Source organism: Cucumis melo, chromosome 8, assembly GCF_025177605.1.
Source record: "Cucumis melo cultivar AY chromosome 8, USDA_Cmelo_AY_1.0, whole genome shotgun sequence".
In the NCBI taxonomy this organism is placed as follows: domain Eukaryota; kingdom Viridiplantae; phylum Streptophyta; class Magnoliopsida; order Cucurbitales; family Cucurbitaceae; genus Cucumis; species Cucumis melo.
This window is the reverse complement of record NC_066864.1, coordinates 5,331,745-5,432,813: the sequence shown is the minus strand read 5'-3', so window position 1 is coordinate 5,432,813 and position 101,069 is coordinate 5,331,745. Positions and strand designations below refer to the sequence as shown.

The 101,069-nt window shown below is 33.3% G+C and overlaps 15 protein-coding genes, 1 long non-coding RNA gene and 3 pseudogenes across 32 annotated transcripts; 9 read left to right on the top strand and 10 right to left on the bottom strand.

Moving 5' to 3' along the window:
- Nucleotides 1–1,559: 1,559 nt before the first annotated feature.
- Nucleotides 1,560–11,606, top strand: LOC103485017 (protein ACTIVITY OF BC1 COMPLEX KINASE 8, chloroplastic). Of its 2 annotated transcripts, none has more exons than XM_008442456.3 (21): nucleotides 1,560–2,226; nucleotides 4,211–4,346; nucleotides 4,466–4,632; nucleotides 4,772–4,892; nucleotides 4,996–5,096; nucleotides 6,349–6,447; nucleotides 6,626–6,736; nucleotides 6,824–6,903; nucleotides 6,991–7,060; nucleotides 7,697–7,770; nucleotides 8,093–8,162; nucleotides 8,275–8,363; nucleotides 8,880–9,004; nucleotides 9,674–9,754; nucleotides 9,830–9,890; nucleotides 10,000–10,054; nucleotides 10,142–10,240; nucleotides 10,342–10,431; nucleotides 10,730–10,789; nucleotides 10,877–11,001; nucleotides 11,132–11,606. In XM_008442456.3, the coding sequence occupies exons 1-20, from the start codon at nucleotides 1,753–1,755 to the stop codon at nucleotides 10,991–10,993; spliced, it is 2,280 nt and encodes a 759-aa protein (XP_008440678.1). In that variant the 5' UTR covers nucleotides 1,560–1,752; the 3' UTR covers nucleotides 10,994–11,001; nucleotides 11,132–11,606. The 2 variants fall into 2 exon arrangements, with proteins under 2 accessions (XP_008440678.1, XP_008440677.1); XM_008442455.3 differs by having other exon boundaries at nucleotides 1,560–2,232.
- A 133-nt stretch (nucleotides 11,607–11,739) lies between these two features.
- LOC103485018 (uncharacterized) lies at nucleotides 11,740–12,778 on the bottom strand. Its single transcript, XR_536811.3, has 2 exons — nucleotides 12,349–12,778; nucleotides 11,740–12,264 (listed from the first exon to the last, which is right to left on the bottom strand). It is a non-coding gene; the product is annotated as an uncharacterized LOC103485018 (long non-coding RNA).
- Nucleotides 12,779–18,031: 5,253 nt separating this feature from the next.
- LOC103485016 (probable inactive receptor kinase At5g10020) lies at nucleotides 18,032–24,519 on the top strand. Its single transcript, XM_008442454.3, has 3 exons — nucleotides 18,032–19,690; nucleotides 20,238–21,836; nucleotides 23,688–24,519. The coding sequence occupies exons 1-3, from the start codon at nucleotides 18,748–18,750 to the stop codon at nucleotides 24,263–24,265; spliced, it is 3,120 nt and encodes a 1,039-aa protein (XP_008440676.1). The 5' UTR covers nucleotides 18,032–18,747; the 3' UTR covers nucleotides 24,266–24,519.
- A 619-nt stretch (nucleotides 24,520–25,138) lies between these two features.
- Nucleotides 25,139–30,817, top strand: LOC103485014 (pentatricopeptide repeat-containing protein At4g19191, mitochondrial). Its single transcript, XM_008442451.3, has 2 exons — nucleotides 25,139–27,181; nucleotides 30,687–30,817. The coding sequence occupies exons 1-2, from the start codon at nucleotides 25,232–25,234 to the stop codon at nucleotides 30,756–30,758; spliced, it is 2,022 nt and encodes a 673-aa protein (XP_008440673.1). The 5' UTR covers nucleotides 25,139–25,231; the 3' UTR covers nucleotides 30,759–30,817.
- LOC103485015 (cytochrome P450 71AU50-like) lies at nucleotides 28,224–30,151 on the bottom strand. Its single transcript, XM_008442453.3, has 2 exons — nucleotides 29,193–30,151; nucleotides 28,224–28,969 (listed from the first exon to the last, which is right to left on the bottom strand). Exons 1-2 carry the CDS (start codon nucleotides 30,060–30,062, stop codon nucleotides 28,355–28,357), a joined length of 1,485 nt encoding a protein of 494 aa, XP_008440675.2. The 5' UTR covers nucleotides 30,063–30,151; the 3' UTR covers nucleotides 28,224–28,354.
- Nucleotides 30,818–32,667: 1,850 nt separating the features above from the next.
- LOC103485011 (cytochrome P450 71AU50-like) lies at nucleotides 32,668–34,643 on the bottom strand (annotated as a pseudogene).
- A 2,611-nt stretch (nucleotides 34,644–37,254) lies between these two features.
- On the bottom strand, nucleotides 37,255–37,851 carry LOC103485012 (cytochrome P450 71AU50-like). The gene has a single exon (XM_051088410.1). The coding sequence runs from the start codon at nucleotides 37,849–37,851 to the stop codon at nucleotides 37,255–37,257; it is 597 nt and encodes a 198-aa protein (XP_050944367.1).
- A 408-nt stretch (nucleotides 37,852–38,259) lies between these two features.
- LOC103485292 (cytochrome P450 71AU50-like) lies at nucleotides 38,260–40,924 on the bottom strand (annotated as a pseudogene).
- Nucleotides 40,925–43,607: 2,683 nt separating this feature from the next.
- Nucleotides 43,608–45,742, top strand: LOC103485291 (cytochrome P450 71AU50-like). The gene is made up of 2 exons (XM_008442844.2): nucleotides 43,608–44,545; nucleotides 44,831–45,742. Exons 1-2 carry the CDS (start codon nucleotides 43,667–43,669, stop codon nucleotides 45,449–45,451), a joined length of 1,500 nt encoding a protein of 499 aa, XP_008441066.2. The 5' UTR covers nucleotides 43,608–43,666; the 3' UTR covers nucleotides 45,452–45,742.
- Nucleotides 45,743–47,362: 1,620 nt separating this feature from the next.
- On the bottom strand, nucleotides 47,363–54,385 carry LOC103485013 (cytochrome P450 71AU50-like). Its single transcript, XM_008442449.3, has 2 exons — nucleotides 53,501–54,385; nucleotides 47,363–48,004 (listed from the first exon to the last, which is right to left on the bottom strand). Exons 1-2 carry the CDS (start codon nucleotides 54,383–54,385, stop codon nucleotides 47,363–47,365), a joined length of 1,527 nt encoding a protein of 508 aa, XP_008440671.2.
- A 5,073-nt stretch (nucleotides 54,386–59,458) lies between these two features.
- LOC103485010 (cytochrome P450 71AU50-like) lies at nucleotides 59,459–62,440 on the bottom strand. The gene is made up of 2 exons (XM_008442446.3): nucleotides 61,394–62,440; nucleotides 59,459–60,223 (listed from the first exon to the last, which is right to left on the bottom strand). Exons 1-2 carry the CDS (start codon nucleotides 62,276–62,278, stop codon nucleotides 59,582–59,584), a joined length of 1,527 nt encoding a protein of 508 aa, XP_008440668.2. The 5' UTR covers nucleotides 62,279–62,440; the 3' UTR covers nucleotides 59,459–59,581.
- A 3,619-nt stretch (nucleotides 62,441–66,059) lies between these two features.
- On the bottom strand, nucleotides 66,060–67,652 carry LOC103485346 (cytochrome P450 71AU50-like; annotated as a pseudogene).
- An 869-nt stretch (nucleotides 67,653–68,521) lies between these two features.
- On the top strand, nucleotides 68,522–70,762 carry LOC103485009 (pentatricopeptide repeat-containing protein PPR5 homolog, chloroplastic). The gene is made up of 2 exons (XM_008442445.3): nucleotides 68,522–68,973; nucleotides 69,234–70,762. The coding sequence occupies exons 1-2, from the start codon at nucleotides 68,629–68,631 to the stop codon at nucleotides 70,482–70,484; spliced, it is 1,596 nt and encodes a 531-aa protein (XP_008440667.2). The 5' UTR covers nucleotides 68,522–68,628; the 3' UTR covers nucleotides 70,485–70,762.
- A 78-nt stretch (nucleotides 70,763–70,840) lies between these two features.
- On the bottom strand, nucleotides 70,841–73,778 carry LOC103485008 (uncharacterized). Its single transcript, XM_008442443.3, has 6 exons — nucleotides 73,380–73,778; nucleotides 72,915–73,253; nucleotides 72,764–72,810; nucleotides 72,496–72,558; nucleotides 71,314–71,446; nucleotides 70,841–71,208 (listed from the first exon to the last, which is right to left on the bottom strand). The coding sequence occupies exons 1-6, from the start codon at nucleotides 73,468–73,470 to the stop codon at nucleotides 71,192–71,194; spliced, it is 690 nt and encodes a 229-aa protein (XP_008440665.1). The 5' UTR covers nucleotides 73,471–73,778; the 3' UTR covers nucleotides 70,841–71,191.
- Nucleotides 73,779–75,457: 1,679 nt separating this feature from the next.
- On the top strand, nucleotides 75,458–80,178 carry LOC103485006 (glutathione hydrolase 1-like). 6 transcript variants are annotated; one of them, XM_051088882.1, is made up of 8 exons: nucleotides 75,458–75,502; nucleotides 75,700–75,804; nucleotides 77,307–77,626; nucleotides 78,133–78,648; nucleotides 78,725–78,960; nucleotides 79,081–79,345; nucleotides 79,455–79,592; nucleotides 79,745–80,178. In XM_051088882.1, the coding sequence occupies exons 3-8, from the start codon at nucleotides 77,309–77,311 to the stop codon at nucleotides 79,982–79,984; spliced, it is 1,713 nt and encodes a 570-aa protein (XP_050944839.1). In that variant the 5' UTR covers nucleotides 75,458–75,502; nucleotides 75,700–75,804; nucleotides 77,307–77,308; the 3' UTR covers nucleotides 79,985–80,178. The 6 variants fall into 6 exon arrangements, with proteins under 6 accessions (XP_050944839.1, XP_008440659.2, XP_050944838.1 ...); XM_008442437.3 differs by having other exon boundaries at nucleotides 75,459–75,502; nucleotides 77,288–77,626; XM_051088881.1 differs by lacking the exons at nucleotides 75,458–75,502; nucleotides 75,700–75,804 and adding an exon at nucleotides 75,876–76,194 and having other exon boundaries at nucleotides 77,288–77,626.
- A 565-nt stretch (nucleotides 80,179–80,743) lies between these two features.
- On the top strand, nucleotides 80,744–85,178 carry LOC103485005 (uncharacterized). Of its 11 annotated transcripts, none has more exons than XM_051088890.1 (4): nucleotides 81,327–82,059; nucleotides 82,468–82,533; nucleotides 82,656–82,793; nucleotides 84,404–85,178. In XM_051088890.1, exons 3-4 carry the CDS (start codon nucleotides 82,674–82,676, stop codon nucleotides 84,890–84,892), a joined length of 609 nt encoding a protein of 202 aa, XP_050944847.1. In that variant the 5' UTR covers nucleotides 81,327–82,059; nucleotides 82,468–82,533; nucleotides 82,656–82,673; the 3' UTR covers nucleotides 84,893–85,178. The 11 variants fall into 11 exon arrangements, with proteins under 11 accessions (XP_008440651.2, XP_050944847.1, XP_050944846.1 ...); XM_051088889.1 differs by having other exon boundaries at nucleotides 82,468–82,538; XM_051088884.1 differs by having other exon boundaries at nucleotides 82,463–82,533.
- Nucleotides 85,179–86,514: 1,336 nt separating this feature from the next.
- Nucleotides 86,515–91,349, top strand: LOC103485004 (uncharacterized). The gene is made up of 7 exons (XM_008442428.3): nucleotides 86,515–86,906; nucleotides 87,385–87,470; nucleotides 87,919–88,065; nucleotides 88,174–88,282; nucleotides 89,381–89,504; nucleotides 89,900–90,170; nucleotides 90,888–91,349. Exons 1-7 carry the CDS (start codon nucleotides 86,780–86,782, stop codon nucleotides 90,993–90,995), a joined length of 972 nt encoding a protein of 323 aa, XP_008440650.1. The 5' UTR covers nucleotides 86,515–86,779; the 3' UTR covers nucleotides 90,996–91,349.
- Nucleotides 91,350–94,808: 3,459 nt separating this feature from the next.
- Nucleotides 94,809–95,677, top strand: LOC103485003 (uncharacterized). Its single transcript, XM_017043752.2, has one exon. It carries the CDS (start codon nucleotides 95,138–95,140, stop codon nucleotides 95,402–95,404), a length of 267 nt encoding a protein of 88 aa, XP_016899241.2. The 5' UTR covers nucleotides 94,809–95,137; the 3' UTR covers nucleotides 95,405–95,677.
- A 1,783-nt stretch (nucleotides 95,678–97,460) lies between these two features.
- On the bottom strand, nucleotides 97,461–99,876 carry LOC103485001 (E3 ubiquitin-protein ligase RHA2B-like). The gene is made up of 2 exons (XM_008442426.3): nucleotides 99,232–99,876; nucleotides 97,461–98,208 (listed from the first exon to the last, which is right to left on the bottom strand). The coding sequence occupies exons 1-2, from the start codon at nucleotides 99,689–99,691 to the stop codon at nucleotides 98,141–98,143; spliced, it is 528 nt and encodes a 175-aa protein (XP_008440648.1). The 5' UTR covers nucleotides 99,692–99,876; the 3' UTR covers nucleotides 97,461–98,140.
- Between the last annotated feature and the right edge of the window lie 1,193 nt (nucleotides 99,877–101,069).

Sequence of the window (101,069 nt, the reverse complement as noted above, 5' to 3'; positions counted from 1 at the left end):
CATTAAATTTGAAATCATTTAGAGCCGTCGACTTTACAACTTAGAAAGAAGTTTAGAATTGAGTTAAAATTGGAAGTTAAAATCATTTTTCCAACACCAAATTAACCATCAAAATTTAATTTAGTAATATTCAAAATTAAAGCTGAATTAAATTATACTAAAAAAAAATCCAAATTAGAAATGGTGGGACCCGCCAATAAACTTTGACCAAATTTCCTCTCACTTCGCTTTGCCATCGTCTAATCCTTACTCACTGCTCTGTTTCAACCTCCCCTGTATTCTCCCCTTCTTTCCCTAATTAAACCTCAACATTCGAACTTATTTATCATAAATTATCAACCTGAAAAATCCATGAAACAGGGAAAGAAAAACGAAACTTGGGTAACAAAAGCTGCTAACGAAGTTCCCAGTACAAACGCCGCATTTTCAATATCCCCATTGATACGCCTCGATTGAGCCATTGCAGCCTTGGGGCGTCGGCGTTTGCAATCGACTCCTCTGTGCCGCCATCTTACCGGCGAAGAAGGCAATACTTGGACTACATCAATAACAAGTCTCATCTTCTTCTTCTTCTTCTTCTTCTTCCGATTAGAATTTGACCGCGGCGGAGGGTCGTCATGAGTCCGGCTTGAGTTTCCCGGAGATGAACCAACCTTCGTGATAGCGTTGGAGTCGTTGTCGGAGGTTTCTTCAACGACGGTGCTGTTTGTACTAGAAGAAGAGCTTTCGTTCATGGTTGAATCGTATGATCTGAATCTTTTTTTCTTCATTCTCCCTTGTTCTCATAAGACCCTCTCGAAATTGTTGTTTATATTAAACTTGGATCGGATCCTTATAATTCAACATTTTTTTTTTTGTTGGGGAAAACTATAATTTAAATTTAAAAACAAAAGACAGATGTGTTTATCATCTTGACTAAAACGAGCATTGACTTGGAATAAAAAATATCTACCTTTAATGAAGTTTCAATCTTCACATCTCATATATATTATGTAAAGTTACGTGTGAACTCCTTTTTTCTATGACTTTCATCTAATTAATAAACTTTGCCAACTCACTAGATCACATGCCATTAATTTTTCTAATTCATGTGCTAAATTTTAACAAAAGCAATGTATAAGTCTTCATAAATCAATTAATTTCAATAAAATAAAGCAGTGCAAGAAAAATGCAAATTAGAAAATAGAAAAAACAAGATTGTAAAAAAAAAAAAAAAAAGACACCACCACGGATGACATGGATTCACGCACGTGCATTGCACGATTCCAAGCGATCCGCTAATAAAAATCAGCGCGTGCAGTTTACGCAACTAGAGAGTAGAGAAAAAGCCATAGACTGCGAACCACAAGATCATTAGGGGTCCAAAGCGGACACGTAAGCCGAAAAGCGTCAAAAATTTATGAAACGAAACGAGCGACACATGTTTTGCGGCGCCCACACGAACTCTTCCGTCCAATAAGAATCTCCAGTACTCATCTTCACAAGCCACGTGGCACTCTGACCTCCACCCCTTCAAGTTTCAATTTCCCTTTTTCTTAATTTTTTTTATTCCTTAAAAAAAAAAAGATTTGTAATTCTTCTGGTTCGCTGTCTCCTTCTCCGCTTCTCCTTCTCCCTTCCACTTCTTCGCTCTTTCCACCATTACAATCCCTTTCTTTCTCCCGTGCTTCAAAGCTAGGGTTCCGTCTTATGATTCACTGATCTTCAATTTCGGTTTCGGGTGGAAGGATTTTATTATTCTTCTTCTTCTGTATGGCTACTTCATTGCCTTTACCCGAACTTGTTTTTGTCTCACCGAAGGGTCTTCTATCTTCTTCCAGTCCCGGATGTTCACTCTATAGGATTCCTTTCTCTAGAGCTTGTAGGTCTAGGGTTCTTCGTCGCACGAAGCTCCGAGCTGTCAGAGAAGACGGTGTGGTTGCTGAAGAGAGGGAGAATGAGCTAATCAAGGAAGTTAATGGATATGGATTTGGAAGTAATGGAGCTGCTTACAATGGGAATGGTGATTACAGGTATAATGGTTGGGTTAATGGCGGAGTTACGACTGTGGAGAGTGAGAGTGGTGGAACCAATGGGAGCTTGGTGAAGTATGTTAATGGGAATGGTGTTGCTGCGGCGGTGGTGGGAGAAATTCAAGCGTCGGAGTCAGTGGAGGAGGATAGGAAAAAGAGGATAGAGGAGATTGGTAAAGAAGAGGCTTGGTTTAAGCGTAGTGATCAGCAACAGGTCGAGGTTTGATTTTCTGTTTGTTCCTCGTTATAATTCTTTTGATTTCATTGGCGGCGAGGTTAAATGTAGTTTGGAGGTTCTTATTTTTATTTTCCATACAAGCAGTATATGTGCAAGTGCAATGTCTGATCAGGAATTGCCTGAACTACTGATTTGGGAGGTCTCAAATCCTAGATTCGAGCTCATTTGGGTGTACCGGTGATTTTACGTGATACTGAACTAGGAGATAATGGTTTCAACCATTTCCGTTTTAATCTCTCCATTAACTTTGATAGTTCAAGTTTTGGGTGTGGTTCATCAAAATTACTAACTAGATCCAAAAGTAGGGGTGGTAACTGGTAATGCATGAATTGGGTTGGTTTTAAACTTTTGGGTCTAATTATGATTGAGTAAGCCGTAAAAACTACTAGTTCATATTACCTTCTATTACCTGCTCCTTTAGCAGTGTCAAGTGTGTAGTCACAATTCACTGGTTGGTAAATGAAAGTATTTCACATTAATTATCAAATGCAATCTTTACTATTGGGGTAGAAAAATCTCAGATTAAGCATTATGATTTTAATATAAAGTTACATCAATCATGGTAATGTCCTCAAGGTATAAGTTGCAAATCCCAATGCTTCTTGATGAAAAGCAGCAAGTTTTGGGACTTGTTCTTTAATTATGAAATTACAAAAAACCTGTTAGTGTAGGTATGCAACATCAATAATGCTCTCACCTTCCCCCATGTTGTAGCGTAGGTGTGTGTGTGTGTGTGTGCATGCATTCTTTGTGGCGTAGGATCATTGCTAGTAAACATGGACCTATCTTTTCGAGTGGCTAGAGGGATTAAAGTTACTCCCTAAAATTTATGGAAAGATATTTCGAAAGAGCTCCCTTCTTTTGTTTTCTTGGTTAGGTGTGTGGTGGGGGAGGGGTGGGATACATATTTTTGGGAAGATCGTTGATTGGGGGAGAACCTCTTTGCGTGTTGTTTTCTCCGTCCTATCATTTGTGCTCTCTAAAAAATCATTTTGTTGGTATTTTTTAGTTTGGTATGGGAGCTCTTGCTCCTTTTCCTTTGGGTTTCATCGTTCTCTTACGGACAGGGAAACAACATATGTGGCTACTCTTCTTTCTTGAACTCCAGGGTTGTCTCTTTAGAATTGGTAGAAGGAATGTCAGACTTTGGAGCCCTAGTCTTTTAAAGGATTCTTGTACAAGTCTTTTTTTCATTGATTGGTTGACCCTTCTTCCTTAGGTGTGTCAATTTTTCATTGCTTAGGAGGATTAAGTTCCATGGAAATGTAAGATTCTTTACTCTGCAGGTTCTTCACGATCATGTTTATATGTTAGATAGGCTTGTTAAGTTGTTAGGAAGTTGCCTTCGCTAGTTGGGTCTTTTTACTATTCTTTGTTGGAAGGTGACAGGATACTTGGACCATATTCTTTGACACTAACTTTTTAAGTGGTGTATGGGATTCTTTTTTCCCAGATGTTTTGGCATGATGTGTGTTTGTCATAGAGATGTCAATGCTACGGTTGGGGAATTCCTTCTCAATCCACCTTTGGGGAGAAAGACCATTCTTTTGTCTTGCCAGTGTTCGTGCGGTATTATGGGTTTTATGGGGGTGAGTGGAACAATAGGATTTTTAGGGGTTTGGAGAGGGATCCTAGGAAGCTATAGTCTCTTGTTCGCTTTCATGTTTCCCTGTGGACTTATTTCGTATAGTTGGGCTCCCTTCTTGTAAAGGGAGTCCTGTCTATTTTTGTTAGCTTGGTTTTTTGTATGCTCGTGTTTTCTTTCATTTTTTTCTCAAAGAAAGTTGTTTTCATAAAAAAATAAATAAATAATGCCGGCAAATCTCCCCATATTTTAATTAATTTTTAATCTTTCCTTTTATTTAGATTGCATTTTATTCCATGCTTTTTAGTCATTCTAAAGGCCCCTTATATTTCATTTTTATTCTCATTTTCTATGCACACAAAATGGAATCTTCAGGTTTCTGTGGCACCTGGTGGACGCTGGAATAGATTTAAAACATATTCAACAATTCAGAGAACCTTGGAGATATGGGGATTTGTTTTTAGTTTTGTCATCAAGGCTTGGCTTAACAATCAGAAATTTACTTATCGTGGTGAGCCCTTTTGCAACATCAATGTCGAACACACTCCAAAGATTTGCCTTGTGGTTTCAATAGTACAACTGGGTGAAATGAATTTTTGCTTTGTTTCATGGTTTATAATTTTCTTTTAGGAGGAATGACTGAAGAGAAGAAGGTCGCTAAAAGAAAGATCCTAGCTAAGTGGTTGAAAGAAAATATTTTAAGATTAGGTCCAACATTTATTAAAATTGGTCAGCAATTTTCTACTAGAGTGGACATTCTACCACAAGAATATGTTGACCAGTTGTCAGAGCTTCAGGTTACTATCTCTCTTATCTATGCTTTTATCATTCTGTGGTTAGGGCTGTTGCGTATGAAATATATATGTTTTCAATTGGAACAGTGTAATATTTCGATTAATTGTTGCTTAGGCTGATGGATGTTCATTTTCAATTCAGGATCAAGTTCCTCCTTTCCCATCCGAGACAGCAGTATCTATAGTTGAGGACGAGCTTGGAGGTCCTGTGGCCGATATATTTGATAGGTTTGATCGGGAGCCAATAGCTGCTGCTAGTCTTGGTTAGCTCAATTAACATTTTCAGGATTCAGTTTAGCTAAAGCATTTTGAAATTCTGTTTGGTGGTTTATTAGAAAACTTAATATCAGAAGTCTCTTTGTTCAGGTCAGGTTCATCGTGCAAGATTGAAGGGGCAGGAAGTTGTGGTGAAAGTACAAAGGCCAAGTCTGAAGGAACTCTTTGATATCGATCTCAAGAACCTAAGGGTTAGTTTTCAACATTGGTTAAAATTTGTATTGTTGTTTTCTGTAGGTGTTCAGAGCTCAGAATCGTAGTGATTTGTCTTGTAACACTGCATTTATTTATTTTATTTTTTTAATGTTTTTATCCCATCCCCTGGTTGGAGGTATTGCATCAGATACTTTTTGGCGAAGCTAATTTTCTTATATATTCTAGTTTCAAAATTTTAACTAAGGCACCTACGGGTATTAAAATTTCATGGGTGGAGTCGTTTTGAACAGGGTGGATTCCATTTTCCTGCAGCCTTTTCTTAATTGTCAAATTACTGTAAAAGTATTTCAGGAAATAGAAAATATAAATATATTTTGAGATAAAGAAAACTGTGCTAGACATGAAAGAATATACACAAATCCCAGAACTCATCCAAAAGAATGAGGACAAGCCCGATTAGTGAAGTTCCTCACCAAACCTCTTAGACCCTCTAAAACTCTACTGTTCAATTCAAGCTATCCTACAAAATGTTAAAAAACAAGCCTATCATATCCTTTGTCTTGTGGAGGGTTCAAGAGTACCTCTTCAATCATGGAGCTAGGAGCAATACCTCCTGTTATGAGCTAGAACAACCTTGAAGATCCTATAAAACCGACTCTAAAGAGAGGGAAGAAAAGGGTAATCCCACAGAAGATGGTCTTGATCCTCTTACTTCTTCCTACAAAAAACACACTATTGAGGGTGCAACACAGAAGAAGAGTCTCTGGAGGGAATCCAGAGTGTTCACTTTCTCATGCAAAACTTTTGAGGCTAAGAATTTCGTTTCTTAGGAATTCTAACCTTCCAAAGTGAGTAGAATGCGTAGGCTTTTTAGGAGGGAGAAAGGCTGCAAAAGAACATAAAAGAGGCTACATGAGAAACTTTCTGACAGCTTTGGAATCTCAAGCATAGAATCTTTCTCCCGTACTGGGTGACTTGGTCAGAAATGATAGAAAGAAGAAGGTATCATCTGTACACTGAAGGTCTGACGTGTGCAGAATCATCTGATCCCACCTTAAAATCCTCCGTCATTCTGCCTAACCTAATGATGCAAAAATCTTGCCTTTTGGTTTTCCATGAGCAAAATTAGAGAAGTTCACCGACCTTGTACAACTCCAAATCCAACCTCTCCACTCAGACCAAAATCTCTCTATATTGGACTTTATGAACTTTATGATTATTGAACTTGCGTAGTAGAAAGGAATTTCAGTTTGCATCAAAACATTTGATAATTGAACTTAATTACAGGTTATCGCAGAATACCTTCAAAAACTTGACCCAAAGTCAGATGGTGCAAAGAGAGATTGGGTTGCTATATATGATGAATGTGCAAATGTCTTGTATCAGGTATCATTATTCCCTCAATTATTACTCTGAGACATGACTACTGGTATGTTAGTATAAAATTTTATTACTACCCTGCAGTTTTAGTTTGATAGAAGCATTAAATCCTTTGCATATTTGTTTTGAATTCTGAGCCAGCATGTTTAAATTTTCATAATATCAAATATTATGGTAATTTCAGGAGATAGATTACACCAAGGAAGCAGCTAATGCTGAGCTGTTTGCTAGCAACTTTAAAAACTTGGACTATGTGAAAGTTCCATCAATATTCTGGGACTATACTACCCCACAGGTTTTATCACCTAGTTTGTACAATGAAACAATTATTCTGTTGTAACATTGTCCTTACGCCTATTGTTTCATTTTGAAATGACTGTAGGTTCTGACTATGGAGTATGTTCCTGGAATTAAAATAAATAAGATTAAAGCTCTGGATCAACTAGGCCTTGATCGTAAACGGTCAATATCATCTTGAATTTGTTATTTCATTCATGATAATTGCAGGAATTGAACTCATTCTTACCATTGGCTTCTTATGTGATATAGGCTAGGTCGTTATGCTGTTGAATCTTACCTGGAGCAAATTCTGTCACATGGATTCTTCCATGCAGATCCTGTGAGCTCTAATAACTCTTTGTTTAAGTTACCCTAGTCTTGAAATATGGGGGATTTTCTAGTGATTTGATTACAGATAAGAAGGTTTATTGAACTTCATTGGAAGTATTCCTTGAATTATGTAAAATTTAAAATATGATATGTATGTAACCTTAAATCTACGGTGAAGCTTCTCATTGACCCTGCCTCCTTTTGCTGTTGCACACTGAAAGAACCTACACTACTGGCAGTGCATTGAAGTAATACTCTTGCATCTGTAGCTAATCATAACCCATCAAATCATTGCTTTGGGTAGCTTCCACACAGCTTATCTATTGTCGTTATATATAACCGACTACTAAAAGAATGGGGTTTAAGAATGTCATTTGAAAATTGTCTGAAATGTTATAAAATGATACATGAATGGATATAACCGGTCAGTTCAATTGGAAAAGAAACTAAAAAACTTATGATGAAAAGATAATATTTGATCAGAAGATAAAATATCTTTATGGACAATCTTCCAAGACCTAGCCCCGCTTACAACATTCTTCTAGACATTTGTGAATGTGGGTTATTGGGATGAGGCGTGCTCCTTGCTTTTTTTTTTTTTCCTTTTCTTTTAGAATTGAATACAGAAATTTTGTACCTTTTTCAGCATCCTGGGAATATTGCCGTTGATGACGTCAATGGAGGAAGGTTGATCTTTTATGATTTTGGAATGATGGGAAGGTACTAGCCTGTCCTTGGTCCTCTTTCTATGATATTACACCCTAGTAATTAAAAATAATAATAATAAAGGAAAGAAAGAAAAAGTCAACCTTAAATGGCCAAGATGTTTTTGCACAAATTCCATGGAAGTGAGGTCATTCATTAGGTTCTTGTTCATGGTTTTTCTCTTTATGGGCGTATTTATTGTTTTTAAGTTTCTTTTTAAGGGACTCTGTATCCTTTGAACTTGTACTCCTCATTGACAAGTTGGTTCTTGTTTATAGAAAAATGGCCACGATATTTTGCTAACATATCGTTGTGTATTGTTGCTGGCGCCTTGCAGTATCAGTTCAAATATTAGAGAAGGTTTGCTGGAAACGTTCTATGGAGTGTATGAGAAAGATCCAGACAAGGTACTGAATTATGAAATTAATTTCTATTTCTGCCTACTTAAGGTGATGTAACAGTACCATCATGTATGCCTCTCAATGTTCGATTGTTTATAAGAATTCTTCATTAGTGCAGGTTCTTCAAGCAATGATTCAAATGGGAGTTCTTGTGCCTACTGGAGATATGACAGCTGTTAGACGAACAGCTCAATTCTTCCTCAACAGGTTCATTGAAGAGACTTAAAATAAACTAAATGATACTTTGCCGATCAATATGCATTTCTTTGTCCTCTTTCGGGGTGGTAATTTTTAGATGTGGTAAATAAATAAAATAATAATAATACTAAAGAAGAAGAAGAGAGAGAGATTCCATTTATTTTTGGTTTAAAATGCTGTTCACGAGGATTTTAATTTAATATTTTAACAAACTCATCAATCCTGCGATGTTATTATACAGACCATATTATGAATCAATCTGAGAGTTAAAAGAGATAAGAAGGTCCTATTCACTAGTTTGGGAGATTGACTCTGCTTCCTATAGTTGAGCTCCCGGTTAAATGTCTACTGGAGTGAACTTTCGTCATGCTTAATCTGAATGCTTGATTTATTTTGATTATCATCGGCAGAATGTTTAATGTTGATTTGCTTGAACTAAAGGAAGCAACTATGATCAAATTAAAATCATCTTGTAATCTTTTCTGCTAGAATTTTCTGACTGAAATTTTGAATTTGAACTCCCAGTTTTGAAGAACGTCTGGCTGCACAGAGAAGGGAAAGAGAGATGGCAACTGCAGAACTTGGGTTTAAGAAACCATTGACAAAGGAGGAAAAGTTGATGAAGAAAAAGGAACGCCTAGCTGCAATTGGTATGTAACCCTGTTGAGCAGCCCAGTGACCAATTATGCTTTAATTGCCTGTTCTTTTATATTATAATAGTTATTTTTACGAGAAAAAACTTCGGTATGTTTCCCATAGAGAATACAAGAGTCTGTATTAATATCTTATCTAAGTAATTATCAGTTCGTTACAAAATTTCTCCTCTCCAGCTATGTGATAAAAATACTTCTCAACAAGACAAAAAAACGTATATGATAAAGTGTTAAATAGCATTTTGTGTTTAATGAATCACTGGTTGTTCAAAACTTTTAAAACTGTCTAATAGATTTTTAATGAACTAATCACTACTTCATGGACTTTTGAAATCATCTAATAGATTTTTTAATTTTCAAATTTGTGTCCAATAAGCCATGATCTAGCAAAATAATAATAATTGACTTATTGAATATATAATTAAATGATGTCTCTTAGGAAATCCTAACTTTCAATTTTGTGCCTAGCAAGTCTATAAATTTTAATAAAGAATTCAAAATTAGGACCTATAAGTACTTATTGAACACTTTTAAACCTTCTAAAGTTCAACTAAACTTGTAATTTAACTATGAGAAAACAATGTTTTGAAATATTTGATGTTACAAGAAACCGGCTATGAAACCTTGTATGCTGTCCCCTCATGGTTGTTGCACTCTCCTAAACAGGGGAAGATTTATTAGCCATTGCAGCAGATCAACCATTTCGGTTTCCGGCCACGTTCACATTTGTTGTTAGAGCATTTTCAGGTAGTTTACAAGAAAAACCAACCGTTACTAAATCTCTTGTATAACGTTAGGCTGAAAAATCAATATTGTCTGCAGTATTAGATGGCATTGGGAAAGGCCTTGACCCACGATTTGATATCACTGAAATTGCCAAGCCGTGAGTTCTCTGTCAACGCTTAAGCTTGCTTTAATCTCCTTTCATCCTGACATTTTAGGATGCGTAAGTTTTTCTGTTTACCTTACACAGTCCAATTTTCGTCTTTTAGATATGCTCTGGAATTATTGAAGTTTCGGGAAGCAGGAGTTGAGGTCGCCTTGAAGGTAAACACGATTATCCTTTTTACATGTTGGCTTATTTCTTATAATTCTTTTATCCCCATGTTGATCGTCAATTTTACAAATGTTTAGGATTTCAGAAAGAGATGGGACAGGCAGTCTCGTGCATTCTATAACTTATTTAGACAGGCCGACAGAGTCGAAAAACTTGCTGAAATTATCCAAAGACTGGTAATGATTTCAAACCTTTCGGCAATTGAATGAGCATGTCAAACTTCTGTCTTACTTTTTCAAGTTTCGTATATTGGACCTCAAGTTTATTTAATCAACAGGAGCAAGGTGATCTCAAGCTTAGAGTTCGGGCTTTGGAATCTGAAAGATCATTCCAACGCGTTGCAACAGTTCAGAAGACGCTAGGAAATGTGAGTTTTTCCAGTTGGTTCTCATTCTTTCCTGGTGGCCTTGTTTGCATGTCAACATATTTCGACCACATTATCTGTTCGGATCGTTGGAGATCTTACAGACCTCCCATCCCTGTTGTACGTTGTACACATGTATGATGGGAGGTCTATCAAGATCCAAATGGAATTTTTTTGTCGATGTCGAAGGATGAAATTTTTTTAGAGCTTTAGAAAATCAGCACATCTTTCTGTATATGTTGGATTGATAATGTTCTGGCCAGTTCAATATCTCTAATTTCCACCTTTTGACCATTAACAGGCAATAGCTGCTGGAAGCCTAATCAACCTTGCAACTATATTATATATCAACTCCATTCGGGTAAGATGTACTTTTATTTTCTCTGACCTTGCTGTGCTGCCACCATTATTGCCTCGTGATTATTGATTAGTTGTTATACTTTTTCAGATGCCTGCCACTATTGCCTACATCTTTTGTGCCTTTTTTGGGTTTCAAGTACTCATCGGTCTTATCAAAGTCAAAAGATTAGATGAACGGGAGAGGTTGATAACAGGAACCGCTTGAAAAAATAGGTAAGTAATTCCCTACCCCACCCGTCGAGACCCCTCGTGACTTGGCGTTGCCCTCGCACGTGGACCTAATTCCTTATAGGTTGAATTTCAAGTGATCCGGATCACGACCTTCTAAATGAACATGTTTCAGGTTTCAGAGTCTTGATTTGCAGCAAATGGATCTACTTGCAGTCCATCACCAAATAGTAGATAGAAAGCACTAGTCTGGCAATGAGCCTGAGCCTGAGGTATACATCATCTAAAGATCTCAGATGATATGGGTTGAAAACGTGACTCGTGAGCACTTCTTCCAAGCTTGCTGAAATTAGAATTAATTTTCTCCATATGGTTGGTTAACAGCTCTGTTTTCTGAGTATTTTGAGATTGCCTCGTTGCTCTCCCCAGGTGTGTCGTCAAAGTCGCAGCAGTTATATTTTAAAATTTAAACAGCTAGTATAGAAATTGGAATGATGTATGTACCATTTTTATTTGAAATCGGAAAATGTCGATATATTAAGCAGAATGCTGCAGCATAGAGTTAGTTTTCCTTCCTTCGTTAATGTACATATGTAGATGCAAGAGATACATAATTCGATTCCAGTCCCATTACCGGGTCTTTTTCTCTCTTTTCCTTTCTTTTTTTTGACTTATTTCATTATCTCGTCTCTCTTTTGTGCCACAACTGGACCGCGTAAGGTACCACGAAGATTGAAACAATTTCTTCGCTGTTTCTTTTTTTGGAACATACGAAACAAGTTCTTCGTTGTGAACTACCATTACTTATAAAAGGTATATCCTTGCTGTTTGCAGTGTAATATTTCTCGTCAAAATAGATCATTTACAAGGCATGAGTTATGAGACTATCCACAACCGAAGAGAATTGCTGACTATAGACAGCCTTCTTCATGTTTGAAACATGTTATTTTAATCCATCCTTCTTTGCACTTAACATCTACCATTTGCACACCAAGACCTTCCCTTTATTCTTTCAAATACAAAGGCAAAATTTATTACTTAGCCAGAAACGTCATCTTCAGAGGACTTGCAGTTTTCTCAAAGGAAAGAAGTTCGGAGCTTCGAATTGACTTGTAAATTGCTGCAGGTACTTGAATAACTAGCTAAAGAGACAGGTTTTGATTTCCCCTTTATCTCAGGCATTTGAAGTAGGAAACATAGTTAAGGAAGAGATTGAGTGTACACATAGTCTTCATGTTCGAAAACATTCTCTTTTCTGCCGTCAACCTTCTCGCATTCTACGTTAACTTTTTGACACCCGGATCTTCCCTGTTTGACCCCAAATGTAAGAATCGTCACTTAACAGAGTATGAGCTCATAGAGAGAGAAAGAGGAATAGGAAGAGAGGCTTACCAAATCGAAGGATTTAATGGAACCTACCACTATTCCATTGGATGTTGCACGTCCATGCGCTACTAGAGCAAAGTAGAAGAAGAAAATCAGAAAGATGGCAAATCGTAGGGATCTCATTGAGTGGAGAAAGTTTAGCTGTTAGCTGTCAACTAGGTTGGATGGAGTAAGTAGTAGAGTTTTATAACATGAAGAAGCTTCAAATCATGGGATTCAGAAGTAGACAGGCACCGACAAGACAAGATCTTGAAAGCTTCTTCAGACAAAAATATTATACTGGTACAACTAATCTCTAATCTTTTCTATACATGTGCTTTTGTGAAATTGAGCTTGCTTTTGACCTGTCGCCTGATTCCTTGGCAGCGAAGCTCGACCCTCAAGGGAATGGGTTGGCTTTCTTGGTGTCTTTGTCTCATGCATCCACATAAACAAAATGAAGTGAGCTGATGTGGTTGGAAAGTTGTCATTAATTTGGTTTTATCTTCAAGATTCTCCGAGCTGTCACTTTTCTCTTGGTGTCTTGTTGCTGATCCACTCTCCCGTTGCTAGCCACTCACTCATCCCCCACCGCCAGCCTACAGGTTCGAGTTTTATTTTCTTAATTATTTTGCAATCTTATTGACTGAATGTTGAACTCAAATGAGCCCTTTAGGAGCATCAGATTGTGAACAGGCAGTTGCTGCTGCTTATTAAGATGCAATTCTCCGTCCTTTGAATCCCTTAGTTCAGATCTTGTGTGGAAAACTATGATTAATATAACAGAATAATTTGATCAATATCTAGGAAAGTCGTCTAAGAAGCCATTTTCTATCATTAAAATCACGTAGTGAATCTTATTTAGAAAATCACGAACAATTCAACAGATTGATTTTGTCAATATATTAGGAGTGCATAATGCGATCGTTCCTCTGATTTAAAAGGCACCATTTTTTAATATGTTTGAGTGCGTGTTAGGTAATGTGCTGCCATAAAATATTGCAAGTTGTCTTGAGGCTACACTATATTTGCGTTTAAATAGTATTTAAATAACGGATGGGTTTTAAACTAAATCATGATAATGTATTTCATTTGGCTCATTAGCTATACAGAAGCTTGTTTATATATTCTGACATTACATTGAAATTCTCACTGCTTTAAATTATTGATGTTTTTGCTCAAAGGCATTTAGTTACACGTTCTCGGAATTCTATTAGACCTTGGATAGAGCTTTTCCAATTCTCCAAAATTTGGTATACTTTATTATTAATTGCAGATGACTTTTTGGTAGAGTGCAGAAACCTTAATTTTTGTTTGAACAGCCAAAAAGGTTCACAATATGAAATGTCTTAACTTATTTATTGTTATTTTTTTAAATGATTTTCTTTCCTTTCTATTGAGATGGATATGGTATAAGCCAACAATAACAGAAGAATCAAACTATACAAGGGTTTTTTTTTTCCTAGTACAACTGTGGAAATGAATGATCGAATCTTGCACCTTTTGGATAGAAGATCATGCTAATTACTATTAAGATAAGTTCATTTTGGCATATTAAGGTTTATACTATACTATGGTCATGTTCTTTTAGCTTTGTTTCATTTTGATCTGTATACTTTTTGAATGTCTATTTTGATATCAATATTTTTAAAAGTGATCATTTTGGTCCATTCATCCCCATTTTCATTTTATGACCAAAATAATATCTTTCTAAAATACAATCACTTAGAACTAAAAAGACATTTCAAAAATACACAACAATATTAATAATAATTATATACTCCCTTGGACCAAACTTTCCATAGTTGGCTTGGGCCATACTTCTTGTGGAAACGAAAAGAAAAAAAATGTTTATCCAATCAACTTTTTAGCTCTTAGCCCCTGTCAATAATGAATATCAAGAGTGTTTATTCAGATAAATTTGTGTATTTGTTTAATGTTTAAGTCAAGCTTGTTGTTGTGTGCAGGTAAAAAGGGTTGGATTCAGCCAAGCCAATGAAAATGGGGGGCACCATTTACCCCTACAAAGTTGCCACTTGCCACTTGCCAGGGGTCTGGTGGATGGCTGTGTTGTGTGTGTGTGTGTGTGTTCAAGTGAGAATATGGCCACCTATTAGTCCAAAAATGTCAGGTACTCTACTAGCTGTTGCATTTTCACAAATGCCAATCTGGAGAATGCAAATGAGATAAATTTTTAGTGTTTTCATGTGGACATTTTCTTCAAATTTAAATTACTGACATTTTTAGTAAATATATTTTTCAATGTCTTTTTTCTTTTCGGAAAAAAAAAATAGAAAATGCGTTTTTGTTGGGTAAAAATAATTTTATATCCATAGTTGAATGCTAAAAGTTTTGATTGAACTGTAATTCATTGTTGGAAATTTCTAGAGTAAATTTAAAGTACTAGCGAACACAATCAAATCATAGAGTCGAGGATGATTAAATCTATTGTTTTTTTAAATTACGGTCGGATTTACTAAAAGATACTGTAATTTGTTATAAATATTTTTACTGTTATAATAGGAGAATTAAGAATTTGTCAAAGTTAGTATTATTGTTACCGATGCTATTACCCATTGACCCTAAATGAAAACAATAAGAAGACTAATTAAGTACCAAGTAAATAACTTGAAAATCTCAAATTATATTTGCAAAATGTTAATTAAACGTGAGTAAAATTAATTAGATGGAGATCCATTCAAATAGATCCACTAATAAAATATCACTGCGATTGCACCAATTTTAATTATCAAGTTTTTGAGGATGAACTTTCAAAAACGATAACGAAATCAAACATTTTTTTTAGCGATAAAACTATTGTCCATACATCGGCTGTTCAAAAAGTCATTTTTAAAAAAAAGTTAGAACATTTAATTTTATAAAATTGAAATAACTTACTTTCAACAATTTTCATTTATTAACTCTTTTACACGTTTTTAAAATAAAAAGAAAAGATAACATAGATTAGATGGTTGTGTTAAGCCTTCAAACCATAGTGGACAGCAACATTTATTTGCTTTAAGCATATTTTGTTAAAAAAGGGATAATGAGAGAAAATGTTGTTAATTGGTCAATGGTGCATAATAATAACATAGATTGTCAATGAACAAATATATTCTTTGTTCCAAATCAACATCCAGCCTTCTGTTAAACGAAGATTATATGCCATATTCTCTTTTAATTTTGTATTATTTTCATTAGTAGAGATATTTTCAAATATAGCAAAATGAGTCGAAATATTTACAAAATATAATAAGATTTTAGATTTTATTGGTGTTATTTCTAGCCGCTTGTCACTATTATTAGGAGTGTTAAAAAAACAGTTGAAAACCGAACTGAACTGCAATCGAATTGAAACCGCTTCTTATGCGGTTCGGTTTAAGAAATTAAACCGATTCCAAAACCGAACTGAACCACTTTATTAAAAAACAAACTATATATATACATAACATAATTAAAGGCATAACAATGTTTATGCACTTTGATTTTGATTATAATATTTATGCATAAGTGGTTCGATTTTGATCCGGTTTTGTTCATGCATAAGCGATTTGGTTTAATACAGGTGAGCGGTTCAGGGTGATTTTAGATGAAACTTTTTTTGTATTTTACGGTTAAGTGCAATTTCAACTATAAAACCGAGCCATGAAAACTCCCAACTTTTTATTAAGGAAGAAAAGAAGAAGAAGAAGAATGATGGTTGAAAAGAGAGAGAGAGAGAGAGAGAGAGGTTGAAAGTTGTTTGTTGTGGGAGAAAGGGAGGAATTAGTGACAATCATAGCATAGCGATCTCACTATTTGATTTTATTTCAATTCCACGTCTCATTGTCTCAAAAGAAAGAAAGAAAGAAAGAAAAGAAAGAAAGGAAAGAGAGAAAAATGGAGGTCGTCTTACACCACTTTTGGCCTTTTTTTTTTTTATCAAAATAAAAATATTAGTTTGAAATAATAAACCAAAGGACGTGAATGTTTTCAAATTATTTTTTCTTCTTTGACAATTACAGATTTTATTTCTTGGTAGGGATCATGTTTTAAGCTAACTATATTTAGACATTTTCTTGATATGAAAATTAATACTTCATCAAATTTAAAAAAAATATTGAAAATAGGATGATTAGAAGGTTCATTTTCTTTTTGAGAGATATAGAGACATCTCATTGCTAAAAAGTACACATATTAGAATCATACTTTTTTTTGGGTGAAAATATGTTGATAATTTTGAGTTATTACTGTATTGTAAAAGCTTTAAAAACTATTATTTTATTATAATATAGGTCTATCGTTTGAATTATAATTAAGTGTATACAACATTTATTTCCGTGTTTATTGACACAAATTCATTTGGTACAACGTAATTTTGATGATTCTTTATTTTGCAAGTAAGTAAATAATTTTATGACAAAAGATTTTATAAAGTATTTTCATGTAGTTAATTAAGATGAAGCTTTTATGTCATACTAACCACCATAATGATTAACCTAACTAAATTGACGTTGATTTAGAAAAATAATAATTCTCAAGACAAAAATATTTGATATGAATTCCGATGATTTATAATTATAACATTAAATAACATTTAAACCCTTCTCGAAGTAGTAATTTTTCTATTTCTTTTTAGTCTAGAGCAAACACGCATTAATTATAATAACATCTCCTTAAAAATGAAAGAGAAAATACAATTTGATTTTCAAACAAAAGAATCATTAAAAAATTTCATCAACTCATCGTGAATGAAATGGAAGGACTTAAACATATAAACCAATTGAGTTATATATCTAAAAAAGATATTATTCAAATATAGAAGTTTGAAATTTTACGATGTTTGTAATAATTAAAGAAAATAGACACATACTAACTATCAATACACTTTTGGCTGCATTGCATTAACTCAATTATTGAGCATAATTTTTGTCCGAAGTTGTAGCCTAAAAAAGACATCAATGGTATCATAAAAAAGGATTCAACATAAATTTACAACAATACACTTATTTTGGTAATTTCCAATTTCATCATTAGGAAGTAGGAATGAGAATACAAAAAGCTGAGAGAAATTTGTTGGTTTGTTAATAAAAAGAAATTTACTAAAAAAAAAAAAACCCTTTTTGCCCTTTGATTTAATTTATGTTTTTACTCTTTTAATTAATCAATAGACATTAACATAAAAATGCAATTTAAAAATAATTTTGAATCAAATGAAAATAAAATTCAAACATAACAAATATAAACATTCATGTCATGCGAAGAGAATGAAAGCAAAAGAAATTTTAAGTGTATAAATCAAAAGATTTTTTTTTTAAATATACAAAATATAATAAATTTAAAATGTACTGTAATTAAAGAATACGAAATTTTGTTCTATTTTATAAATATTTTAAATGGTTTTATAATAATATATATAAACAAAGTCCATGTTTTAAATTAAAAGAAATAATTTTTTAAAAGGAAGAATTTTTTAAAAAATGAAAAAGAGTAAATTAAGACAAAAAAATTGATAAAGAAAATTGTGTAAATAATTTTAACAAAAAAAAAAGAAAAGAAGAAAGAAATAGGTTTAGGGTAAGAAAAGTTAATTTTCCTTAAAAGGAAAAGAGAAGAAAAGAAATAAAAGAAAAAAGGGAAAAAAAGAAATACTATTTTAGATAAGGAGAAGAAAAGAAGGGAAAAGAAATAAAAAATAAAAAATAAAAAAAATAATAAAATGTTGAAAAAATTGCTTAGCTGTTATCCACCTCCATTACGATCAAAACCTCCATTATTATCTGCGTAACTGGAGGAAGGATTAACAAGAGAAAAAAAAGAAGAAGAAAAGAGAGAACACTCATAGAACACACCAAAGCTCAACGCCTCCTCATTCTTCCTCCTTCATCGAAACCCTAACATCAAACGACAACAACAACAACAACAAGAGGAAGTCGTCTCTTTCTGTCTCTGTCTCTCTCTCTCTCTACATTTTTTGACCTAAATTCCTCTTAGCTTTACTCTTTCTTCAAGCTGACGGCGTTAATTCGGCGTTACTGTGAAAGAGAGAGAGAGAGAGAGAGAGAGTGAAGATGTGGGGCGAGGGAGATGAGAGTATTGGAGAGAGAAGAGAGACGAAGAGAGAGGAATGGAGATGGCTTCGGAGCCGGAGAGTAGTTTTAGAGCATTGTCCTTTTATTTGACTGTGGTTTACTTGGGGCTTTCACACTCTCAACCTGACCAAAACCGCCATTTTTAACGCTTTCTCTTTCTCCTATTCTTTGTCTGGATTCTCATGTACATATACTCACTCCTCTCTCTTTCTTTCCCTCTCTCTCTCTCTCTCTTATTTGCTGCCTTTTCTTCTCATTCAGTCTGGTTCTAGGGTTTCAAGTACTCTTCTCTTCTAGCGTGGGCACACTCCGTCGATGAATTATTAGGGTTTTTTTCCCCCCCACATTGTCACCAATGAATCTTGTTGCTTATTTATATCACGCAGCTCTCTCCCTTAACTTCATTTATCTGCTTATCGTCTTGGTTTCTTCAGCTTCTGATTCTGAACTAAACTGTCTGCTTGAATTCAAGAAGGGGATTCAGAAAGATCCGCACAACTCGGTCAACGGGAAGTGGGATTTGGTTTCCGTTTCGAACTTTGATGGTTGCCCTTCGTCCTGGACCGGTGTGTCTTGTGATGAGAACGGTAATGTGTCTGCAATTGTGCTGGACCGGCTTGGCTTGGGAGGGGAGTTGAAGTTTCAGACTCTGATTGGGCTTAGAAGTCTTAAGAATTTGAGTCTTTCTGGAAATGATTTTACTGGACGGCTTGTTCCGGCTCTTGGGACATTATCTAATCTGCAGCATTTGGATCTGTCCTCGAATAGATTTTATGGGCCGATCCCGGAGCGGATCAATGATCTTTACAATCTCAACTATCTTAATTTCTCAGCAAATGAGTTCAATGGTGGGTTTCCAGTTGGCAGATTGAATCTTAATCAGCTCAAGGTGTTGGATTTGCACTCTAATCGACTTTATGGGGACATTGGCCTGCTGGTTTCCCAGCTGCGGAATGTGGAATATGTTGATTTAAGCCACAATGAATTCTACGGCGGACTTTCAATTGGCTCTGATAACGTCTCTAGTCTGGCTAATACATTGAAAAGTTTCAACTTAAGTTACAATAGATTGAATGGTGGATTCTTTGACGTTGACTCTCTCATGTTATTTCGAAATTTGGTAGTCTTGGATATGGTTCATAACCAGATTATAGGGGAATTGCCTTCATTTGGGTCCTTGCCTAATTTGCGCGTTTTGAGGCTTGGTTATAATCTTTTATCTGGCTCGGTGCCTGGGGAACTGTTAAACAGGTCTTTGCAATTGGAGGAATTGGATCTTAGTGGTAATGCATTTACAGGTAAGAATCACTTGACTTATTATTTCACTATTTATGACTTACCGGAGATTTATTGACCGTGAGAAGATGTATTTAAGGTTCAAATTTATGTTCTCCGGACTTAGATCTCTCATCTCTATGGGATTTGCCTAAGGCATGCATATAATGGGTTTTCTTTCTTTCTTTCTTTCTTCTGCTTCTCCTTTTCTTCTTTTGTAAGGTTTGGAAATGCAATTAATGGTTGAAAATTTAATCAATAATTTCTCTTGTCTGATTATGTTTGCAAGACCATTATTTGCTAGTCTATATACGAAATCACTAAATCACATTTATGGAGATGTCGTGTTCATAGACTAATAATCTATTCAGTTCTACTGGTTTCAAGAAAGGTCCATTTATTGTATTTTTCTGTACTACATGAAGACTTGTCACCATTTCAATAATGAACTTTTAAGAAAATTTATCCATTACTTGTGCAAATAAACTTCGTTTTTCTGAACCTATACGGTCATTCATGACTCTGTTGGTATTATACTTTGCTGAACATAATTCATTATTTGCCTTGCAGGTTCAATTCTTCGGGTTGACTCTTCTACTCTGAAATTTTTGGACCTCTCTTCAAATGCTTTGTCCGGAGACATATCAGTTTTGCAATCTTGGGAAGCCAATTTTGAAGTTCTTGATTTAAGTTCAAATAAGTTCTCAGGAAGCTTCCCAAACGTAACTTCCTTCTTTCAGGGATTAAAGGTGCTTAATGTCAGAAATAATTTCTTAGAAGGCCCTTTGCCGTTTACATTGGTCAACTATCCTAGCATGTCTGCAGTTGACTTCAGTTTAAATGGTTTTAGCGGCACTGTCCCTGCTAGTTTCTTTACATCTGTTACCTTGATCAGCCTCAATCTGTCTGGAAACCGGCTAACTGGTCCCATTCCCCTTCAAGGCTCAAGTGTTAGTGAGTTGTTAGTTAAACCATCAGATCTGCCATTGGAATATCTTGATCTATCCAATAACTCCTTGATTGGTGGGTTGCCTTCTGAAATAGATAAACTGGCGAGGCTCAAATTGCTAAATCTTGCCAAGAATGAATTATCAGGACCACTTCCAGATCAATTGACCAGATTGAGTGACTTGGAGTACCTTGATTTATCAAACAACAAATTTACAGGTGAAATTCCTGGTATGCTTCCCAACCTACATGTTTTTAATGTATCCTACAATGATCTCTCAGGTGACGTTCCAGAGAATTTAAGGAACTTCCCCATCTCATCATTTCGTCCAGGAAATGATAAGCTTAACTTACCAAAAGATATAGGTTCAGAGAACTCGATTCCAAATAATTTCCCTGAGCATGGAAGACGTCGTACTTCTAAAGCTAATATCCAAATAGCTATTATTCTTGCCTCAGTTGGAGCAGTTGTGATGATTGTTTTTCTTCTACTGGCTTATCATAGAGCACAACTCAAAGATTTCCATGGAAGAAGTATATTTAGCGGCCAGAGTACTGAAAGGAACATTAAGATAGAACGTTTCAGGCCTTCCATTTTCAAGTTCCAACCGAACAATCAGCCTCCACCAACCTCTGCAAGTTTTTCAAATGACCATTTACTAACCTCCACTTCAAGGACATTATCTGGGCAGGCAGAATTCTCTTCCGAGATTTCTGAACATGTTTTACCTGGAGGTGCTGCTGCGAGTTCATCAATGATTATTCCTAATTTACTCGATGATCCTGTTACATCTGGGAAAAATTCCTCCCCAGGTTCCCCATTATCTTCCTCACACCAGTTTGTTGAAGGGCGTGAACAACCTGTGACACTAGACGTGTATTCACCAGATCGTTTAGCTGGAGAATTGTTTTTTCTGGACAATTCACTGCTATTCACTGCTGAGGAACTATCCAGAGCCCCAGCTGAAGTTCTTGGTAGAAGCAGCCATGGAACACTATATAAAGCTACTCTGGATAGTGGACATATGCTGGCTGTTAAGTGGTTACGTGTGGGGCTGGTCAAACATAAGAAGGAATTTGCCAAGGAAGTTAAAAGAATTGGATCAATGAGGCATAAAAGCATTGTTCCATTACGAGCATATTATTGGGGTCCAAGAGAACAAGAAAGACTTCTTTTAGCTGACTATATTTTGGGAGATAGCTTAGCTCTACATCTTTACGGTAAGAGTGTTGGAAACTTCCTTTTTATGTTCAGATATTTCTTTGCTTATATTTTACTGTCGCTAGCCATATGGACCTGCACATACCCTTTTTGGTGCCCTGTCATTGATGCAATTCTTTTCTGGATTTTTAACCATTGGAGTAATTGTTTTGAAAAGAAATTTATGATTTTGACTTTGTTTTGTTAGTGTTCAAATGTACATGCCAAGAACAGTTCCTTTTAAATTTAGCTGCTGAATTTTATGGGTCGAAATGGACATCTAATTATATTGCTTTTTTTAGAAAGTTTCAGTGCTTCCACCCGTCGTGTAGTTGACATATTGGAAAACATCATAGAGAAAAATTATTGAATTACCCTTTTTGTCACAGCATTAACATCTAAATGCTAATAGCTCATGGGGGCTATCTAAACCCGAGGACATGCTCTTGCATTTTGCGCACAAATAAAGGGTCGGAAAATGGAATATAAATCTATGGCAAATAGTTTTCTCTTGATAAACTGAAGCCAAACCTCTTGTTTCTGTTGTGTATCATTGAAGCCTGGAAAGGAACCTTTTCTATAACACTTTTGAGAGCCTCTATTATTATCAATAGGTCAAATTTCCAAGAAGGATGTGTACTGATTCAACACTCTTGCGTTCGTGGCTCTCTTTTCTTTGACATAATTATTCTCGTAAAAAATATTTGTTTAATCCAAATGTTTTTGAACTGTTGATTTTGATTTTGCTCATTCCATTTCATTTCAAGGTCAATACACGATCAACCTTTATTTATCTGGCATAGCTTGACTAACATTTTTCATGAATTTATTTTGCTTGATTGGAGGGTAAACTGTACATTAGGCGGCTTCCAAACAAGTAAATCCAGTGAATTGTTTATACAAAACAATGAAAAATTTAAATGTAGTGGAAGTTTGAGAGGAAGCTGAAGGTGGATCTCATAACTTACTTTTTACTAGCTGTTAACGTACCAAAACTTTTGACACATAACAATTCTGCAAAATTTAGGGAAGTTCAAAAGGATTCAAGTCTTATGCTCTCATTATGGTTTTAAGATCTTCCAACAATTTTTTTTGGATTTGTGGAAAAATTTATTTGTCCATTTTACCATGCGAACACTTGATTGTCAATTAGGTCTGATTATTACTGCCGTAGTCTTAGACCTCATGTAATAACTGCGAGTCTCATCCTCAAAAGTACATCACGTAGGTCGTGCCCTTAAATTGCCACTGCCATTTAAATCTTAAAATTTATTTATTAATTATTATTATTATTATTTTGTGTATGTGACATGATTTTGTTCTCTCTTCTTTTTTTTTTTTTTTGGATGAATTATGATTCTTGATTCTGTTGTTTGTTAATTGTAGTACTTTCTACATGGAAAGTTAAAGTAGCACCTGTTGGTTTCATTCCACGTTAAATTCATTTCCATTTTCTTTCTCCCAAGGCTCGTACAAAAGAGTTTGAATGGCATATTTAGGATTCTTATTTCTTTGTATTAGTGGCCACACTACAATTGAATATGGCCGGTTTCCAGTGATGCATCTCTATGCCCTTATTATACTTATCTTGTTATAACTGCCACGTCCGAAGATCTCTCTGGAATATCAATTAAGAATGTCCAGCCTCTTGTTGGCATCATGAGTTCCTGCCAAGTTTACGATCATTTACTTTAAGGAACTCACCAGGCTTCTGAATATTCTAGGAATTGATTTTGCATAATCACTAGAATAACATCATCCTTCACATGCTTGTATTCTTCTTGCAGAAGTACTTCACGTGCAATCTGACTCTCTCTAAGTTTACTACCATTTGTTCTAGTAATTGATTGGATTGTTTCCTTTTCTGGCAGAAACTACACCTCGAAGGTATTCTCGGTTATCGTTCAGTCAACGACTAAAAATTGCAGTGGAAGTTGCTCGCTGTTTGTTATACCTTCATGATAGGGGCCTCCCCCATGGAAACTTAAAGCCAACAAATATTATCTTGGCAGGCCATGATTCCGATGCCCGGCTCACTGACTATGGACTTCACCGTTTGATGACACCAGCAGGCATTGCGGAGCAGATATTGAATCTAGGAGCACTTGGATATTGCGCTCCAGAACTCGCTTGTGCAGCAAAACCTGGTCCATCTTTCAAGGCTGACATTTATTCATTTGGGGTAATTTTAATGGAGCTTTTAACCAAAAGAAGTGCAGGCGACATAATATCGGGTCAATCGGGGGCTGTTGATCTCACAGATTGGGTGCGTCTGTGCGATCAAGAAGGACGAAGAATGGACTGTATAGACCGAGATATCGTAGTTGGAGAAGAGCCTTCGAAAGCTATGGATGAACTGTTGGGTGTATCTCTCAAGTGCATTCGTCCTGTAAATGAGAGGCCTAACATCAGACAAGTGTTCGATGATTTATGTGCTATATGTGTTTGATTTTCATCCCCATCCTTCCAACCCCCCGTGTACATGCGTCTTGGAATTAGTTTTTTTCCGTGTTCCTCGACCCCAATTGTTTTTGTTTCTTATTTTTCGCTTCGTATTGGTTTCAGCCTACTGATTTTGGGCTAATTGTCACCATTTTTTCTCCGTGAAATTTTCTTGTAAATGGACAACCACCCCATCCATTGATTTTTTTCCTCCCCTACAAGAGTTTCAGTTTGATGTTAATGGAAGAAAAATGTTGCTCACTTTCAATGTCTGCCCTCTCATTTTCATTTTCTTCTTATCAAACAAAGTCCTTTTTCTGAGGGGGCTATAAAATGATTTCTCATTTTTTCTCAATTTATAGATATTGAGACCGTGTTTGACTTCACACTGCTAGCGTTTTGCAGTGCAAAAAAATCAGTTTAAACATATTCTAAAGGAAAATTCAAATGTGAAAAAACGAGATTGATAATATAATTGAGTTGTTTAACAAATAGACTCTTACGAGTAAAATTAATTTGTTATATATTAAAATTTAGAGATTAAAATAAAGTGAATTGAATAAATTAAAATTATAATATTTTAAAAGAGATGATTTTCAAAATAGCAAAAAAAACTTATGATAATAGGTTCGTATTATTACATTTTCAAAATTGCAAAAATAGCAAATTTAAAAGAAGATAACTCTTTGATAGTCATTTGATCTTTGTCATATTCGCAATATGCAAAAAAAATGTACTATGAATTATTTTTTTATTTTTTATTTTGTCATCCGGTACAATTTTTCATTTTAAAATTTAAGAATTAGAAAGAAATTACTTTTATGAAACAAAGAAAACTTGAGGTATACGTTTTATGTTGTAGCTTGTAGGTTTAATTTTGGAAGACTATAACTCAAGTCATATTTCAATTCTATTTTACCTCGTCATGGCCGTCGGGCTGTTTGACGCCCGCCAAACACCATGAGAAGTGGAGATGTGTTCGTTGACTCCACATCTCAACCGCTTCTCAAAGCTATCAACTCTCACTTGGTGGAACTCCAGCATAAGAGGCGCTGTGAATCAAGGCAATGCCAGCAAAGCCCTCGCTCTTTTCCATCAATTGAAGCTAAATGGTCTACAACCAAACAATTTTACATTTCCCTTCTTAGCAAAAGCTTGCGCCAAGCTCTCACATCTTACTAACTCCCAAATCATCCATACCCATGTTGTCAAATCCCCATTTTACTCTGATATCTATGTCCAGACGGCCATGGTTGATATGTATGTCAAGTGTGGTAAAGCGGAGGATGCATATAACTTGTTTGATAAAATGCCTGTTAGGAATATTGCATCATGGAACGCTATGATTATGGGTTTTTCTCAAATCGGCTCACTTGATAGAGTGTTCAATCTGTTTATGGGGATGAGATTAGTGGGAACTCGGCCAGATGCTGCTACTGTCATTGGATTGACTCGAGCAGTTTTATCTGCCAAAAGTTTAAGGTTTTTAAAAGCTGTTCATGCTATTGGGATTGAAACAGGATTAGATGCTGACAACTCAGTTTCTAACACTTGGATTTCTGCCTATTCCAAATGCGGTGAACTGCAGCTTGCAAAGATGGTGTTCCATGGAATTCAAAAGAATGCAAGATCTTCTGTCTCATGGAATTCATTGATTGCATGCTATGCTCACTTTGGGAAAAATGTAGATGCTGTAAATTCTTACAAAGGATTGCTCTGTGATGGTTTTAAGCCTGATGCATGTACGATTATTAGCTTGCTTTGTTCTTGCCAGCAACCTGAAGCACTAATTTACGGTTCCCTTATTCATGGCCATGGTTTCCAATTAGGTTGCGATTCAGATATTTCTTTAATTAACACCCTTATATCAATGTATTCAAGGTGTGGAGATATTAGTTCTGCTACAATTTTGTTTGATGGTATGTCTATTAGAACTTGTGTTTCATGGACGGCCATGATTAGTGGGTATAGTGAGGTGGGCCGAGTTGATGATGCCTTGGTATTATTTAATGCTATGGAAGAAACTGGAGAAAAACCTGATATAGTTACTGTTCTTTCCCTCATATCAGGTTGCGGTAAAACAGGCGCACTTGGGCTTGGACATTGGATTGACAACTATGCATCTTTACATGGGTTGAAAAAAGATGTGGTAGTTTGTAATGCATTGATAGACATGTATGCAAAATGTGGGAGTTTGAATGATGCTCGAGAGGTATTCTACAGTTTGCCTAATAGAACTGTTGTCTCTTGGACAGCCATGATTGCAGCTTGTGCTCTGAATGGGGAATTTAGAGAAGCTTTAGATCTCTTCTCACTGTTGTCAGAGTCAGGAATAGAGCCAAATAATATCACGTTTCTAGCTGTTCTTCAAGCTTGTTGTCATGGAGGCTATCTCGAGAAAGGAAGGGAATGCTTTATGATGATGACTGAAAGATATGGTATAAATCCTGGTCTGGATCATTATTCTTGCATGATCGATCTTCTTGGAAGGAAAGGGAAGCTAATTGAAGCATTGGAGGTTATTCAAGATATGCCTATGAAACCTGATGAGGGCATATGGGGTGCATTGCTCGGGGCTTGTAAGATTCACAACAACATGGAAATCGGTGAGTATGTGTCTCGTCATCTCTTTGAATTACAGCCGCGGGTTGCAGCTTCATTCGTTGAGATGGCAAATATATATGCATTAGTTGGAAGATGGGATGAAGTCGCTGCTATGAGAAAAAGGATGAGATCAAACCAAATGAGGAAATCCCCTGGGAAAAGCGTTGTTCAAGTGAATGGAATGTCTCACGTGTTTTTTGTTGAGGACAGAAGCCATCACGACAGTTTGCTTATTTATGAAGCGTTGGGAAATTTAGCAATGCAGATGAAACAAAAAGAATTCTCGTCGCATGCTCAGAGGATCATTGAGCTTGATACGGTATGAAGCTGCGTTTACCAATAATCTTCAACCGTGACTAGGGAACTATTTCTCATTAACTGTGATCTTTAACAAATTTGTCTCTATTTTCCAGCATTTTTATATACCACAAGATCCTGGCAAGTTATCAAAATAGGGTAAATTACAATTAGAAATTGTTTCATAAGCTTCAATCTCATTGTTAATAGTAAAATTCTTCATTGCATAGGGGTATGCCAACTTTCTTGAAGTTAGTTGAGGTGCACTTAAAAGGTGGCCTGAACACTCACATATATTAAGATGAAAAAAAAAAAAAAATAGAATGGAGTTTTTGGAAGTTGTCGTTTTTACGTCCATTTTCTTTTCCCACCCATGTTCTCTTTAGGATTTACTCAAAGATATGCAGGAAAGGCTACTGCTTTGGAAACCTTATACCTGCCTCAAATCCCAATTTCTTGCTTCAATCTCCTTGTGATGTTACTCATATGAGTCCATGAAATGTCAGATAAGTATGTTCTCGATATCTGATGTCTGTGCACAAGACACTATGGCAAATAATCCATAGAGATCTCAATGATAATCACTTCAAAGAGAAAAAAAGTGAGCTACAAATTATCGACCACTTAAAGAATGCTGCAAGTTTCTGAAAAGGTCTTAGCATAGATCGGATGACCAAAGATGCCACGTGTGACCAGGTGATGAAAAAAACAGAAAGGTATCTCTTTGTGGAAATGAAAATACAAACCATTGATTCAATGATTGTTTCTTCGTTATGTACTTGTGTTCACCAAAGATAAAACTTTACTATGGATTGTTACAATTACAACTTACCTTGGATTATTACAATTACAACTTACCCAACAACATTCTAAGCTTTTTTGTTAGTAATGAAGATGATGAATAGGAATAGCCGTAAGGATGTCAAGCTTTTGGACAAGTTAATCCAACCTTTACAACATTTATCCAATTTCATTGTCAACATTGCTTACTTGTGAAAGCAGACTTCAATTGACAATCAAATTAAAGAGCTTAGATTGTCAACATTGCTTAGTTGTGAAGATGATTAATTGTGAAGGCGACTTTATTCGACAATCCAAAGGATATACATATCTTTGACTCGATTTCACGTATAAAGTATGGTAACATATCAAACTCTTTAGTTATTTGAAAATTATGTGTGATTGTCCAACTTGTTTAGTTGTGAAGGCGATAAATAGGAGTAACCATTAGATCTTGAGCTCTGGGACAAGTTAATCCAAATTCTTCTGTCATATCCAATTTAACAGGTAACGTGCCATTTGGAAGCTCCCAATCAAAACAGTGGACAAGCTGTGCTATCACTAGACGAACTACTGTTAGACCCATTTGCATTCCAGGACAACCTCTTCGACCGGATCCAAAGGGAATCAATTGAAAATCTCTCCCTCTCACATCCACTTGACTACCGATAAACCTTTCAGGAAAGAACTTTTCTGGGTCAATCCAGAAGTTTGGGTCTCTTCCAATTGCCCATCCATTTACTATTATACGTGACTTCTTAGGTATATAGAAACCATCAACAATGCAATCTTCAAGAGCCTCATGTGGAACTAATAATGGAGCTGGTGGATGTAGCCTGAGAATTTCCTTAACGACCATGTCCAAATATTCCAAGTGATCCAAATCAGTTTCTTCCACCTTTCTATCCAAACCCACCACTTTTTCTAATTCGTCTTGCATTTTCTTCATCACATGTGGATGTTTGATGAGCTCAGGTATTGCCCATCTGATAGTGGTGGCGGAAGTGTCCATTGCGGCCACTAGCATATCCTAAAATTGGGGTCAAGCTAATTAGAACCAAGAACTGAAATTTTTTATACTTAAGCAGAGGAGTTAATAAAATTTTAGGAGCAATTAGCTTTATGCATACTTTTCAGAGATAAATATCATATTTTTTCTAAAAGATAATCAGAAAAACATGCTATTGTGTCATGACCATAGTAAGCCATAATTCTCTCGACTCCTTGATTGAATAAGTAGGAAGTTTACTTACAAGGATTAAAGCTTTGATGTTAGACCGTTCAATCTGATACTCGGTTTCTTGGGAACCCATGATTTCCAACATGACATCCACAAAATCCATCGTCTTATTCTCATTCTTGGATTCAAGATGTTCATCAATAATCCTCTCTAAGAACCCATCAAATATCTTACTAATAGCTTTTGAGCGACGGTCCAACCCTTGAAGATCAAGTCCTGCAATTTGAGGAATAAAATCTCCCAAGTTAGGACTAGCCACTAACTGCATAGCCTCTTGTATCACAGACTTGAAACCCCTCTCATCAAACTCTTGGTCTTCATATTTCTTTCCAAACACCATCAAACAGGTCATATCTGTGTTGAGAGAACAGATTTTGGAGCTAAGATTTACAATAACACGTTTTTTTGCAGCATCTCGAAGATAGTCAACCAACAAACCAAGCTCTTCCATTCTCATTGATCTGAAAGATTTAACTTTCACACTGCTCAGCAATTCGAGTGTGCACATTTTACGCATATTTCGCCAATAAGGGCCATACTGAGCAAACCCCAAGTTCTTTTGACCGTATGACATGTACTTGGAAGCCTGAACAAATGGGCGACTTGCAAAAACAGTATCATGGGTTTTGAGAAAGAGCTCAGCTGCTTGAGGAGAAGAGACGATGACAGTGGGTACAAGGCCGAGTCTCATGTACATAATGGACCCATATTTTTTAGATAAACTTCGAAGATCTCTATGAGGAAGCTTTCCTAGCAAATGAAGGCAACCAAAAATAGGGAACCCTCTAGGACCAGGAGGCAATTTGTTCGGACTTCTATACAGCCTCGTTCTCAAGAGAATAGCAAGACCAACCAATGCAACAGCGAGAAAAATCCAAGCCATAAGGAGACTCAGACACTCAGTTAGATTTGTGGTGGGGTAAAATTTCACACACACAAGGCTCTTGGAGATTGGGTTCTTTTAAAAGCAGAATGGCCGTCCAAGTAATGAATACAAGGACAAAACCTGTCACATCTTCCATATTATGATATCAGACTTGATGGTTTCGATGCCCAATAAAATAAGGTAAGGTTAACTAAATGATATAATACCTCCTGATCCATATGTTGGCAAATTCTAAATTTCTAATCAAGAATCTTTCCTTCTTGAGATGCTAATTCGTGATATATGATATATATTTAACAAAATGGTCTTGTTATACATACCTTTCTACCATTGACGTAGCACTTCCTACTTTCTTGCTGTTAATTTGCACATCACTAAATAATTTATTCGTTTATGATTCACACAATTTTTTAATGCTACTTTCGTTGCTACAGAATTTTTTTTCTTACTAATGTAGTATTTAGAAAAATTCTAAGTAATATATGGGACGTTTTTTTTAGTGCAATTTTGCTTTTACATTATTTTTTACTAATGAACTTTAAATTTGCTGTTTGTTATTATTGATTTCTTATTTAATTAATGTATCTCACCTAGTTTTTGTTTTGTTCTTTTTCCTAAAAGATGAAAAGCAAGGAGCCAAGGAGGTTGTCATTCAATGTATGTGGTTTAGTTTCATATGAAGTCAAGAGATGATAATGATAGGCTTTACTTCTATGAATAATATACACAAATGTATTGTTGGGAACTTCAGTCATCCAATTTTGTTGTTTTCGTATTGAATTTGTATTTTAAATATTAGATTTTTGAATGCTGAGTTATAGCAAATAAATAATACAAACATTTAGCAATATAATATATCAAGCTACAAATTGATTCGTAAAAATCTATCCTTTTATTTTCGAAGCTTATTTAAGTTTTTTTACTATATTTTATAAATAGTTTTAATTTTTCTTACTATCTATAAGAATTTCTCGATCTTTTAACATGAATATTCTTAAATAAATTTATAAAATTTTATTGTCAACGAAGAAAGCGGGTCCTTTTGAATGTCTTTAGACGGAAAGATTGACGTAGATATTATGTATGGTATTTTTTTGTTTACATCTTATAAATTTAGGAATTTATCCATCTTCCATAGAGGAACCAAATGAAACCAAAGTTTCACGTTTGGTTTTGACTATTACAAATCTTATTTCCAAATTTATGTTTTCAAATTCAAACTTCTAAATCACTACACCTCAACTCTAAATTTTAATGAATTATTACTGTGTTTTAAAAAACTACATAAATGAGGTCTTGAATTATTGAGATTTGAATTTAGTTTTGTCGCAATCCTTAAAGTTTTAGAAGTTAGGGTTATTAATTCTATAGCACATCTAGAAAGATAAAAAGCAAAATCGAAATCGACGGCGGTGAGTGATCAAGTCATTGTCTCAAATTTGTATTAATTATATGAAAAGTCAAAATAAGATAATATTAACAATCTCATCTCCTTGAACTAAATAAAAGTCTGACTTCACCCTTCAAATACAAATACAACATAGTTTGTTAAAGTCTAGTAAGAGTTCATTGATGATAAAATTTTATCATTAATAAATTTTATTATATTTACAATTTTTAAAAAATGCTACTATATGTTTAATTATTATTTCTAAAATTACTAATCATTATAATCACTCGATCTTTTTATAAATCTAACAATATGGAAGTAGATTCGAATCTTTGACAAACTTAATTGAGGTGAATTATATGAATTAAATTTATACATTTGACTTATATTAAAATTAGAGAGAAAATGTGTTGATAATAATAAATTGAATTAATGGATCTCAAAATGTGGCAGTCATCCCTATTTTAATCTATCATATGACTACAATCACTAAAGATATGAATGATAGTTACGTTGTTCACCCACCCCTATAGGCTATGTTGAAGGGAAAGAAAGATGAATGGTAATTTTTGACCCACTCCTCTAGACTATATGTTGGACAAATATATTGATTATTGAATTTACGTACCTTTTAAAACAATTGCTGCTTGCTGCTTTTAAAACTTTCGAAATAACAAACATGAAGTAAAAATAGTGTTTTGGCAAATTTCAATTTTAAAACTTAAAAAAAAAAACATTACTTTGTTCTTAATTTAGTTATATACGTTTGGGTCCTTAGTTGTAATATTACCCTTTCTCCTCATCTTAATTATCATAAAACAACCTCATTACAAGCACATGCTCTTTCTTGTCTTGTCTTTATTTTGTTTGCATTTGCATTCACCATTATATTGAACCTAACATATATCATAAAGATATGCTTTATCTTAAGTATCTAAGATATAATTGGATAGACCACATAAAAGAGGCATTTTTTTTTTCATTACTTCAACTAACGTTTATTTTTTGCATGGTTTTCCATGTTAACAAACAGTTACTAGCATATAAATGAATACATTATTCATTTCATTTCATTATATAATGTTACACATAGTACACTCTAATACACATGGAGGGTCCATGCATACAAATCATACTAGAGCTAGGATTATCACCCCGACAACAAACTTTCATAATGCACATGGAAAATTTCTAACTTCATGATAGAGAGTATGTATGCCATGTACTCTCTCTTAATTCACGTTAACAATTTATATCTTCACAAATATTCATCAAAGTATATATGTTTTTCATATTGTTTTTAAGCGATAAATAGGAATAGCTATAACATCATGAGCTAAAGAGCAATTTAAACCAAACTCTTCGGTCATATCCAAGTCACCGGGCAAACCGGGCAACTTACCATTTGGAAGCTTCCAATCAAAACAATGGAGAAGCTGAGCTAACACAAAGTGAACCATGAGTAAACCCATTTGTATTCCAACACAACCTCTTCTTCCAGATCCAAATGGAATTAATTCAAAATAGTTTTCTTTTGCATCTACTTTACTACCGATGAATCTTTCTGGAAAGAATTTATGTGCATCGGTCCAAGCACATGGGTCTCGTCCAATTGCCCATACATTCACTATTACGCGGGACATTTTAGGAATATGGAAATTATTAACTATGCAATCTTCGAGGGGTTGATGTGGAACCAGTAATGGAGCTGCGGGATGCAACCTGAAAACCTCTTTAACAACCATTTCTAAGTATTTCAAGTGAGACAATTCTGATTCTTGCACCATTCTTTTCAAGCCCACAACCTGTTCTAATTCATTTTGCACTTTCTTCATTATCTCTGGATGTCTAATGAGCTCAGCTAAGTGCCCATCCGATGGTAGTCGTTGTAGTGTCCATTCCGGCAAAAAGAAGATTCTAACACAAAAAAACAAGAAAAACACATCGGTGTACTTTTAATTTATGTTCGCATGATAAATTATGGTAATAGTTCACAGTTAAGTGATTTATTAACTGCAAATATAGAAAAATTTATTACCATTCAATGATTGTTTACCTACAAAATAATGTTTGCTTACCAGCATGATGGCTTTGATGGTGGGTCGATCAATTTGGTAGTCAGTTTGTTGAGATCCCATAATTTCCAACATGACATCTACAAAATCTTTGGTACTTAATTTTATTGTTCTTGGGTTCAAGATGTTCATCAATGATCCTTTCAAGAAACCTATCAAATACTTTGTGAACAGATTTTGCACGACGGATCAATCCTTGTAGATCAAGAGGTGCAATAAAAGGAATGAAATCCCCCACATTAAAAGCTCCAATTAGTTTGAAGGCCTCTCGTACCATTCTCTTAAAACCCTTTTCATCAAGTTCTTTATCTTCATATTTCCTCCCAAATACCGTCAAACATATCATATTTGCACTGAGAGAAGAGAGTTTAGAAGTAAGATTTACAAGCAAGCCGCTCCTTGCAGCCTCACGAAGCTCTTCAATGAACAACCCAACTTCTTCCATTCTCATTGATTTGAAAGAATTGAGTTTGTGGCTGTTAAGCAACTCCACAGTGCACATTTTGCGCACGTTGCGTACATAAGGTCCATATTTTGCAACCACCAGGCTGCTTTGACCAAAAGAAATGTGCTTGAAAGCATCATTAGGTGGGTGATTTGCAAAATCAAGATCATGGGTTTTGAGAAACAGCTCCGCGGCTTCAGAGGAAGACAGAACAATGGTGTTTACAAGGCCTAGTTTTATATGCATTATGGCTCCATACTTTTGAAACAAGCGGTGAGGAAGCTTCCCTAAAATATGAAGGCTACCAAAAATGGGGAACCCTTTAAGACCAGGAGGCAGTAATTTCTTGGTTTTGTTATTCATGTGCAGCCATTTCCAAAGGATAAGTAGAAGAACAAGCAGATGGATGATGATAAGAATGATCCAAATGAAAACCAATTTTATTGTTGACTTTGAGATTTAATTCCTGTAGCCGAGCAAAGTTTAGCTCATGAAAGGTAAATGTGGAGGAAAGTCAAGTTTGGCAGTCCATAATACAGAGAATTTATATGACAACACCAACCATAATAATGATAATCGTTGTTATTATTATTAGGTGGGTCTGCTGTATCTTAACTCTAGCCCTAGACTGTTTGTATTTCTCCTAATTCGTGCTTAATAAATATTTGTTGAGGGATGATGAAAGTGGTGTTCACCTGGCGCACCTTGAACCACCGTGCCGTCTTATTAGATACATGCATTTATATAAATTTTAGATTAAATTGATCCGCGACACAAAATTTAGGGTTTAAAATTGATATAATTATTAATTTGATATTATTCATTCATACGCATTTTCGAAGACCAAAATTTAAGAATATAAATTTAAAAAATTTCAAAATTATATATGAAAGAGGTGACCATTTTTAAGATGGGTGTAAAAAACCACTTCAAATCTTTAGCATTTTTGAAGAGAAAAAATAAAAATTTTGGATGTTTGTTTTAAGGAAATGGTTGAGATTATAAAAAGAAAAAGGTAAGTTAGAAAAATAAATAAAGGGAAATGAGTGACTTCTAAGAATCCACACACCACACCTCTTTAAATCCACACAATTTGTTTGTCTTTAGTTAAAGAAAACCTATCTAATTAAAGATCTTTTGCGTGTTTTCCATGATAACAAGAAGTTACTCAGCATAAAAAAAATTATATCATATTCATTTCATTAAATTACATAATGATATACAGATAGTAATCAAATTAATACGTGCAGGGAAGGTTCATGATATAAGTCTTACTAGGGCTAGGATCCACAAACACAACGAAGCCCATAACACACAATGAAAATCTGTCATTCACTTCGTAAATATCATTTCTAAGTACTAATCGACTCCATACTATTTTCAAAATTATACCAACATAGTAAGTGATAAATAGATGGTAAATTGGAGTAACCGTGAGATCATGAACTATGAAGGACAAGTTAACGTAGCAACAAACAATTTGGAAGCTTACAATTAATCAAAACAATGTAGAAGAAGTTGAGCTAACATAAATGGAACGGTGTGAGAGTAAACCGATTTGTATTCCAACACAACCTTCTTCTTCCATATCCAAATGAAATATTTACTTTAAAGTCACTTCCTTTTAGGTCTCTACTTCGCTACCAATGAATCCTTTTGGAAAGAATTTATTTGCATCGGTCATATATCACCTTTTGTGAAATCCTAATTGTCTTAAATTTCTGTTAATTATATGAAAAATAAAGTAAAATAATATTAACAAATTCATCTAATTGAAGTTAATAAAAGTCAACTTCACACTTTAAAACACATGAATTTGCTATTATTTCGTATATTCATGAAATCCGTAGCTATATATAATAATTAGATTAAAAATATTTGTGTATATAATAATATTTTAAAAAATGTTGCGATATACTTAATTATAATTATTTATAGAATTGCTATCGATTATAATTATTCAATCTTTTTATAAATCTAACATCGAGTAGATTGGAATATTTGACAAACTTAATTAATTGATATCAATTATATGAAATAAATCTGTACATTTGACTTATATAAATTAATTGCAGAGAAAAACGTGTTTAATAGTACTTGGTTGAATTAGTGGAACTGAAAATTAAAAGTGGTAGTCATCCTATATATTTTATATTATTTATGGCTATATATATATAGTAGATCTATCATGGCTACAATCACTAAAGATGAATGATAATTGTTCCCCCACCCCTACAGGCTATAGTGAAGGGAAAGAGAGGTGAATGGTAATTTTTGACCCACTCCCATAGATTATGTTGGACAAATAGTTTGACTTTTGAAATTACGTTATCCTTTAAAATAATTGCTGTTAGTTGTTTTTTAAATTTTCAAAATTATGTAAAACATTTTTTTTGAATGAATAAAAATGGTACGGATAAGGAGTTTTGTTTGAAATTACATTTTCGTATATCTAATCATATATTTTAGCACTTGAAAAGTGAATATATTATTAGAGCTAAACGGTGTTTACTTAGCCGCAAGATAGCTTTGATGGTGGATCAATCAATAGTAGGATAGTCGGTTTCTTGAGATTCCATAATATTAACATGGCATCTTCGACATCTTTGGTATCATTATTATCATTGTTATCGGATTATTCAAGATGTTTGTCAATATGATCATTACAAGAAACCTGCCAAATACTTTATGAACAGATTTTGCACCAGGGCTCAATCCTTCTTGAAGATCAAGTGGAGCAATAAAAGGAATGAAATCCCCCCGAGTTAAAGACTCCGGTTTACTTTGAAGGCCTCTTGTACCATCAACTTTAAACCCTTTTCATCAAGTTCTTTATCTTCATATTTCTTTCTAAAAACCATCGAACCATGTCATATTTGAGGTTAGAGAAAAGATTTTAGAACCAAGATTTACAATTATCATGTCTCTTTCTTGCAGCCTTACGTAGCTCCTTAATCAACAACTCTCCACTTCTTTCCCTCTCATTGAATTGAAAGATTCAACTTTGTGGCTGCTAAGCAACTCCAGAATGCATGTTTTGCGCACATTGCGTAAATTAGGCCCATAGTTTTCAACAGTTATGCTGTTTTGGGCAAAATACATGCGCTTGAAAGTATTATATGTTGAGTAGAAGAATAATTATTTGACACATAAAATAGAAAAATAGCATAAAAATTCACGACTTAAACATCTATGTACTTTTCGGTCATCATCACTCAATAATGGATGTGAGCAGTAAATTCTCCAACAATCACGTTCAACTTCAACTTGTTCAACTTGTTAGTTGCGAAGACGGTAAGCAGGAATGAGCAAAAGCTCTTGAGCTCTAGGACATGTTAAACCAAATTCTTCCTCCATATCTAAATCAATGGCCAACATACAATTTGGAAGCTCCCAATCAAAGCAATGCACAAGATTAGCCACCACGAGCGAGACTATAAGTAATCCTAATTGAATTCCAGGACAACCTCGACGACCTGATCCAAACGGAATCAATTGAAAGTCTCTGCCTTTCATATCAGTTAAGCTATGGATGAATCTTTCTGGAAAGAATTTTTGTGGGTCAGTCCATACATTTGGGTCTTGCCCAATTGACCAAGCGTTGACAATTATACGAGATTTCTTAGGAATATGAAAACCATCAACCGTACAATCTTCAAGAGATTCGTGTGGAACTAACAAGGGAGCAGGAGGATGCAGCCTTAAAACCTCTTTAATGACCATTTCCAAATATTTTAAGTGTTCTAAATGAGATTCTTCAACCATTCTATTTAAACCAACCACTTTCTCTAATTCGACTTGTAATTCCTTCATTGCTTGTGGATGTTTGATGAGCTCGGCTAGTGCCCAATCAATTGCTGTGGCTGAAGTGTCCATTGCTGCCGACAGCACATCCTGAATATATTTGGTAATGGTGAGGTTTCTTGTAATATGACATCAAAAATGGGAGAAAATTCAAAATTACACTTGTACATACGATTCAATACTCATTAATACACGATGCAACCTGAACTACATTTTACCTTCATGCATCATTATTAATTATATAGTTAAAAATTTAAAAATATTGTTTTAAAAAACAAAACAAATACGTTACACCTATAAACATTGATATATTAAAAGAAACATTTTATTCCAATTTGCAAAATATTTATCTTCCTCATATAGACAAGTCCTATGTCATAAGAGAATTTCAACTTTCAAATTATGTCCCTGAACGGCTCTACAATGAGGGTGCTTGTATGAATATTATTATAAGACCTTGTGGTTCACAAATATTAGACATATCTTTATAAGCACCAACAATTACATTTGATACTCAAATATATATAAAAAAAAATGTCATATTCCTTGTAGGACCGGACTACAATATATTCACTCATTTCCTTGCAAGTAGGACATTGAAAGATCCTACTTAATTTTTTTGTCCTCTCTTTTAAATGGTCGTGACATTCATTTTTCTTTAAAAATAAGTCACGTGACAACATTTAGTAGTTAAAACCGTATTATTATTGAAAAAAATATATTAAATTCGAAGGCGGTATCTTGAAATGACCATAAGGTCATGAAGTCTAGGACAAGTTAAACTTAACACTTCAGTCATATCCAATTCAGAAGCCGACATACCATTTGGAAGCGTCCAATCAAAACAATGCACAAGTTGAGCCAACACGAATTGAACCAAAGTTAAGCCCAATTGCATTCCGGGGCAGCCTCTTCGACCAGATCCAAACGGAATCAATTGAAAATCTCTTCCTTTCACATCCACTTGACTACCGATGAACCTTTCAGGATCGAACTTATGAGGGTCAATCCGAGAATTTGGGTCTCTTCCAATGGCCCATGCGTTGATTATTATACGTGATTTCTTAGGTATATGAAAGCCATCGACAATGCAATCTTGAAGTGCTTCGTGGGGTAATAATAATGGGGCTGGTGGATATAGTCTGAAAATTTCTTTAACCACCATTTTCAAATACTCTAATCTTTCTAAATCTGATTCTTCCACAATCTTATCCAAACCAATTTCCTTTTCTAATTCCTCTTGTAGTTTCTTCATTGTATGTGGATGTTTAATTAGCTCTGACATTCCCCATCCAATCGCAGTTGCTGATGTCTCCATTGCTGCGGTTAGCACATCCTATATGTAAATAAACAAATATTATATTCAACATAATCATACACTAAATATTTATGTTTAATGTTCGTTTTCATTATCTATGAAAAAAATATTTTTCGAGAGTAAATATTCTTTTAGACATTTTTTTTTAAATAACTAAACATTTATATGTTTAATTAGATCTTTTATAAATATTTATATACACAATTAGGTTTAAAAATCTATTTTCTCATAAATTATATTGTTTTATTTAAAATGGTTTATTTTTTAATCTCATTTTTTTAATAATGCATTTTAAAAAGTTACAAACGCCTCAATTTTCTTTTAAAAAAATGAATTTCTTCAAATTTAAATATTTTAAAAAATAATCAAAACAAACCTAAGTAACCTTCGTTTAATTAAACACAATAAAAACGTACATGCCGATTCAATAAATTGTGTTTATTTAGTTTCTAAACTACCAAAATTATTTAATATATTGTTAAACTTTTAATTATGTATCCAATATTTTCATTAGACATAAATTCTAATTTTATATCTAATACTTATATAATAAACTAAATTTTGTAAAATTTCAAAATATATCACAAACTTGTTAAACACAAAATTAGAATTGTTCCACGTACTTTCACAACATTTTCTTTAATTCAAAAATAAAAAATATTGAAAGTTTAAAATTCTATTGAACCCAAAATTCAAATATATTTAAAATATAACAAAATATCTATCTATGTGATAGAGATAGAATATTAAATATAGATAGTAGTTTATTGTGCTCTCACGGATAAATAGTGATATTTAAATAATTTGTGTAAATATTTTTAGAATTTTGTCATGTAAAGTAATTTATATGCCATTGATATTTAAAAAAAAATCAAAGACTAGGTAGAACACGAAATTTAAAAGTTAGGGACTAAATTTGTAGTAAAATAAATGAATAAAAGTATGTATATAGCATGGATCCATACCAGCACTATAGCTTTAATAGCAGAGCGATCAATCTGATAAGTTTCTTCTTGGAAATTCATAAGCTCCAACATAACATCCAAAAATCTTTAGTCTTCTTGTCACCCTTAGCCTCAAGATGTTCATTAACAATCCTCTCAAGAAACCCATCCAACACTTTATGAACACATTGCATTCGATTACTCAATCTTTGAACATCGAACCTTGCAATAAAAGGAAAACAATCCCCCAAATTAGGAGTAGCAGCTAATTGTGCACCTTCTTGCACCACAGCTGTAAAACCCCTTTCATCAAACTCTTCATGTCCATATTTCTTCCCAAAAACCATCAAACAAGTAATATCAGTTGTAAGTGAAGTAACTTTAGCACTAAAGTTCACCACACCTTTGTTATGAGCAGCATCTTTAAGATACTCAATCAACGACACAAGCTCGTGCTTTCTTATGGACTTGAAAGAGTTGATTTTGAGGTTACTAAGCAATTCCAGAGTGCACATTTTACGCATGTTGCGCCAGTTCTTTTGCCCATAATTCATTTGCTTTGAGGCTGATCTGAAAGGGGCCTGCTTGCAAAGACAAGATCATGAGTTCTGAGGAAGAGTTCAGCAGCTTTAGGAGAAGAGACTATGATTGTGGGAACAAGGCCTAGTCTTATGTGCATAATGGGTCCATATTTTTGGGATAATATATGAAAATCTCTATGAGGAAGCTTTCCTAATAAATGGAGGCTACCAATAATGGGAAATCCTATAGGACCAGGAGGCAATTTTTGGGCTTTGAAGGGGTAGACTTTGAAGAGAAGAGTAAGAGCAAGAAGGGCTAATGTAGAAATAATGGCAAAAATCAAAGCCATATGAAGCAAATTTTGGAGAGTTCAGTGTTTGGCGGATTTGGTGTGGAATGGAAAAAAAAATATATAGAGATGAAAGTTACGTCTAAGGTTTAGGGTTTAGGTTTAAGGGTTAATTGTCAAGAAAAGTATCTTTCCGATCCTAGTTGATTTATTGATACTTTGTAGTTCTCTCTTTGTTTTTGTTTGGCTGAGTGGATGATTTTGGACCAAAAAATTAAATAAATTTTCAAAATCATGTTTCTTTCAATTTTGGGTTTTTTTTTAAAATGTGTCAAACGTTTTACACAATTATATGGAGTTAAATTTAATTTCTGAACCACAACTATTTTCCAAATACCCAATTGATTTTAGTGGCTGAGCTACTCCTGCAAAGAAGAAATATCTTCCAAAATACAATGAAAGTTGTTAGGAAAAAAAAAAAAAAACAAGTCTTTGTTTCCATTTAGTTTTAGATAAGCTTTCAGTTCAAATACACAATTTCCATCTGCAACTTAGACAAAAGATTCAAATTGCCTTCCGAATACCTTTTCAAGTCATTTAGAGTTTGTGTTTGGATTATTTTTCAGATGCTTAAATTAAAAAGTAAGTTGTTTTGAAAAAAACAAAATTTATGTATTTATAAATCACTTAAAAAAAGATTTTGAAAAACCGAGTTTATAAAATAAGTTATTTTAGTATAAATACTTAAAAAACAACTTTTAGAAAAATGAATTTTAAATGTTAATAGTTTTAATCTCTTCTGCTTTGTATGAAAAACTTTATTCACCACTTTCGTTTCGGCGATTTCCATTGGCCAACCTCCAATAACTGCTGACCACTGTTCGTGTCACTACCATCGCAATCATTTTTCGATACCCATTTTGCCAACCTTCGGTTACCATTTTCCAATGACCACCGCTAACAACATTCTTTTTTTTTTAAGAGGAAACAGCAAGCTGGAACTTAGGACGATGCCTAAGACCGAGCTTTGCACAGAAATTCAAACTACATCATCTTTAATAGACTATCCAAAAGTTAAATTTAAATTTGGTTATATTTACAAATTTTTCAATATTGTAATATATCTACGGCTAAGAAAAAAGTAAAGTTTAAGTGAGCTAAGACAAACATCAATATTATTAATAAGTTAACATAGAAACAGAAGAAGGGCCGGAGAAAAGTCTTCCCATATGTTAAATATGCTTTGTTGCACATTGCCAGTTATTAATGAAATTTGTGGTATAGTGCGAAAATCAGTATATCAGTTTATGTTTCCATTTCAAAAAGAAAAGGGCAATGAGAATATGTAAAACCCCCCACCAATAATTAATCGATGAAATGAACTCGATTAATCTTTTTTTTTTTTTTACAAAGACTCGTGAATCATAATTAAGTGCATACCTAATTATTAATTATATGATATTAGATTTTAAATTACTTAAACTATTCCAAATAAGGATAATAAATTCAGAATCCCCATAATTAATTAATTAAATGACCCCATTAATTACAATATTTTACCAAATGACTTTACAAACATGTAACAAATTTTCATATTATACTGTCTAAAATTCTTTTGTATAAATATATATATATATATATATATATATATATTTGACAATTTTACTATTTACAACAATTTTCATATCTTAATTCACATAAAAGGTAAATATTCATATATATATATATATATAGAAAAGTGTTAAGTGAATTTTGTCTTCTAATTATTTCTGCATAGTTTTTATTTCAATTTATTTTCTATTCTTCAAAGTTAGTTTTAATTCGGTAAGATAAATTATCTGATATTTAATTTAAGTTTTGATTTGTCTTTAAATCATTGACCCAAAAATTTAAGCGAATGAAGGAAAGTAAATTTAATATAATATAGAGTTAATATTAATTAAAGAAAAACAATAACGCACGAGATTAAAAATACAACCTCCTTAAACCTCATGTTCTAACATCCATCTAAATCATCAATTGATAAAAAAATTTAAGTTTATGGATAAAAATAAATTTAATATAATATCTGACAATTTGGTTATCATTGGTTTAACTCATAAATAAAACATCACAAGACATAAAAGGAAAAAAAAAAAAATCATCCAGGGTATAAGAAAAATGGAGATGCAGACCCAACCCCAAACTTTGCACTCAACATCGTGAGCAACAGTATTTTGATTACAACAAATATAGTTATAAATGACAACACAACGAATGGCCACAATCATACTTTAATTTATATCTACACTCCATAAGCCATTATTAGAGTAATTAATTAGCTTATTAATAGAAATTACTAGCTCATTTACCATATTTAATATAGAAATTAAAAGTTATGTGCCCCATAATCAATATGATCATAATGTTTTTGTGATGACGAAAATTAACCAATTCTTTTAGTTTTGATTTTAAAAATAGTTAGAGAACAATTCATAGAAACCAAAAGAAGTAACTAGTGTTTATATAAGCTCGATATTCAAAAGCTCCTACGATAGTTAGTCTTCAAAACTAATTTTAGAAAAGGTTAGATAATATATTAAATTAAAGAAAAAGAAGCATTTTTGTTCCTACTAAGAAAATTGAAAAACTGTTTTTAAAAAATTTGAATAAAACAAACATAAATTTCAAAATAAAAAAACGAAAAACCAACACTTAACCATCGAATAACGTTATTTAAATAGAAATATATCGATTATCGACATATTATCGTCTCTACTCCAAGCTTAGAAACCCTACACATAACCTCACAAATACATCTCTAATATAATTGCAATGACTTGGATTATTTTGGCCACAATTACACTCATCTTCCTCCTCCCTTACCTCTTTCAACAATGGCTTCTCAAAACCAAACCCTTATGCAACAAACTCCCTCCTGGTCCAAAAGGGTTTCCAATTATTGGAAGCCTTCATCTATTAGGCAAACTCATTCACAAAGATCTTCATTACTTATCCCAAATATACGGTCCCATAATGCACATCCAATTAGGTCTTCTCCCCGCCATTATTGTCTCCTCCGCTAGAGCCACCGAGCTCTTCCTTAAAACTCACGACCTTCACTTTGCGAGCCGCCCTCTTACCATCACCTCCAACCATATTTCTTACGGTAGAAAGGGTATAGCTTTTGCTCAATATGGTCCTTATTGGCGCAATATTCGCAAAATGTGCACTCTTGAATTGCTTAGCTCCTTAAAAATCAACTCTTTTTCCTCAATGAGAAAGCAGGAGGTTGGTTCATTGATTAAGGGTCTTGAAGATGCTGCTACAGATGGTGTGGCTGTGGATCTTACTTCTAAAATTTCTTCTGTTATTGGAGATATGATATGTGTAATGGTGTTGGGGAGAAAATATGAAGATAATGAGTTGGGTGAAAAGGGGTTTAAGGGTTTGATACGAGAGGCTACACAATTAGCGGCAGCTCCTAATTTGGGAGATTTTATTCCTTTAATTGCAAGGTTTGATGTCCAAGGATTTGGGGGTCGTGCAAAAGCTGTTGGGAAAATATTTGACGGGTTTTTAGAGAGTATTGTTGAAGAACATGTTGTGTTCGAGAAGGATAATAAAGACAAGGATTTTGTGGACGTTTTGTTGGATTTGATGGGGTCTCGAGAGTACCAAATTGATCGATCAAATATCAAAGCTATAATTCTGGTACGAATTGATTGATTGTAGAATGTGGAGTGTTTTTGGATTTCCTTTTTCTTTGGTGATTAATTTGAAAAGAAAAATTAAAATATATTAAGAAAAAATAGCATTTTTAAAAGAGTTGTTTTCACTAACATGAATAAAAATATTTATAGATATAGTAAAAAAGTTGCTCTTTATTAGTGATAAGCGATCATTTATCACCGTAAATAATTGAAAATTTTGGTAAACTCATTTAAAATTATTTTCAAGAATGTAACTAGAGGTAGGAATATTTCTTAATTTTTGCAGGATTTTGTTATTGCAGCCGTGGATAGTACAACAACAACAATCAATTGGATGTTATCGGAACTTATTAAGCATCCACATATAATGAAAAAGTTGCAAGAAGAATTAGAAAAAGTGGTGGGATTGAATAGAATGGTGGAAGAATCAGACTTAAGTAACTTGAAATACTTAGAGATGGTAATGAAAGAGAGCTTGAGAATGCATCCACCAGTTCCATTAATTCCACGAGAATGCATACAAGATTGCAATATAAATGGGTATCATATCCCTAAGAAATCAAGAATAGTAATAAATGCATGGGCCATTGGAAGAGATCCAAATACTTGGGTTGATCCTCATAAGTTTGATCCAGAGAGATTTTTGGAAAGTGAAGTAGATGTGAGAGGGAGAGATTTTGAGCTAATTCCATTTGGATCAGGTCGAAGAGGCTGTGTTGGAATACAATTAGCTTTGGTTGTGGTTCGTCTTGTAGTGGCTCAATTATTACACTGTTTTGATTTGAAGCTTCCCGATGGTATGTCACCACTTGAATTGGATATGACAGAAATTTTAGGGTTGACTTGTCCTAGAGCCCAAAATCTTAGGGTGATTCCCATTTTTCGTCTTTGTCCTAATAATTTATAAATCTATACTCAATATCATCTCAAATTAAACTAATGGTTCAATCCAAATAAATGGATACTTGAGAGAGAGGAAAAAAAACCCATTTTGTAAGTTGGAGTTATCATCTTTTGTTAAGGTAAGTATTTAAATTCTTAGTTAAATTAAAAAATAAAAAAGGTTTATAAAATTATGGGGTTATTTAGTCCGAACTTAACAAGTATGAGGTTAATATGTTGAAGTTAGAAAATTAGGGTGCAAGTGTAGAGTTGTAAAATGAGTTATTTGATAATTGTAAAAAGTAAATTAAAAAAATGAAGATGAAGAAAGTTATTGTGTAAATATGAAAAATAGAGATGAAGAGAAAAAAAAATTCCTTAATAAATGAGAAAAGTATATAAAATAAAATGAAGTTATTGGAGTAATGTGTTTGGGTTATTTACATCAATCTAAAGAATTTGGGAACAAAAGAAAGAGTCCATGTATATTTTTTGAAGTTGGGACTTTGGCCACAATTATACTCAGTTACTTTCTAATAATTTCCTTACCTCTTTCTTGTTTCCATTTTTTTAATAGAACCAAATCAAAATACCCAAGTAGTTTGTCTTCTTTGTAAAAAGATCCAGTTGACCTGTCCCTTCCTCCCATTATTTATCATGTAAATATAATAATAATAATAATAATAATAATAATAATAATAATAATAATAATAATAATAATAATAATAATAATAATAATAATAATAATAATAATAATAATAATAATAATTAGAATGAATAGGAAATAATCATTATAGGGTGGATTTGTAATTACATTTTCAAGTGTTTAATTTGAAAAATAAGTATCGAGAAACTATCAATAGAGTTTTATTAAGTATATTTTAAATCGTTTTCATAAAAACGAGTTTTTTGAAAAAACATTTTTTTAAGTTAAACCTAAATGAAAAGTGGTAAGGACGATAAGATGACTATAAGATTGTTCATCGATAGTATATATAAAAGTATGGATAAGTATAAATTTTTTGTTTTTAATTTTACCCTTCCTCTTAGTTATTTACTTGTTTCCTACTTTGGTTTTATTGTTCCCTAAAACCGTTCACATCCATTTACCTCCCACCTATTCATATTCCCTTCTCTTGTATTAACTATTTGAACAAAAAATCAAATTATGCTTTTTATTCTCTTTTAATTTTTTTTCTTATTTTTATTTTGTTTCCTATTTTTATATAGAAATATGTTTAGGTATATTTCTTCATTTATAAGTTTCTTTTCGGTATACAACAGAAGTAGGGACGTACAACTTTGAAGTATAATCATGAAATGTGTAAATAATGCAATCATGACAATTTTTTTTAGGTAATCATGAGAATCTTGGACATTGTAAAAGGATGAATTTTTGTCTCAGGTTTTTAATCAAGTCGATGTTGATGTCCAAGATTCCAATTCATTTAAATATTCGATATGTAATTGATGCATAAAAAAAAAAAAAAAAAAAAACCTACCCATCGATCTAAAGTTTTTGAATTGATTGTTTCATAGTCATAATATCAAATTCTTTATATATTTTAGCTCATTTGATTTATACACAAGCATATATAACAAGTCTTGAATAAGAGGTCTCTCAAGAATGAAGTTGTATAATTAATTACCCTATTTTTATTTAGTTAAATAAAATAAAAAAAATTAACATGCACAATTAGTTTATTTAAAATGGACGATAGCTCGTAACATCTCCATTTAATTTTTATAAAAAAATCAAATAATCATCAAATAAGACTATCCATTTATTTCAACCAGCAGTGAGAAGTGGTAAGGACGATAAGATTGCCTTTGTATATTATTATTCATATATACATATAGAGAGAGAGCATCTCAACCACTCTTTATCTTGACCATTATATATTACCAACCATTACCTATATATAATCTACGTTGTTCAAAAAGAGAAATCCATAGTACTAATTGAATCATTAAGACGAAAGATAGGAATAATCATAAGATCTTGTGCTCTAGGACAAGTCAAACCAAACTCTTCAATCATATCCAATTCAGATGGCAACATACCATTTGGAAGTTCCCAATCAAAACAATGCACAAGTTGAGCCAACAATAACCGAACCATAGTTAAGCCCAACTGCATTCCAGGGCACCCTCTACGACCGGCACCAAATGGAATCAATTCAAAATCTTTGCCTTTCAAATCTATTTGGCTGCCAATAAACCTCTCAGGAAAGAACTTGTGTGGATCATTCCAAACACTCGGGTCTCGGCCAATAGCCCATGCATTTACTATTAGTCTTGATTTCTTGGGAATATGAAACCCATTGACAGTGCAATCTTCAAGAGACTCGTGTGGAATTAATAATGGAGCTGCTGGATATAGCCTCATAATCTCTTTCACTACCATTTCTAAGTATTCCAAGCATACTAAGTCAGATTCTTCAACCATTCTGTGTAAACCAACAACTTTTTGTAATTCATCTTGCATTTTCTTCATTACATATGGATGTCTTATCAGTTCCGACATTGCCCATCCTATTGTTGTTGACGATGTGTCCATTGCTGCTGCAAGCATATCCTCCAAGAACCCAACACAAAAACAAAACATAGGTCACTAAGTAAAGTTTTTCCAATATTAATATACAATTGATTTCATTACTTCTAACTTTGTATTTTTAAGATATTCATTTTAATCTTTTGTACCTTTAAAAATAAAAAATTACAGTTCTGTTATTTTCTAGAGTAAAAATAAATATTGCAATGGAAAATTGAAGACAAATTCATTTCAATTACATTCAAAGAAAAATACAGTATTTAAAGTCTTAAAAATAACTACCCACTAACATCATGACCCTAAACTTTCTCCACTAACATCATGACCCTAAACTTTCTCCACTAATCAACATGACCCTAGACTTTCTCCATGATTACAAATCATGAATGACTAATTCCTAAGAAATAGGAACAAACTTGGACTAAATTAACTTAACAAAGATAAACACACATGAGCATGTTTCAATCATAAAGCACTTTCTTAACACTCCTCCTTGCTTTAGGAGTTGCAAACACCAAGTTTTGACCTTAGAAACTCGAACTTGCAAGTAGGCAACGGTTTAGTTAATATGTCTGCAACTTGATCTTCTGTTTTGCAGTAGACAAGAATCACCTCTCCACTTTTCTGCACTTCCCTTAAAAAAAAATCTTGATGTTAAAATGTTTAGTCTTCTTATAAAACACAGGATTATGAGAAATAGCAATAGCCGCTTTGTTATCAACAAGAATCTCCGTGCTTTTCTTCTGCTCCAGATCAAGGTCAAGTAAAATTTTCCTCAGCCATAAAGCTTGATTGGCAGTAGCTGTTGCAGCAATAAATTCTGCTTCAGCAGTGGATTGGGCTACAATCTCTTGCTTTTTCGAGCTCCAAGAGAAAACACCAGAGCTAAGAGTAAAACAGTAACCTAAAGTGCTTCTCATATCATCAATGGAACCTCCCCAATCACTATCAGAAAAACCAATCAGTTTGAACTCCTTGCCCCTAGTGAACTTAACACCAAAATCACTTGTGCCTTTGACATATCGTATCACTCTTTTTGCTGCCTTAAGATGTAATTCACTTGCACAATGCATGAAACGAGACAAAATACTCACAGCATTCAAAATATCAGGTCTTGTTGCTGTGAGATACATCAAGCAACCAATTAAACTCCTAAAATATCCTTCATCAACTTTGTCAGCACCATCTTCTTTGCACAACTTCTCTTTTTGATTCATTGGAGTGCTTACAGCCTTACACTCATCCATCTTAAACTTCTTTAGTATTTCCTTTGCATATTTTTTCTGGCAAATGAAAACTTCACCTTGCCCTTGCTTGATCTCTATGCCAAGGAAGTAGGACATGAGCCCGAGATCTGTCATTTCAAACATCTTCATCATCTCCCATTTGAAATTTTGAATATGATCTGCATTGTTTCCTGTAACCAGTAGGTCATCAACATACAGTGAAACAATAAGAATGTTAGTACCATTGTGCTTAACATATAAGGTTGATTCTGATAGACTTTTCAAAAATCCCAAGCTCAGTAAATGTTCATCAATTTTGCTATACCAAGCTCTTGGAGCTTGTTTTAAACCATAAAGAGCCTTCTTGAGAAGATAGACTTTATTTCTTTCACCTTGCTTCTCACATCCTTCGGGCTGCTCAACATAAATTTCTTCTTGTAAGACACCATTCAAAAAAGCTGATTTGACATCCAACTGATACAATTTCCACCCCTTTTGTGCAGCTATTGCAAATAGTAACCTGATTGTGTCCATTCTAGCAACAGGAGCAAAAGTATCAGAGTAATCAACACCAAAGATTTGAGCATACCCTTTAACCACAAGCCTGGCTTTGTGCTTGTTAATCGAGCCATCAGCATTAAGCTTGGTTCTAAACACCCATTTAACTCCAATTACCTTCCTATCTTGAGGTCTGTCAACAAGGATCCAAGTTTTGTTCTTCTCTATCATTGACAACTCCTCCTCCATTGCAGCTATCCACCTTTGATCTTTCTTTGCTTCTGCATAGTTTGCAGGTTCACACACAGCAACATTGCACCTTTCATAAATATCAGAAAGCAACCTTGTTCCTCTCACGGAAGCATCATCTACTATTTCATTCTGCCTGTCATCTTCCTCTTCAATGCTTGAATCAAAAAACTTGAATTTCATCTTTTCCAAGGTCTGACCTTTCTTCTCTGCATCATCAAAGTTCCACTCTTCATCTTCCTCGAAGTGAACATCCCTGCTCACGACAATCTTTCCAGTTTGTGGTTGGAAAATTTTATAGGCTTTGCTGATAGAACTATAGCCTATAAAGACACCCGGTGAAGCTCTCCTATCAAGTTTGTCACGCTTGCTCTGTGGAACATGAGTGAAACACAAACAACCAAATACTTTGAGAAATTTCAATGATGGTTTGTACCCATACCATGCCTCAAATGGTGTCTTTTCCTTCAATGCTTTTGTGGGAAGCCTATTTTGAAGAAATACAGCTGTATTTGCTGCCTCTGCCCAAAACTTCTTTGGCAAACTCTTTTCATGCAGCATGCATCTTGTCATCTCCATGATGTATCTATTTCTCCTCTCACTAACTCCATTTTGTTGAGGAGTGTAAGGAGCTGTAAGTTGATGTTTTATGCCTGAATCTTCACAAAACTTGTCAAATTCTGCCGAAACATACTCTTTCCCATTGTCAGACCTTACCATTTGAATTTTGCAACCACTTTCATTTTCAACTCTTGCCTTGAACTTCCAAAAGACATGAGCAACCTCTGATTTAAACTTCAAGAAAAAAATCCAGCACATTCTGGTGAAGTCATCAATAAAAGCAATATAATAGAGACTACCTTTTAAAGAAGGTGTTCTCTGAGGACCTGCAACATCTGTGTGAATGAGCTGCAATTTTTGAGTGGCTCTCCAAGATGACTTGGGAAATGACTTCCTATTTTGCTTTCCAAAATGACACGCTTTGCAGCTTGAGATTTCTTCACTAAGCTTGGGAAAATCAAGTGCCAACTCCGTTAGTTGTAGCAGCCCTTGATGATGATAGTGACCGACTCTTTTGTGCCAAAGCTGTGTTTCATCTTCTTTGAGAGCAAAAACAGATTGCTTCTCCTCTAAAGGATTAAGTGAAAAACTTTTTCCTTTCATTTTTACTTTGAAAATATCTTGATTTGCTGCATCCTTAATCAAGCAATATTCATTTTCAAAAGTAACTTTAAAACCTTTTTCAATAAGTTGACCCACACTCAACAAATTTTGGTTAATGTCAGGTACAAAAAGAACATCTTGTATATGCTTTGTACCTTTACAACTGGCAATCGCAATAGTCCCCTTTCCTTTGACTGAGATGTAGTCTCCATTGCCAATTCTGACTTTGGTGATATTTGTTGGCTTCAGATCTTTAAACAACTCCTTGTCATGAGTCATATGGTTGGTACATCCACTGTCAATCAGCCAGCTTTCATTTGACTCACCACCCACGAAGCATGTTGCCACAAACAATTGATCCTCCTCCTCCTCCTCCTGATAAGCAATTTTGGCCTCTACACCTTGTTGTTGATTATTGTTCCTGCAAATTACAGCTTCATGCCCCATTTGGTTACATTTGGTGCACTTGGCGTTTGGTCTCCTCCAGCATTTAAAAGGAGGATGACCCTGTTTATTGCAATGTGAACAGGGAGGATAGGATCCCTTCTTGACTCCTGCTTTGTTGTAAGTTGAAGATTCTCTAGTAGAAATTTGATTCTTCTTGAAAAACTTCTTCTTCTTATTGTTCCTAACGTTCTCATGATGCTTCGCTGGCAAGGCTCCTTCAACAGCACCTTCTTGCCTCATGGCTCTTCTTTGTTCCTGCGCTTGCAAAGCATTGAGTATCTCTGCAAGAGTGATTTGAGTCAAATCTTTGGTATTTTCTAAGGCAGAAATAGATGCCTCAAATTTTTCAGGCACTGATACAAGAATTTTTTCTACAATTCTTGAGTCCTTGAACACAGAACCAAGTAATCTGATTTGGTTTGCAATGTCCAATAACCTAACAGAATACTCTTTAATTGATTCTGTTTCCTTCATCTTCTGCAACTCGAATTCTCGAATCAAGTTTAGCACACGCATTCCTTTGATTCTTTCATCTCCCTCATATTCTGACTTGAGATAATTCCATATCTCATATGCTGATCTCAGAGTCATAATTCTAGTGAAGATAGTAGATGAGACTGCAGCAAACAGACATGCCTTTGCCTTGGATTTCTTTGTCTTCTTCTCCTTTTGCGCTTTGATTTGTGCCATGGTAGGATTGTCTGGAAGAGCAGGAATTTCATAATCCTCTTCCACTGCTTCCCAAATATCCAAAGCTTCCATATAAGCTTCCATACGAACTGCCCAAACTTGGTAGTTGTCTCCATCAAATATCAATGGAGAAATTGAAGTGAAACTAGAACTTGTTATGGCGTCCATGACACAACAACTCACACTCACAGATCCCTTAAGAAGAGAGCTCTGATACCAATTGTTATTTTCTAGAGTAAAAATAAATATTGCAATGGAAAATTGAAGACAAATTCATTTCAATTACATTCAAAGAAAAATACAGTATTTAAAGTCTTAAAAATAACTACCCACTAACATCATGACCCTAAACTTTCTCCACTAACATCATGACCCTAAACTTTCTCCACTAATCAACATGACCCTAGACTTTCTCCATGATTACAAATCATGAATGACTAATTCCTAAGAAATAGGAACAAACTTGGACTAAATTAACTTAACAAAGATAAACACACATGAGCATGTTTCAATCATAAAGCACTTTCTTAACAAGTTCCTTAAATATTAATAGACCAAAACAAAGATTATATTTTAAATAAACTAAGGATAGACTATGGGGATGAAAATGCATTTAATAGTACAAAACATCCAAATAAATAAATAACAGAAACCAAGTTTACTTTCCATATTTGTGGAATATTCTTTTGTGTTTTTCAATAAATTTAAATAATAAAATTAATTTAATAAAAAATATTTTGGATACCAGCTTTCACAGGTATGTTTTGCCATATATTTTTCTTTCACATTATAAATTTTTAGTGGATCTCAATAATTTATTTAATGATAAATCATATCATTAGTAAAAAAGAAAAAAAGAAAAAAAGTTTATCGATGAATCTCAAATTGCCTAGGCTATATTTATAATTTTTTTAAAAAAAATTTATTATACACTTAATTATTTGTTAAATAACCTTCCCAACATATTTGTTAGGTTTAATAAAAAAAATATAGGAAAAAACGTGGAGCATTTTTTTTCGTACATTTCACCAAAATATCCGATTATAACTTGAAACGTTGCAATTTATTCTTAGTTCATTTTTTAATATTTTAATTCTTTTCAATCTAAGTGATAACAAGAGATGGACAAAAATAAATATGCATCCAAAATATTACCCTAAATGTAAGATATTTTTCTTTTGATGTAAAAAGGTTGAGAAAACGTAGGATTAAAAATAATAGAAATAGAAGAAAGAGGTAGGCATACCAGCATTATAGCTTTAATAGCAGAACGATCAATTTGATACTCTGTTTGTTGAGAATCAATAAGATCCAACATAACATCAACAAAATCCCTAGTCTTCTTCCTACCTCTAGCCACAAGATGCTCATTAATAATCTTATCAAGAAATTCATCATACACCTTATGAACACGTTTTATTTTACGAGTAAATCCTTGAAGATCAAGCCAAGCAATTGTCGGAATAAAATCCCCCAAATTAGGCGCAGCAGCCAACTGCATACCTTCTTGTATTACAGCCTTAAATCCTCTTTCATCAAAATCTTCATCTCCATATTTCTTCCCAAATGCCATCAAACAAATAATGTCAGTTGTAAGTGACGTAACTTTAGCACTCAGATTCACGACAGTTTTGTTATGAGCAGCTTCTTTAAAATACTCAATCAACAAACCAAGCTCGTGTTTTCTCATAGGCATGAAAGAGTTGATTTTGTGGTTACTAAGCAATTCAAGAGTGCACATTTTACGCATGTTGCGCCAATAAGGACCATATGGAGAAAAGACTAAATTTTTTTGTTGATAAGAGATGTGTTTTGAAGCTTGTAAAGAGGGGCGGTTTGCAAAAATGAGGTCGTGGGTTTTGAGGAAGAGTTTGGCGGCTTGAGGGGATGAGACTATGATTGTGGGAACAATGCCTAGTTTCATGCTCATTATGGGTCCATATTTTTGGGATAATTTGTGGAGATTTCTGTGAGGGAGTTTTCCTAGTAAATGGAGGCAACCAAAAATGGGAAACCCTTTTGGCCCTGGAAGGAGTTTTTTGGGTTCGATTTGGGTTTTGAATAGCCATGAGTGTGAGATTAGAAGAGCAAGGAGAAGAGTGATGACGACGACGACCAAAATCAAAGCCATAGGCTTTGTTTTTAGTTTCTCTCTATTGATGGGACTGCTTAGATTTTGTTCAAATGACATGATAGGGTTTTGGATATGTTGGTGAGATTATAAATAGGTGGGTTGGGTTGTGCCCAAAAAGATGCTTGGGAATGGTTTTGAAAATAATGAAAGTGTTTTAATTCAATTTTAATTTTATTACTTTGAAAATTTTGCTTAATACAACGTGGAATTGTAAAAATTTGTTTTAGATCAATAATTGTAAGGTTAATTTTTATAGGTGGTTTCACCTCGAATATCCTAAATTGATATATATCATTTAATGAACTTTCTTTATTAAAAATTTTTAGAAAAGTTCTAAATGAGCTATAAAATTTTACAAATGTATGTCCTAATTTATCTTATTATCTATTTCAATTAAAAATATAAAATAAATAAATAAATAAAAAAGGAATGTGCTGAAAATGGTAACTGATTAATTCTATTATGGTAAATGATTTATTAGATATCCTATGTAAATATGGTAAGTAATTAATATTATAATTAAAATTAATTACTCTTCAATTATTTTTCTTTTTGTGATTTTCTTAAAATTATTTTCTACCGATCTCTCTCTCCGTTCATTCTTTCTTTCGTTTTGCATTGTTTTTCATATATTCAACGTAATTATGGTATATATTTAATGTTTTCTGATATATGTAATGTTCAGGAAAACTGAATATGTTTGCGATGTAGGGATTTTGATAAAAGAACAATTTTATATCAAGGAATTGTATGAAAAAGTGGTTGAATGGGAAGGATACGATAAATTGATTTATGAAAGTATATGTGAAATAATACATTGTATATTTTATGAATGAAATGTTGAGTTTTTAATTTGTTAAATTAGTTTATGTATTTTATTTCAAATATTCTTATTATATGTAAAAAGAATAATAAGTTATGTTTAATCTCCATTTTGGAAGGAATTTCAATTGTTTAGTCGACCAACTGAACGTTTTAGATTCAGTAGGAGGATGACAACTTCAATTTTTATATTATTTAATATATGCAATAGTATGTATGTAAAAAATCACATAACATAAATGTATTATGTAATAGTATATATATAAGAAATCAAAGAAAATACTAATCGGTACTTGTGCGATAAAAATGAGTTTAAATGATAGGAGTATGCATCAAATATCAAATTGTGTTCTACATCAATAATTTTAAAAATATATAAGATAAAAGTGTGATTTAAATGATTTTAAAATCGGTTTCTCATCCTTTTATTATAGTTATTTAATCATTTTCATTTTTTAAGAAAATAAAATTGAAACGGTCATATATATATATATATATATATATATATATATATATATATATATATATATATTATGAATATAAGTATAGAAATAAAATTTGAATATAGAATCATCTTTTTTTTAACCTTTGGCTGTGTCTTTTCCTTGAAGAGTTGAATGGTGAGGGTATTTTTGGGTTTTAATTTCTTTAGAGTATGGGTTTTATTTTTCCTTTTCTGTTTGAGAAATGGGTAATGGGTATTTTTGGTTTGGTATATAGACCATATTGATAATAATGGATGATGTCCTTTACTTTGATTAATTGTTTGTGACCTAATTTTAATTACCGGCGTGAAAATACAAACACCATTGAATTAAATGTATTATGTCTAAAATGTACGGGTAATAGCAAGTTTGTCAAAAATATTTGAAAAATATTACATTTATTATTCAAAGTTTATTTTTTGTAAAAATTACAAATTTGGGCATCAAACCCAATTCATAATAGAGGTTGAAACCAAAAAGTTTGCAGTTTGAAATTCCTTTATTGATTCATCTACTTACACGTAAAATTTGATTGCTATATGATTGGGATTCACATCTATTTTTTTTTCGATTTTAATTAGTCTATTCTAATAACCATTTGGCTAGCCTATGATTGTCATCTGATTGTTTTTTTTTTTTTTTTTTTTTGTCATGGTAAAATTTTATTTATTGATTGTCTTCTTAAATGCATGCAATTATTTTTGCTAAAGTGTTGGTTGAAAAATTAGGGGTTGTTGGGTTACCTGCAACTACCTTTCTGTCACTCAACTATTAATGTTGGATTAACCAATCATCCAATAAAAATTTGTGATATGACAATTTTCTATTAAAAAAATTAATAATTATTATTTCGTACCATATTAAAAAAAAGATATACATTACATAAATGCAATCTATACTATTGATTTATCTTTGGTTTTTTCGTACTTATTTTTTGTTGTGACCACTAAATTTTTCGGACTTGAGCATATGAAAGAAATTTGATTACTATATGATTGCATTTTTATCTATTACTTTTTTTTTTTTAATTTTAGTTAGACTTCTAATAATTATTTGATCATTTAATGATTATCATCGGATTATTTTATTTTGTCATGGTGAATTTTTATATTGTTTGATTGCTTCTTCGATGCATGTAATTATGTTTTATTGAAGAAAAAAAAAGTGTTGGTTAAAAGATTAAAGATCGGTTGGGCAAGCTAAAACTATGTTTATGCAATTCAACCAATTATGATGACTGGAATTTGTCATTTAACTATTTTCTTTTAAAGAAAATGATTTTTATCATTTTGTACTATGTTAAAATAGAGTACACATGATATAAATGCAACCTACACTATACTTTAGTTATTGTAGATTTTCATTTATCTTGACTTTTTCATACTTTTTGTTGTGATCATTAGATAACTTCTTGTTCATGAAATTTGATGGTTTTTTATGCAAAACTACACTCTTTTCTAACCCATTCAAAATCAATTAAAGTTAAGAATATCTCAGTGCTTTGATAATGTTGTTTATTTTAATAGTCCAACATCGTTGGATATCCATGTCCAAACAAATGAAAACAATTATTGATGTCAATATTTTATTAACATATATGTGTATACGAATATATAACTTAAAAAATTAGAATTTTACTGACAAACAAATGTTCTGTTAGCAAACTATAAGATTTAAATTGTAGGTTTCAAAATTACATATCGTAAAGTTTTAACATTTATTTAACTACCTATGTTTTTATTTTTAATATAAAAGTAAGAAAAAATGATGCGAATTGAGAATGAAAAATTGCTTTTGTATTAAATTAATCGATATGCTAAAGTCCAACACATCCAATTCCTATCAAAAATAAATGTTCAAAGTAATCTCCATTTTAAGATAGTTGGAAGACCGATGTGCATATCAAAATTAAATGTTCTAAGTAATCTCCATATCACATTTTCTTAATATAGTTGGAAGACCATTGATGCACGTAGTTTCAATTGTTTATCACTTTAATTTTTACGACAACTATCTTTAAATTTTTTATACATTTTTATTTTATATTTTTTGAATTTGATTAGTAAATATATTCATTATAAATTGCAGTAATTAAAGAAAACTGTGTCTTCAATTATGTATTGTTTGTTTTGAATTTATTTACTATGTAAATGAAGTTATTGGATGTGGTGAAAGAATTGGAAACATAATTTTAACAAAAATAAAATTGGATGAGTTGATTTAAAATTCGTTAAAAATGTACGGTAATAATAATTCAATGTTTAAAAGTATAGAAATGGAAATTGATCTATCAAATATCAAAGCTATGATTCTGATATGTAAACTGATTGGTGGTAGAATGTAGAGTATTTTTGGATTTTTTTTGGAAATTTTGATAAACTCATTTAAAATTGTTTTTCAAGAATGAAACTAAAACTTAGGAATATTTCTGGCAGGTTTTTCTTATTGCAGCCGTGGATAGTACAACAACAATCAATTGGATGTTATCGGAACTTATTAAGCATCCACATATAATGAAAAAGTTGCAAGAAGAATTAGAAAAAGTGGTGGGATTGAATAGAATGGTGGAAGAATCAGACTTAAGTAACTTGAAATACTTGGAGATGGTGATGAAAGAGAGTTTAAGAATGCATCCACCAGTTCCATTAATTCCAAGAGAATGCATACAAGATTGCAATATAAATGGGTATCATATCCCTAAGAAATCAAGAATAGTAATAAATGCATGGGCCATTGGAAGAGATCCAAGTACTTGGGTTGATCTTTACAAGTTTGATCCAGAGAGATTTTTGGAAAGTGAAGTGGACGTGAAAGGGAGAGATTTTGAGCTAATTCCATTTGGGTCAGGCCGAAGAGGTTGTGTTGGAATACAATTAGCTTTGGTTGTGGTTCGTCTTGTAGTGGCTCAATTATTACACTGTCTTGATTTGAAGCCTTCCCGATGGTATGTCACCACTTGAATTGGATATGACAGAAATTTTGGGGTTGACCTGTCCTAGGGCCCAAAATCTTTGGGTGATTTCCATTTTTCGTCTTTGTCCTAATTATTTATAAATTTATACTTAATGTCATCTCAAATTAATGTAATAGTTCAACCCAAATAAGTGGACACTTGGGAAAGAAAAAAATTACCGATTTTCTAAGCGAATGATTTCATATTTTTTAAATTTATGCTTGGGATTTTTCTAATTTTATATGGTTGGAGTTGTCATCTTTTCTTAAAGTAAGTATTTAAATTCTAAGCTTATTTAAAAAAATTACGGAGTATAGAGGTATATTAACCTCATACTTCAATAAGTATGAGGTTAATACGTTGAAATTAGTAAATTGGAGTATAGAGGTGTAGAGTTGTAATTTTGAATCTTCGATAATTGTGTGTTGTGTGGAATGTAAATTAAAATGTTTTAGATGAAAAATGTTATTAGGTAAATGTGAAAAATATTGATTTAGAAAAAAAAAAGTTTCTTAATAAAATGTGAAAAGTACACAAAATAAAAAATTGAAAATGAATTATTCAACAAACATGCTTACTTTTGAAGTTGAATTATATTTACACTAATCTAGAAAAATGAAGAACAAAAGAGTCTATGTACATTTTTTTCAAAACTAGTTGACTTGATTTGTTTAAACAATGATTAAACGTGGATAATGAAATAGATAAATCTATAGATAAAAATATCATTTTACAAGCTTCAATTTTAATTAAAAAAAATCAAATAATTATGCCATCGTTTATTTCAACCAACATTGAAAAGTGGTAAGATGATAAAATTGTCTAAGTATATTATTATTCATATAGAGAGAGAAAGGGAGAGAGCATCTCGGCCGCTCCTTATCTTGGCTATTATATGTTACCAACTTATTACCTATATATAATCTACGCTATTTAAGAAGACAAATCGATAGTACTAATTGAATTATAAAGACGAAAGGTAGGAATAACCATAAGATCTTGTGCTCTAGGACAAGTCAAACCAAACTCTTCAGTCATATCCAATTCAGATGGCAACATACCATTTGGAAGTTCCCAATCAAAACAATGCACAAGTTGAGCCAACAATAACCGAACCATAGTTAAGCCCAACTGCATTCCAGGGCACCCTCTACGACCGGCACCAAATGGAATCAATTCAAAATCTTTGCCTTTCAAATCTATTTGGCTGCCAATAAACCTCTCAGGAAAGAATTTGTGTGGATCATTCCAAACACTCGGGTCTCGGCCAATAGCCCATGCATTTACTATTAGTCTTGATTTCTTGGGAATATGGAACCCATTGACAGTGCAATCTTCAAGAGACTCGTGTGGAATCAATAATGGACCTGCTGGATATAGCCTCATAATCTCTTTCACTACCATTTCTAAGTATTCTAAGCTTACTAAGTCAGATTCTTCAACCATTCTGTCTAAACCAACAACTTTTTGTAATTCAGATTGCATTTTCTTCATCACATCTGGATGTCTTATCAGCTCCGACATTGCCCATCCTATTGTTGTTGACGATGTGTCCATTGCTGCTGCAAGCATATCCTACAAGAACCCAACACAAAAACAAAACATAGGTAATTAAGTAAAGTTTTTCCCAATATCAATATTAATAGACCAAATATGGTTAGTTTAACCGGGTTGGGGATGAAAATGCATTTATTTTAATAGAACAAACATTCAAATACATATTTTAAATAAACTACAGGGTAGATTATATTTTAATAGTAGAAACATCCAAATAAATAAATAACAGAAACCCAAGTTTTTTTCCCCCTATAGTTTTGGAATATTCTTTTGTGTTGTTCAATAAAGTTAAATGATAAAATTTATTTAATTAAAAATAATTTGAATGCCGGCCTTCACAAGTATGTTTACCATATAGTTTTCAATCACATTATAAATTTCACTTTGATCTTGATCTCTTGTAATAGACTAATTAATGTAAAGTCCACGATAATTTATTTAACGATAGATCATACCATTAACACAAATTTATTAAAAAATTAGCAGTAAAAGTTTTTAAATAAATCACAAATTGACTATGTTTTATTTATAATTTTTTAAAAAAAATTATTATACACTTAATTATTATTTCTAAAAATTCTACCATTTATTGATATCTAAAACTTTTGGAAGAAATTGAGAAAGTATTTATCCAAAATTATTTTCTTTGTAAATCACTTTTGAATTTTAGTGATCTTTTTTTTTTTGGTAAATATTTTGTGGTTTCTTTTATTCAAAAATATCTACCCACAGTTTTTCTCTCTCTTCAGTCACCCTCATAAATGCACCAATAAACCAATAAATATACTGATTTTTCTTAGTTCAATAATTATGGGATAAGATAATTTAATGTAAAGTAAATGTCTCCATGATGTTTTTTCTTTTTGTTTTTGTAGAAAATGTAGTATTAAATGTCTTAACCAACTTGGACAGCTAATACATTACTAAAATTTTTAAGGTGGTTGACATATATAAAAAATTTCAAAATGAGTTGCTCAATCCATACTAATTTAAATTTCATGTCTAATATATATAACTTTAAACATATCTACTAACTTTGTAAATTAGAACTTTAAAAATATTGAATATGATAGGTTAAATATGCATCCAAATATTACCCCAAATATAATATATTTTTCTTTTAATATAAAAAGTTTGAGAAAAGGTAGGATTAAAAACAATAGAAATAGAAGAAAGAGGTAGGCATACCAGCATTATAGCTTTAATAGTGGAACGATCAATTTGATATTCAGTTTGTTGAGAATCAATAAGATCCAACATAACATCAACAAAATCCCTAGTCTTCTTCCCACCTCTAGCCACAAGATGCTCATTAATAATCTTTTCAAGAAATTCATCATACACCTTATGAACACTTTTCATTTTACGAGTAAATCCTTGAAGATCAAGCCAAGCAATTGCCGGAATAAAATCCCCCAAATTAGGCGCAGCAGCCAACTGCATACCTTCTTGTATTACAGCCTTAAACCCTCTTTCATCAAAATCTTCATCTCCATATTTCTTCCCAAATGCCATCAAACAAATAATGTCAGTTGTAAGTGACGTAACTTTAGCACTCAGATTCACGACAGTTTTGTTATGAGCAGCTTCTTTAAAGTACTCAATCAACAAACCAAGCTCGTGTTTTCTGATAGGCATGAAAGAGTTGATTTTGTGGTTACTAAGCAATTCAAGAGTGCACATTTTACGCATGTTGCGCCAATAAGGACCATATGGAGCAAAGACTAAATTTTGTTGTTGATAAGAGATATGTTTTGAAGCTTGTGAAGAGGGGCGGCTTGCAAAAATGAGGTCGTGGGTTTTGAGGAAGAGTTTGGCGGCTTGAGGGGATGAGACTATGATTGTGGGAACAAGTCCTAGTTTCATGCTCATTATGGGTCCATATTTTTGGGATAATTTGTGGAGATTTCTGTGAGGGAGTTTTCCTAGTAAATGGAGGCAACCAAAAATAGGAATCCCTTTTGGTCCTGGAGGGAATTTTTTGGGCTTGATTCGGGTTTTGAATAGCCATGAGTGTGAGATTGGAAGAGCAAGGAGAAGAGCGATGACGACAATGACCAAAATCAAAGCCATAGGCTCTGTTTTTAGTTTCTCTCTATTGTTGGGACTGCTTAGATTTTGTTCAAATGAGATGATAGTGTTGGGATTTTTGGATATGTTGGTGAGATTATAAATAGGTGGGTTGGGTTGTGCGAAAAAGATGACTTTAAATGATAGGAGTATGCATCAAATATCAAATTGTGTTCTACATCAATAATTTTAAAAATATATAAGATAAAAGTGTGATTTAAATGATTTTAAAATCAGTTTCTCTTCCTTTTCTTATAGTTCTTTAAGAAAATAAAATTGAAACGGTCATATATATATATATATATATATATTATGAATATAAGTATAGAAATAAAATTTGAATATAGAATGATATTTGTTTTAACCTTTGGCTTTGTGTCTTTTTCCTTGGACGTTAGCGATAATGGAAGAGTTGAATGGTGAGGGTATTCATGGGTATGGCAAAATATAATTACACAATTGAGTTCAATCTATTATTATGTCTAAAATATACCAACAATGGCATATAGTAAAAAATAATGAAAAAATTAGACCAACAATTATTTCTTTTTATTCACGAACGTTGACCTGTGTGTGAAATTTGATTGTTATATGATTATGATTGTGATTAATTTCTATCTTTTTTTCGATTTTAGTTAGTCTAATTCTAATAGTCATTTGACTACTTTATGACTGTCATCTGATTTCTTTTTTTTTTTTGTTGTCATGGTAAATTTTTGTATTGTTTGAGCATACAATTATTTCTATTGAAGTGTTGGTTAAAAAAGTAGGGATTGGTTGGACTAGCTACCAGTACCTTCCTTTAACTCAACCGGTTAGGTTCGATTAACTAGTCATTCAATAAAAAAATTTCATGGGACAGTTTTCTTTTAAAGAGATTAATTATTATTATTTTGTACTGTGTTAAAAAAAAATGTATACGTGACATAGATGCAATTATTGTCGAATTTGATTTATCTTGGTATTTTCATCCTTACTTTTTGTTGTGACCACTAAATAACTTCTTATTAATAAAACTCGATGGTTTTATGCAAAACTACAATCTAGTCTAACCCAATCAAAATTTAAATTAAAGTTAGAAATATCCCACGACATAATTGGCATGACCTTCCAAATTGCTTTAACAATGCTGCTTATTTTAATAGTTCAACATCAAACGATATTTATGTCCAAACAAATGAAAACATGTTGACCAATATTTAGTGACTTAATTATCTTTATTTATTAGCATGTCTATGTATAAATATAACTTAAAAAAAATTAGAATTTCACTAACAATTTCGTTGTGTATTGTTTTATCATCAGACGACAAAGATGGAATATGGATATGATCCCTTTCTTCAACACCAAAAAGATCCTCTTTTTTTAATGACGATAATTGATTGAATATGTAATTTTTTATAATGTAAATAGTAATTATTCATCTATCTCAAATATACTCATATTTTCGTTATAAAAATAAAAATAAAAATGATATTTTAAGTTTATATTACAAAGATGTCCTCATAATTAAACATCAAAATTTAGAATTAGATCTTGATCAAGTTAGAAGGAGTTCATCAAAGTAAACAAATTTAATGTTAGGAAACTATAAGATATTATATATTTAACCCTTTATTAAAGTAGTACCTATATTTCAAAATCAAAATTTAATTTGAGTTGGTTTTATCAACTGTTCTGTTGCTATCCTGGCCGGCATAAACAACTTTTCAGCCCTCATAATTGAGATGCTAAACTCCAACACACCCAATCCCTTTCAAAGTTAAATGATCAAAGTAATCTCCATCTCACATTTTCTTAATATACTTGGAAGATCAATGCTGGACGTAGTCTCATTTGTTTATCACTTTAATTTTCTGCAGATAAGTTAGTACATTCTTGTTCACATATGTGAGATATTTATTACAAAGCTGTAGTCTTTGTATTATTAATTAGACCACGGCCAAATCCTCCCTTCGTTCAAGCTTACAAATATATGTTTGTTTGGGCATCGCTTGGACTTTTGCCACAAATATACTTTCGTCCCTTTTAATTTCCTTACCTCTTTCATGTTTCCATTTATTCTTTTAATTATAAAAATAGATCAAAGGAATCAAGTTTAATTTGTTTGTCCATTTTCATAAACTTATACTCGCCGCAACCCCAATCTTCACATTCCATGATTATACAAATACACACCATATATATCTATTGAAGAAAACAATTCCAAAGTTATATTTTAAAAATAATTATCCTACTAATATAATATAATACTTAGTAGTCACAAGATCAATTCTTTCAAGTCCATGAGAAAGCTGGAAGAGGTTGGATTGTTGATTGAGTATCTCAAAGGAGGCTGCAAATGATGTTTTTCTACTAATATTATAGTTCAAAAGTTGTGTCGCCCAGCACAGACACATGACAATTTGGGGATGATAGAGGCTTCATTATAAGGCTATGATACAAGAGGTGATGCAATTAGTTTGTTGCACCTATTTTGGAGATTTTGTTCCGTTTATTGCAAGGTTTGATCTTCCAAGCTATGATACAAGGGTTGACAGGTCGGATGAAAAATATTAGCAGAGTGTGTTTGATGGGTTCTTTGAGAGGATTAATGATGAACATCTTAAGTTATGGGTAAATAAGGGACTAAGGATATTTTAGATGTCGTACATGTTGGTTCTGATAGAGTCTGAAGAATTGATCGTTCAAGTGTTACAATAATATTGGTAAGAATTTGAATCCTCTAAATATCTTAATCAAAGACAAATTAATTAAACGTTTTAATCATCAAACTATGTCAAAATTTGAGTTACGTTCACAAATAAGTCTGAAGAATTATTTACTTTCGTGCATAAAATTACTTTTTTTAAAATGATTTATAAAGTAATTTCAAATTAGTATTTGAAAATTTATTATTATTAATGTTTAGGTTTAAATGCTACTTCAGTACTTTTTATTTATTGTTCATTTTTTATTTTTTCATATTATATTAAATTTCATTTTAAGCTTTTGATTCAAGTGGTAATTTAAGGGTCGGGCTCTTTGCATCTTCAAAATATTTATTTTGATCAAATTGGGGAGGAGGCTGCAAATACCTATCATTAAATAAAATTTAAAAGTTTATTATATTTTTTAAATATTTTGATTCATCTTGATTTTAAGAATAGAAACACAACCACTACACTACAACTATATTTTGTTAAAAATAAAGTATTAGGTAGTATATATTGTAATTTGAAATTTCAAAATCGATATCCAAATACAAAAACTGACAAGGTAAGCTCTTATAAATCCGCCATTGGTTATTAAGGAGATTCTAAGAATATATCCACTTGTTGGTCCACATGAAATTTTTGAAGATTGCATTGTTGAAGACATTTTCATTCCAAAAAAATCACGTGTAGTGAATGCATGGATAATCGGTCGAAATCTAAGTGTTTGAATTCATCCACAAAAGTTTTATCCATACACAGATTCATGGATAGCCAGAAATTTTCAATTAATTCCAAGCTTGACACGTTAATAGATGAACTAGATATGATTGAAGAATTAAGATTGACTTGTTTAAGAGCTCAATATCTTATCTTATAGTAATTTCTATTTAATAACTTTTTATTTGAATTTAATTATCTGTTTTCCCTTGAGTTAGTCATTTCAATAAGAAAAAAAAAATACTGAAAAAAAAAAGATAACATGTAGATGGTTCCTTGATTAATAATATGTAAAAGAATTTAATTGCACTCCTAGATTAATAAAATGTAAAGCATATTTCTTTTACGTATGCAAATAGATGGATCCAAGCTTGGAACGATCCAAAATGGTTTTTTTCCCAGTATTTTTATTGAAATGACTATGATTCTTTTACATGTTATTAAACTCAATTTGACAGGGAAGGATAATTAAATTCTGTGAAGTCGATAAATAGGAACGAGAACAAAATATTGAGCTTTAAGACAAGTCAAACCAAATTCTTTGATCATATCCAATTCATCTATTGACATACCATTAGTGAATTGGTAGTTTAATAGGAAGCTTCCCATCAAAGCAACGTAGAAGTTGAACCAGCTCCATTTTTGTGGAGAATCCAAGCACTTGGATCTCGTCTGGGTGATTTTCTTGGAATGAAAAAATCATCTAATAATGCAATCTTCAAGAGATTCATGGGGAACTAACAATGAAGCTGGTGGATACAGCCTAAGAATCTCCTTAATAACCATTTAAAAAATATTCCAAGTGAACTAAATCTGATTCTTCCACCATTCTATCCAATCCCACCACATTTTCAAGTTCATCTTCCACTATATCCATTACTTGTGGATGTCTTATGAGTTCAGGTAGTGCCCACCCAATTACTGTACTGATGTGTCCATTGCAGCACCAAGCATATCCTGTCTCAAACAAAAACAAAGTCAGTATATATATATAATGGATTATTATTATTGATATTGTTTTTCACTAGAAGGAATCAGAGAGAGGATTCGAATTCTCACCATTATTATTGCTTTGACGTTGGATCGATCAATTCGATACTCATAAGTAAGACATTCAGAGTTCATTAGATTCAACATGACATCTAGAAATCCTGCCTTTTTTTCACCCATGGGCTTGAGATGTTCATCAATAATCCTCTCAAAGAACCCATCAAACACTCTGCTAACATTTATCATATCCTACGATTCAACCCTTGAAGATCAAATCTTGCAATGAAAGGAATAAAATCTCCCAAATTAGGAGCAGTAATTAATTGCATCAGCTCTTGCATCATAGCCTCGACCCTCTATCATCCGACTCTTCATCTCCAAAAAACTTCCTCCCAAAAACAATCAAACAAGTCATATCTGTGCTGAGTGACGCAGCTTTTGAACTAATATTAATAGAAACACCATCACTTGCAGCCTCTTTGAGATACTCAATCAACAATCCAACCTCTTCCTTTCTCGAGGATTTGAAAGAATTGATCTTGTGATTACTAAGCAATTCAAGGGTACACATTTTACGTACATTCCTCCAATAAGATCCATAGTGAGCAAAAACCAAATTCTTTTGGCCATAAGACAAGAATTTAGGGACCATAGTGAGGGGCCTACTTGCAAAAATAAGATCATGGGTTTTGACAAAAAGCTCAGCAGCTGGCGGGGAAGAGACAATAATTGTGTTTACAAGTCCCAATTTGATGTGCATAGAATGGGACCATATTTTTGAGACAAGCGATGAAGATGATATCTATATGTGGAAACTGTTTGAGCAAATTGAGACTGCCAAAAATGGGAAACCCTTTTGGGCCAGGAGGTAATTTCTTCCCCTTACTCTTCTTCTTGAATAGCCATGTTTCGAAGAGGTAATTCGAAAGAAGAAGAAGTAATAACGCAAATATTGTAGCCCAAATCCAAGCCATGGTATGCAACAAGTGTTGAAAAGTTACGTATTATTATAAGTTTTGAAAAAAGAAGAGTTTGTTTGAGGTCAAACATTATTTGGTTTGTAGGAACTTGGAAAACACTGCCACACACGTCTTTTTCTGTTTTTCCTCGTCGTCGAGGGCAATCCAACCGAAAGTTCTTAAATTTTGATTAACAATGACACCCTCTCCTTTTACTCATAACCTCCAAATTTTGGTTAAATTGTTAACGAAAATATATTGATGGTTCCATTAATTACAATCCACATTTCTTGATAAAATATTATGGAAATTTTATAGAAGAAACAAATATTAACATTTGTTAAATCAATTTTCTTGCCCTTTTCAAATCAGATAAAGTAAAGGTTGGTTATTTATATTAACAAAAACATTGATTATATTTACCTTTCATGTTAGTGTTGGAAACATGAAAATTAAGTATCAGTATAAATATCAAACGTGATAATGAAATTTTAATATCATTCACATTCACTAATATATATGTAAGATGTTATTGTAAATTCCATGAACATTTTTTAGGATGTATTAGATTTATATTTTTCAAAAATCATGAAAATTTCGAGAAGATTAGATGATAGTTAGCAACTAGCATAAGGAAGAAAATTATTTATTGAAAATGTTACAATGTGGCTTAATGTTTAATGTTTAGTCTTAATGTTTAATGTTTAGATCATTTTAAAAATTCTCACATTTAAAAAAATATTATAATATTTAATTACTTTTATTTTGTTAACGTATCGACAAGTGGATCCGTGGCGCAATGGTAGCGCGTCTGACTCCAGATCAGAAGGTTGCGCGTTCGATTCACGTCGGGTTAAATTCCCTCTTTTTTTTTTCCCCTTTTTTTCGCCAACTCTCTTAAACTTCGGCGAATTTACAAAATCCACCTTTTGCTTCATCGGATTTTGCCTATCCTCACCCCGTCGAACTCCAAGGTACTTCAAATTCTCCAATGCCTCTTTCACTTTCTCCGCAATTTTCTCCCATATTCACAACATCTTATTCTTCTTCCCGAACTTCCCAACTCTCTCGGCTATGGCTTCCAGTCCCTTCATCTCTAAAGAAGACCTTTTCGACTCGAGTGGTCTGTGTTTCAACTCGACCCAGTAGGAAATCTGGGGTTAAAACCGACAGATCCGAGGCTGAAGAACTGGTTCGAGGTATAATCAAAAAGTTCAGCGACAAAGAACCATTGCTCAAGACACTGGACAAATACGTCCGTGTTATGAGAACTGAGCACTGTTTTCTTCTATTTGAGGAATTGGGGAAAAGAGATAAATGGCTTCAATGCCTCGAGGTTCGCTTCTCTTTTCTTGAACTTTGAATTTGAGCCTATGGGTATTGACTTTTGGAACTTGGATCGATGGGTAGTGATGAAAATGCTCAAAGACAGTTGATTGAATTTGAAATCGAGGATATGAATTTTCAATTTGTGAACGTTACACGGAATTAATTGAATTTTTTCACTGTAGTTCAAGCTCTATTTAGGCATAGATGAAGAAGGGAGAGTCTACACTTTTCTGCTATTATGTTTTATTGATGTGTTTTCATCTCCAGGTTTTCAGATGGATGCAGAAACAACGTTGGTATATTGCTGACAATGGGGTTTATTCTAAACTAATATCTATCATGGGAAAGAAGGGCCAAATTCGGATGGCTATGTGGTTGTTTTCTGAGATGCGAAATAGTGGGTGTCGACCTGATACTTCTGTGTACAATGCACTTATCACAGCACACCTTCATTCTAAGGACAAAGCTAAGGCTTTAGTTAAAGTCCTTTGGTACTTTGAAAAGATGAAAGGAATGGAACGATGTAAGCCAAACATTGTTACTTACAACATTCTTACCAGAGCTTTTGCTCAAGCTGCAAAAGTGGATCAAGTTAATACATTGTTTAAAGATCTTGATGAGAGTGTTGTTTCAGCCGATATATATACGTATAATGGAGTGATGGATGCATATGGGAAAAATGGGAACATTAAAGAGATGGAATTGATGCTTGCTCGCATGAAAAGCAATCAAATTAAACCAGATATCATATCCTTTAACTTGTTGATCGATTCATATGGGAAGAAACAGTTATTTGACAAGATGGAACAGGTGTTTAAGAGTTTATTACGATCGAAGGAGAGGCCAACGCTGCCTACTTTCAATTCAATGATCACAAACTACGGGAAGGCACGGCTTAGAGACAAAGCTGAAGAGGTTTTTAGGAAGATGAAGGATATGGGATATGACCCAAGCTATGTTACTTGTGAAAGCCTGATCATGATGTATGGTCATTGTGACTGTGTTTCTAAGGCTAGAGAAATCTTTGATGGAATGGTTAATTCTGGGAAGGAGGTGAGAGTCTCAACCCTCAATGCCATGCTTGATGTTTACTGCATCAATGGTTTGCCCTTCGAAGCCGATATGCTTTTTGAGAGTGCAGGTAATATGAAGGTATTTCCAGATTCAACAACATACAAGCTTCTTTATAAAGCTTACACCAAAGCTGATATGAAGGAACTTCTGGAGAAGCTCTTGAAGAACATGGACAAAGCTGGCATCATTCCAAATAAGAGATTCTTCCTCGATGCTTTGGGAACCATTGGATCGTCACGAGAAAAACCTGAACCTGCAAGAACTAAAACAGGTTCAAGAAACTCAGAAAGTAGTGTGGAAAAACAGTCTTCTTCAAGAACTAGATCAGGTCCAAGAAACTTAGAAAGTAATGTGCAAAAACCAATATCTTCAAGAACTAGAACAGGCTCAAGAAACTTAGAAAGTGGTGTGGAAAACCATGCTCCAGAGTTAGGCTTAGCTTAAAATTTTATTTTTTTTGTAGTCAATCTACATTCTTTAGAAGCTTCTTGACTTCTCCTATTGGAATTTGGAGAATGGTACGGCAGTTCTACAAAAATTAGAGGAATGTTAGAGTTTTGAAAAGAAGCCAAAATTTTGTATATATGCTCATTTATTTTCCCATGAGATTTTATGACTTGATGAGGTTCGACTCCTCACAAAATTGGGATGTACAGACAAACTAAGTTTGCGTTGTATTTGTGGATTATATAAATTGATTCAATTATCATCGGAGAGCCTAAGCAACCGTCTGAACCATTTTCCTGCCTCGTTAGCGATCTGAAACTATGTGTTGGTGATCACAAAAAACATGTGGGAAATGAAGACGAGCAACAATCCAAATTTTCTACATAAAATTCTTCAAATTTTTGAATCGAATAATGATGATGTAACCTGTGATTCACCTTTAATCCAATACAACTTTCGCAACAAATAACAATGCACAAGAATCTAGTTGACCAATTGCATGTTTGTACATGCTCGTTCCTTGTAGTTAAAAACACAATAGTTTATAGTTATACACATAAGAGTAACTTTTAACGAGTAATCAAAAGGTTAGATACAAGACAAGAAGGTTGAAAGTACATCAGGTATGAGTAAAACAATGGTCGAGATGATTGTTGGAGTATCACTTCTATTGACAAGCAGTCAGGTTGCCTTGAATCAGCAAATCAACCCTCTTCCGATTCTGCACAATATCAATTGACCCATTAGAAAAACGTAGAAGCACGATTTATATATACCCACCAAAATACTCCATGTCTAGAAATGAAAATGACCTAAATGAGCATACCATGGATTGCTTCCATGTTGTCTTCCTTGTAAACACCCAAAGGGGATCCATGGATGGACACAAGCATCTCGCCTGGTTTTGGCAGTCTTCGGGTTTTCGGAGTCATCCCAATGGACAATCGTTGGTTAATCACCTATAGAACGACAGCTAGTTAGCTTATAGTTATAGTATAATAGACTAAATAGAGGCAAAAATGCCAAAAACAGCCTTAAGCAAGTTTTGTTAGGATAGTTCCTCAAACAAGCCTGAAATGTTCTTAAAATATAATCTTTACATGTATTTTTTAGTAATAACCATGCCGATCTTTGTACTTAGAATTCATCTTTGCAGCTTCCTTCATGGGTTCAAGATTTTCCCTGTCTTAACAAATAAATGATTTGTATCTATAAATTAATTACTAGAAATGAAGCCAGCACTTCCCTCATTCCCTCTACAATCTAATAACCCCGCCTCCCAATAATTTGTTGCAACTTAGCTCGGAACTTAATTTTTATCCTCTATTGGGAGTAGAAATATTCAAATCCAAAATGAACCATTAAAAGAGAGAAGAAAAAACAAAACTATGTATAGTCCATTGTTCCACAAACTAGTGTTTTCCAAGTTTCAAATAGCATTCTATTAATACTAGGTGCAAAGTTCATTTCCAATTTACTAATGAGTATATGGAGGTCATGTCTTCTTTAAGTCGCTTTTTAGCCTCAATTATCCTCACAGAAAAAACCATCATAATGTGACCCTACTTTAATTTTCAAAAAACTCGCAGGATATCAAATATTTGGTAGTGGGATAACTTATTCCCTACATTTAGACTTCATTAACCACTAAGTTTAACTGATGGTGGGTAACAAGATCCCAACTTATAACCAAGAAGTCACAACTCAAACTTATTGACAGATTGAGGCAATAAATCCCAACTAATAGACATGAATTAGCTTAGACACCGTTACATATTTAAAACAAAACACCGTTAATTATTGAAAATAAAACATTAATAATTGATGGCAGACACCTATCTATCATACAGTAATTCCATTCCTTAGACCCCGACAATCAATGTGCCTAGATAATTTAAGTGAAAACGCCGCCAAATAGTGAAAAAATGGCAATAACAGACAGCTATAGGATATTAACATGAAAAGGCTAATGCAATAAGCGATATGCAAAAACCATAAAGATACGAACCCCAGGAGTTTGGAGTATGTCTGGCATGCCGAGCACCATATTATCCGAGGGCTCCTCCAAATCCTAAAATCAAGAATCGTTAATAAATCAATAAGTCAATAAGTCAATACCAAATTGTTCACGGTTTTATTTCTAGTAGCGTTCTTCCACAAATCAGCAACATGAAACAAAAAGATATAGACAAACTAAATCATATGTTGTGAGCTCGCACCATATAACTGGTTCTACTATTATACGATTTCAGATATCATATGCAAAAATTACTTACGAAGTTCGGAATTTGCAGGTTCTCGACAATGAAAGGATTCGTTTTCACTGCCACCAGTAGACAAAAGAAGGTGAGTTGCAACAAAGAAGCATCATATAAGGGGGCGTTTACCAATTGATTTTGCGATCCAAAATCCAAAATCTACAGATACCTGATTTACTGGAAAATTCGAATCCATTGAAAGATCGCATTCCGGCAGAGCAGTTAGGATAAGCTATCGACAGGCGGTGAAGGAGAGACGCATGTATATCTATTCCATCAGCTGGATTGGTGCGTAACTCATCCTCTGTATCCTTCCATTGTACTTCAATTTCTCCTTGTTCGCCTGTTCTCGAAATAGACAACCTAGGAAGTTTTTCTTCGAAGAATTGCAATAAAGGAGTTTGTAATTGCTCCTTGTTGAAATACGAACGAAGCAACCGCAATTCAGTAATCAAACGCCCGATCTCCACATCCCGAATGGCACGGATTGCAGCAGCATGCCGTTCAACTAAACACAAGTAAAGGGGAAAACAGCGGAACAATTATGTTAACGGGAAGAGAAACAAAACAGTTTTCTTTCAATTAAATTCCGGGTTCTGGAAAAAGGATCAAATCACTACGAATTTCAACATACCATCCTCGTCATTCGCTGTTTCATCCTTTGCTTCTAGTACGGGTGAAGGGTTGGACTTCTTAACTGTTTTCTTCGCCTTTCGCCTTGCCATTCTCAGCTACCAATCTTTCTTGACTTTACTGAACTACTCAGGTTGCAGCATTCTGAGATGAATCCGTATTTCGTCACTGGATTTTCAACTGTATAAAAGACTTTCAAACCCTAATGTAGTGCGCAGTGAAATTAATTGAAGCTCGCAGTGGGATTCCAAAGCATGAAGAAATGTAGGCGCGGGAGATGGAAATAAATGGATTAATCTACGCCGGTGACTGCCGCGAAATCTGTCTCTTCCTCTTTTTCAGCTCTGCCGGAGAACCGACGTTGAGACGTGGGCAAGAAGATTGGGCGGGAGAAGATGGTCGTTTGAAATTGAATAATAGTGCTGTTGACGGGATGCGAACAACGCGGGTCGGATATTACATATTGGCCTATAATGGGCCTCCGGCCCAGAAAGTGATGAAATTCAGCCCAACTTCTTTATTCAACACTTGATAATGCTGTCTCGCTGACTGCGACCGTGAACCGCTTTTGTGGAGCACAGATACTCTCCCGAATGTAGGAATAGTCTTGAACAATCAAATGGATGATTTTTCTGTCCCTAAGAATGTTTCTGCTAATAAACTCCTAGCAACAGCCAATTTCATTAGGCAGGAAAAGGCCATTATCATCCATGTCTCCTACTATCTCCTAACGATGTTCTTTTTCATTCTAATTTCTTAACTTGAATTTCAAAGTGTTACTACCTTTATAGGTGTCTTATAATTGAAGATTTCTTTGAAATTAATTTCATCTACAGGATGGTCAACTAAAAGCTGCAATTTGTGCAAGTGGAGGCTTCATCATTGCTGGAGTAGCAGAGGTTTTGTTGAATCATTTTGTGATGACTCCTTACGTTTATCGTCCGGTTCGTGCACTCCTCCGATCCGTCTTGTAATACTTCTATATCGATTCATCCGATCTAAACATTCTTGCACTACTAGATGTTAGTCATTTGGGAACTAATACATTTTTTTGTTGAATTGAAGCAAACAAGCAGCTGATTCCAAACAGTTTGAACTATGGGGAATTGGACCAATGTGTTTGGTGATTATTTTGAAGTGCCTGCTAAAACAAGGGCAGCCCTTGATAAGAAGGGTCAGGTCTTAGAAGGGATCAGAGGAGGGACAGTTCGTCGGTTCATTGTTGAAAGTTTTAGGTCAGTGAGACAAGGTGGTGACGTGGGAAACTTGTGGCAGTAAGTGATCCCAGGAAGGGTGGGGCTCCGGCTGGCTTTGAGATTGTGAATTCTCGGATCTCTTCAACAGCTTCCATTGTTAAAAGACATGTTAGCGGAATGAATAATGTTTTAATTCAGTATGGAAAGAAATAAAACGATAGTGTTTAGAAGGGGAGAGAAGGTTCATTTTGAGATTGTAAAGTAGGATTGTAGATCTTTTTTGGACAGAGGGGATACTCATTTTGGCATAGGATTAACCAAAGTAAAGTTAGGCAGCAAATAGTTCAGTATATTGAGTTGGGATGGTTGCAAATGAATGTCTCTTCATATTTTCGTAATTAAGTAAGATAGGAGTATTTGAACGATCACAAGTAGTCTATTAATCTGTTTTTTTTTTCTAATTGCATGTCAGAACGACTTTTTCATAACAATTGTTATTCAAAACTTTCAAAGTGTTTCCAAAAAGGATGGTTGATTGTATCTTGTAGAGGAGGTTTGCTGAGTTACTCATGAAATTCAACCATAAAATAAGTAAAATTATCAAATCACTGGCTAAGATTCTTTTAGAGTACAAGAGTTTGTATTTTAGTTATCCACGCACGATGGAAAAAGCGTTCTGACAAAGAAAGTTCAAACTTTTTCAAAGGTTCATGGAAAAGTGGTTCTCGTGCTGGAAGATTCCGAGAGTAACTATTGTCTATGCAACCTCTTTTGATTCTTCTCTTACCTCTCATCGATCCGCTCAAGTTGTGTCTAATCGGACGACCAATGGCTCTTCTCCTCTGGATGATCGTAGTTTTAGCCCTTGAAATTTCGGAAAATTATCTGAAACGAACAACTCAAGAAATGTGGAGTGGAGAATTTACAGGTAAAGTGAACTTCGACGAAGCCGCTAAAGATGAAAACTAGACCCTAAATCCTAATTTGTACGATTTAGACAAAAACAACGACCAAAAATTGTCACAAAAGTCGTCTATTATGATAACGATATATCGCCTCCTTTCCTGTTTTTCACCCAATGTCAATGCAACTTCCTTATTGCGATTGTTTTTCTTTAATTGCCAGGAAAGAACAAGGCTGCTGCCAAATAAATCGGCTACGAAAAGAAGAAGACGACAAGAAAGGGCGGATTCGAGCTGATTCTCTTACTTAGCCAATAAATTATCCCAAGTGAGTCACTGTTTGATTGAGTAATTTCAATCTTGCTTCAATGTGATCCATTCTCGCCTTTTGGTTTCTGGGTTTTTGTTTATAAGTTGGTGATTTGAATCAGAACGCTCCATTTTATTTCGTCTTTCTGAAATCATTCATGGTTTTGAAAGCAGAATCTTGGGGAAAGGTTTTTCCTGAAATTGAACTCATTTCAGTTTTCCATGGAAAATTTAAGTAATATTAGTGGGGAAAATGATTATATATTTGGGGGGTGCGAAGAGCGAAAGGAGTAATTTGAGGAGCAACGTAACGACGGTGGCATGGATCGTCCGGAAAGCTCTTTGCAAATGTTTGGCCAAATTTCTACGACGTTCCAAGGCCAATTTTAACAATTATACAAATTTAAAGGTTGAAAGTTCTACAAATGTTTGTGGATACTTTTACAAATGTTCGAGGGCAAGTCTAAAATGTTAATTGTGATTACTCTCACTTCGGGGTGGCTTACTTTTTGACATTTTTTCTTAGTTTAACAAAGGAAGGAAGAATATTCACGTTTAAATGGTAATCGATGTCTTGAATTAGATTTGGATGGTGGTATGGGGTTATGGCTTTTGTTATTTTCAAAATCATGAAAAAACACTTTTAATCATTTAAAATCAATTTTAACAAAATAAAAATTGAACTTAAAAAGGTAAAATTGAATTTTGAGTTGTTTTTTGTCTTATTAATAATGTTTTTAAATACAATATAACAAAACGAGCCTATTTATTTATAAATCTAGCAAAAGTTTATTTCCTCTTGTACACTATTTGTTCATTTTCTCTATTGTTTCAATCATTCTTTCTTTATCAGCATACCGTCTCTCTTAGAAAATCCTTTCCAATTTGTCAACTTTTAGCAGTTAGATTCTGCCACATATTCTTTTCAAACTAACTACCAAACAAGGATCTCCACATAAAGATCCACTTGGCAAATTTTACTGCCAAATAAACTTCTAATGCCAACAAAATAAAAATGAACTAAATTCAACCTTATCTTTTGTCGCGTGTTCTATTTTCAAAAACTACATGAACAAAACATGGTCTAAGGAATTGTTTTGCACCTTAAAGATACTGAAATCATTTCACTCGTGTTGCTTCTGGCATTATTTGTAAATTCCACATGGGCTGATTTAAAAAACTATATAAAAGATCAAAACCATCTTTTTTTGTACGGTGTGCTATGTTAAACATGGTTTGCCGTGCAAAAGTCTGTCAACGAATGCGCTCCTGATTGTGATCACGAATTTAGTTATGTTGCTTTTAATATAATTTTCAAATCCTCACCAAATGGGCTGATTTGAAAAACTTAAAAAAAATAATTAAGACCATTAATCTGTATCATATCTTTAAACATAGTTTGGCCAGCAAGAATATATCAATGTATGCTCTCCTGATAGTGATTTACTTTTTTTTTTTCCAATTAAACTGATCAGTATTATTTACTGAGTAATCTATAATAGTTTGCATTTGTGGCTGCAGCAATGCTGATACGGTGGCTTGTGATTGTTCTTGTTTCTATTGGGTTGCTGACTCCGACCTCCACAGCTCGACCTGAAGTTATTGTAGCAAGCCATGGTGCCGTTGCCACAGATGATAGCCGTTGCTCCAAAATTGGCGTGGATGTTCTACGCGAAGGAGGACATGCTGTTGATGCATCGGTGGCTGCTGCTCTTTGCCTGGGGGTTGTTAGTCCTGCATCAAGTGGCATTGGTGGAGGAGCCTTTATGTTGATCAGATCAGCCAGTGGAAAAGCTCAGGCTTTCGATATGAGGGAGACCGCACCTTTGCTAGCTTCTGAGGTAAATGGTACTCCGCTTGTTTCTTCTACTTTGTTAGATTTCCAATTTAATCATTTTTCATGAAAAAAAAGAAGCACAATCACCATATAGTCTTCTTGCTCATTTTATTGTTGTTGGAAAGCTCATATTGTTCATTCATCTCTGAAATTCAAATGTTGTATAGTGATTGATAGTTTGGTAGCGAATAGTGTTATTTAAGTAGTTCATAGTTATCATTACAAAGCCTTCAGTTTATCATTACAAAGCCTTCAGTTCAGAAATGTGGGAGTTTTTAAATGTGTTAACACCTATCTTTCACCAGTGAATTCAACAATTCAGATATCTATAATTCTTTCTTTACACGAGCATATGCTTAAAAGTCTTGTGAGTGTAACTTTTGAGTTTTAACATTTGGAAATTGATGAATGATGAGTTGTTATCAATTGGTTATACACAACCTGATAACTTCATTCATCCAAAATTTCTCATTGAATCAGTCTCTTAAATCTTTTTGCATTCATATACAGAATATGTATGCTGGCAATGTTGCATCAAAAGCATCCGGAGCCCTTTCTATTGCTGTTCCAGGAGAACTTGCAGGGCTTTATGAGGCTTGGGAACAACATGGAAAGCTTCCGTGGGCAAGGCTTGTTCAACCAGCTGAACGTCTTGCTCGCTTGGGGTTTAAAATATCTCCATACCTTCATATGCAGATGGTTAGGACAGAATCAGGGATCTTCGGAGATGAAGGGCTCAGGAATTTATTAACATCAGGTGGAAAATTGTTGAAAGAGGGAGATATCGTCCGCAACGAGAAACTGGCAGACACTCTAAGAACTATTTCTAGCTTCGGTGTCAGTGCCTTCTATAATGGTTCAATTGGAATTAACTTGATAAGAGACATCGGGAAGCTTGGAGGGTTGCTGTCGATGAAGGACTTGCAGAGTTATCGAGTTAAAATTAGAGCCCCCATCTTATCTCGTATAATGGGTCTTGAGATAACCACCATGCCTCCTCCTTCCGGAGGCTCTGGAGTGATCCTTGTAAGTTTGTTGTCTTGTCTTTATGAGCCGTTGTGTTAAAAGTTCATTTTGTTAGTAACACCACGTTCTACTGCAGATGCTTAATATTCTGGCTCAATATAAACTGCCTTCGGGGCTTTTGGGCCCTCTTGGTATCCATCGTGAGATTGAAGCATTGAAACATGTAGTCGCAGTAAGGACTAACCTCGGTGACCCTGATTTCTACAATGTTTCCGAAGTTCTTTCTGATATGCTCTCATCCAAATTTTCTCAACAATTGAAGAAAACCATCAATGACAGCCGAACTTTTCATCCAAGCCATTATGGTGGCAGGTCAGTGCTCCTACATGGGCTCGCCGTTAGTAATTCCTTTATATCCTCATATAACTGTAAGCATTTCCAAGCTCTTCCTTGAGTTGAGCCTGTTGGTAACATATATTCTGTTTCTAACAGATGGAATCCAATCAAAGATCACGGAACCAGCCATTTGTCTGTAGTCGATGGAGAACGAAATGCCGTCTCCATGACTACCACTGTGAACTACTATTTTGGAGCAAATGTACTCTCCCCAAGTACAGGAATAGTCTTGAACAATGAAATGGACGATTTTGCCATCCCTGCTACTGTTTCTGCTAATGAACTCCCACCAGCACCAGCCAATTTCATTAGGCCAGGAAAAAGGCCATTGTCATCCATGTCTCCTACTATTGTTCTGAAGGTCCTTTTTCATTCTAATTTTCCTCCAATCACAAATGAACTGGAATTCCAACTTCCTCTATCTCTATAAATGTGTTGTAATCGAAGATTTTCGTGAAACTCATCCACAGAATGGTCAACTGAAAGCTGTGGTTGGTGCAAGTGGAGGAGGCTTCATCATTGCGGGAACAGCAGAGGTTTTGTTGAATCATTTTGCAAAAGGAATGGATCCTTTCTCATCTGTGATGGCTCCCAGAGTTTACCATCAGGTTCGTTTCATCATCTAGCTTCCCTTCTCCAACCCATCTCATAATATTCCTCCATTTATTCATCTGATCCAATCATTCTTACACTAAAATATTAGTCATTTGAAGTGCAATCTGAAGTTTGGTAATTAATACAATTTGGTTGAAACGAACAGCTGATTCCAAACGTTTTGAACTATGAGAATTGGACCACTGTGTTGGGGGATCATTTTGAAGTTCCTGCTGAAACAAGAGCAGCCCTTGCGAAGAAAGGTCACGTCTTAGAAGGGCTTGCCGGAGGGACAATTTGTCAGTTCATTGTTCAAGGTTCTAGCTCATTGAGACAAGGTGGTGGCTTCGGGAAGCTTGTTGCTGTAAGTGATCCCAGAAAGGGTGGGACTCCTGCTGGCTTTTGAAGATCTTGATTTCTTTGGATCTGTTTTACAACTGCCGTGATAAATGGCGGAGTTTATAACATTTTAGCCTAATTAATGATCTCTCTACTGTATTAGTGACAAGTTGTTAATACTCCAATTCATTGTGGAAATAATAACTTGTATTATATAAAACATATATAAAAAATAAAAATTGTTCTTTTGAGTTAGTTTAATATTTATTTTGGTCTCTATATTTAAAAAAGGTTATCTTTTTATTTTTAAATTTTGATTTCTTCTATCTACTTGTTCAACCATAGTTTGCCACGTACGAACCTCTTTTTTTTTTTTTTTCTTTTCTTAAAAAGTATATCTTTAGTATTTCTTTTGTAATGAGATTGAGGCATACACCAAAAAGACGGTGTATGAGAAGCATCCAAGTTTTACTATACCAATTAGTATATTCTCTAATCACTTGGTGGTGGGAGCACATTGTTTGGTCCACTAATCAAACAAGAACATTACTCTCTCTTCTTTTTTTTTTTTGTCTTTTGCAACATTCCTATGTTCGACAGCAGAATATGTATTAGGTAGATGCCAGTGGTGGTTCATTTCAAAAGACAGCTCCTTCAGTTTTATCCTTTCTTTCACAATTTACTCCTTCAATTTTATTTTATATCCAATTTTTAACTTCCTTACAAGTTTGTCCTTTTAACTTTTAAACTTTGAATCACAGCCCACCTACCATTTATTCTACATTTATATTTATATTAAATTGTTGTCTTTAAGACATGTTTTTATTGATTTTTTTTAGTAATGGAATCAAATCTAGTTCTCTTGGAAAGATAAGTTCACTTTGATTTATAACAAATAAAACATTTTTTACAATTCGAATTAAAATTGATATCTAAATTTTGAAAGAACCAAGGCTTCCAGTGATTTTTATTTTGTAGTTTCTATTATTCAACCTAGGGGTTAAAACAACTTCCTTTTTATTTGGACCTTTTCCAGATAAGGTGTTATCTACTTTGTCAAAGGACCTACCTTGGCTTGCATTTAGTTCGTAGATTATAACTACGGGTAATGACATATTTGAAAAGGTAATTGTTTTTTGAAATTTAAATATAAGCCATCTGTGTCCCCATTCCTCAAAATACATGGATGTCCTTTATTATTTTAGATAACATATCATCTTTATGATCATGTGTAGGGTTATTACACATCATCCATGGTTTTAAAGCGGAGGAGCTTTCGATCCTTCAAGAAGAACATGATTAATTGGGCCAAGAATGGGCCTAAGCCTGTTTTAACAGGCCCATACCTCCCTCTTGCTTAAAATCTAAGCTCAATCGGTTTATTCTTAAATTAACCATATACTTTGATTGATATTAATTTATAATCAAGGATGTCGAGTTCCTGGTTGGACTGAGTCTGATCTCACGATTACTCTTCTTTTTTTGTTTTTGTTCAGAAAAATTTAGGAATAATAATAATTTGAAGATAAGGGTTGTTCAGATGCTTAAAGATGAAGCCATGTTAAATTTAAATAATAATAATAATAATAATAATAATAATAATAATAATAATGATTTAAAAGAAGAAGGAGAAGAGGAAGGAGAAGGAGAGGAAGACTTTATGAAAAAGACGGTTTTCGTTGGAGGAAGGTTTGTGTAATAAATGGAAAAAGCCGTTGCTGAAAAAGTAAAAAGGAAAAAAAGAAAGGACCAAAGGGAAAAAATTGAAGAGAAAAGTTTATCCGAACCCACACCTGTCCATCGAGGCTCATTGGGCAGCTTAAAACGCGGTCTTTTTTACAAGATTACGACGCTGCCCGATCTGCCCGATACCGGACTGGAAAATTACGGGCAGTCGGTCTCCAGTAATCGCACTCGCTTCTCTCACTTCCCCCTCTCACCTCTACCCCTTCCCTCTCGACTCTCAACCCCCCCCCCCCTTCTCTGAGTGCCGCCGATAATTCTATATCTTCGTTTCTCTTTTGTCTTTTCGATCTCGATCCGACGGTCCACAATGAACCTTCCTTCTCCTGCTTCTTTTCTGTGGTTTTAGATCCCCATACCTCCAGATCTACCATCTCTCTGCTCTGATCTCTCTTCTCGGTATGCTTTTCCTCTTAATTCTTTTTTGTTTTTCTTCCTCTATCTGTTTCTGTTTTGTTTCCTCTATTTGAGCTCCATCTTTTCTTGTTTTCTGCTTTTTTTGCTTCATCTTTCTTGCTGCTCTTCACTTTACTAGTGTTTCGAGGTTGTTTCTGAACGACTTAACTGAATTTCTGTGCTTTATGGAGCTTAATTTCTCGTATATCTATGGTTTTTGTAACTTTTGGGATGGATTTACCGTTGACTTTATGAACACTGGAATCTTTTGCTTCACTGAAAGTTTAGGCCCCTCTGCTTGTTAGAGGATGCGTCAGAAAACGTCTTCTGCTCTTTATTAAAAAAGGTATTTGAATATTTCTTAGAAGGAGTCTTTTTGGATTTATTGTCTGCGGTCAAACCTCAGGATAGGCGGTAGAAACTACCAAATCAACACGGTAGGGGAAGGGGCTGACTGAGAGACTGAGAGAATTTCCGGTGGAGTTATGTTTTGTTATAATTTTTAGTTTTTTCTTTTTCTTTTTTTAACGGCTGTTGAATTTTTGGAGACAGATCTGACGGCGACCACATCTCTCATCAGTGTTTTGATCCATTTGCAGGGAACAGTCGCCGCGCGAATGGAGATAGCCAATGCTTCATTAGGTGTCACGCTCGGTGATGGCTCACTGGCATGCGCCAGTAATTGTTTAGCTGCTTTACTAGCTTCGGCTCTGGTCAACACCCAGCGCCTGGCTCAGGCAAGGCCCCTCTCTGTCTCTAACCTTTTTAATTACCACCTTGTCTATAATTTCTGAGTTCTATCTGCCCAGTTAATGCATGTTTCCTTCTTTAAAAAAAATCTAGTTGATATGCTTTTGATTTTGAGGAAAAATTATGTTTCAAGACAGTTTTTACTGGATGGTTTTTTACATGTTTTTATGGAAACCCCGCCGGCTTCGGCCAACCGTTTTGATGTTGCCGATTTCGGCTGAGCCTTAAGTCGATAAAGCAAGCTGTAGGATAGGTGAGAAAAATATCCAACAGATCCATTCACTGCCACTCCTTCCGTTTGGCTAACTGATTCCCATCGTACGGCCTGCATTAGATTATTTTGGTTGATTTTTTCAAACCCAAAAAACCAAAACTTTTTCTACAAATTAAAAAAATAAAAAAGTTGAAAACTTTTATTTTTTATTTTTTCAAGGAAATTACTGTAATCACGCGTCATGGGATTGATTCTTTTGGATTTATCTTTCTCCCTTTGTTTTTTCCTATTGGGCCATCATTTTTTTGACCCCACTTGATGGGTTCGTTGAGGTTTGATGCTGAATTTACGGAAATGCCCTCAACCGACAACTTGAATGACACGCCATATCCCTCTTTTAATTCACTTCATTTCAGTGGTTGAGGATACTATTGATGATTGACACGGAATTTCATTTTCGATTTAAGAATAAAATAAATAAAGCTATGCTGCAAAGTTTATTCGTTTGATGGGAAATATTTCAGTAAACAATTGTTAAGATAGGGAGCTGTCACCTTTTTTTTTTTCTTTTGTTGGAATATTATGCTTTGGACTTGGGGTCGAATAATTGTTGGAGTACTTGCGACTTTTATGAGGATTGTTGGATTAGGAATCAATCTTAATACGTGGTTTCTAGTGCCCAAAAGATCATCCTTTTGCATCTTCCTATATCTATTTCTAGCTTGATAGTGCCCGATTGTGATTGGGAAGTTTATTCCCTTCCCACCATCCTCTGCCTTTCTGCTTCTTAATGGACGCCATTTATGACATTCAATTGAAGTTGCTGATTAAAATTAGTTGGTAATTTAGACGTTAAAGTGGGTTCTTTATCACTTTGGTTGGTGACCAGATCCCGACAAGAAAAGGCAAGGGAAAAAATAAAATAAAAAGAGGGAAGGAGGTTAAAGTAAAAACAGAGATTGCCAAATTAAAGGACTCTGAGACAGGGAAAATAAACAAATGTAAGCCGCCCATACTATTCATTTCTGTTAATATGTCCCATCATTTTCTGTTAAATATTTTAATATGTCCTTATCGTTACTGATCATCAAGTTTTGAAATTGTAAAACAAAAGAAATTGTTTGGCATTACTATCAAATTGACTTCTTAAATGGAAATTCAGGTGAACTGGTGGCGGCTACGTTGTTTTAGCATTAATGGTTTCATTAAAATCTATTGCCTACAATGTTGGAGTTGAAATGTACAAGGAACATAAAAATTGATAGTCTTTGTGTGGTTTCTCTGTCTGTTTTCTTGATTGCGACGACCATTTTGAAGTGATGTTTTCGGTCGCTGACATTCTTAACCTTATGGACCATTGTATTCTTGGGAATTTTGTTGCAGGATTCTCTCAGTGCATTTCTGATCAATCCTGAGATGAAAGGAGATAGTCACACCCTGTGCCCATCGTCCGCACCGCTTGATGCTGGAGAAGATGGTGATGATGACGATGAAGGTGATGGGGATGGCGACTTGAGTGAAGGTGAAGGTGAAGAGGATTTATCATCTGAAGATGGAGATGACTACACCAACAACCTCAACGATAATAACAAAAATACTAATTCGAAGAAGAATCCAGAGAGTGGAGCTGGTGGGGCGGAAGAGAATGGAGAGGAAGAAGAAGAGTTTGATGGGGAGGAGGATCAAGATGATGATGGTGATGATGATGGTGATGACGATGATGGCGATGAGGATGACGAGGACGACGATGGTGATGAGGATGAAGATGATGATGGTGGAGAGGATGAAGATGAAGTAGCAGATGACGATGACGAAGAGGATGAGGACGAAGACGAGGAAGCACTCCAGCCTCCCAAGAAGAGGAAGAAGTAAAAGAAAATTAGGGAGATGAAAAAGCGGACATAGACACTCTTCATATGTAGCTTTGTTCCCCCGACTTTTGGGTTTTTTTTTTTTTTTTTTTTTTTTTGTTAATTTTTATTTTAGCTTCTTGAGAACGTTTGTTTAGGATGTGTTCCAAATTAGTAATTATGTCTCCGCTGCATGATTTCAGAGTACCTTTGAACTTTTTTTAGCTGCAGCAGTGATAAACGGCGATTAGTTTCAATGCTTTTAGTTAATTTGATAATGGAAGGAGTTCACTTTTCGCTGCCCCAAATCATATTGTTTAAGAATTCTCTGCCTATTTTTCACTTAAAGGGTAAAGGGGAAAAAAGGAAATAAAATAATATTATGCCTTCAAAATTTTGGTAGTTCATATTTTTTTATTTTTTATTTTTCTTTTTAGTAATGGTAGGAATTCACATTTTATTAATAAATAATTGTCACTCGAAAAAAACCAAAGAAGAGTTAAATAGTAATGATAATATTATACATACTATCTCACCTTTTGTTCGTCGAATACACATCCAAGAATTTTCTAATTTATTATTTTCTTCATTTATTTTATATATTTTAATATTATATTTTCTAGATTTTCATATTAAATTATGGTATAGTTTGAATTGTTTTATTACTTTGATAAATTTATCATATAAAATAGCTTATGTGACAAGCACTTCACAGTCAATTTTATTATTTTTAACGAATGGGTAGCAAAGATGATTTGTATTAATTAAAATATTATTAAATATAAATATATAGCATATTTGTTTTAGAATAAACCAACCAAAGGCAAAAATATGTGTATATATATGAGATACCTTTTCTATAATCTCAATAATCAGTAAAGTGCCTTTTCAATAATTTTCATTAATTTTAAAGAAAATTTTTCAAAAATATAACAAAGCAACAAAATATTTACCATACGTGTATCAAAATGAAAAAGTCTATGAAAATGATGGTGGCTTGCTCTTTTTTTTTTTTATCGTCTTTTTTCTCTTCTTCTTCTTAAACGATTGTGTACAAATAATCTTGAAAAAAATATACCAAATAATAGCCAAATCTAAACGACCGTGTACCAAATATATTACGAGCATTCTTGACAACTAGTTAACGAGCATTTTCTATTATGGACATGTACATTTTTTAATTCTACTTTCTATTATAGTGTAAATATTTTGTCATCCTATTATATTTTTTAAAAGATCCCTTAATTAAAGGGTGACAACTAAATAATAATATGTTATATAGAAAGGAAAATAGACAAAATTTGACAAAATATAGGCCTTTTTATAAAAAAATATAAACCTCTTGTAAAAGTTACTAACACATTTATCGTTTTTATTTGCTTATTCAAACTCAGTATGAAGAAGAATGAATTTGGTATTCTCGAAGCCTCAAATCCATACTTCAAATTTCAATTTAAAAATACATGTATATAACAATATTGTAGTTGTGATAGTGACTGTTTATAAGCCAATTTGTTGGCAAACAAAACTTCATACTGCAGCTTCATGGCATTAAAATATTTATGAACTAAATTGATATAAAATTTTGTAATTAAAAAAGAAAGAGTTGTAAAATTTGATGTGATAGAAATAGAAAAGAGTTTTAAGGGATCGAAGGATAAGTTGGTCAAAAAATGGAGAAGGCTGTGGCCATTTTGGGAAGAAGGACATTCAACCACTTTCTGCTCTACACTTCTACACAATCTCTTGCTTTCTTCCTGCTTCACCATTATTATTCTCTCACACCTTCTAAATCCTCTGGGGTTACAACTCTCTTTACATGGAGATCCCCTATTTCGTCTTCATCTTATTCTAATTCTCCTCCACTTTTTTCCCACCATTTTCTGTGTTTTTCCAAACTTAATTCCTAATGGCGGGTCAACCGTCAGATTCTTCCCCTCTTATTCCTCCGGCGCCGATCAGCGACCCTAGTGAGATCGACCTTGAAGCTGGTCAAGGGGAACAAATTCAGTGTAGAATTTGCCTTGAGACCGATGGTAATTTCCCATTCCTATGTTTTTCAGTTTTTGTTAGGTTTCAACTGTTTTCGTACGGTTGGTGGGGTTGTTTTCGTTTGGGTATGTTCGACATTTTCCTTCCGGGAAATCATCGTCCAACCTTATTTCTTCTGCTTGCTTTATAATCAATGGCTCAATGCCGCGTTTTAGGCGAAGTTTTTTGGACCCTAGAATCTTAATTTTCCGAAATTACGTTGTGTTTTCTTATGATCATTGTTTCTTTCAATACCGTGAGACTTGAAGTCTAATTAGGTTCTTCGGTGGTAAAAATTCGTTAATTTGATCGTCTAACAAGCGATGTTAACATTCCCCATCCACTTGGCCATTCGTGCTTTAGAATTCTTTGGAGTTTACTGTTCACTTAAAATCTTGTATAACGGTAGGAGAGGGTGGTATCACATTGAGACTATGGGAGTATTTTAAATTAACCAATGTGCGTGTTTCATTACCTAATCAGGTAGGGATTTTATTGCTCCTTGCAAATGCAAAGGGACATCCAAATATGTTCATCGAGAATGTCTGGATCATTGGCGAGCCGTGAAGGTATGAATGCTATCTTGAATGCTGGTGGTTTCAATGTAAGTTTAGTTATTGTAATTGAACTTTCAAATGAAGTTGCGGATAATACACCTATGGTTCTCTGAATTTGCATGGTTATATTTTCCTCACCTTAATGACTAAGTTTAGCTTTAACAAGTGATTGTTACAATACCTTTCATTGCTTAAGAAATTAACCTGTATTTTTCCATTATTAACTCAATTTTTGAAGTTTCAATTTTTATCACACGATTGACTCTAATTTAGGGTAATTAACAAAATAAAGAATATCACTACTACTCTTGGGCGGTATTTGTATCCGCCCGCACCAGTCATATTTACAGTCTCGTTTTTGTCTTCTTAGAATGGTCCTATGTTTATTTAGGAAAATAAAAAAGGAAATTGTTATGGCCATCATTTAGTTACATTTGTTCATCCGTGATTAAAATTGCAGGAAGGGTTTGCTTTTGCTCACTGTACCACATGCAAGGCCCCTTACCATTTGAGAGTACATGCTGTTGCTGACAGAAAATGGCGAACCCTGAAATTTCGATTTTTTGTGACTAGAGACATTATATTTATATTTTTGGCGGTTCAGCTTGTAAGTTTTATTTTGTTTCTATTTAATTTATTGCCAAACCAATTTATGTTATAGCATGAGATTATTTTCTGTAGAATAATTTATATTCCTTTGTTTATCTTTGTGCAGGTAATTGCTTCTCTGGGATACTTGACATACTTTATAGATGGTTGTCAACATTACTGGCTTCGTCTTACTTGGGGTTTTGATAGCAGAATTAGTTTTTATTACATCTGCGGTAAAATCTCAATTGACTGATTCAAGCTTTGCATGCACTATTTATTTTATAGCAATAGGGCATAATCTTGTTTGGCCCAGAGCTTCAAGCAGTTCGTCTAGTGACCTTGTTTGCTGGTCTGCTTAGAGCGCTTCTGACTTTTATATGTTCTCATCCAAAGAACTTTTAGCATAAGAACTTTGATGATAAGTAATAATATATGGTTTGCTTATTTAATTTGAATATTTTAAGTACTTTTGCGGAGTGCTCTAGTTAGAAAGAAGTGTCTTTTAATTTTTAATTTAAAGCCTATTAAGAATCGGTAAGCTACTAGAAGGGATGTATCCAAAATTGTAAAAGTTATGATAAGTGAGAAGAATTGTTGAGAGGTTGTATCTAAAATTGTAAAAGTTATGTAGAAAGAAGTCGATGACGAGAGGAAGTGTGTACTAGATGAGTGTGGAGAGACCAGGGAGAGATTATGTATGGAAAAAAAGCCTGTGAGATAAAGTGTGTAGAGAGATGTGAAATTTTTTGTGCTTCATAGAAATTAATGAAAACTAATGAAAGTTTGAGGGCAAAGAACAACAGCTGAAAAAAATGTGCTTATTACATTATCGCAATATTTTATTCATATAGTTGTTGAACCTCATAAGGAGGAAGTAGTAAATGGATTATGGTCCTTCACTGTATAAGAGTATTATATTCAGTCAACTTGAAATATGCGTATGAATTTTAGGTTAAAAATATCAATTTGATCCCTATACTTTAAAATTTGTTCAATTGTAATCCTTGTACTTTTAAATGACCAATTTTAGTCCCCATTCTTTCAAGTAATCTATAATTTAGTCCCTGCTGCATGCTTATTAGCATTTTCACTATAAATTTTGAAAATATGTTCACCTATCTTGCGTGAAAGTTATTGTTATATTTAGCCAATTTTGATTCTTTAAAAAGAAATATTAACTTTGAGGGACTAGGTTTAAGCTTTGTACATGGGCTAAATGGAATTTTAACTTGATTTCTTGATGTTAGACGCTTTTGTGTTCTACAAAATCGAAAGACATATTTCAATTCTTTCAATTTTGTTTTTATTAGTTTGTGTTATTTCCTATGCAGGAGCTTTATTATTTTTTGCATTGCTCGGCGTATCTGGCTGCTTCATCACTTGTTATGATCGGAGAGTGAGGAGTGATTTGGCTCAACCATGTAGAGAATTGTGTCTATGTTGTTGCCACCCTGGGTATAAATCCGTTTTTTGCAGTTTCTTTTTTAATTATGTTAAAAATTTATTATTTCCGGATCTTAACAATGTTTGTTGAGGAGCGTAGGCTCATTCTTTGGCATAACTGCTGCCATGCAGTGATGATTCTCTAACACGACTGATCTTTCTCTATTCTGCTTCCCGTCCCATTGTAGTGAAAGAATGTTGCTGGAAATATAGAATTTTCAATATTTAGCCAAGCTAGGAATTCGTTCAAGCTATTTTAGATTGATGACTAAAATCCTTATCAAAGCTTGTTATAGCTATCTTCATCAAATTATATAATATATAAATGCTGGAAATATTTTCCAAACAATAGTATTTTTAGTTTATTCACCAGCATCAGATTTTATGTGTTTCTTTCATCTTTCCAGACTATGTGCAGACTGTCATTTACCTGGTACTCTTTGTATGTGGACCGATTGTACCACTTGCTTCGAAAGTTGTGGAAGCATAGCAACTGAATGTGGATGCCTAGGAGGTGCTGGTGAAGCAGGACTGCCATTATTACTTATAATGGCCTTAATTGTTCTTGGTTTGTTCACGGTGATTGGTATATTTTATAGTGTCTTGGTGGCTACCATGGTTGGCCAACGAATATGGCAACGACACTATCACATACTTGCGAAAAGAATGCTAACAAAGGTGAGTTGATTGATCTCTTTTGAGCTGTATTTGTGCGTAACTTTCAAACTCTGAGCTAGGAGGGTAAATACTTGAATATGGTTTCTTTTTTTGTACACTAGACTAGCTGTTGAAATAAACAGAACCAATTAAATTTGGGCGAGTTTGAGATTTCATTTTGAAAAATGTGTTCTTAAGTGAAGCATTTATTTTGTAAGCAAAAGTAATTAAATGTTTCATCTAAAAGCACTTGGTTTATCTACTTTTATAATTTTTCAAACTGCGCGTGATTAAAGAAAAGTGTTTTAGATTAAAAGTACTTTTCAAAATTTTCAGTAAACCCCATGATTTAAAAGAGAGCAAAACTACTAGTCGTCCTAACACACCCCGTTAGAAAATGAAAATAAAAGTCAAACATCATGGATGAAGGTGGATGCCCCTTCAGCTGGCCAAGCACATCCATTCACGAGGGCTGTCTTATTGGTCTTTGGGATGAGAAAGATAACAGGAGTGGGGGACACTAAAACCAAAAGACATATTCCCATGGATGGTTTGATTGTGAATCGACATCTTTAGGATTAAACCATCAATTTTTCGAATGGTAACTGTGCAAGTTTTGGTATTCTTGGATTGGCAAGAATGGACTAATTATTACGACCAGAAAGTTTCACTCATGAATATGTTGGTTGGTTTGGTTTTTGATTGATTAATCTTTTGGGATGTGTTGATTTCTCACAGGAATATGTTGTGGAAGATGTAGATGGGGAGATGACAGGATCTGAGTGGTTGCCTCCACCACTTCCTGCAGAGCACGTTCAACAGCTGAAAACTCTTGGCCTTTTATGAAATGAAATGTGTCAGTTTTTCATTTTGCCCAGAAGAGCACCTGTTGAAGCTTGAACTCACCATATGCTTTTGCTGCTCAGTTGCACTTACTACAAGTTACTTGGGACCAAGAAAGTCCTATACATATGCTCTCAAATATGTCACACCCTCCGCCTTTTCTCCTGTATGCTTAGAATGGCTAGCTTGAAGCTCGTGATCTTTCTTACTTACTTTCTTTCTGACTTATCCGTTTGAGGAAAGGGAATGGGAACGAATTTGAATACCTACAATCAAAACTGACAAAAGTCTTCAAATTAATATGCTTTTTTAACGTTTCTCTTACGGAGTATAAAAGTGTATTATATTTGTGAATCACTTCCGTCTTCCTCTTTGTTAGGCACATTTTTATTATTCTTTTTAAAGAGAACTAAACTTCCATCGGCCTGCAGGAATATATATATATACTTCTTTTCTCTCATTCTTATCTACCATTTGTCAGAGACTGAGTGGTGATAAGTATGAGATTCTCGATGATGCGTCGATAAATAATTCAATTCTTTTTAAAACGACACTTTTGTAAATATTAAGCACATTTTCGCATTTTAAAAATGGACTTTCCTTTTATTACTTTATGTTAAAAATTTTCATTAATGAACCAATTGGAATGAGTTTGAATTGTGAACATAATTTAATTGTTTTTTTAATTTTGGTTGCTTAAAATTATAAAGGTATTGCATTTACGGTTACCATTATCATCGTAGTACATATTATTGCTATACATAATCTATCGTATTTATAGACAATAATCATGAATATAACATTTTTCATAATTTTAATTAATATTGTGAAATTCACAGTACCTATAACGACAATGATTAGTGGGTTCGACAGAAATTTCAAATGAAGTCCAACCGAGTATTCTCAAATTTCCAATTAAAATCTATGACATCCAATTTATAAATTACCATTGATTTATAAACAAGTGGGTAAATTGCAGCCTAATTACTTAAGTACTAACTACGACTATCTTAGTTCATTTTCCATTAAGAATAACCCAATTAAAATATATGCTTCTAAATATCATAAAGGTAGAATAACTAAAACTCTTGCACTGAAAAAAAACTACAATCAAATTCATTTTTAATAAGGTTGATTACATATTAAAATTTATTGAATTATCTGTATAATTTAAGACATTATTATCATTATTGTGTTTAAATTATGAATTATTTATAAGCTAATAAGACGCATTTGAATGATTTAAAAGACAAAAAACTACATAGTATTTTTTTTTTTTCAATATAGAAATAAACAAAATAAAATGAGTGGACGGTCACCGCCGACAACCTGTAATATGTTGCCACGTCTTCTCTACAAAGAAATTAATTAAAGTGAGAGAACAAATAATAATTAGACACGTATTAGTTACATGAATGTGTTGCGTTATGCGTTTGTCGGTGATGTGGTTTTGGTTTTTGAGAGATCAAAACCATTTGCTGAGTTTGGCTGTTTTCCGATTCTCAAAAACCACTTTCCATTTCCATTTTGATTTTACAAAGAAAAATGGAAAAGGATTAGTAAAAAGAATTTTGATTCTTTTCTTTGACTTAAATTTCTACCCCAAATCAGGATATCAGAAAAAATGGAATAACTCCATTCTTAAATACCCTTTTTTTTTCCTTTTTCTGGATAGTAATTTTAACTTTTTTTTTTTTTTGACATATTTCTGAATGAGGATAAATTAATTTTAATATTTATCATAGTTTATATCTTTCTTTAATAATAACAATAATAATATTTTTGATTGGATAGATATTTAAGAATATGATCCATATTGTTTTATAATTTTGTAAATATGACAAAATCCTCCCTTTTTAAAATACTCTATATCTTAAATTTGTTATTATTCTCAAATTACTCTTCAATAATTTTTTTCTCTTCCTTTTGAATGTCATAATCATCTTAAGGTTCTAATAATCTTTTTTATGGGAAAAAAAATTTTGTTCTTTGTGTCTTAATTTTGATTTTAGAATTTAAATGGTACATTAATTGCAATATGAAATATAATGATTGTTGATCGGAGTAATTTAACTTCGTTTGTGATTTTTGTCTACTTTCTTTGATATGAATTTTGAGTTGAATCTAATTTCAAATGATTTGTTTTATTTTTTTACGTTGGTTTTGTTATGGTTTTATTTTGTATCAGTTTTGTTTATCAGTGCTTTGATGTACTTACATTATATGTATTAGTTGGTTTATGTAGTTACTACGTGATTTTTATTTTAATTTTTCAAATTTTATGCAGTTCATTATAGTATTATTAAGAATATGAATGATATAACTCAGTAAATCATTATTAAGTTTATCAACAATATATTGTTAAAGTATACCAACATATCAGTAAAGTGAATCATGATCAAATATATCAATCAAGTTTACAAGTGTATATCAATCGTGTATTAAATGTATAAGTAGTACTTCAAGCATATCAAGTGTATCAATGAAGAATACTAAGTGCATCTGCAATACATCAGATTTATCAAACATATCATATGCATCAAGCGTATCAAATTCGTTGAGTGTACCAATGAAGCATAACAAGTTTATTAGCAGTGCATCAAATATATCAAACTTATCAGTGAAACCTTTAAGTATATCAAGGCCTAAAAGTGTATCAAGTGTATTAATAAGAATTAAGTGTAACAAGAACTATTACGTATACCAAGGTGTTTCAAGTGTATTAAAGGGTTTCGAGTGTATCAAAGAGTATCATGGTACATCAAGGGTATTAAGGTCCAAAGGTTATCAAGAAGTATCAAATGTATATCAAGTATATCAAGGAGTATCAATTGTTTTAAGGAATATTAGATGTATCAGGTGTATCAAATATACATCAGTAACGAGAGCATTTGTTACATTTTACCTTTTGTAAATGTGGGTTGGGTTTTGTTTTTTGACATTTTTACAAATAAGAAATTTGTGTGTTAATTTTTGGAGTGCTACTTTTATTTTTTAGTAATAGTAATAGTAGGCTAAAGTTTTATTTATCATCCTTAAAAGATATTTCAATTCTAATCTTTTTTTTTTTTTTACTTTAAATTTAAAAAAACACTTCTAAAACGTAAGTAATAATAATAATAAGGTGAAGATAAACTGGAATTTTTTTCAAATGACAAAATATATATATATATATATATATAACAAAATTTAAATTTAAATTTTTACAATTGATTTAGATATATATATATATATATATATATATATATATATATATATATATATATGTAAATCTATCATGTTAATCGAAAATAAATTTTACTATATTATTATTAATGAAAACTAAAGAAGAGGGATGAGGTTGAAGAGGACAGACATTTATTGGGATTCCTTATAAAAAGAGTTTGAGATAATTAACATTGTGGAGTGGTTTTATATATATATATCATTTATAAGTCCTCAAGCTATTGCCAATTACCACTCCCCCACCAAACCCACTAGAATTGCCTAACAAATTTCCACTACCAACTTTATCAAAACACCACAAGGCATCCATTATAATGGATATGTTTCCTATCCTATCTATCTTAATCTACATATATTATTCTCAATTAACAATTGTTGCATCATTATATTTAACAATCTGTCTGTCCTAACTAACAAAATTTAAAAAGATGTATTTGTAATTTTCTAAGTTTATTAATAATATGTTCCATTAGAAATTTGAAATACTAATATTAGCTAATACAATTTGAATTAGAAATTAATCTTTTAACTAATACAATTTATTAGTTTTCTACTATATATTCACACAACTCTCCCAACTTTGTTACCAAGAAATCCATTTTATTTGGTATTGGCACAATCAAAGAAGACCCTTCAATAAAATATACATATGGTGTATGTATATTTTATAGATAGGATACTTTAATTTGATATATAATACAATCAATTTCTCCACAAAGGGTCCACCCGTAGAAAAAGTAAAACCAAAATGCCCAAGAAAACCAGACTAAGTCATCAAAGATCACTTTTTTATTTCTTTTATACACTACACCGACTTGTCAGCCTTATCCACAATCATACCTCAATCTGAATATAAATTATGTCGGCCTCCTAAAGGGGTCTTCTCAAAATCAACTAAGGAGCATTGAAAAATCACAGCCATGGCGGATATTGCAATTCTTGTAGCAGAGGAATACGAGAGGAGGACGAAGCATCCAAGGCGAGATCAAGAGATGGTCAGGCAAGAGCTTCAAGATTTGGGTTCTGGGGTTTCCATATCTGCAACTGCTACTTCAATTACGATGAAGAAGATGATGGAAATGGCGAAAAGACATAATTACTCTGCCGAGATATCGGAATTCAATCGGGTTTTTGAACCCAAATCTCAAATTGGCCGAGCTGCTTCCACTGGGTTCTTCTCAGCTTGAGTTCCTCTGTTCTTGAAATTGGGTTCATATATTGTAAATGTTTCTCATCTCTCCCTCTCTCTCCCTCTCTCTCCCTCTCAAATCTGTACATGTTTTTTCTTTTTCTTTTTCTTTTTTCTTCTTTTTTTGGATTCCATTAGTTTTGAAATTAAATGCTTTTGAATTCGAGAGAAGAAAGGTGGGATTGTATTATGATTTGATGATTATTAACCATATGAATGTTGGGAAAAGAATGGGTGATTTGGTTTTCAAGAAATGATTGGGAGTTCGTCACAGGGGTGTGTTTAATTTTTAGTTGTTCTTGAAACATAAAGCTTAATCTTAATGTTTATGCTTTGGGATCAATCCACCATTTAAAATGGTATCAGTAATAATAATATTTGATATTAAATCGTAGACAAAATTTTAAATAAAGTGATTATTTATATACCCATTTTGAAGTGAGAAATAATTAATTTTTCAAACATATTGTTGGCCTCTACACAAACTCTCATAGCTTTATGTTTTTGTATCACCCCATGAGCTTTTATATTAATAATATAATTATTTGTATGATCTCTCTTTATTTGATTGATAATAGTTATGAAATTTTGGTCGCATTCTAACAAAGTGAAAGTGAAATTAACAATGTAAATCAAATCGTGGTAATGTTTGGTTGGTTTTTTGTAAGAAAAAAGAAAAAGAAAAATTGCTTTATAAAGTACTTCTCAAATTCATTGTTTTCAAGTCCAAGCTTTTAAAAGGTAGGTTTTGAAGATGGGGTTCTATTTGTATATTGAATCTTATATAAAGTGTAAATTTGATCATCTGATGGAGATATATATGGATATATAAATTTTAATTTACCACTCACGTTGATTTTCTAAATTAGTACGAGTTTATTATTGTTTCATTTCAAAATTAAAAGAATATATTATTATCTTTTAAAAATTCGATTGTCAATTTTATTTAAAATATTTTTGAAAACGGACGTTATCACAAAATTAAAACATCATATTTATCGATATCAAAACTAAAAAAGTTATGGTACATTTAGGAGTGATTTTGAAATGTTTAAAAAAACCTTGCCAAAGTTAAATTTTTTTAATAATGGTATTTGACGTGAAATCAAAAATCATTTTAAAGAAATTAAGAAATAAATTCGATTTAAACAAATATAAATTCGATGGTTTAAAAATCAATTTTCAATTTTAAGAAATAAATTGTATTTAAACAAATATCGTGAATACGTATTCCCACACAAATTACAATTATAAAGTTTGACGAAGACTTTTCTTCCTTCAAATTTAATGATTATTTAATGTGATGGTTGTTGATTTGATGTGCAAAAATACTGATTAGTTTTAATTTGTTAATTTAACTATCTTATTATAGAAAAAAAATTAATCAACTTATAATCATTTCGTATTTATTGAGAGAGCTGATGTTAATCATCCTGAATGCCCCTAATTTTGAGCCCTAAATCAAACTTACAGATAATAGTTGGCAGCAGGATGCTATAGGAGCTTTGAATTGGTGGCCAATGTGTTTTTAAAAGATTACTTCTTTGTATAATATATATTTAATGACTTCAATAAACACCAACCTATATAATGTAGCTTTCAATCAATTCATTAAATTATTTATATCTTCAACCACAAATGTAACACAATTGAAAACTCATAATAAACGAGTCCCAATTCAAATCACTATGTTTACATTTACTCGTTATTCGATCACAAACAAAAAGTTATTTAAAATATTTTTTTCAAAAAAAAGTTTGTATGTACGAAATATGTATCTGATTTGTTTTATATATATATATATATATATTTTGGTTATTAAAGGAGATACATTAAAATGGGTGCAACACATACACACAGACTTTACTCTTTTTCAATGAGATCAATTGCACTTTACTAACCGATGACCTAAACAGACAGGGCCTTATTTTTACCTTTCAACGATGTATTCCACAAGTGAAGAAATGAACAACGACAATATGTAGCATATTCCATGATTGGACACTTAGATGATCTATACAAATATATGTGTTGCTTAGGATATCCCATGAATGTTTTAAAAATGAGCGCACATCTTCATTCAAATATTACGAATCTGTTGCATCTTAATTTCTTACCAAACTCATGACCTAAACAGAGCCATATTTTTAATTTCCAGCAATATATTATTATATTCCATGGTTAAAAAGGGAAACGGCGATATGCACCAAATAAAACTCGACCCTGAAGAAATAAAAAAGGAATGAATCAAATCAACCAACCCCATTTCCAAAATAGATAAGGATTCATCTTCCCCTTGTGCGTTTCTTCCGGTTTGTGGTACTATTACTTTACTATTGAAGTGGTTCATCTACTTTTTTTGAATCTGACATTAAATGTCAAATCTTTTGAATTACCCTCCGCTGCTCCACCACGAGATTTTGCCTGTTTAACATTTCAACTTATTGCTATTGTCCGACATACAGAACAATTCAGTACATCATGCGAACTACTGTAGCTCCCACAACCCATTTAGGACAAACTTATTCTCACCAACAGTACATAGGTATTTGGCTTAACCATCTAATACCTGTTTTTGCTTTGCTTCTTCTCCTTTTTCACCCATCCCCTGAATCTGGTAATGCTCAAAAGTTAAACACACTGACTTTAATAATGCAACTCATCTCACCTAATCACCGGTTCTTTAAAGACCATTGTCCTCGGTTTCCCTCGTCTTGTGGTGGGTATTCAAAAATCAAAAGTAGAAGAAAACAAAAACTCCAACTGTTCCAAAAGGTACGAGGAAGTAACGAGATTCAAACACTACAAAAAAAAGGCCTTGTAGCTTTAGTTTCAGATCATCCCAACGAGAAACATTTTAAGTTTGTTTAAGTATAGAGTTAATATCTTGTGTTTAGTAAGCTTGTCTATGGGTTGCAGTGTTGTAAAAAGAAATTTTTTGATAAATGTGCAAACTTATGAAAATGGTGAGCTAAACAAAATCCATTTGTTTCACTTTTGCTATTGAGGTTTAACTATAGAGAAAACGAGCTCAATCAGTTTGTTGTGCATTTAGATACAGAACACAAACAGAGCATTAAGTCCTTCTCCTACCATCTCCACCTAAATCCCCATGAAAATATCAAGGGAAAATCCATCAAATTTTGAATGCTTCTCCTTTCACTCAATGTTCTTAATAAATGCCATCACATACCATGTTCTAGTTATATTGTAAGAGAACCATAAATTAGATCACCAACTCGCATCCACTAAAATTATAAAAATTCAGTTTGCACCATCACTCCTGGTCCTACGGAGAGAACTAAGCCCACATCAAAAGAGACTAATAGACGATCATCTAACTAACTAATATCTTTAAAATCTCAATAGATCCTTTGGATAGCCAAAGTAAACTATCTGATGGAAAAAAAGTTGTTGTGATTTGGATGATTTTAGTGAGGATTTCAGTGCGTTATTGGGTTAAAAAGAAAAAGGTCTCCGTCAAGATGTAAATTGGGTGTCTCCAAAATTAATGATTCGTTGACGAATGACCAAGAAGAGTAGGAAGCAATCATGCAAACAACACATCAAACAGATGGGTTGCATAATTGCAAGTAAAGAGAAACATACACGATTTAGATTTATCTCGATCTCGCTACAGAGATCAATCGAACCAGAAACGAGCCGTTCTCTTAACGTTATTGCTCGTCAATGAAGGGGAGAAAAACAATATTTCCCTAGTTAATCTACAGACAATCAACATTCTATGTTATTTAATTCTATTCTGTGATTAAAAACAAAATAAAATTGGTGTTTCGCCCTAGAAAAATCTATATATACTGTTACCATGTAATGCCGATAACAAAAAGATGAGCTCCTCGTCACTGCCGTCGTACTCTACACGGTCACGAAGCCTATGGTAGCCGGCGACGATATCGTCGGGCAAAACCTTACTCCGGCAAAGCGGACATGTAGCGAAACAGAGTTTCAACCAATTATCGAGACAATCCTTGTGAAAAGTGTGGTTGCATTGCAATTTCCGTACCTTCTCTCCTTCCTCGAATTCAGAGAGGCAAACGGCACACTGATCGGCGATACTTGGGGTGACCTTATTTGAGAAACGGATGGTGGGATTCTTGTCTTCGATGAGTTTCAAAAACTGAGCCGTCGTGATTACGCGCTTGTCGGCGTTAGGTCTTAAGCCGAAGATGGTACGAATGAGAATAACGAATTCGAGAAGTAAAAGGGTGAAAAAGACTGCGGTCATTGTGTGGAGGTGGGAGAAGAACTCGGAGAGTGCTCCCATGGCTTCTTCCGGAAAGAGATGGGGGGAAGGGGAGGAGGAGGAGAAGGAGAAGGAGAAGGAGAAGGAGGAGGAGGCGGATGATAGATTCCAATAATTCAATTCTTTTTAGTTTTATAATGTTTGTGAAAAATTCTCTCTTTTTCTTTCAATTCTTTCCTTTTCCTTTTCCTTTTCCTTTTCCTTTTCCTTTTCCTTTTCTTAGTTACAAAATAAATCAGAGTCCGGGATTTATAGAATTTGTGTGCTACCAACCTCAGTTCGGTACACGTGGAATTCCTCAAACCCTGCTTTTGGATAACCCAACCCAACACTTTATATTATAATTTTCTTTCCCTACTCATAACTTTAATTATTTTATCTTACTTACCCTGATCTTATTTTCAAATATACCAAAACATCCATTAAATTATGATTATCCATATGATATATTATGCGTACATCTTAATATTTTGTAATAATTTTTCTTTATTGTGTTTATTTAAAAAATCTATACTTTCTTTGCTAATTTAGATATTAGGTATATGATAGACTTAACATCACACTAGCATGAGATTCTCTTCAACAATTCAACTATAAAAGTGAGACCGTACTATAAGAAATAGTTTGAAGCTCAAGTTTCAAGTTTATGAGAGATTCCTAAAGACAACAAATGAGAACAAGATCCCAATACCAAAAGGTATAAATTTGTATCATATCTACTACTATTTTAAACATCATCGTCATATTATTTTTCGTTTTATTACAAATAAAAAAAAATTGATACGTTTCCAATGTACACGAACATAGATTAATTGATTATGAGTTAATGTATTCATTTTGATTGTATGATTATATTCCAACCTCTACTTTGGTAGTTTCAATTACTTAGAAAAAGCTTTGAGCTCAATTCCATATCTTTTTTGGGAGATTTAATTTTCTACTAGTTAAGATAATATAATATTCTATTAAAAGGTTAAAATTTTAGAGTTCACTTATCCTTTTTCCAAAATATAGATAACATGAATTTTAAAAATATATTTAGAGTTATAGATAGTTACATTACCACGTTTGTTTCGTAGAATTTCTATTCGAGCTAAAAGAATATATTAAATTTACCTAACTTTTTAAGATGTACTTGCGACGATTTATTAATGAACTTATAGAACATAATATATTAATTTATAATTTAAAATCAAATATTTGGTTAAAAATCGTCAGAATTACACTATTAAAAAATTATAAATATGGTTGACTATTTATTTTATTTATATAAATGTGGATAAGGTTAACACATCACACACACATTTGATTAAAATATGGATTTTATATTATTTAAGTACACTAAATAAAATTCATACATATGTTGAACATTATTCTATGTAATTAAAACAAGAAACCA

What these genes read in the sequence shown, in the direction of transcription:
- LOC103485017 (XM_008442455.3), top strand. Translation starts at nt 1,753, where the DNA reads ATGGCTACTTCATTGCCTTTACCCGAACTTGTTTTTGTCTCACCGAAG. An exon ending in TCGATCTCAAGAACCTAAGG is followed by an intron (nt 5,097 to 6,348) that starts GTTAGTTTTCAA and finishes ACTTAATTACAG; the next exon opens with GTTATCGCAGAATACCTTCA. An exon ending in GATTTTGGAATGATGGGAAG is followed by an intron (nt 7,771 to 8,092) that starts GTACTAGCCTGT and finishes GGCGCCTTGCAG; the next exon opens with TATCAGTTCAAATATTAGAG.
- LOC103485016 (XM_008442454.3), top strand. Translation starts at nt 18,748, where the DNA reads ATGAATCTTGTTGCTTATTTATATCACGCAGCTCTCTCCCTTAACTTC. An exon ending in TAGTGGTAATGCATTTACAG is followed by an intron (nt 19,691 to 20,237) that starts GTAAGAATCACT and finishes TTTGCCTTGCAG; the next exon opens with GTTCAATTCTTCGGGTTGAC. An exon ending in CTTAGCTCTACATCTTTACG is followed by an intron (nt 21,837 to 23,687) that starts GTAAGAGTGTTG and finishes CTTTTCTGGCAG; the next exon opens with AAACTACACCTCGAAGGTAT.
- LOC103485014 (XM_008442451.3), top strand. Translation starts at nt 25,232, where the DNA reads ATGTGTTCGTTGACTCCACATCTCAACCGCTTCTCAAAGCTATCAACT. An exon ending in GGATCATTGAGCTTGATACG is followed by an intron (nt 27,182 to 30,686) that starts GTATGAAGCTGC and finishes TTTTCCTAAAAG; the next exon opens with ATGAAAAGCAAGGAGCCAAG.
- LOC103485015 (XM_008442453.3), bottom strand. Translation starts at nt 30,062, where the DNA reads ATGGCTTGGATTTTTCTCGCTGTTGCATTGGTTGGTCTTGCTATTCTC. An exon ending in ACATCAAAGCTTTAATCCTT is followed by an intron (nt 28,970 to 29,192) that starts GTAAGTAAACTT and finishes CCCCAATTTTAG; the next exon opens with GATATGCTAGTGGCCGCAAT.
- LOC103485012 (XM_051088410.1), bottom strand. Translation starts at nt 37,851, where the DNA reads ATGGACACTTCAGCCACAGCAATTGATTGGGCACTAGCCGAGCTCATC.
- LOC103485291 (XM_008442844.2), top strand. Translation starts at nt 43,667, where the DNA reads ATGACTTGGATTATTTTGGCCACAATTACACTCATCTTCCTCCTCCCT. An exon ending in ATATCAAAGCTATAATTCTG is followed by an intron (nt 44,546 to 44,830) that starts GTACGAATTGAT and finishes TAATTTTTGCAG; the next exon opens with GATTTTGTTATTGCAGCCGT.
- LOC103485013 (XM_008442449.3), bottom strand. Translation starts at nt 54,385, where the DNA reads ATGGCTTTGATTTTGGTCGTCGTCGTCATCACTCTTCTCCTTGCTCTT. An exon ending in CTATTAAAGCTATAATGCTG is followed by an intron (nt 48,005 to 53,500) that starts GTATGCCTACCT and finishes GGGTTCTTGGAG; the next exon opens with GATATGCTTGCAGCAGCAAT.
- LOC103485010 (XM_008442446.3), bottom strand. Translation starts at nt 62,278, where the DNA reads ATGGCTTTGATTTTGGTCATTGTCGTCATCGCTCTTCTCCTTGCTCTT. An exon ending in CTATTAAAGCTATAATGCTG is followed by an intron (nt 60,224 to 61,393) that starts GTATGCCTACCT and finishes GGGTTCTTGTAG; the next exon opens with GATATGCTTGCAGCAGCAAT.
- LOC103485009 (XM_008442445.3), top strand. Translation starts at nt 68,629, where the DNA reads ATGCCTCTTTCACTTTCTCCGCAATTTTCTCCCATATTCACAACATCT. An exon ending in AATGGCTTCAATGCCTCGAG is followed by an intron (nt 68,974 to 69,233) that starts GTTCGCTTCTCT and finishes TTTCATCTCCAG; the next exon opens with GTTTTCAGATGGATGCAGAA.
- LOC103485008 (XM_008442443.3), bottom strand. Translation starts at nt 73,470, where the DNA reads ATGGCAAGGCGAAAGGCGAAGAAAACAGTTAAGAAGTCCAACCCTTCA. An exon ending in CGAATTTTCCAGTAAATCAG is followed by an intron (nt 72,811 to 72,914) that starts GTATCTGTAGAT and finishes TACTGGTGGCAG; the next exon opens with TGAAAACGAATCCTTTCATT. An exon ending in ACATACTCCAAACTCCTGGG is followed by an intron (nt 71,447 to 72,495) that starts GTTCGTATCTTT and finishes GTCGTTCTATAG; the next exon opens with GTGATTAACCAACGATTGTC.
- LOC103485006 (XM_051088881.1), top strand. Translation starts at nt 76,039, where the DNA reads ATGATTATATATTTGGGGGGTGCGAAGAGCGAAAGGAGTAATTTGAGG. An exon ending in GAGGCTCTGGAGTGATCCTT is followed by an intron (nt 78,649 to 78,724) that starts GTAAGTTTGTTG and finishes GTTCTACTGCAG; the next exon opens with ATGCTTAATATTCTGGCTCA. An exon ending in CTCCCAGAGTTTACCATCAG is followed by an intron (nt 79,593 to 79,744) that starts GTTCGTTTCATC and finishes TGAAACGAACAG; the next exon opens with CTGATTCCAAACGTTTTGAA.
- LOC103485005 (XM_008442429.3), top strand. Translation starts at nt 82,674, where the DNA reads ATGGAGATAGCCAATGCTTCATTAGGTGTCACGCTCGGTGATGGCTCA. An exon ending in ACACCCAGCGCCTGGCTCAG is followed by an intron (nt 82,794 to 84,403) that starts GCAAGGCCCCTC and finishes ATTTTGTTGCAG; the next exon opens with GATTCTCTCAGTGCATTTCT.
- LOC103485004 (XM_008442428.3), top strand. Translation starts at nt 86,780, where the DNA reads ATGGCGGGTCAACCGTCAGATTCTTCCCCTCTTATTCCTCCGGCGCCG. An exon ending in AATTTGCCTTGAGACCGATG is followed by an intron (nt 86,907 to 87,384) that starts GTAATTTCCCAT and finishes TTACCTAATCAG; the next exon opens with GTAGGGATTTTATTGCTCCT. An exon ending in CTATGTTGTTGCCACCCTGG is followed by an intron (nt 89,505 to 89,899) that starts GTATAAATCCGT and finishes TCATCTTTCCAG; the next exon opens with ACTATGTGCAGACTGTCATT.
- LOC103485003 (XM_017043752.2), top strand. Translation starts at nt 95,138, where the DNA reads ATGGCGGATATTGCAATTCTTGTAGCAGAGGAATACGAGAGGAGGACG.
- LOC103485001 (XM_008442426.3), bottom strand. Translation starts at nt 99,691, where the DNA reads ATGGGAGCACTCTCCGAGTTCTTCTCCCACCTCCACACAATGACCGCA. An exon ending in TTTGTTATCGGCATTACATG is followed by an intron (nt 98,209 to 99,231) that starts GTAACAGTATAT and finishes TTTTTTTTGTAG; the next exon opens with TGTTTGAATCTCGTTACTTC.